This window comes from Bombyx mori, chromosome 5 (genome assembly GCF_030269925.1).
Source record: "Bombyx mori chromosome 5, ASM3026992v2".
NCBI classification, from domain to species: domain Eukaryota; kingdom Metazoa; phylum Arthropoda; class Insecta; order Lepidoptera; family Bombycidae; genus Bombyx; species Bombyx mori.
In genome coordinates this window covers 12,680,446-12,824,624 of record NC_085111.1, presented here as the reverse complement: position 1 = coordinate 12,824,624, position 144,179 = coordinate 12,680,446, and the positions used below count along the sequence as shown (strand labels likewise).

The 144,179-nt window shown below is 37.8% G+C and overlaps 9 protein-coding genes across 20 annotated transcripts in view; 4 read left to right on the top strand and 5 right to left on the bottom strand.

Annotated features, from left to right (window-relative positions):
* The window catches only part of nAChRa5 (nicotinic acetylcholine receptor subunit alpha 5), a 55,777-nt gene extending 13,161 nt beyond the window's left edge, over positions 1-42,616 (bottom strand). For 2 of the 3 annotated variants that reach the window (NM_001173340.1, NM_001109922.1), the window contains 5 exon segments: positions 1,161-1,377; positions 12,338-12,521; positions 15,845-15,999; positions 24,016-24,155; positions 42,326-42,616. In NM_001173340.1, the coding sequence (NP_001166811.1) occupies positions 1,161-1,377; positions 12,338-12,521; positions 15,845-15,999; positions 24,016-24,155; positions 42,326-42,374 (745 nt within the window). In that variant the 5' untranslated portion in view covers positions 42,375-42,616. 3 annotated transcript variants of the gene reach the window in all.
* Positions 42,617-48,729: 6,113 nt separating this feature from the next.
* Positions 48,730-55,526, bottom strand: LOC101740833 (uncharacterized). 2 transcript variants are annotated; one of them, XM_038011252.2, is made up of 2 exons: positions 53,209-55,526; positions 48,730-50,336 (listed from the first exon to the last, which is right to left on the bottom strand). In XM_038011252.2, the coding sequence occupies exons 1-2, from the start codon at positions 54,925-54,927 to the stop codon at positions 50,208-50,210; spliced, it is 1,848 nt and encodes a 615-aa protein (XP_037867180.1). In that variant the 5' UTR covers positions 54,928-55,526; the 3' UTR covers positions 48,730-50,207. The 2 variants fall into 2 exon arrangements, with proteins under 2 accessions (XP_037867180.1, XP_062524461.1); XM_062668477.1 differs by having other exon boundaries at positions 48,730-54,186; positions 54,711-54,864.
* An 8,538-nt stretch (positions 55,527-64,064) lies between these two features.
* LOC101741589 (zinc finger protein weckle) lies at positions 64,065-67,066 on the top strand. Of its 2 annotated transcripts, XM_004930392.5 has the most exons (5): positions 64,067-64,359; positions 64,476-65,224; positions 65,742-65,930; positions 66,322-66,430; positions 66,507-67,066. In XM_004930392.5, the coding sequence occupies exons 1-5, from the start codon at positions 64,222-64,224 to the stop codon at positions 66,609-66,611; spliced, it is 1,290 nt and encodes a 429-aa protein (XP_004930449.1). In that variant the 5' UTR covers positions 64,067-64,221; the 3' UTR covers positions 66,612-67,066. The 2 variants fall into 2 exon arrangements, with proteins under 2 accessions (XP_062524460.1, XP_004930449.1); XM_062668476.1 differs by lacking the exon at positions 65,742-65,930 and having other exon boundaries at positions 64,065-64,359.
* Positions 66,717-72,325, bottom strand: LOC692764 (cdc2-related kinase). The gene is made up of 8 exons (NM_001043880.1): positions 72,219-72,325; positions 72,014-72,132; positions 71,852-71,924; positions 71,246-71,420; positions 69,678-69,880; positions 68,685-68,912; positions 67,696-67,914; positions 66,717-66,981 (listed from the first exon to the last, which is right to left on the bottom strand). Exons 1-8 carry the CDS (start codon positions 72,226-72,228, stop codon positions 66,794-66,796), a joined length of 1,215 nt encoding a protein of 404 aa, NP_001037345.1. The 5' UTR covers positions 72,229-72,325; the 3' UTR covers positions 66,717-66,793.
* A 6,251-nt stretch (positions 72,326-78,576) lies between these two features.
* Positions 78,577-88,193, top strand: LOC101745776 (methionine aminopeptidase 1D, mitochondrial). Of its 5 annotated transcripts, none has more exons than XM_038011011.2 (7): positions 78,577-81,363; positions 81,744-81,835; positions 82,130-82,346; positions 82,965-83,156; positions 87,024-87,131; positions 87,218-87,371; positions 87,750-88,193. In XM_038011011.2, exons 2-7 carry the CDS (start codon positions 81,789-81,791, stop codon positions 87,938-87,940), a joined length of 909 nt encoding a protein of 302 aa, XP_037866939.1. In that variant the 5' UTR covers positions 78,577-81,363; positions 81,744-81,788; the 3' UTR covers positions 87,941-88,193. The 5 variants fall into 5 exon arrangements, with proteins under 5 accessions (XP_037866939.1, XP_037866940.1, XP_037866938.1 ...); XM_038011012.2 differs by having other exon boundaries at positions 81,329-81,517; XM_038011010.2 differs by lacking the exon at positions 78,577-81,363 and adding an exon at positions 81,544-81,651.
* LOC101746116 (protein N-terminal glutamine amidohydrolase) lies at positions 88,190-92,179 on the bottom strand. Its single transcript, XM_004930043.5, has 5 exons — positions 91,971-92,179; positions 91,737-91,890; positions 91,345-91,493; positions 90,910-91,034; positions 88,190-90,630 (listed from the first exon to the last, which is right to left on the bottom strand). Exons 1-5 carry the CDS (start codon positions 92,087-92,089, stop codon positions 90,521-90,523), a joined length of 657 nt encoding a protein of 218 aa, XP_004930100.1. The 5' UTR covers positions 92,090-92,179; the 3' UTR covers positions 88,190-90,520.
* A 3,738-nt stretch (positions 92,180-95,917) lies between these two features.
* Positions 95,918-98,228, top strand: LOC101746259 (putative SERF-like protein). 2 transcript variants are annotated; one of them, XM_004930044.4, is made up of 3 exons: positions 95,918-96,330; positions 96,609-96,723; positions 97,973-98,228. In XM_004930044.4, exons 1-3 carry the CDS (start codon positions 96,324-96,326, stop codon positions 98,055-98,057), a joined length of 207 nt encoding a protein of 68 aa, XP_004930101.1. In that variant the 5' UTR covers positions 95,918-96,323; the 3' UTR covers positions 98,058-98,228. The 2 variants fall into 2 exon arrangements, with proteins under 2 accessions (XP_004930101.1, XP_062524725.1); XM_062668741.1 differs by having other exon boundaries at positions 96,047-96,123.
* Positions 98,229-101,306: 3,078 nt separating this feature from the next.
* Positions 101,307-109,834, bottom strand: LOC101746398 (5'-deoxynucleotidase HDDC2). Of its 3 annotated transcripts, none has more exons than XM_004930047.5 (4): positions 109,676-109,834; positions 103,961-104,108; positions 102,563-102,717; positions 101,307-101,900 (listed from the first exon to the last, which is right to left on the bottom strand). In XM_004930047.5, exons 2-4 carry the CDS (start codon positions 104,043-104,045, stop codon positions 101,664-101,666), a joined length of 477 nt encoding a protein of 158 aa, XP_004930104.1. In that variant the 5' UTR covers positions 104,046-104,108; positions 109,676-109,834; the 3' UTR covers positions 101,307-101,663. The 3 variants fall into 3 exon arrangements, with proteins under 3 accessions (XP_004930104.1, XP_062524724.1, XP_004930102.1); XM_062668740.1 differs by having other exon boundaries at positions 109,621-109,832; XM_004930045.5 differs by lacking the exon at positions 109,676-109,834 and adding an exon at positions 108,503-109,267.
* Positions 109,835-116,065: 6,231 nt separating this feature from the next.
* LOC101737029 (pancreatic lipase-related protein 2) lies at positions 116,066-123,274 on the top strand. Its single transcript, XM_012693679.4, has 7 exons — positions 116,066-116,257; positions 118,144-118,303; positions 118,733-118,881; positions 119,375-119,620; positions 120,142-120,330; positions 120,603-120,768; positions 122,669-123,274. The coding sequence occupies exons 1-7, from the start codon at positions 116,227-116,229 to the stop codon at positions 122,739-122,741; spliced, it is 1,014 nt and encodes a 337-aa protein (XP_012549133.1). The 5' UTR covers positions 116,066-116,226; the 3' UTR covers positions 122,742-123,274.
* Positions 123,275-144,179: the final 20,905 nt, after the last annotated feature.

Genomic DNA, 144,179 nt, shown 5'->3' with positions numbered 1-144,179 from the left:
TACCTACACTGAGCTAACAAATTGTTAAAAAAAAACCCATTAGTGTTAACCATTTCGTATAAATGGCACTTAAATTTTCGAAAACATTGGTAATGTACACAAAAGCTGTCAGCTGCTTAAACTAAACTCGATAACGGTGGATCGCTTGTTTCCACCGAGCCCTTGAAAGGTTAGGCCTTTAAACGCTAACAGGGTCTCGTTAAATTTCGAAAGAAAGATTGTTTAACTTGTAATTTTATCGAGATGAAAATTTACGAAAATCACGTTCCTTTCTTGTCTATTGTTTGTATAGCCGCTATTAAAAGCGGTTCCCAGAATTGGACGTGCGAATTCAATGGTAAAGGACGGTTGATGGCTTGGAACCAGACGATTTTTTGTTTTTCAAAACACCTTTTTAATTCTCATTCTGTTTACATGTAAAGGCCCTTATCTCTTCCCCGAAGCTTGATAGTTGATTTTCATTCATATGAGCTACTGAATAATCATTTTCTTTAATATAATCTCGAAAACGTACTTATTCATAAAAAAATATCCAATTCAAAGCCGGTCTCATAAAAAAACACAAAGACAACTTGATGTCTCTTCAGATTAAGAAATTCCTCACATATTCCAACGCACATATTGTGGGCAAAGTATATTTACTTAATACTGTCATTGTACTTGAAAAAATGGATAAAGATTTCTTCTTTTTGTTCACACCCGAAACTGAATAGTAACTAGATCATCTCTTTTGTGGATTATTGTCACCAAAGGAGGATGTAATCATAGGAACCATTCCATAGAATCAAATGGATATTGTAAAATAAATAATACCAGGATATCCTAAGGAATATAACATTTTTATTATGTAAGCCATAGGCAATAGATTAGAGTACAGTAAAATAAGTTTGATTGTACATAACAGTAAAAAAAACAACTTTAAATACAAAAATAGACTTGTAGAGACCGAGTCTTCGTCGACTGGTACAGAAGGCTTTAAGCATTAAGTGCGCCACTGTAATTTTGTGCATAAAGTTACATAAATAAATATAAAGTACAATAGTACGGATCTTAGCGCTAAGAGTAATCATTTTTCAAAGAACCATCAGATCGACAAGCATCATTTAAGGACAGGTATTAAATAACGTAATAAGTGTTTGAAAATTTTTTTGATTACTTACCAATTCCGTTGATGAGTAAACATGGAAGAATAAGGTTGAACACGTAGAACATCGGTCTCCTACGTAACTTAATTACATACGTTATATCAGGGTAGGGTTCAACGCAGCAAGAGTAGTACTGATCATGTCTGATAGCCTCGAAGCTGACCAAATCAAATTCACCGTTGGTTTGATAGTTGGTAGTATCACCTTCGTCGAATTGCTTTTTTAAATCCAACTAGGAATGAAAAAAAACACTGTTGTTATTCTGGGTGACCACCAATTTGCATAAAATGAAGTTTATTTAAATTTCCTTGTTCAGGATCAGCTTATAAAGCTGTATAAATTTCTAGATTCGACACAAAAACAAAAATCTTTATAACAATTAACTAAAATATCAGCATCTTTAAAATTATGTTTGTGCACATACTCGTAGTTGTGTTGTACAACGTTGCGCAGAAGAAATCAACAGGGCTTTAGTCCACAAGAGTAGGTAGGTACCGCCACCATGTCTGTTTCTGCCGCGCAGTCATGCATGCAGTTCGGGTTAAATGACCAGGCAGAGACAGTTATACAGACGTTATACAATGCAATTGAGTATTCGACCTCATGTCGACATCTCGGGGTGGGTTGAATTTACGTTGTGATGTCTATAGGCTTCGCTAAGCGCTTTACACCAGGTGGGTCATGAACTCGTTCATCTACCTAACCAATAAAATAAAAACCAAAATGTGAAAACCTAAACGAATTCGTAGCTTTGCTTAGTGCCTAATAGAAAACTCATACAGTTTCTAGCTGTTTACAGCATTAATTAAATTTGCACAATAAAAAAAAAACATTTCATAGAAAAAAAATACACTTTTCCAACAAGAACACCTGTGAGTCCTTTGAGGAAAAACATGTAACGGACGCGCTGCAAAGGGGTTTTTAACGTGACATTTAAATATGTGCATTTAAAACGGAAAAACGAAACGCGCAAGTAAGCTTTAACTCGCTTAAAGCTTTTTGTTCACACGAGCGTCTATCCTCCGCCTGCACGTAGCTTTACCTTAATAACAAAATTAAATGATAGTCATTAAAGCAACTTTACATTATAAGAGAAATGGGCTGTTTTCGCGAAATCGCCACTTTAGCCCTGGGCGAAGACATAAATAACAACATCGAATTAAAATTTTATGCTAAATTGGATACTGCTTCGATTAAACTACTTTTACGTTTGAACATAAAAAAATTACATTTATTTTTTAAACATTTTTATACCTTTTTTTTTTAATTTTTTTATTGCTTAGGTGGATGGACGAGCTCACAGCCCACCTGGTGTTAAGTGTTTACTGGAGCCCATAGACATCTACAACGTAAATGCGCCACCCACCTCGAGATATAAGTTCTAAGATCTCAGTATAGTTACAACGGCTACCCCACCCTTCGAACCGAAACGCATTACTGCTTCACGGCGGAAATAGGCGGGGTGGTGGTACCTCCCCGTGCGGACTCCCAAGAGGTCCTACCACCAGTGATTACGCAAATTATAATTTTGCGGGTTTGATTTTTATTACACGATGTTATTCCTTCACCGTGGAAGTCAATTGTGAACATTTGTTGAGTACGTATTTCATTAGAAAAATTGGTACCCGCCTGCGGGATTCGAACACCGTTGCATCGCTACATACGAATCCAACAGACGTCTTATTCTTTAGGCCACAACGACTTCAATTACATATTATTTTCTCATTTGAAAACAAATTGCTCGAATTGTCCTATTTGTGTTTTATTTGCTACGAGCGACCCGCCCTCGCTTCGCTTCGGAAACATTAAATTTTATTATCGATTGAGTCTAAAAAAAGTAGCCTCAGTTACTCCTTATATCATCAGCTACCTATCAGTGAAAGTCCCGTCAAAATCGGTCTATCCGTTTCAGAGATTAGCCAGAACAAAAAGACAGACAGACAGACAGACTGACAAAAATTGTAAAAAATGTTATTTTGGTGTATGTACCGTATATACCTAGTCAGGTCATAAGTATTGTCACACAGTAAAAACTTTTCTTTTAGAATGCTGGCCACAAAATAGTTTATTGAATTCGAATTTCGAATTGTTCATGAAAATAAAAATGTATACTTTTAGAATTTTACTCATTTTTAAATATGGAGTGGACGCTTAAAGAAGACCGTGTTGCAGTTATTGCGTTGCATCGTTGCGGTTACGCGCCAATTCAAATTTTTAACATACTGAAAAATTTGAATATAACCAAAAGATTCGTTTATCGTACCATCAAACGATACAATGAAGACTCTAGTGTAGATGACAGGTCAAGAAGTGGTCGCCCTCGGTCTGTTAGGACTCCAGCAGTGATAAAAGCTGTGAAGGCGCGAATTCAAAGAAATCCCAAACGTAAGCAGAAACTGTTGGCCCTTCAGATGGGGTTAAGCAGAACCACGGTGAAAAGGGTGTTAAATGAAGACTTAGGGCTTCGGGCATATCGAAGAAAAACAGGACATCGTTTGAATGCTCGTCTAATGGACCTGAGACTGAAGAGATGCCGCGCTTTGTTGAAGCGGTACGCGGGAAAAAAATATCGGGAAATTCTTTTTTCGGATGAAAAAATTTTTACCGTAGAAGAGAGCTACAACAAACAAAATAATAAGGTGTACGCACACAGTAGTGAAGAAGCGAGCAACCGTATTCCGCGTGTCCAACGAGGTCATTTTCCATCCTCGCTCATGGTATGGTTGGGAGTTTCTTATTGGGGCTTAACAGAGGTACATTTTTGTGAGAAAGGTGTAAAAACGAATGCAGTTGTGTATCAAAATACAGTCCTGACGAACCTTCTGGAACCTGTTTCTCATACCATGTTCAATAACAGGTACTGGGTATTCCAACAAGATTCGTCGCCAGCTCATAGAGCGAAGAGCACACAAGACTGGCTGGCGGCGCGTGAAATCGACTTCATCCGGCACGAAGACTCGCCCTCCTCCAGTCCAGATTTGAATTCGTTAGATTACAAGATATGGCAACACTTGGAGGAAAAGGCGTGCTCAAAGCCTCATCCCAATTTGGAGTCACTCAAGACATCCTTGATTAAGGCAGCCGCCGATATTGACATGGACCTCGTTCGTGCTGCGATAGACGACTGGCCGCGCAGATTGAAGGCCTGTATTCAAAATCACGGAGGTCATTTTGAATAAACTTTAGTGTCATAAGAATCTATGTTTTGTTAAGTTCATTTTGGTATATGAATGGTTACATAATGAATAAACTTGTTTCAATTATTTTACATTAAACATGTGACAGAATTTATGACCTGACTAGGTATATATATATATATAACTAGTCAGGTCATAAGTATTGTCACACAGTAAAAACTTTTCTTTTAGAATGCTGGCCACAAAAAAGTTTATTGAATTCGAATTTCGAATTGTTCATGAAAATAAAAATGTATACTTTTAGAATTTTACTCATTTTTAAATATGGAGTGGACGCTTAAAGAAGACCGTGTTGCAGTTATTGCGTGGCATCGTTGCGGTTACGCGCCAATTAAAATTTTTAACATACTGAAAATTTTGAATATAACCAAAAGATTCGTTTATCGTACCATCAAACGATACAATGAAGACTCTAGTGTAGATGACAGGTCAAGAAGTGGTCGCCCTCGGTCTGTTAGGACTTCAGCAGTGATAAAAGCTGTGAAGGCGCGAATTCAAAGAAATCTCAAACGTAAACAGAAACTGTTGGCCCTTCAGATGGGGTTAAGCAGAACCACGGTGAAAAGGGTGTTAAATGAAGACTTAGGGCTTCGGGCATATCGAAGAAAAACAGGACATCGTTTGAATGCTCATCTAATGGACCTGAGACTGAAGAGATGCCGCGCTTTTTGAAGCGGTACGCGGAAAAAAGATATCGGGAAATTCTTTTTTCGGATGAAAAATTTTTTACCGTAGAAGAGAGCTACAACAAACAAAATGATAAAGTGTACGCACACAGTAGTGAAAAAGCGAGCAACCGTATTCCGCGTGTCCAACGAGGTCATTTTCCATCCTCGCTCATGGTATGGTTGGGAGTTTCTTATTGGGGCTTAACAGAGGTACATTTTTGTGAGAAAGGTGTAAAAACGAATGCAGTTATGTATCAAAATACAGTCCTGACGAACCTTGTGGAACCTGTTTCTCATATCATGTTCAATAACAGGCATTGGGTATTCCAACAAGATTCGGCGCCAGCTCATAGAACGAAGAGCACACAAGACTGGCTGGCGGCGCGTGAAATCGACTTCATCCGGCACGAAGACTGGCCCTCCTCCAGTCCAGATTTGAATCCGTTAGATTACAATATATGGCAACACTTGGAGGAAAAGGTGTGATCAAAGCCTCATCCCAATTTGGAGTCACTCAAGACATCCTTGATTAAGGCAGCCGCCGATATTGACATGGACCTCGTTCGTGCTGCGATAGACGACTGGCCGCGCAGATTGAAGGCCTGTATTCAAAATCACGGAGGTCATTTTGAATAAACTTTAGTGTCATAAGAATCTATGTTTTGTTAAGTTCATTTTGGTATATGAATGGTTACATAATGAATAAACTTGTTTCAATTATTTTACATTAAACATGTGACAGAATTTATGACCTGACTAGGTATATATATATGTATATATTCATATGTAGTAAAAAGAGGCTATTTCCATATTAAAAACAGACATTCCAATTTTATTTATATTTCCGTACACGGCGTGAATACATTGACAAGTCGAAAATGCATATTTTTTAGGGCAGCCATTTTTAAGTTTACATATTATTGGTAAATCTATTTTTTTATCTTTTTATATAATTTTTATGCGTATTTAAGTAATTTCATCGGAATTTTCACACAGTGTAAGTATAATAATAAATTAATGTTTTAATCAAGAAAAAAATGACATATCAAGTTGTTCACCGACGACTTGTCAATTTATTCACCTAAGCAATTTATTAAAATCCGAGAAAAGTAATAAGATTGTTAACATAAGAGATTTAAAAAAATACATAAATATGTAATAGCCATTTGATGGTGGTTGGATGGTGAGATGGTATGGACACGTGAGACCTTAGAACTTATATCTCAAGGTGGGTGGCGCCTTTACGATGTAGATGTCTATGGGCTCCAGTAACCACTTAACACCAGATGGTCTGTGAGCTCGTCCACTCATCTAACCAATAAAAAAAAAGTGCTGAGACGAAATGAAAATGAGGTTGGTAAGAGAGTGTTAACTATAAATGTGGAAGGATATAGAGGAAGAGGTAGACCTAAGATGAAATGGATGGATTGCGTGAAAGACAGTATGTAAGAGAGGAGTGAGTGAAGAAATGCTATATGATAGAGGAGTATGGAAGGAGAAAACAAGTTGCGCCGACCCCAGGTGACTGGGAGAAGGGCAGGAGAATGATGATGTAATAATAAGCCATTTGAATTAATCAATCTCAAACTAAAATCCAAAACTTGTACTTAATTATATTTTTTATTAATTAAAAGAAACTGAAATTAATCTGTTTCTGGAATTACTATTCTATTATTATTTACTGTTCTTCTCCGTTTCCCTCTAAATCAGGTTCTTCAGTATCTAAGTCGTGGCATTTTTTAGTGGGTTGTCAGTCTTTATGTTTTTATAAAAATCGTGAAATGCTGTGTCTATTAAAGGTAATAAATCCACCAAATTCTACTCTTTTCTCTACTTATTGGCAAGATGTCTTTGGAGACAACTTCTATCTGGACGTTGTCTATATTATATTTGCTCCTATTCTGCAAGTTGATTACCTTAAAAGAGCTTTCACTGTCAAATCTATCTTGAAACGTATTTTTCCAATAGGTTTTTTGTATTGCAGCCATTTTACAGTTTGCCGCAAGAATTTATCTTCGGAACTGTCTTTTTTTTAAATCGTGAATGGCTCTTTTTTCGAACTTAATTTAGGAAATTTTCGCACTTAATTGGTACAACGACATATGCGTTATTAATTTTACAAGATCTTATAAGTTGCACCCAGTCATTAAAATAGGTAGTTAATTTTAAGTCGCGTTTTCTGTTTGGTTCTCTCAATCAAGGCATGATACGGATCACACTCCATGTGAATCACAATCCAAGAAACTTGTGATTAATAGTTTCTAGCGTTGGATACACATGAAGTAAATACATGAACATCATTGCACCCGCATTTATTTTTTTGGCCTCCACATGTATCTGAATAAAATGTGACCTGGTTATCTTTTGAAAGCAAATTCTGAAGAAAATGCCCCAGAGACGACGCGATTTGACGAGCACCGATGGTTTCGTCCTACATGTAACATGTAGCCTTATTAGTTGCTAAATCATGGATTCTGAGATTGTAGGACCATAGCGGTCTTTTATAAAAAGAAACAGAAGTTTTAAAATAGGGGGTGGGTAAGCACTGCTGAAGATCATATGTATATGTTCGAGTGGATGAGTTGCACTTTGCTTCATCTTTATCCTTTCTTTTTTCTGAATATTATTATGCTTTTTCATGCCGGTAATAACCGGATATGTATAGTCGCGAACACAATTATGGGTTATGTGAATAATTGATCATCTAAAGGTATTCTGTTAGTTCATTTAATTATGTGGCGTAAATAGCTTAACGTGTCGAGTTATTTAAATAAATAACATTATTATGTTTAGATATATCTAAATGTCATCATGTTCTCGTTAGAAACAGAGTTGTTTAGTAATTCACAAGTGCGATATCCCAAAAATACGTGAGAGAATCGAGTTACTCATTTATTCCCCATATAAAACAAGTAATCTGGACGACAATTCTGCTATAACTTAAAATTTGATATTAGTCGACTTGTCAAGTTATTCACGCCGTGTACGGATTTATAGATGAAACAGGTCACTGACCTCGTCAAGAACTTGAGTATATTATATAGCATGTGAAAATCATTAAATATATATGTGACCGTGGATCTCAAGTACATTTGAATCATGTTGTAGGTGGCCTTGAAACATTATTATATACTCATAATGATTTCAGCTGTAAACCAGCCCTATTTAAACACACATGTTTGTCGTTTTTTATTCGTGTTCTATTAGTAATACAGTGTCATAGATGGCTATATGTGTTTAGTTTTAGCAAATAGTTGTTATTGATATTTAGTTGGAATACAATAGGGGAAAAAAATGGAAGAAAAAAGAAAGAGAAAACTATCGAAGTTGGCCGATGACGAAACCCACGCATCGTCAACATCAACCCCAATAATATGCCTATGTTGTTGTCGTCGTGGCCTAAAGGATAAGACGTCCGGTGAATTCGTATCTATGATGCACCGGTGTTCGAATCCCGCAAGCGGGTAGAAATTTTTGTAATGAAATACGTACTTCACTGTTGTTCACGATTGACTTCCACGGTGAAAGAATAACGTCGTGTAATAAAAATCAAATCCGCAAAATTATAATTTACGTAATTACTGGTGGTAGGACCTCTTGTGAGTTCGCACGGATAGGTATCACCACCCCGCCTATTTCTGCTGTGAAGCAGTAGTCCTTAGAAACTATATCTCAAGGTGGGTGGCGTACTTACGTTGTAGATGTCTATGGGCTCCAGTAACCACTTAACACCAGGTGGGCTGTGAGCTCGTCCATCCATCTAAGCAATAATAAAAAAAGTATATATTTATCTTAACTCATTCACCAACCCACTGGGTATGGAGATTCTGCCCGGGCAGAGGGGTTTTCCCCGAGGCGCATTCCGTGCAACGTTAGAATCCAAAACAAACCCTTTATTTTTACTAAATAGTTGTACTTCGTGTTCTTAATATCTCATGAAACTCGATGTAAAACGTGGCCGGATTTCACAAGTAATTTATTTAATACTAGCTGACTCGGCAGACTTCGTAGTGCCTCAATCGATAAGTAAAAGACCTAAACTTTTGGTATAAAATAAACTTAAAACAAACAAAAGGAATCCGTCCAACGGGGAATACATCAAAGGAAAAACAAAATTGTTATTTTTATTTAATTCCGAGCATTTTCATATTTATCTACCTTTTAAACCTACTCTGGACTTCCACGAATAATTCAAGACCAAAATTAGCCAAATCGGTCCAGTCGTTCTCGAGTTTTAGCGAGACTAACGAACAGCAATTCATTTTTATATATAGAGATTGTTGATGATAATGGTCTTCCCGCAAATAACAGAACTAATAACCTTTACAACCTCGTTTCGAGAGCACGAAATTAAATTACATGGAAACGTATTTGTACAATGTAGTTTGAGTGGAACATAACTAATTTGCGATATGCAAAAAACTCTTTATTCAACAGAGGTATCATTACCGGTAATGGCCCAAATGATGGCAAGAAAAATATTATTGTTTTGAAGAAATACTTTACTTTTACCATAATGCGCGTTTAAGCAATAGAGAAAACCTTTTGCAATTAAATGTGCTAAATTACCCGGTCTATACATGTGTAATAGTACGATCTACACTACTGGCAGTAGGTGATACTAAGGCTGTATTGAGACTAAGACATAAGCAGTCAATTATTCTACCAGAAATATAATCGGCCCTCAGTCATTTCGGCTTCATAATTCTTTGAGCCATATCGTTTACCTACCTAGGTTCTTGGAATATCTCTATTATTGATTCAATTTTGTATTGATGACGTGATGGCTTACAAAGGTTTAAAATGCCCACAAGATATGGGAGAAGAGTAAGCTCTGAGTTTCCCTGCCCGATCGAATTCAGACATGACACACACAAAAACATGTCGTCGTGCACGCTTGTAGGGGTAAGGCTACACGATGAAATAGCAAAAACTTTCACTTGAATGCCACGAGTTATTTCCTTGGAGAAAACTTACAACAAAACCATTCATTTGTTAACCAGACTGAACTGACCATTAGGTAAATAAAATCTCGCACAGCGAGCCACAAACATTATCTAACTACAACTATAACTATATTTTTTTGTCTAGGAATGTTTTACATTCGGGTCTCTTTTCATATTCAAATTCAGGAATGTCTTAACCTAAAATTTCCGCTAAGTACGACATATTTTCGTAACAAATCAGTAACATAATGTGAGTCGACTATTATCAAAGCCGGCAATGTGACTTTTGGACAATTATTGGTAAATCAGAAAAACGAATTATTGACTTTGTATTCCATTGGCAGTCACAAAACTCTTCTGAACGACATCTTAGATAAATAACAGGTTAAGTATTAACCTTTATTAATACTTAACCTGATAAATAACAGGTTAAGTATTAACCTTTATTTAATGCAGGTTTTGAACCGTATTCTTTGAAGGAGACGATTATATTCAAATCAATCTGTATCGCCATATCAATAACATTTTTTTGTCCAAATACACAGATTGCCACCTTTGATAATAGACGACTCATGTATAAGTCATAATTCTCAAATTTATTGATTCAGAATTGATTACTACTAACCGACAGTGCCTCTCTTTGTAACCATTATCTTTCTTCCTCCCTCCTCCCTCATCGTTTTAAGGGTGAAACAATTAGAACGATTTAATATATTTACTTAAATTTCATTATTGAGATAATTAGTTGCTTGAATTGATCAGTTTCACTAAACTAAAAATATTAATGAAACAGAATACCGTCGAGTAAATTATCTTTATTATTATTTCCTTAAATTTAATTTTCTATTGTGTCTTGATCTCCAATTAAGTGTTTTGATTTGTAATCCTGGTTTTGTTTTAAAATTTTCCCGGCCATTCGGAATAAACTATTTATGAATTATATTTTATTTATTTTCTTGACGTAAATATAAATGTTTTAAATTTACATGATATTCAGTATTTGGGATTAGATTACACCAGATCAGACAGACGTAGCAATAACGTATTTTATTAAGCAGGGTAGGGAAACAAGGCCATCTTTATCGTCTATGATCTTAAACTTATGCTTCAGCTTACAGACAGCGTTTATGCCTGAATGAAATAAGATTGATGACTGAGAAACTTATTGCCACTTCTGCATCTTTGTCACATACAGATTGAAAAGAAAGGCAAAACCGGTTCACGACATAATTAAAAACTATACAAATATTAAGGAAACAAGTTGGTAGTAGCACGGCAAAATTAAGACCGACTTCTCATTAAAAACGAGCGAGCTTCGTTGCGTCCTACATTATTTCTACAAGAATCGTTTCTTGAAAATACTAATGATTTCAAAATGTACCAAAACAAAAATTCGTAAAGGTTTTCCTCTCCGTTGCGCAAGAATTCTTTTAAACAGAAACGTGCCTTGTTAAAACCAAGTGTCGTGAAAAACTAACCGTTTGTTTTGTTCCCGTTTACAGTTTCATTCGGTTTCGTGTTTTATATTCCGACTTCCATTAAAGTAATGAATGGAGCGTTTTGTTTATTACAAAGTATGTGTTTATTGCGGCGTTATCGTTCAAGCCTTGAAACGTTTATGTGGTTTTGTTTTATGATGTAAAACATCTATTTCAGTTTTATGATTTTGATTTAAATATGAAGGTAATTAATTTATTGCAGTTAAAGTATTAAGAAGTCGTAACCATCATGCAAGCGAATGCAGTTCAGTAGTATATTTCGCATGTTAACTAATTTAGTTCTGCATTTTTTTTAAATATATTTAATGTTTTTCTTTATCTATACTTAAAAATAAAATTAGAGTGTCTGTTTGTAATATTGAAATAATCGCTTTTTACTACACGAATATGAATATATATACGGTACATACACCACAATAACATTTTTTACAATTTTTGTAATCTGACGAAGCATGTTGCGGATAATAACATGTACTTTTAGGTTAGGAATATTGTGTTCTTTTTTTTTATAATAAATAAATTAATTATGAAAATTTATTTTTGTCTGTCTGTCTGTTTGTTCCGGCTAATCTCTGGAACGGATGGACCGATTTTGATGAGACTTTCACTGATAGCTAGCTGATGATATAAGGAGTAACTTAGGCTTCTTTTTTAGACTAGCTTCGCCGGCTGCCCCGTAGTATTATACGTGATATAGCACAAATATTATTATAAATATACCAGAAAGTAGTACATAAAGAAATTAAATACATGTATATATAATTCAAGCCTTCGCAGCTACTAATACTACAAATACCCACAGATAAAAAGTAAATTTATTGATTGAACAAATAATTTTTTTACACAGTAATAACAGTCTTGAAATCTCATTGGAATTATTACCTGAAATCCGTCGTAGGTCCAAGACGCCCATTTCATGGTACAGAGTTGCACATCAAAAGGGAACTGCTCCACATTGATATCGCATACAGACACATAAATCCCATGACTCAGCCAGGTCACTTCGCCAGTGTACTTAACTATTACGTTCGTATTAATAACCGCTGAACGATAGTTTGGATCCGCACTGAAACAATACAAATATATTTACGCCAATGAAGTAATAACGAGATGAATAAAGCCTAACCAGTTACATAGACCTAATTGATTTACGGTTGGAAACGAATCCCACCAACCAACCAACCTCAGACGGCTATAAGAAGAAAGACAGAGACAGAGGAACAGGAGAGGAGTTTGAGAAGTCGAATTAATTTTAATTCATAAAAAAGAAAACGCTGTTACTTACATAATTAATATTTGTTCGAGTTCGTGATATAAATTTTTAAGGCACCTACTTTTTGGCACTTCGAAGTTATTTGTTTATGAGTGAGTTGGTTTACTTCACATTATTAATGATATTCGCAGACAGCTCTGCCGAAATTTACTGCATTTTGTAACAAATGAACGTTTTGTGATAATAATTATTGTATTCTAAACATGACCCATTTTTGCAAAAAAAAAAAGAACAGATTTCCATTTTACTAAAATCGTTTCAAGCTAAAAAATCTTTTAGGAAACCGAAAATTATTTTGTATTTCAACTGGAAATTACTTTTCTTCTCTAAAATATGAAACTTTTTTTGCTTAACATTTCGTAATAGAAACATTTTTTTGGCCAAGAAAAAAGAATTGAAAAAAAACTGTAGGTGTTTCCGTCAATTTAAGATCTTCCGTCGCGACGCTTCTAAATGTTTGGTTAATAGCAGTGTTATTTTGTAGCTATAATGAAAATTTCCGCTTTGACTTTATAGTTATCAGTGTTATCACCATTTATTTTAAAGCTTACAACCATTAAATTGTAAGAAAATGATGACGTAAAGTCCAGTGTCTATGTCACCATCTAACGAGAATGCTATTATGAGAAACGAATTTTCCTATCTCAGTTCGTAACTTAATTACAAAAAACGTTAACTGTTTTAAAAACATTAAAGTTATTTAAAAACAAATGACACACTATTAAATTTATATATCTAAATTTTTTATGTTACTTCGATTGGACCATGTTATAATTACCTTTTTTGACAAATTTTTTAACAGTCCGTCGAGCTAAATTCTAGTATTCATTCAAATTAGCTTTTCTTTGCTCATAATGGATAAATGACTGGAAAGCTCACTTAGTGTTAAGTGGTTAGTGGGGCCATTGGTGTAAAAACTGTTCCAAGCCAGCGCACGTCAGTAGCACAAACCTTTTTTTCATTCTTAATCATTGCTAGCCTAAAGGGCTATTCCAACTACGCATGGACAGGTATGTGGGCTCACGGGGCTCAACTTGAGAGAACTTACTAATACTAGCTATAGCAAGAGCAATTCCGCTGAATCTACCACAGACATCGCAATCGCGATCCACTGAAAAGATCCGGCGAGAAACTCGGTGGGTTGTGTCTATAGGGTACATACCCTCGCGGGCTTACAATACGTCTGGCTCCCAGTTAGGTTTTCATAAAAAATCAATCCAGTCAAACAAGATTACTTTCCGGTGGATTCAAACTTTTGCGGAACATTCCACATATTGAAATTGTCCAATATATTTTCAGTACGCTACGCTACACAGGTGCGAAAACTCCAAAGGATTTTATTGTTTTTTTTTTACGAATCACAAATGCGAATTACAAAAAATATTTTTTATTGCATTAATGGGTAAAGATGGATCGTGTAGTGTTAAGTGGGTCCGGAGCCCATTGAAATCACTCGAATACCACAACTTACCTTGTAGCATGATGTCTATGTCGAGTAATTAAGCGTTTTTTTGCGGTTGTAATTTTTATTGTGCACATAAATCAAGTACATCATATTCATTAGACAAATTAGTATCCGGAATTTAAAAGTCGGCATTGTCGCATCGCTCGGTATGAAGCGTCTTCTTGTTTAGGCCACGTCATCTCTGAATTAACTAAAGTAACGCCAACCAGACGAGATAAAAAATGTAAACAAAGTTTCAGGAGTAAAAAACATTTTTATTTAAATAAATTATTACAAAGTTCGAATTTTAATCGCTGTCGTCTGTACTAGACAAAGATGATTCCTCGGAAAAGTCCGAGTCAGCTGTGTTTATGATAAAACTATCTATTGTATTATTATCATCACTTCGAACACAATCCAAACAGGAATGAACTTGTTCACAAAATGGCGGACCAAATGTTGACAACTGCGGCACTCAGTGCTTTCCTGTACCACGAAACACACAACGACAGCTGTTGTCGACCAACTGACGCCATAACTGCGCGTACGAGTGATAAGGACAGAGATAATAGTCCCTCGCTATCGCAATGTAGCTCAGTAACGGTCCGCTTGTTTACGTTTATTATCTCGTCTGGTTGGCCTAAGTTTATATAGTTCTTATAAATTAGTATTGGTTGTTATTAGTATTCTGATTTTATTCTTAAACTAAAATAAATAATTTTTTTTTTTGCTTAGATTGGTGTATGAGCTCACAGCCCACCTGGTTTTAAGTGGTTACTGGAGCCCATAGACATCAACACGAATGCACCGAACGTCTTATCCGTTAGACCACGACGACTTAACTTTAGACGACACTTTCTCAGCCATTTCGATCTATAATAACTGCTCCCCATTTGATAGTGTTGTAGTGTTCTCTAATTACCTTTTTTAAACCCTTTTACTAATTCCTAAGGACCGTTAACTTCAGGCTAACTGTTATAGGTGTTGTGGTCGTCTAATTGCAAGCCAAATCAAATCAATGAGAATGCACTTTGTCAAACATTACAGAGCTTACTTGCCGCGCAGTAATAGAAAATTTTTGTCATCATTTACAGGAACGAAATTGAGCACATTTCGATGAAGTAATTTTTGAAAAATAATTTCTCTTTATGTATTATGATTGTTGAATACCACATGATAAAAAATCATACTGTACATAGTTTTGGTTTTATTTTTTAGTTCCAAGCACCCTGTATCTTCCCTGTATCTACCCTGTATCATCTTAATTACTTATCAGACGTATAGGCCAGTGAGCTCGCTGCGCACCTGGTGCTAAATTGGTACCGGAGCCCTACCTACTTACTCTAAGTTATTACAAAACAATGAATGACAATGAATAACTCTTAGTTACGCCGTTAAAATATTCAGGATATGACGGTTTCCAGCAAAAACACTTTTACGGTGATGGATTGATCACGTAAAATAACTGTGTATATTGGAATCTACAAAAGTCTCAATATCCATTTCACTCATCTCCAACATGTTTTAGAAATTCAAATATTATATCTCTGCATAAAACGTATCGGCATTGCTGAGCGAAAATACATACGAATAAGGAATTGCGCCAGTGAAAATGAATACGATGTATTACTGAAAATAAAAAAAAATACAGTGCTATTGCGGTTTTACTTACTTGTTATACAAAATAATGTCTGGTCTCCAGACCCTCTCATATGGTATTCGAATGACGCTGATACCGTCGAAGTCACTAGTGTTCCATCGCAAATGAAAATCCGTCCATATTTGCGTAATCCAACAGTTTGTTGTTAACAGCTGATCTTTCTCCTCCTGGCGAACGAATATCTCAACTATAATATTAATAATAAACATAATTAAAAGAATTTCTAGGCATTAAAGTCGCGTTTTATTATTATTATAATATAATATTATTATTTCCAATGATTCATGTCGATGCACGGACATCGACGATCGCGCGGCGCGGGGTAGTGGATTGACACCGGCTTCGTCACTTCATGCAGCAACGCCGCCCGCGACACTTACTTGTTTTTCATCTTGTTTTACTCTTTTTATAAACTTACCAAATAATACAGTCCACTCTTTTATTTTATATATCACCGGTCTACCCCAGAGCAGTTCGAAACAATTCAAGTACTTTGCAACTGTAGATTAGACTTTAGACTCTTCGTCGAGAGTAAACAGTAAACGTAGTTCTTATTATAATTATAATCATTTAAAAAGTCGAACCAACAACGGAAATTTTCAAAGTCATAAGACCTTGCCATCATATTAAATACGGTGTGCTGATAAGGTAATACCCTCACTAGTATTCTTATAGTTTGAAATAGGCAATTTATTAGACATGCCTTATCAGAAAGTGTACTACAACTTGAATATTTTATCTATTTAAATCAAAATACAAACAGATTATCAAACTAATACAATTTTTTCTTTTAGTCGTATTTCATGTATAAGTCATTTCCACTGCACTACATTCAATTATATTTCAGAATCATCCTATTATTTAAGCCTTTGTCATCATCATCATCAACCTACAAGCATCAAGACATTAGCCTCCCCCAAACTTTGCCATAATATCTAGTCTCGCGCTGCCCTCATTCAGCAGTTCCCCGCAACTTTCAATTTGTCGGCGGTTCAGTCTGTGGGTGCCAAGCCCACGCGGCTTCATCAGTCGGAAAAGAATCCGTATCTAATATTAAGAAGAACGGTGCTTTTCAAGCAAAAACGTATAGTATTGACCAATGAATTCTACGATGAAAGAGTAACATTGTGTTTTATAAATCAATACTGATGTGACGTAAATAATGGCGGTAAGCTTTTGTGAGCCCGCATGAACCTGTGAGAAGGACAATGATAAAATACACAAAGACTAAGCATCCGGTTTTGAAATTAAAAATTGGCAAGAACAAAAGAACATCTAAAAATACAAAGAAATTTGTTAATCGTTCGAAATGAATGAAATCATTCTATTAGGTGGAAGGTTTATTTAAATTACAAAGAACGGATACTATTACCACTGATGACGTCATATCATTAGTATGCCGGCGTGTGACAGAGATAATGCGATGCTTCATCTTTTTTTCAGTCACGAAGCGTATTATTAAACTTGGTTGATGGAAATTAGGTTTGATACCCAAGTTTAATTTACTTAGAGCTTACAAAGGTTTTTGTACTGACGATCTCATTATTTGTTCGCCATGTGAGGATCTTTTGAACCCAAGTGAATAAGATTGCTTTATTGTAGTCTCATTTAGATTAAGTTTGGAAAATCTAATTTTATGAAACGATTAGAAAAGGGATTCCACCCGAATCGTCAGGACCAATCAGGTTATAGGCATCTTTGTTCTGCTAAAGTTTCGTGACACTAAATTATACATATAAATGCCATAGATAAATTAATTAAGAATGTTTGACGAGTTCCCTCCATGTTTAATGTATGGTTGTTGCAACTGGGTTGTTTATCAAAATATTATTCCCAATAAGCGAAGATGACAATTTTTACTGCCTACTACTACCCAAGCAGCACGTGAAGCTTTCTTTTACTGCCATTGTAGACAGACAGGCAGAGGCGGATTATCCGTAAGGCAAACTAGGCACGTACCTAGAGGCGTGTAGTTACAAGGGGCGTGCGAGCTCCGAATTGTTAAATAAATAAAGAAAATAACATATCGACGATTAAGAACTAAATGCTGATCTATAATCTAGATCTTATATAAGATACGGATAAGATAAGATTATATAAGATAAAAAGGAATTGCAGTTCGTTAGTCTCGCTAAAACTCGAGAATGGTTGGACCGATTTAGCTAATTTTGGTCTTCAATTATTTGTGAAAGTCCAGAGAAGGTTTAAAAGGTAGACAAATATGAAAATGCTCGGAATTAAACAAAAATAACAATTTTGTTTTTTCTCTAATGTGTCCCCCGTCGGACGGATTCATTTTGTCTGTTTTAACTGTATTTTATACAAAAATTTAGGTCTTTTATTTATCGATTGAGGCAATACGAAGTCTACCGGGTCAGCTAGTCTATAATAGATTATATTGCACAAGCATCGATATACTCGTATTATGCAATATTACGGATTTCTTTGTATTTCATTCGCGCATTAGCGTAAGTGCAAGGCTCCTGGTCTTCTAAAGTCTAGGGTTTGCTGATACAACGTCATCGTAATTGCAAAAACAACTAGTTAAAATTTATAGTATTATGATGGCCGGTACAGGGGCGCCGATAAAGTGATTGCCTAGGGCGCTCTGGACCTTTAATCCGCCACTGCAGACAGGCATACGGTCCACCTGTAGCAACGACTTCAGCAACAGACGGACACAGCCGAGCCGATGTCTAACGATGAGGAGATTGATGATTGTGTATGTGTGTATTGCACAATTCTCTTTTTTTACAAATTAACCCGAGCTCAATGATGTGTCAACGCATAAATCACGAACTGGTAATATAGTATAACTAGCTGTACCCGTCCGCTTCGCTAAGCATTTAAAATTAATATTGTTATTTCTCACCCCCACAAAGATTCTCATCATTAACGCCCCCGCAACTGGTGTAGGGAGTCCAACACTCATAATATAAATATTAGCCTATCCATTAAGTACATGTATTTTCTACATGGATACCAAGTTTCAAGTCAATCGGATGCATGGTTCAGTAGTAATAACGGAACATCCGTAAAAACCACTGTAGATTTATATATTAGTATAGATATAGATATAAATTTATTACTTACTAAATACTTCATGATACAATGTCAAATATCTGTAATGGTTACAATATTGAATCCAAATTCCAAAACAATTTTTTTTTATTACTATTGTCGCTTTTTTTATCAGAACAATACTTGGCATTTCTTTTTGATATAAAAGAGATCAGTCTTTTTTAATTATTTATTTTGACGAGCGAATTCATTACGTTATTAGTAAATTAGACAGTAAATTGCATTCAATTCTCACTTTATTTTATTAGTTTTATTAGAAACAAATTGTGATCAGTGACAAATATCAAATCAAATCAGGGGACTGAAATGACGCGCGGTACATTTCTATTATTTGGAAGCTTTAATCGCATACAATAGCACCTACTATCCATACAGCCCATTCAGAGTTCGTGAATGAGTTGACTAAAAAATAATATCGAGCTGAGAGCATATGAATGCATTTCACTTCCACATATCCATTGTGCTAGTTATAATGAGGTATTCTTTCATTTTATAATTTTTCCATTCATTCTTTAAATCCCTTAACCCGTATTTGTCTATTCATGAACGTTAGGTTTGACGCGTAGGCGTTCTTCATGGAAATGAAGATTAAAGTTATTTTTAGACGCAAACTGAGCAGGTTACGCTAATTACATTCAATACCTTAAAACTTCTTTTTACTGCTGTACAATACAACATTATCTTATATAACATCCTCATTTTTATAACAGCTTGTGCATTAAAAAAAACTGTATTGTTTAGGCTGTAGTAATAATAAAATTTTCTTTGACTTTCCTAGCCTATCGATTTTAAATCGTAAATTAAAATGCAATGGGAGTTTTTAGTATGAGCATTTATATCATTATAATTATAGCTTCCACTAACCTTCTAACAACAGGTTGGTAGATAACTCTTTTAGCAATCTACAATAATTAAAATACAATCGATACGCGCGGTTGCTTCGCGACAGGAATAAGGAAGTGAAAACCGATCTACACCGACTCTCAACAAGCTCTATAAGTCGCTAATCAATTACACGATTTCAAAATCAAAAAGAAACAAACAATGCGCTCGTAACAAGATATTTCTTTTAAAATTAAAATTCATAATTAATAACGGACTGCTTATTTAGTTAAATTGAACACAGACCTAAATTAAAACACAAAAAAAAGCTAAATTGAGCTTTAAAAACTGTTTAAATTGCCATCGCGATAAAACGATTTTTTTTAGGAGACAAACATCTTGGAATTAAGATGATTTCGACATCCCGCAAAACGACCGGTCGAAGACGGTGTGACGGGGGGGCGCTCGCCAAAATAATTACTTTACAAATTGAATAAGTCCCTCACCTTAACTGTCTTGTACAATCGAATGTTCTGTTCGTATACCGAGTGATACGGGTCGACTTTTTAAAGAAATAAGTATACGCGGTATTGATGCTTGGGAGACAACGGCTTGCAATACATTTTTCCTTGGTCAACGAATCTGCAGGGTTTTTGTTGTTGTTTTATTTTGTCAGACCAGATTTTTGTGTCCTACCCTTGCTATTTAATTGTATGGTTAGAATGATTAGCTCAGCTTGAACCAGTTTAAATATTATAAGTACTTCTAACATTTCTTTTAAACCCAATTCATTTTATATTTCGTTCCAGCTTTTCTTTCTGCATATATTCGGTTTTAATTTACTTATTTCGTAACATATTTTCTTCATATCTTATCTCCAAATTGTGCTCTAGCAATTCCAAAAGTCATATATATTAGCGATTCTCAATATGATGAACATTTAAAAGCTGGCTAAAATATTAGTTAATTGTATTATGAATGAATTATGTAATCTGTATCACAGATATCTGGAGGGATAGCACGAAATGTTTAGGTATACAGCATGGGTAAGAACGGAACATATGAAAAGACTGTAGAACGTAGCATTAAGGTGCGAATGAGAGAAAACGATAAAAAAGGGAGAAAATCATAAAAAGGAAAAAACAAGATGGCGAGGACGATTGCATGAGCGAGGTGTAAAATAGTTGTCAGTTAATTTTAAGTTATAATAATAGGGTAGATTTTAAAAGGGACCATGATACTGCAATCGTGAATCAATTTTATTTTATGCGCCATGATCCTAATTCTACAGGTATATGGATAAAGTATAAAGTGAAGCTCTCTCAAAGGAAATTTCACTGAAATGTGCTCGTAACCTTGCACTGAATGCATACATAATTGTTTTTTGAGTTCAGGGGCAGCTGGCTAATCGGCCTTTTTGTTTCGTCTAGTTTAGAAGAATCGATTTTTGTTAATTTATAAAAAACAAAAAAGCAAAAAAATAGTGCTTTTTTTATTGCATATAGACCACGGTTTAGACTACTATAGACCATGGTATAAGACCACGGCCACCTAGGTTTTTTTTAATGGAGGAATGAATACTGGTAGCCCAGAGGTCTTCACCAGGACCGGGCGAGCAAAGGCTCAGCCAGGAGGAGTGGGATTTGCTAACAGATGCCCGAGCGTTCGAAAGAGACCTAACAGCTCAAGTACAGCTGCTTCGCGAATGCATCTACTACCGGATCGGAATCGCGATCAGTTGGGAAGATCCGGTGAGAAACTCAGGGGACGACCACCTAGTGTTAATTGAATACAAGGGTCTTTATACGACAAATGAACGCCGCCAGCACCCTGAGAAACGAGATGATCGCAATTGTATTGAACATACATTTTATATATTAATTAGATGGGTGGACAAGCTCACGGCTCACCTGATATCAGGTTATTACCGGAACCCATAGACATCTACAACATAAATCCGCTACCCACGTTGAGATATGAGTTCTAAGTCTCAGTTTTAATACCACAACGGCGTCCTATCCTTGAAACCAGAACACAACTGCATCACGACAGAAATAGGCCGATACCTACCTAACCATATGTAAGCCCCAATAATAATACTTATGGTGTGTTCAAATATATTCGCATTAAATAGTAACAGAAAGTATTGTGTCTCTTATGATATACCTACATCGGTCCAAATAACATAAGTTTATTTTTGATACGGTAAGAATTCTTAGCACAAATTCAAAGAACATTCTTATTGAAAAAAAACCAACGTATTGTATGAAGGGTAAATGGAAATAGTTACGTAGTCGTAGAATCGTGATTTAATCCCAAATGCTACGTACCTGTGAAATCAAATAAGGTGTTCGAATCGAGAAGGAAATTTCCACCCTCCTCTGCCTACTAACATTTATTCAAACGCCGCCATAATATATACGTAAGCATTCACTTGTTACCGTGATGTGAAATATCATTCCTCTTTGCTCAAGTTGTTTAGAGTGTGGACTGTATTTTTGTGTGCTAGCTTCATTAAAAACTAGATTCAGAGCGAAGGATTTTTATTTCTTGATTTACAACACGTGCACGACCCGAATTTTTGTGCAACTGCAACTATCTTTGTTGCCATACTTATTTGTGTGTTCCCACATTTAAAAATAATCATATAAAATTTTATGTTTAGGATTGCCCTAAATACAAGTCACTTGAAACACACAGTGACTTTTGTTAAACGATTGCTGGTTTATATGTAATTTATAAGATTTTTTTATTGCTTACCTAATTCGCCGCTAACGATCGATAGAGCTATTTACTTTAATTTACATGGAAACCCAACGTTACTAACATATTTTTTTATTGCCTTTGTAGGCAGACGTGCATACGGTCCACCTGATGATGAGTGGTTACCGTCGCCCATGGACTTCAGCAATGCCAGGGGCAGAGCCAAGCCGCTGCCTACCGCTGGTGATATTAAATTTGTCATGATTTTCTCTCGAAACTTTTCGTAAAACTTCCCCTGTTTATTTACTATTTTATTAAAACACTACCCACAGAAATTTAATCGTGAGTCTTGCTATAGTGTTTGTATAAGAACCAACTCTGAACCGCCTTTTTCTCACATAATTAGTCCAAGCCTATGGGCTGTTTTAATTTTACTTTCGTGGCCTAAGGAGTTTTATATTCACCGTTCGAGAAAATAGTAACAATATAGTAAGACCAACATGAAAATTTTGTATTAGACGATTTAACTTTTTAATTTAATTAGTGCCAGCAACAGGTTCAATTCAACCCGTTGAAGACACAAGTTTGCGCGTTCACTGCGAAGAAGGACCCCTTTGTCATGGCGCCGCAATTCCAAGGAGTATCCCTGCAACCTTCCGCGAGCATCGGGATACTTGGGGTCGACATTTCGAGTGATGTCCAATTTCGGAGTCATTTGGAAGGCAAAGCCAAGTTGGCGTCCAAAATGCTGGGAGTCCTCAACAGAGCGAAGCGGTATTTCACGCCTGGACAAAGACTTTTGCTTTATAAAGCACAAGTCCGGCCTCGCGTGGAGTACTGTTCCCATCTCTGGGCCGGGGCTCCCAAATACCAGCTTCTTCCATTTGACTCCATACAGAGGAGGGCCGTTCGAATCGTCGATAATCCCATTCTCGCGGATCGTTTGGAACCTTTGGGTCTGCGGAGGGACTTCGGTTCCCTCTGTATTTTGTACCGAATGTTCCATGGGGAGTGCTCTGAGGAATTGTTCGAGATGATACCGGCATCTCGTTTTTACCATCGCACCGCCCGCCACCGGAGTAGAGTTCATCCATACTACCTGGAGCCACTGCGGGCATCGACAGTGCGTTTCCAGAGGTCTTTTCAGCCACGTACCATCCGGCTATGGAATGAGCTCCCCTCCACGGTGTTTCCCGAGCGCTATGACATGTCCTTCTTTAAAAGAGGCTTGTGGAGAGTATTAAGCGATAGGCAGCGGCTTGGCTCTGCCCCTGGCATTGCTGAAGTCCATGGGCGACGGTAACCACTCACCATCTGGTGGGCCGTATGCTCGTCTGCCTATAAGGGCAATAAAAAAAAAAAAAAAAAAAGTTATTTTAAGTCATAATGTTTTAAGCACATTAGTTAACATTAACTTTAGTTACAATAATAATAAATACAAGAGAATGGGAGAGAAAATTTTGCTGTGCCGACCCCACCTAGTGGGATAAGGTGGAGAAAAAGAAGAAAAAGAGGTTAATATTAACTTTAGTGATGTTTTATTTCCTCAGAAGATAATAAGTCGAACTAACACATACCACATCGATGATATGATGAAGTGAAACTCCAAATGTCACAAGGAGAGGATGCGAAGAGTTCTCCACGGGCCGAACTGATGCATCATACTTTTGCATGAGGTGACGAACTAATCTGTACTCCTCATCGCAACATAAGGAATCTGCAAAAAAGTTATTATAATTAGTTTCGAAGTCTTACCAAAATCAGTTGTTTATTTTACTCATACCGCTATAATAAATAAAAACATTACAGATACGATGTTCCTTCTTTTCACTTAGCATGAAGAAACGAATTAACCTATTATTTTTTTACAAAATTGAATCTATCAATCGATGTAAGATTAAATATCTCTTAGTTGTTTGCATATTCATTTTAAAAAATACATATTGAATTAATTAAGTTTTCATCCCACCAAAGGACCGCAACAAATATGAAAACAAGTAATCGTTTTAAAATAACATTTTGAATACTAAATTTTTCTGCCTCTGCAATACAAAAAAAAAAGCGAGAACCACAATACAAATGAAAGCACTCCACAACAATGAATAAACAAAAACGCGACTTCCATTATAAATCGCCGGTTGCGAAATACATCGAAATATAATATAGAAAGTACAGGAACTCCGCACACACCATGAAAGCCGAGATTAACTGCCAATTTTCGCACAAAGGACAAATTGATAGATATCTGCAAGTATGTACATCTGAACGGAAGCCAATTTATTTCTGAAGGCCTAACGTATTTGTTGTACTGTGTCAATAACGGTCCGTGCGTGGATGTAAGAAGGACAGGACTAAGGGTCCAATGGAATCCTATTGGAAACTTTGTGAGGAGCTCAGGAAATGCTGCCTAATCAAAATATCTCCTTTAGTTTGGTTCAAATTGATAATTCTTTTGGATTCTCTTTTTATTTTATGTCTTTTTTTTTTATTGCTTTGATGGATGGACGAGCTCACAGCCCACCTGATGTTAAGTGGAACTGGACATCTACAACTACCGAAACGCATTACTGCTTCACGGCGGAAATAGGCGGGGTGGTGGTACCTACCCGTGTGGACTCCCAAGAGGTCCTACCACCAGTAATTACGCAAATTATAATTTTGCGGGTTTCATTTTTATTACACGATGTTATTCCTTCACCGTGGAAGTCAATCGTTAACATTTGTTGAGTACGTATTTCATTAGAAAAATTGGTACCCGCCTGCGGGATTCGAACACCGGTGCATCGCTTCATACGAATGCACCGGACGTTTTATCCTTTAGGCCACGACGACTTCCAAACTTCCACTTCGACTTATGTACCTCTTTTATGATTTAAAATGACTGTGCTATTGTTTCCTAACTCACAGGTGCCAATGAGCAGATAGATTAAACACAATTTTAAACGTGTCACTAAGAATATTATTGTAATAATTCATAAAGTGTGAGGAAAAATGCTGACATATTTTTGTAATTACCACAAAATACAATATGACATACAAAACATACAAAATACAAAACAATTCATACAATATATGACATACAAAATTCCAAAAAAGATTCGTTAAGCAGCTCGTTTGTATTGGTATAAATTTCATGTCAGCGAATCATAGCGATAGTCTGTTCAGGATCATAAAATCATTCCGATAGAGGCACCCGTCACGCGCGGACGTGCTCATCGACCACTCGATCGCCCGGCCTTTGTTCGCCCGGCTTTTGTTAGCCCGGCCATTGTTCGCGCGGCCTGTGTTCGTGGTACATCTGCCGACTAAGTGCTCTTCCTGGAAGTTTTTATTTGTTTTGTTTCCTTTTGTTATTTCTGTGTTCGTGGTACATCTGCCGACAAACTGTCTTCCTGGAAGTGTTTAATTGTTTTGTTTCTTTTTGTTATTTCCGTTTTGTTGTGATTTTTCTTTGTCCTGCAGTAATCGTGCCGCATCGCCACCTGTGTTCAATAGAACCGCTCAGGTCCGAGAAGTTGGGGCCTCGCCGCAAGGCGAGTGTTTTCTAAGACCCAGGGTAGCCCCACCTGGGCACGTAGACATCATGGACGCTGTATTTGCGGAATTTCTCCGGCTTCGCTACCCAAAGCTCACTTCCGAGTTTCAGGCCTTCAAGGCCGATCACACTGCGAGCCCTCTCGTGGACTCCACCGAGCTCGCTGCTCCTGCGTCGCCTGTACCTGCGTGCAAAGCTTCTGCATCGAGCACCGCAGCCTCTGTCGTGCCTGCCGTTCCCGCGTCGCCTATACTGGCGAGTAAAACTGCTGCGTCGTCCGCCGTGGTCACCGTTCCAGCAGCGCGATCATCCGCGGCCTCCGTCGCGCCGTCCAAAACACCTACTCGTAGGTCACCTGCGCCCGCCTCCTCGTCCTCCGACTCTGACTCGGAGATGGAGGTCGACCTCGCTCCCGCCTCATCGACGGATGGATTCACCCTGGTGCAAAAGGGTAAGAAGCGTGCCGCGGAGTCTCGAGCTCCCGCGGCCGCTAAAATTAGCAAAGCCGCGAACGCGTCGCGCCCCCGCCCTCAGACTCCCGTTGCGCCTCCAGCCCGTGCCACTCCGTCGCCGCGTCCGGTGGCACAAAATAAAGCCCAGACCCCTCCCCCGGTAATCCTTCAAGAGAAGGCAGCTTGGGAACGAGTTTCCCTGGCCCTTAAGGCCAAAAATATCAATTTTACGAATGCCCGTAACCTCGCGAACGGCATTCAAATTAAGGTTCGAACATCCGACGACCATAGGGCCCTCTCTTCTTACCTCCGTAAGGAGCGTATAAGTTTCCACACATATACGCTCCAGGAGGAGCGCGAACTCCGTGCCGTTATACGTGGCATCCCTAAAGAGTTGGATGCCGAGCTCGTCAAGGCCGACCTTCTCGAACAAGGCCTACCGGTTAACTCCGTACACCGCATGCACACAGGCCGCGGAAGGGAGCCATATAATATGGTTCTCGTCGCCCTCCAGCCTACCCCCGAGGGTAAGCAAATATTCAACATCCGAACGGTCTGTAGCCTTTCCGGAATCGCAGTCGAAACCCCACACAAGAAAGGCACACCTAGCCAGTGCCATAACTGCCAATTATACGGGCATTCTTCCCGTAACTGTCACGCGCGCCCCCGATGCGTCAAATGCTTAGGCGATCACGCCACGGCCCTATGCACTCGCGATCAAAAAACCGCGACAGAACCGCCTAGCTGCGTCCTGTGTCGAACACAGGGTCACCCCGCAAATTACCGCGGATGCCCCCGAGCCCCGAAAATAAATCGCCGCGTCGCCCGCCAAAACCGCCTCCGAGCTTCCGGCCCAGACATCAAAGCCTCGGCACCCTCTGTGTCGCAGGCTAAGCCAGCGTTCGTTCCGGCGCCGGTGCCCAGTGTCTCGGCCTGGGCGAAACCGCTGCCGTACATGAACACGGCTACAACTCCCTCCTCCGCGATTCGTCCCGCCCCCGCGACTCGTCCCTCTCCCGCGACTTGCCCTCCGACCGCGTCCGACAATCTCGCTTTAGCGATCGACTTCTTTCAGTCGATCAACTTTGAGCGCGTTAACGCTTTGGGCGACGCCATTCGCTCTGCCTCCACTGCACAACACTTTATCGCCGTTGTGCAAGAATACGCCGACGTATACGCGTCATTAAATACGTACGTCCTCCCCTCACTCCGCCGGTAATCAATGGCGTATATAAGTAGAATAAAGCCCCTATCCGTAACGATAGGATTTTTTAACGCTTACGGTCTCGCAAATCAGCGTGATCAGGTTTCTGACTTTTTGCGTGACCATCAAATTGATATCTTTTTAGTGCAGGAGACCCTACTTAAGCCCGCGCGCCGTGACCCTAAAATCGCGAACTATAACATGGTCAGGAACGACAGGCTCTCTGCTCGTGGTGGTGGTACCGTCATTTACTATAGAAGAGCCCTGCATTGCGTCCCACTCGATCCTCCCGCGCTCGCTAATATCGAAGCATCAGTGTGCCGAATCTCACTGACGGGACACGCGCCGATCGTTATCGCGTCCGTTTATCTTCCACCGGATAAGATCGTTCTAAGCAGTGATATCGAGGCGCTGCTCGGTATGGGGAGCTCTGTCATTCTGGCGGGCGACCTAAATTGTAAACACATCAGGTGGAACTCACACACCACAACCCCGAATGGCAGGCGGCTTGACGCGTTAGTCGATAATCTCGCCTTCGATATCGTCGCTCCGCTAATCCCGACTCACTACCCGCTAAATATCGCGCATCGCCCGGATATACTCGACATAGCGTTATTAAAAAACGTAACTCTGAGCTTACACTCGATCGAAGTAGTTTCAGAGTTAGATTCAGACCACCGTCCCGTCGTTATGAAGCTCGGTCGCGCTCCCGATTCCGTTCCCGTCACGAGGACTGTGGTGGATTGGCACACGCTGGGCATCAGCCTGGCTGAATCTGATCCACCATCGCTACCGTTTAGCCCGGACTCTACCCCGTCTCCTCAGGATACCGCTGAAGCCATAGACATCTTAACGTCACACATCACCTCGACATTAGATAGGTCATCGAAACAAGTTGTAGCGGAGGACTTCCTTCACCGCTTCAAATTGTCCGACGATATTAGGGAACTCCTTAGAGCTAAGAACGCCTCGATACGCGCCTACGACAGGTATCCTACCGCGGAAAATCGTATTCGAATGCGTGCCCTACAACGCGACGTAAAGTCTCGCATCGCCGAAGTCCGAGATGCCAGATGGTCTGATTTCTTAGAAGGACTCGCGCCCTCCCAAAGGTCTTACTACCGCTTAGCTCGTACTCTCAAATCGGATACGGTAGTAACTATGCCCCCCCTCGTAGGCCCCTCAGGCCGACTCACGGCGTTCGATGATGACGAAAAAGCAGAGCTGCTGGCCGATACATTGCAAACCCAGTGCACGCCCAGCACTCAATCCGTGGACCCTGTGCATGTAGAATTAGTAGACAGTGAGGTAGAACGCAGAGCCTCCTTGCCACCCTCTGATGTGTTACCACCCGTCACCCCGATGGAAGTTAAAGACTTGATCAAAGACCTACGTCCTCGCAAGGCTCCCGGTTCCGACGGTATATCCAACCGCGTTATTAAACTTCTACCCGTCCAACTCATCGTGATGTTGGCATCTATTTTCAATGCCGCTATGGCGAACTGTATCTTTCCCGCGGTGTGGAAAGAAGCGGACGTTATCGGCATACATAAACCCGGTAAACCAAAAAATCATCCGACGAGCTACCGCCCGATTAGCCTCCTCATGTCTCTAGGCAAACTGTATGAGCGTCTGCTCTACAAACGCCTCAGAGACTTCGTCTCATCCAAGGGCATTCTCATCGATGAACAATTCGGATTCCGTACAAATCACTCATGCGTTCAACAGGTGCACCGCCTCACGGAGCACATTCTTGTGGGGCTTAATCGACCAAAACCGTTATACACGGGAGCTCTCTTCTTCGACGTCGCAAAAGCGTTCGACAAAGTCTGGCACAACGGTTTGATTTTCAAACTATTCAACATGGGTGTGCCGGATAGTCTCGTGCTCATCATACGGGACTTCTTGTCGAACCGCTCTTTTCGATATCGAGTCGAGGGAACCCGCTCCTCCCCACGACCTCTCACAGCTGGAGTCCCGCAAGGCTCTGTCCTCTCACCCCTCCTATTTAGCTTATTCGTTAACGATATTCCCCGGTCGCCGCCGACCCATTTAGCTTTATTCGCCGACGACACGACTGTTTACTATTCCAGTAGAAACAAGTCCCTAATCGCGAAGAAGCTTCAGAGCGCAGCCCTAGCCCTAGGACAGTGGTTCCGAAAATGGCGCATAGACATCAACCCAGCGAAAAGTACTGCGGTGCTCTTTCATAGGGGAAGCTCCACACGGATTTCCTCCCGTATTAGGAGGAGGAATCTCACACCCCCGATTACTCTCTTTAGTCAATCCATACCCTGGGCCAGGAAGGTCAAGTACCTGGGCGTTACCCTGGATGCATCGATGACATTCCGCCCGCATATAAAATCAGTCCGTGACCGTGCCGCGTTTATTCTCGGTAGACTCTACCCCATGATTTGTAAGCGGAGTAAAATGTCCCTTCGGAACAAGGTGACACTTTACAAAACTTGCATAAGGCCCGTCATGACTTACGCGAGTGTGGTGTTCGCTCACGCGGCCCGCACGCACATAGACACCCTTCAATCTCTACAATCCCGCTTTTGCAGGTTAGCCGTCGGAGCTCCGTGGTTCGTGAGGAACGTTGACCTACACGACGACCTGGGCCTCGAATCTATACAGAAATACATGAAGTCAGCGTCGGAACGGTACTTCGATAAGGCTATGCGTCATGATAATCGCCTTATCGTAGCCGCCGCTGACTACTCCCCGAATCCTGATCATGCAGGAGCCAGTCACCGTCGACGCCCTAGACACGTCCTTACGGATCCATCAGATCCAATAACCTTCGCACTAGACGCCTTCAGCTCTAGGAGCAGGCTTAGGGACCTCGGTAACCGTACTCGTCGAACTCGACAAAGAGTTCGCCGTGCAACCTAACCCATGAATCAGCTCGCTGAGTTTCTCGCCGGATCTTCTCAGCGGGTCGCGATTCCGATCCGGTAGTAGATTCATTCGCGAAGCAGCTGCTCTTGAGCTGTTAGGTCTCCTTCGGAGGCGCTCTGGTAGCTGTTAGCAAATCCCACCCCTCCTGGCTGAGCCTTTGCTCGCCCACCTGTCCTGGTGAAACTGGAAAGGCCTCCGGGCCACCAGTAATCCTTCAATCATAAAAAAAAAAAAAAAAAAAAAAAAGATCATAAAATCATAAAATAGGAGTATCCGGTTGGGTTTTCTCAAACTCCCGCTACGCTCTCCTTTCATCTATCCATGATCTCAGTACTTGTCTATAGTTTCTCCATCTCTTTTCTCATACCACTACCTTTAAGAAAACTCTTTGAATCTTTTCTCAACTTTTATTTTTATTGCTTAGATATGTGGACGAGTTCACAGCCCACCTGGTGTTAGGTTACTGGAGCCCATAAACATCTACGACGTAAATGCGCCACCCACCTTCAGATATAAGTTCTAAGGTGTCAAGTATAGTTACAACGGCTACCCCACCCTTCAAACCGAAACGCATTACTGCTTCACGGCAGAAATAGGCGGGGTGGTGGTAGCTACGCGCGGACTCACAAGAGGTCCTATCACCAGTGAGATAAGAGTGAGATAACTAATAAGAGAGTACTAGCGACCCGCCCTCGTTTCGCCAACAACCTAGATACCGAGTGCAGCGCCATATGCTGGGCTGATTTTTGAATCTAAACCACCCAGGGCGCCACCCAAATGCATACAAAAAAATCACTCAAATCGGTCCAGCCGTTTAGGAGGAGTTCAGTTACATACACACGTACAGTAGAATTATAAATATAAAGTTGTTACAAACCCGCTCTGGTAAATATTACGAGACTGTTTCACTACTGCAATCTTATGTTTTGTATGTGGGCATTCACTTAATCAGTACTCATTTTTAGTATTGTAAAAATGTTGCTAATTCACATTTCAGCCGAAGATGATTGCTTTTTGGTAGAAACAGGCAAAACGATGTCGCCAACCTTATATATGTGAGCTCAATCTGCCCTAGTAAAAATTTTTAAGATAGGAATTTGGAAGAGGTTGGTAGTTTTTTTTATTGCTTAGGTGGGTGGACGAGCTCACCAGTTACCGAAACCCATAGACATCTACAACATAAATTCTGCTACTCACGCTGAGATGTGAGTTCTAAGTTTCAGTTTTAATAGCACAAAGATGTGTTCCTTGAAACCGGAACATAAGTGTTTTACGGCAGAAATAGGCAGTTTTCTCAGCATACGTAAGTCCCAACAGTAATACTTACGGTTTGTTCAAATATAATCGCATTAAATAGTAGCATAAAATATTGTGTCGTAATGGTAGAAACTCGAAGAAGTAACTAATGCCAGAAAAGCTTATATATCTTTTATCTTCTAGCTTCCTACTACTTTTGTTACTAGCATGAATATATTAAATTTTCATAGAACATTCGAAAGCTATAATCAAAAAAGAACATAAAAACAGACACCATATCAGTATAGGTAATCAATTTGCTAACCAACGCAAATATGTTTTCCGTGTTCACACAATGACAGGGAAATTTATTAGGAAAGGTACACAAAAAATCACTTTCGGATAATAAGAATCCTTTCACACATTAAAGAGCAACGCTAACAAAGGACGACATATAAATATGAAAGAAGATCGGTCTTAAAAAGTTTTTGGAACGAAGTTCCTTATGGGACGATGCGGAGGGGTACCCTAACCGGGAAAAAACGTCCGTAACGTAAGATTTTTATTAGTTATGCACACAGTGTACGACTTCACTTTGTAATAACGTACAAAAAATAACATATTTTTGTATCATTCATTGACCACGATCTCAGAGCGTTCGTTTGCGCAATACACTAACTCTTATGCAAACAACCATGAATGAAGTGTACCACAATAAGTTCCCACGTTACCGGATGACTGTGGGTTGTTGCGAAACCTCCAGTTTTATTTTCTTTATACCTCGAATATAACTTAAAATTAATATTTTTATAATAAGGAACTTCGTTCCTATCCGGTGTCCCACGACACCACACATCTTTTTTATTTTATTTATTGATTTAGCTCCGTTTTGAGTAAATGAATGGATTTTTATAGTATTTTGCAGACTTGAGTTAGTAGTGGAACAAGTGAATGACATAGTACCGATTGCAGCCAAATTTTTTTTATTTTTTTATTGCTTAGTTGGGTGGACGAGCTCACAGCCCACCTGATATTAAGTGGTGTTATGTGGTTACTGGAGCCCATAGACATCTACAACGTAAATGCGCCACCCGCCTTGAGATATAAGTTCTAAGGTCTCAGTATAGTTACAACGGCTGCCCCACCCTTCAAACCGAAACGCATTACTGCTTCACGGCAGTAATAGGCGGGGCGGTGGTACCTACCCGTGCGGACTCACAAGAGGTCCTACCACCAGTAAAAAACCACTTCCTTCGATTTTTGCGGTACATAAGCATAGTTATAGCTATTTTATAGTTTATTCTCGCGTTTTTATTATTTATTTTCGCTATATGATCTACCAAATTTCAAATAATTGACAGATTTAATCACAACAATAATTCTTGAAATAATAACATTACTCATATGGAAGGCTTAGCGTATTAGATGGTTTAAGTACATCGTGTTATATTATTTTGAGTATGTATCACTAACATGTAATCAACTTTTAAATCTTCACTATTTCAAAGTGTCATTTAATTTAATTAAATTCAATAGTATTTCAGACTTTAAATAGACAGAACAAAACGAAACGAATCCAAAGACTTTTCCACTTTTACATTAAAGCTGTTTTTTTTTATGACTGATGGATTACTGGTGGCCTGTAGGCCTTTCCAGTTTCACCAGGACAGGTGGGCGAGCAAACGTTCAGCCAGGAGGGGTGGGATTTGCTAACAGCTACCCGAGCGCCTCCGAAGGAGACCTAACAACTCAAGAGCAACTGCTTCGCGAATGAATCTACTACCGGATCGGAATCGCGACCCGATTAAAGTTGTCCGTAAGCTGGAAGTTTACGGCTTCGTTGTTTGAAATGTCAGGCGCAGATAACAAATCGCCTTGACCCGCGGTCGCCAACGTCAGCTAGGACAAACGAACCACGAGCTGTCATCGCTTTATAATTATTTAACTCGCCTGCCATAACTTCATCCAAGTTTCAATTCAATCTCGAACTGCTGATTCCTTTCGTTTGCCCGAACGCCAAACTGTGTAAATAGGTGGAAATCGATGGAATCAAACAAACTTCATAAGAATTTATTCTTTTAGAATATATCGGCACTATCGTTAATGTACCTATGCATAATACCTATTTCTTAAAAGTACTTGCGTGTCACCAGCGGCTCTTTAACAATTGCACGTTTTCCGATCACGTGCCAACAATGGAACAAGATTACAATTCAATTGAATAAAGAACGCCTAAACGATCACGAACAAGCAAACATGGGAACAAACATGTATGTCAGATGTACACATGTATGTTAATTGTAATTAAAACTTACACGACTTAAAACTCGAAAGTACTATGTCATATAAGCAGTAATGCAATTATTTAAAACAACGAATTATTACTGCACTTTCCTTTTCTTTTAATAACGGTAACTGGTTATACAATTTAATTTTTTTTGAAAAAAATTACAAAATATGATAGGACTTGGAAGGAGGACTTGTTCTTAATGAAAAATAACTTCTTCATAAAATTGATTACAAAGGTCCTTTAAAGAGAACGACCTATTTACAAAGTAAATTATTGGAACAAGGAAATGTTATCAAGAGTTAATTGCTAGAACGTAGACACTACTACATTGAAACCTGTCTGGAAACCAAGCCCTCTCACAATATTTGCACTGATTATTATACAAATATAGATTAGATGAGATATTTGTTTCAGCTGTCATGGAAGTTATGATAGCTCCCGAGACAATATCGTTTTAATCAATCTTAATATTATTATAAATTAATATTTTATTATTAATCATACAAATTATTCATTTGGGTACAATCTAAATAGAAAACCAAATAGATCGCTTCATTATTTACATCATATCATAGTTTTACTTTATAGTAGACGAATCAGAAATTTAAGCTGAGCCAATGGTAAATTCCCAACATTTTGTTTAACTCATTGTATCAAAATATACAAAATATTTTAAAAACAAAACAAAACTGTTAAATAGTCGAAGGACGTTTTCCATCTTTATTAAAAGTTTTACAGAAACAAATAAGCAAGGGGTTTGTATACGCGAAAACTTTTTATTTCAGTGATTGAATTCAAAAAATCAAACAAGCAAGCTTATAAAAGTTAGAGCCGCTCATAAAGTTAGCTTCTAGCGAAACTTTTGGTGAACTCATTTGAAATTCCCTTATTTAGCTGCCTGTTCTACTGTCAAAGACGAAAGCAACTAAATATTGAATGAGATACGTTCCATCATAAACTACAACCTATAAAAGTGGAGCTGATAATTTTTTTAATAAATACTTATAGTATACACGTATGATAAATATTGTGACCTATAAGATATGACTGTGGATTTGTGTTTTTTTTTATCAATAGATAAATGGATTCATTGTTGACCTTATGCTAAGTGCTACCGGAGCCCATAGATATCACAATGTTAATGCAATGGGTGGCTACGCCCATCTGAAGACTGAATCTCATTTGAATTGCGTAAAGGCTGTCTCACCCAGCAAATGGAAACCCAAGACTACGGCAGAACTTACTTCGAGGCACAAATATATAGATTGGTGATGTGGATTTATAATATGCCCTACCACCGGAAACGAAGTAAGTAATTATTAATCGGCATCTAGGCGGGCTTCGGATAGTCTACCGACCGAGAGGGCTGGTGGTCCTGGCGCCGACGACCGCCAGTCGGGCGTCCCGAGGGGAAGGGTGATGGGAGAGATGTGCTCCGCACTAAACGCTTCACTTTCCCTCCTTTGCCTTTTCATGAGTTCTGTCTCATGCGCGGTTTGGCAGTTGGTTGTCGAGCGACAGGAGGTTTTAGTTGGTTTGACTCCGACATGTTTCCCTTCCATTTCCAGTGGAGGGCGGAAGTCCGGCGATTTTCTCCTGACCAAAAAAAAACCCACCGGTAACGCAGTTTCTCAAGCTGCGTGGAGCAAGCACGTTGTGATGATACAGCCTCCAGTCAAATTTTAATATCGAAGTAATCTCGACTTCAAGGGAATAATTACTAATAAAAATTGCCGACTATTTAATTAAATTACTGACTAATTAAAACGAAAACTAAAATGTTTAATAGTTGTTGGTTTTTGTTACAATTTCTTTTAGTAGTAGTTAGTTTTTAGATGTTTACCTTAAAATATGATAATTGATAAAGTATAAAACATGTAAAAAAAACTACAGACTGAACTGAGAAACTCCGCTTCCGATCAATTAAAAATATTTTAAATAGAGTAATTTTAATAACGCAAACTACATACTTACTTATAAACTCTTAATAAATAACACATAAAAAGAAAAACAAAACCTAATTATTTTTTTAGTTATATATAAGGTGGGCTTAAATACCTAGTTTAATACTTACCATTTATCGAATGTATAAATTTTTATTGCCTCTGCAGACAGACAAAAATGCTTCCGCTAAATGTATATGAAACATCAATACAGATCTGTTCTAACCCTTGAAATATCTATTCATTCAAATATGTAAACAGCTTTGATAACACGAACGAAAGCTATTTATCTTAACATCGAATCTGCATAGTAGGCGAACCAAGTATCAATATTGAAATTCGATTTAGTTTTCGGTTCGTCAAATCTGATTGATTTACGATCGCAAGCTAGTACCGACAGTGAGTGTGTTATGTTTCGTGAAACATATCGCCATTTCGGATCATCATCACCGTCTTGTCCTGACATATTATTAAACGGTACATTTATTTTATCTTTTCAAATATGAATTATGAATTCTTGAATTCAAATATGAATTTGGAACCTAAGGATTCAAGCTTAGCTGGAATAGAACGACCGTGAATAGAGGTTTTATATTTATTAATTTTCAGTTCAATTTCAGTAAATACGATTAAAGCTATTGTTATCTTTTTTTATTAAAAGACACGATTTATTTTACTCTAGATGTTTTGCTCAATTACAAAAAACTAAAGCAATGGAAATTTATTACTGGTGGTAGAACCTCTTATGAGTCCGCGTGGGTAGGTACCACCACCCTGCCTATTTCTACCGTGAAGCAGTAATGCGTTTCAGTTTGAAGGGTGGGGCAGCCGTTGTACCTACATATACCTTGTACTGAGAGCTTAACATCTAACTATCTATCTAATCTTATAAACTGTCCATCTAACATAACTTATATCTCAAGGTGGGTGGCGCATTTACATTGTAGATGTCTATGGGCTCCAGTAACCACTTAACGCCAGGTGGGCTGTGAGCTCGCCCACCTATCTAAGCAATAAAAAAAACCAACCAGGTCTATATAATAATTTGTAGGTCAATAACATTTTCCAAACATTAACTCATCTCTTTGACTGATATTATTTCCGGTTTTGGCTGATTTCCTTACTGCAGTCCAAGTACGTCTGCCGGTGAAAAAACTGTTTTCTTTTGAGTGATGTTACTTTTTCTCACACTGTGCCAAATCGTGACTGATAACTAACATATAAGCCTTGTCTCATGTTTTGATCGAAGAAGAAATCTTTTTTGTCACATCACTGAAGACATTACAAGGCATTATTAAAATTAAATTTACTGTTTAATCTCAAATAATTTTCATTTTACCATTTACGTTTAAGCTGTTATGTAGTTCTGATTAGTATACGGCTCGAGAAAACCGAATATTAGAAGACGTCTCAAGCCATTAATCTGTTACGTGACTTATATACGTCCTGATCGTGTAACTAAAAACCGTTCGTTAAGAAAAGATTCCAATTACAAGTTAACTTTCTTACGAGCGCCAATTTGGGTGCTTATTTATATAGTGTGTATTTTTATGGAGACAACGGAATGAGATCTAATTATTACTGTAATTGCAAAGATAAAACCCCCCAAAAAATAAGTCTCAATCTCTATATATAACAATGAATTGCTGTTCGTTAGTCTCGCTAAAACTCGAGAACGGCTGGACCGATTTGGCTAATTTTGGTCTTGAATTCCAGACAAGGTTTAATGCTCTTGAATGATTTGTGGAAGTCCAGAGAAGGTTTAAAAGGTAGATAAATATGAAAATGCTTGGAATTAAATAAAAAGATAAATTTTCCGGACAGATCCCTTTGTTTGTTTTAAGTTTATTTTATAAAAAAGCTTAGGTCTTTTATTTATCGATTGAGTCACTACGAAATCTGCTGGGTCAGCTAGTTGTAAATACAAATACGTTACTGTTCATACTTAGGGTACTGCTTTGAGACAATACCGTCGACTATCAGTAATTGCCCAAATTAGGATCTGCTCGAATTTAATTACAACTACGAGGTGCTATGCAAAATACATAAAAATTACAACAGCTTCTAAGATTTAATCTCCAGCATAATTGAATGATTCGACAAAAATACGCCGAGGGTCGTTCTTAACATGCCTCGGATTCTTTAAATAGATACAATTAAAATGGAATCTTCCTTGAGAATAAAAGAATACAACATAAAAATGCAGACAGACTCAAAATGAAAACAAACCACATCCTTTCTTCGTCACAGATAAACTCAGAAGATGATGTTGGAAACCCAACAAATTGGTATAAAACCTTTTTTATTGTTGTCGTTGTGGTTTTTGACATTACATTTGAATTTTGAACTTTGGAATGTCGTAGTTTTGTCATTCTTTTTTTTCCGTGCTATTGTACGCGATTTATAAAATTTCTAAAATATAAAAATTTTATACGTGCAATCCTCGCGAGTTTATTTATCAAGTTCCCTGCCAATCCTAATCATACAGTCCATTACAGATGATATGAAACCGTGTAAGTTCATATCAGTATCAGCCTTTTTTTTTTTTTTTTTGTCAGGAGGAAATCGCCGGACTCCCACCCTCCACTGGGGATGGAGGATGGGGCATGTCGGAGTCGAACCGACTAAAACCTCCTGTCGCTCAACAACCAACGTCCAACCCTCGCATGAGACAGAACTCATGAAAAGGCAAGGGGAGGAGAGTGAAGCGTTTAGTGCGGAGCACATCTCTCCCATCACCCTCCCCCTCGGGACGCCGGGCCAGCGATCGTCGGCGCCACGACCACTAGCCCTCTCGGTCGGCAGGCTGTCCGAAGCCCGCCTAGATGGCGCCGGTTTGAATAGGTTATCCTACGAAATACCCCGCTGGGTCAGAACCAGCGTGGGTCGAGGATAGCCGGCCTTCCATCACCCGGATGCTCTTGCGTAAAACGCGTGCAGAGCAGCTTGCACGTCGTCTTCTTAGGCCCCCTTCGCCGGGCCCCAGACCGACATATGAGGGGGACCCGAAACACTTAGAGGGCCAGGGCTAGGGCGAGATCGGCCTCCCTGGCCCCCGCTCGACGGCGGCGGGCTTGTGCGTCTCTCACGCGCCCCGCCGCCTCCTTCTGCGAGATGGTGCACTCGCAGAAGTCGAGCATCGCCTTCCACGACTCGTCGTTGCCGAGCATCGATGCCACAACACTCGGCAACGACAAGTCGTTTCCTATTTTTGCGACAAGGACACGGCGCCACCCCTCCCATGCGGGGCAGGCAACGCTCGTTGCCAGTATCAGCCTAAATCAATTTCTATACTACATATTTCAACTCAAACGAATAAATTACAAGCATAAAAGGTTTACCAAACTAAACGTAATATCCGTTTCCTGTGAAGGACATCACTCTCCATTGAACTGGTCGGACTGTGACATCACAAATAATGGCTGATAGACGTGACAAGGGTCTCAGAAACTTCGAAGTGATCATGTTTGTTTTGAAATTGTTAAATACATAATGGTAATACATAATGTTAATACATAACAGTAATACATTATGACACTTTGTTCTTTCGAGTTACTTAAATACACCGTATTTTGAAACATATGGTGAAAATAATTCACAAGAGTATATTAGTTGCTCTTTTTTTTTTCTTTTTTTCTTAGATGGATGTACAAGCTCACAGCCCACCTGATGTTAAGTGGTTACTGGAGTCCATAGACATCTACAACGTAAACACGCCACCCACCTTGAGATATAAGTTCTGAGGTCTCAGTATAGTTACAACGGCTACCCCAACCTTCGAACCGAAACGCATTACTGCTTCACGGCGGAAATAGGCGGCGCGGTGGTACCTACCCGTGCGGACTCCCAAGGGGTCCTACCACCAGCGATTACGCAAATTACAATTTTGCGGGTTTGATTTTTATTACACGATGTTATTCCTTCACCGTGGAAGTCAATCGTGAACATTTGTTGAGTACGTATTTAATTAGAAAAATTGGTACCCGCCTGCGGGATTCGAACACCGGGGCATCGCTACATACGAATGCATCGGACCTTTTATCCTTTAGGTCACGACAACTTCATAAAAACTTCAACTTTCCTACTTGTTGAACTCGATTTTTTTCGGTCGTGAACTAATATGGATTGCACGCTTCATGTCTTAATTCGGGACGATATCTTCATTAACATATAACAACTATAATAATATCTTAATTGAAATGTAATTGCACATACTTGGCTGCTTGCTCCTGAGATGTGATAAACACTTCTCAGAGTAGCCACCACAGTATTATAATATAAAGTAAGTATAGGTATGTGTATATATGTGTGTGTGTGTGTGTATTTGTATGTATATATATTGTTTTGTATATATTATTATATGTAATGTTTACTGTGTGCACTAGGTTTGTGTTCCTAATTATTCTTTCCTTTTGCGGGCCTACTGGAAGAGATTTCAACATGAATTAAGTAGTGCCCTTGTACTCTGTATCCTTATTGTCGTGTTTCTTCTAACAGTTGTGTGTACAAAGTATATTAAATAAATAGAATAAATACAACGAGAACATAACAAAAACCCAAAAACTACCCTATACAAATCAACGTTGATGTCAAAAAGTATTTTTGAAACATAGAGCTTCGAATTTATGGAGGGGGATTTTAATGAATAGGTACTCGTAAATTATTCTCAGTAAGCTTCATAAATTGGTTTCATTTAATGAATTACAGACGTCGGGTTTCCGCTAATCTGTATTAATTTAAAGTGTAGGTAGGTAAGGTGTTAGAGAAGCGTCATTTACGGATGAAGCATAATTGCAAATTATAAGATCTTTAGATAGGCTTTTTACTGGTGGTAGGACCTCTTGTGAGTCCACGCGGGTAGATACCACCAACTTGCCTATTTCTGCCGTGAAGCAGTAATGCGTTTCGGTTTGAAGGGTTGGGCAGCCGTTGTAACTATACTGAGACCTTAAAACTTATCTCAAGGTGGGTGGCGCATTTACGTTGTAGATGTCTATGGGCTCCAGTAACCACTTAACACCAGGTGGGCTGTGTGCTCGTCCACCCATCTAAGCAATAAATAAAAAATAAAAAAATGTTTTCTGATAATTTTGTTCATGATTAATTTTCTCTTCGTTTTTAGTCAATTCTTGTCTTCTCGTTTGAATATGTTTGCCGTGTTTCAAACACTTTACAGTTTGAAGGTCACGGGTAACTCTGTGGTTTAATCAACTTCTTGCAATCAACGGCGCAGTTGCGTAATTTAAACAAAAACCTTTAAAAAAAATTACGGATAGAAAGCTCTTAAGAGATCCTGGCGTTTTAACTTTGATCAATACTTTTATATACAACCCAAAAAATGTGTGTAGCAATTTCTCACACCCTGAACTACAATGCTTGACTTTATTCTAAATAAAATTAGAGAATTATACTGAACTTATGGACTTAAACGGAATAATTATAAAGTTTTGTTTATTTAATTTGTTAATGCATGTCATTGCTTACAGTATTATGATTATATGATTAATTGATTGTAATGCATATAATACTTGTTTTTTTGGATTATTGGAGGCGTATTAACTTAAAACAGTGAAATACGATAAGGATACTTGAAGATGATTGAAGTTATCGTCGCTGTAAAGTAACAATCGTATTGAATAAAAGGTGTGGTTGCACACAGATAACTGATTGAAAATGTTTTTTCCACGAACTATGATAGCTGAACAACTTTTCTTCAGAATGCCAATCATATGCTTTAAGATAGTTTAGTTTCAGTGTTTAATATTTAATATTGACATCTCATAAAATTTATTTAAAAAAATTATGTTATATATAAATAAAAAATATTTAGCAGCGGTATGGAAGAGAATAACGATTTTAAAAGCTTAATATTTATTTATAATACATATTTATAGTCATACTGTATCTAAAACCGTAATGCAGTAAAATGTGTGATCATTCAAACAATGAATCAATAACAGTGAAAAATGTTAACACTAAAAGTTACTTAAATGTAATAAAGAGAAAAAAATTTTTTTGGAACACGTACAAGACAATAATAAGTATGTATATCTAGACTAAGACCGAAATATCTTTAATCTTTATTAATCCTGAATATAGGTATTAACTCCGACAAAAAGTAGACTCCGAACCTGTAGAATATTTACTAGAATAGTCAAAATCACTACTAACTAGACCAACGTAGAGATATAAGCTTCCTTATAAGTTACAAACAATATATGCATTTTCAAAAGTCTCGATTTGGGAAAATAAAGTGGAAAAACATTTGCTTCTTTTTTGTTTGACACTGATAAAAATGACCAATAATAATAAGCTTTCAAACTTACCTCTGATACACAATATCACTAAAATAACAGCTAGCTTCCGTAGGGACATCGTAACGCACGGTTTATTACCGAACTTTAGTGTCACTACTTTACTTCGGTACGAGCATAAACAAATAATATCAGTTCATACCCTAACATCTTTTTAGATAGTGAAAACAATCGCTACCACTGCATTCACGTGTTTTGGTAATAAACTTTTACTACTACGTTCGTAAATGTGGCTTAACGAACCATGCAGAAGTTGCGTGTCCGCGGCGACATCTTGCGGCAGCGGCCGCGGCTGCGAGCGTAGTACTGAAGCACAGTCGTAGGCGAGTGGCTACATCGCTACGAAATAGCTTCCTACGCGCCTGCGAGCGTGAGAAAGCAGAAAAGCGCTTCTAGATTTTTTTTTGTTTTGTTTTAAATCCTTTAAACTACATTCTGAAAACACGAATTTTACGAAAGAATTTTGATTTACATTTTAAATCGCAGATGTTTCAATTCTGATTTTTTTTCACGAAACATGATGTTCTCTTTCGTGTTTTTCATATTGTGTATTTCATTTCAGTTTTGTGGATCATAAAATGAATCAACAATATTTGGAATTGTTCAGTTATTTGATATTTTTTTCAATTTTCAAAAACTTTACAGTTTTCCGGATCACGAATTACTCACACTTAAAACTACTTTTAGTTATTATGGTTAAATAATTTTAGAACTGGATTAAAAAAGAATTACGAAAAAATATCTTCAACATTTCAAGGCTGCTTTGCAGTACAAGCTCTTATAAAATAAATGTGCTGAACTTACGTACCAGCAATTAGGGTGATCGTGTGGCTGAAGTAGGAAATCGTTCCACTTAAAGATTTGTCGGCCACTGTACTCGTGTGCGGCTGTTAACCACTGGGCTGATACCGGTAATTGTAACCTGGAACTAGTAAATGTTTTATTCCAAGAATTTTTCGCGCATTTTAGAAAATACATGTAATCAGAGATACATACAGTGTAATTGAGAGAAATTGCTGGCTTTTTCTTTGCTCCTTTTGCACACAAATTATGTCTATTCTGTTCAATATTAACCAAACGTTTGAACCAAACAATGGTACAAGAATTTTCATGAGATAAAGCCGAAAACCGATAAGCATGAAGTTTACAAATTTTTGCTTTCATTTTATAGCAAATTGGGAAATTTAGATTGAAGAGATATTACAAAGTTTTTAATAAGCTTTCACGGTGTTCTTGTTCTATCTCAGCGCTTTATTCAATATCAGGTTTGGCCTTTGGCTTCGTCCACTTGATCAGTTTATTTAATTATGGGGCTTTTTGATTTTTAGATTTTCAGGCAGGCTTAAGGAACACTAGGTCCATAGTGGCTTAGTGGCCTTTGGTTTTTGGTGTAAGTGAATCTCTTTTTTTTCGGACAGGGATCGAACCTCATACAAGATGTCCGCACCTAAGTGGCGCGCGTGGTTTATGGGACTTTAACGGTCTGCAGATTTTGGAAGCTAACCGCAGCCCAAAAATAAGTGGATCCCTGGATAGTTTACACTTATAATTTTTTTTTTTTTTTTTTTCTTATTGCCTAGATGTGTGGACGAGCTCACAGCCCACCTGGTATTAAGTGGTTACTGGAACCCATAGACATTTACAACGTAAATGCGCCACACACCTTGAGATATAAGTTCTAAGGTCTCAGTATAGTTACAACAAACAAAAAAAAAACTTTTCCTATGCAAAAAGTTCATTTTTGTTTTATTTCAAATATCAAAATAACTCGATTTGTGGCAAATATACGTCTAACAACGGCGATATGTGTACTTAATAATACAGATATAAATCGGTTTAGAAAATTACATGTTCAAAAAATTTAAATCGCTCTAAGCATCGACATGAGCACGAAACTAACTCAACCGTGAACTGGAATCAGTCAATCGACACACATTAGCTCCGACTGGGATCAATAAAATTCGTTCAATTTCTAAATACCTCTCAAACAAACAGGTCTAGCGTCATTATAAGCCCGTAATAGCCTCACCGGTAAGAATACCGACCGCCCTAATCCTAGGCTCGTCTTAAGAACCAGTGAAACATTCAATATATTACAAATCGAAAAATCAGTATTTAGATTAAATACATTGCTAACTTGACTAGGTTGACTAGGTTGACTAGGTTGCGAAATATCGTGGGCATTAGCAGGCTGAAAAAAGACTATGATTCTTTTCATTTACGATTGTAAATAATAGAAAGAACTTGTGAACATTGTTATGTTATAATGAACGTAGGGCTTGTATTTCAGGCAAACATAATATCTGTGCTTTTTTTAAACGAACTCATTGTTTTATGTGCAAGGGAGGTATTTTCGTAGCTGAGGTGAGCTGTAACAAAGCCCATTTTTTCTTTGCTTTATTAATGCTTTTTTTTTTTTTTTTTTTTATGATTGGAAGTTTACTGGTGGCCCGAAGGCCTTTCCAGTTTCACCAGGACAGGTGGGCGAGCAAAGGCTCAGCCAAGAGGGGTGGGATTTGCTAACAACTGCCCGAGCGCCTCCGAAGGAGACCTAACAACTCAAGAGCAATTGTTTCGCGAATGAATCTACTACCGGATCGGAATCGCGACCCGCTGAGAAGATCCGGCGAGAAACTCAGCGGGCTGATGCATGGGTTAGGTTGCACGTCGACCTCTTTGTCGAGTTCGACGAGTACGGTTACCGGGGTCCCTAAGCCTGCCCCTAGTATTAGAGCTGAAGGCATCTAATGCAAAGGTTATTGGATCTGATGGATCCGTAAGGACGTGTCTAGGGCGTCGACGGTGACTGGCTCCTGCATGATCAGGATTCGGGGAGTAGTCAGCGGCGGCAACGATAAGGCGATTATCATGACGCATAGCCTTATCGAAGTATCGTTCCGACGCTGACTTCATGTATATCCGAATTGATTCGAGGCCCAGGTCGTCGTGTAGGTCAACGTTCCTCACGAACCACGGAGCCCCGACAGCTAACCTGCAAAAGCGGGATTGTAGGGATTGGAGGGTGTCTATGTGTGTGCGGGCCGCGTGAGCGAACACCACACTCGCGTAAGTCATGACGGGCCTTATGCAAGTTTTGTAAAGTGTCACCTTGTTCCGAAGGGACATTTTACTCCGCTTACAGATCATGGGGTAGAGTCTACCGAGAATAAACGCGGCACGGTCACGGACTGATTTTATATGCGGGCGGAATGTCATCGATGCATCCAGGGTAACGCCCAGGTACTTGACCTTCCTGGCCCAGGGTATGGGTTGTCTAAAGAGAGTAATCGGGGGTGTGAGATTCCTCCTCCTAATCCGGGAGGAAATCCGTGTGGAGCTTCCCCTCTGAAATAGCACCGCAGTACTTTTCGCTGGGTTGATGTCTATGCGCCATTTTCGGAACCACTGTCCTAGGGCTAGGGCTGCGCTCTGAAGCTTCTTCGCGATTAGGGACTTATTTCTACTAGAATAGTAAACAGTCGTGTCGTCGGCGAATAAAGCTAAATGGGTCGGCGGCGACCGGGGAATATCGTTGACGAATAAGCTAAATAGGAGGGGTGAGAGGACAGAGCCTTGCGGGACTCCAGCTGTGAGAGGTCGTGGGGAGGAGCGGGTTCCCTCGACTCGATATCGAAAAGAGCGGTTCGACAAGAAGTCCCGTATGATGAGCACGAGACTATCCGGCACGCCCATGTTGAATAGTTTGAAAATCAAACCATTGTGCCAGACTTTGTCGAACGCTTTTGCGACGTCGAAGAAGAGAGCTCCCGTGTATAACGGTTTTGGTCGATTAAGCCCCACAAGAATGTGCTCCGTGAGGCGGTGCACCTGTTGAACGCATGAGTGATTTGTACGGAATCCGAATTGTTCATCGATAAGAATGCCCTTGGATGAGACGAAGTCTCTGAGGCGTTTGTAGAGCAGACGCTCATACAGTTTGCCTAGAGACATGAGGAGGCTAATCGGGCGGTAGCTCGTCGGATGATTTTTTGGTTTACCGGGTTTATGTATGCCGATAACGTCCGCTTCTTTCCACACCGCGGGAAAGATACAGTTCGCCATAGCGGCATTGAAAATAGATGCCAACATCACGATGAGTTGGACGGGTAGAAGTTTAATAACGCGGTTGGATATACCGTCGGAACCGGGAGCCTTGCGAGGACGTAGGTCTTTGATCAAGTCTTTAACTTCCATCGGGGTGACGGGTGGTAACGCATCAGAGGGTGGCAAGGAGGCTCTGCGTTCTACCTCACTGTCTACTAATTCTACATGAACAGGGTCCACGGATTGAGTGCTGGGCGTGCACTGGGTTTGCAATGTATCGGCCAGCAGCTCTGCTTTTTCGTCATCATCGAACGCCGCGAGTCGGCCTGAGGGGCCTACGAGGGGGGGCATAGTTAATACCGTATCCGATTTGAGAGTACGAGCTAAGCGGTAGTAAGACCTTTGGGAGGGCGCGAGTCCTTCTAAGAAATCAGACCATCTGGCATCTCGGACTTCGGCGATGCGAGACTTTATGTCGCGTTATAGGGCACGCATTCGAATACGATTTTCCGCGGTAGGATACCTGTCGTAGGCGCGTATCGAGGCGTTCTTAGCTCTAAGGAGTTCCCTAATACCGTCGGACAATTTGAAGCGGTGAAGGAAGTCCTCCGCTACAACTTGTTTCGATGACCTATCTAATGTCGAGGTGATGTGTGACGTTAAGATGTCTATGGCTTCAGCGGTATCCTGAGGAGACGGGATAGAGTCCGGGTTAAACGGGAGCAATGGTGGATCAGATTCAGCCAGGCTGATGCCCAGCGTGTGCCAATCCACCACAGTCCTCGTGACGGGAACGGAATCGGGAGCGCGACCGAGCTTCATAACGACGGGACGGTGGTCTGAATCTAACTCTGAAACTACTTCGATCGAGTGTAAGCGCAGAGTTACGTTTTTTAATAACGCTATGTCGAGTATATCCGGGCGATGCGCGATATTTAGCGGGTAGTGAGTCGGGGTTAGCGGAGCGACGATATCGAAGGCGAGATCATCGACTAACGCGTCAAGCCGCCTGCCATTCGGGGTTGTGGTGTGTGAGTTCCACCTGATGTGTTTACAATTTAGGTCGCCCGCCAGAATGACAGAGCTCCCCATACCGAGCAGCGCCTCGATATCACTGCTTAGAACGATCTTATCCGGTGGAAGATAAACGGACGCGATAACGATCGGCGCGTGTCCCGTCAGTGAGATTCGGCACACTGATGCTTCGATATTAGCGAGCGCGGGAGGATCGAGCGGGACGCAATGCAGGGCTCTTCTATAGTAAATGACGGTACCACCACCACGGGCAGAGAGCCTGTCGTTCCTGACCATGTTATAGTTCGCGATTTTAGGGTCACGGCGCGCGGGCTTAAGTAGGGTCTCCTGCACTAAAAAGATATCAATTTGGTGGTCACGCAAAAAGTCAGAAACCTGATCACGTTGATTTGCGAGACCGTAAGCGTTAAAAAATCCTATCGTTACGGATAGGGGCTTTATTCTACTTATATAAGCCATTGATTACCGGCGGAGTGAGGGGAGGACGTACGTATTTAATGACGCGTATACGTCGGCGTATTCCTGCACAACGGCGATAAAGTGTTGTGCAGTGGAGGCAGCGCGAATGGCGTCGCCCAAAGCGTTAACGCGCTCAAAGTTGATCGACTGAAAGAAGTCGATCGCTAAAGCGAGATTGTCGGACGCGGTCGGAGGGCAAGTCGCGGGAGAGGGACGAGTCGCGGGGGCGGGACGAATCGCGGAGGAGGGAGTTGTAGCCGTGTTCGTGTACGGCAGCGGTTTTGCCCAGGCCGAGACACTGGGCACCGCCGCCGGAACGAACGCTGGCTTAGCCTGCGACGCAGAGGGTGCCGAGGCTTTGATGTCTGGGCCGGAAGCTCGGAGGCGGTTTTGGCGGGCGACGCGGCGATTTATTTTAGAGGCTCGAGGGCAACCACGGTAATTCGCGGGGTGACCCTGTGTTCGACACAGGACGCAGCTAGGCGGTTCCGTCGCGGTTTTTTGGTCGCGAGCGCAGAGGGCCGTGGCGTGATCGCCCAAACACTTAACACATCGGGGGCGCGCGTGACAGTTACGGGAAGAGTGCCCGTACAATTGACAGTTATGGCACTGGCTAGGAGTGCCTTTTTTATGGGGGGCTTCGACAGCGATACCAGAGAGCCTACAGACGGTCTGTGTGTTAAAGATTTTCTTACCCTCGGGGGTAGGCTGGAGAGCGACTAGAACCATATTATATGGCTCCCTACCGCGACCGGTGTGCATACGGTGCACAGAATTCACTGGTAGGCCTTGTTCTAACAGGTCGGCTTTTACGAGCTCTATGTAGTGGACTGTATTATTAGGATGGGCAAGGAACTTGTTAAATAAACTCGCGAGGATTGCACGTATAAAATTTGTATATTTTAGAAATTTTATAAATCGCGTACAATAGCACGGATGAAAGAGAATTACAAAACTAAGACATTCCAAAATGTAAAATTCAAATGTAATGTCAAAAACCACAACCACAACAATAAAAAAGGTTTTATACCAATTTTGTTGGGTTTCCAACATGCTGCGGCCTCAGAAATGATATATTTTCAAGAAAGTTATACAATACTAAATTAATGTAATAACTTACACTCATCATTTCTTTATGGGATAAAGACAATCTTTATAATCATGATAAAATTTAACATTTAAGAATTAACTTTAGACACAAAATGAGGAATGCAAAGTTAGCCTCTAATCAGTACATCATATTAAGAATACAAAGGTTAGCTCAAAAAATACATTGAGGAATCTTTATACCTTGACATATATATAGCTACATTCGGATGTTCTGTGACCTTATAAATAAAATACAATAACACATATTTCAGAAGTTTAACACTCTATATAAATTGACTTTTAACATTTAAATTGAAAAGCTTTTGTGTGAAACAATGTATTAAATTAAATTAATTAACAGAACTTGACATATTTTTATCTCAACATTAAAATAATAACACATTAATTATTATCAAAAGGTAACAAACTTACACCTGACAGTGACCTTCTATAAACTTTACCATTAGGGGCAGTAACGTCAAAGGCTCGTACTTTACCATCCCCACCTGGGAAAACCTTAGAGATTCTAGCTAACGGCCAATAAAGAGGAGGTGAATTTGGTTCCTTCAATAATACCATCTTACCTACACTAATATCTGGTAAGGTATCGCGCCATTTCGGTCTCGCTTGTAAAATATTTAAGTATTGCCTATGCCAAGTTTTCCAAAATGACTGTTTCATACTCTCAACTAACCGCCAAAACCTAAGTCTATTAACTGGCGTTTCTGAGATATCTGGTTCAGGGAAGCTAGTGAGCGGAGCTCCCACTAAGAAGTGACCTGGAGTGAGGTAGCTGAAATCTGTAATGTCTGTAGAAACGGACATCAAGGGTCTAGAATTTAAAATCGCCTCTATTTGGCACAAAACCGTATTCAATTGTTCATATGTAAGTACAATCTTCTGTAAGACCCGTTTCAAATGAAATTTCATACTTTTAACTGCAGCCTCGGCCAGACCAGCAAACACAGGCGAATAACTTGGTGTAAAATTAAACTTAATTCCAAGCCGATTAGAAAAATTTTGCACCTGCGTTTGATGATCTTTGGAGCTGTTCAGTCTGTACAAATCAACTAGATGGTTGGCTGCTCCCTTAAAGGCACCTCCGTTGTCGCAATAGATGTTGGTGGGCATTCCGCGTCGCGAGATAAACCTTTTAAAGCAGGCTAAAAACGTTTCGGTAGACAAGTCGGAGGCAAGTTCGATGTGAATCGCCTTGGTATTAAAGCAGACAAATATACAAATGTAACCTTTAGTTAGTAACGCTCTTCTAATTCTCGAGTTTTTTATCTGTATCGGCCCAGCATAATCTATACCGACAACTTGGAAAGCTCTGGAGGGCGTCACACGATGTGTAGGGAGAGACCCCATCAGCTGCTTTGCACAAGTCGCCTTCATTCTGAAACAGTTTAAACATTTGTGAGTAATCTTTTTAACTTGACGTAAACCATTCAAAAGCCAATATTTCTGGTTTAACTGAGATAATAATAACTTGGGACCAGCATGAAGGAGTCTGAGGTGCTCTCGCGAAATAATAAGGTCGGTTAGCTTGGAACCCTTCGGAAGGATCATAGGATGCTTTTGATTATACGAAATAGAAGCATTTTGCAACCTTCCCCCAACACGTAACAAACCTTGGTCATCAATAAATGGATGCAAAGGTTTCAGAGGGCCCTTAATATTCTCACCTGTTCGCAGTAAGCTTAATTCCTTACTGAAGTAATATTTTTGTTCATGCTTAATCAATAAAGATAAAGATCGCTCGAGTTCTTTACTATGTAAATAACTAGTTTGTATTTTAATATTGTTAGGTTTGCTGTTATGACAAAAACGTAAAATGTACGCCAAAACTCGTGTCATTTTATTGATATCAGAATATTTTTCTAACATATGTGAGATTTCTTTTTGTTTCAGAGTGAGTAATATAACACCAGCAATAACTTGGGACCAGCATGAAGGAGTCTGAGGTGCTCTCGCGAAATAATAAGGTCGGTTAGCTTGGAACCCTTCGGAAGGATCATAGGATGCTTTTGATTATACGAAATAGAAGCATTTTGCAACCTTCCCCCAACACGTAACAAACCTTGGTCATCAATAAATGGATGCAAAGGTTTCAGAGGGCCCTTAATATTCTCACCTGTTCGCAGTAAGCTTAATTCCTTACTGAAGTAATATTTTTGTTCATGCTTAATCAATAAAGATAAAGATCGCTCGAGTTCTTTACTATGTAAATAACTAGTTTGTATTTTAATATTGTTAGGTTTGCTGTTATGACAAAAACGTAAAATGTACGCCAAAACTCGTGTCATTTTATTGATATCAGAATATTTTTCTAACATATGTGAGATTTCTTTTTGTTTCAGAGTGAGTAATATAACACCAGCGGACGTGGATGCAACAGGAGCTGTCTTCATCTCGGGTAGATTGTCCGCGTTTTCTTTCAGTATGTTTTGACCAAATGTATACTCCCTTTTATGCAGGAACTCAGGCCCGTCCCACCACATAGAGCAGGAATGAAGTTCTGGTGGACCCAGCCCTCGACTTATGTAATCTGCGGGATTCTCATGGGTGCTGACGTATCCCCAGTGCCATCTATTGGTCAACTGCTGTACTACTTTTACTCTGTTCGCCACATATGCTTGCAATTTAGTAATTTCTGTGTGAGCCCATGCTAAAGCTATTTGTGAATCAGAAAATAAAATAACATCATCAATTTTAATTTTAATTTTGAGAGTGTCATACATTTTGGCTGTAAGTTTTGCTAATAGCAGCATAGCGTTTAATTCAAGCCTAGGAACCGTTAAAGACTTCTTACGCGGATTGATTCTAGACTTCGAACAGAGTAAAGAGACAGTCACTTTACCTGCTTTATCTATTACGCGCAGATATAAGCAAGCCCCGTAGCCTGTGGAGCTGGAAGCGTCGGCGAAGCCGACGATCTGTACTGCTTCGGCGTCGTCAGGGACCTGAATGTTTCTTTGCAAATATATAGGTTCCATTTGCGCTAAGCTGGTAGCAAAATCAGTCCATTCCTCTCTTACCTGCGGTGGTGGACAAGCATCCCAGTCCACTTTCTCGCACCACAGTCTCTGCATGATCACCTTAGCCTTTACTATAATCGGACTGACAAAGCCTAGAGGATCGTATAATTTGGCAATGTCACTCAATATCTGTCGTTTTGATATAGAATTTAATGAAAAGTTATTTGGGCATTTAATGACAAAACAATCTTTCTTTGCGTCAATTGTCATTCCTAGGGCCTTGATACTGCTGTTTTCTTTTTGAACTTCAATTTCATCTAACTGTCTCTCATTGAAAGGAATATCAACTAATATCTCATCGCAGTTAGACGACCATTTATGCATTTGGAAGCCACCCAAGCTTAACAAACGTTTTAGCTGCTGTTTCGCCTCATGTAAAGCCGTTAAATCGTTATCCGAATATAAAACATCATCAACATAAACACAATTCTTTATAATGAAGGAAGCTAACGGTAAGTCAGCTTGATGCATGTTTGCAAGCTCGAGCAGACATCTGGTTGCCAGGTAACTTGAGCATTTTAAGCCGTACGTGACAGTATCTAAGCGAATGCACCGAATTGGCTCATCAAGCCTATCGCGCCACAAAATATTTTGCAGCGTAGTGTATTCTGGATTGACCATAACATTCCTAAACATTTTTTTAATATCGCTATTGAACGTGTAGTCGCCAAGCCTATATAAAGTAATAATTTCGAAAAGATCTCTTTGCACTATAGGACCATTGAGTAAAATGTCATTGAGTGAAACTTTATTTTTTGTCTTCATAGAACCATCGAAAACTACACGTGTACGCGTGGTTTTGCTCGCCTCGTTAAGCACCGCATGATGGGGCAAAAAATATATAGCGTCCGAGTCAAAATTAAAAGACTGAAAGTCTACAAAGTGAGCATGGCCCATGTCAACATATTGATGTATGAAATTTTTATAATCTGTCAATAAATTTATATTTTTATGTAATTTTTTCTCAAGGTTTAAAAATCTATATAGTGCAAGATCAAACGATTCACCTAATGTCGCATTGACCTCGTTTAGGGGAACCTTTAGTGGCAAATCCACTTGAAATCTATGATTCGAAAGTTGAACTGTGGCCTTAAAGTTATTCTCGACTATGTCATGCTCAGCATCCTTTTCTAGGAATGCTTCTGGAACCTTTTCGGTATCCCAGAACTTAGTTATGGTAGTAGCAATGTCAGATTCACATGTACATAAAAGTGAAACAATTTTCGTTACCTCATGTTGAGGTGGCAGACCACCCGCGATAATGTGACCAAATTTAGTGTTGATAATCTGTGGCGTTCCTTTACTCTGGCTGGCCGGGTCGACTGGAGGCTGGCGGCGCGTCGCGCACGTAGAGTTGGTCGTCGCCGGTAGCAGTGCCTGAAAAAATACACTGGCTCCAATTAGCATATTAATCTCAGATGGTTTATAAAACTCATCATCGGCCAGCTGAATATTTTTTGGAACAACTACTGTGGATGGGTCTATCGGGGTCTGTGGCAATTTGCATGTTATCGTGTCCACTACATGACAATTCATGGAAACCTTGAATGGGGTTTTCATCGAGTGAACTTCTATTGGTACAGAATAATGAACTTGGTTTTTGTTATTCGTGACCCCTATAATATTAGTACTGTCTCGCTTAGGAGTCAAACCTAAAACCTTCAATGCCTTAGTAGTGATAAGTGAAGCTTGAGAGGCGGAGTCCAGTATGGCCTTTATGCGCACCTCCCTGCCATCACTGCTGAAGACCTTTATGCGAGCTGTGGGAATCAGAACATTATTATCATTATTGCCAGACAACATAATAACGGCTTCAGCCTTTTCTTCCTCGCGATGCAGCAATGAATGATGCCCTTTTTTGCATGTACTACATCGAAAATAGAACCTACACTTGCCTGGATGTTTGTTCAAACATATATTGCACAGCTCATTTTTTTGTGCAAAAGATATTCTCTCCGCTGAAGGCAGAAGTTTGAAATTTTTGCAGTTATAAATCTTATGTTCAACTGACTTACAGAAGTAACATTCTCGCTTCTCCTTAGCGGTCACTGCGTTGACTACTTTGGTGGTAAACAACTTGGCTGCGGATTGTCCAGCATTCTCCATAGCGAGCGCTCTTTTTTCAAGGAACGCTAGAAGCTGGTCCACAGTGGGGTCCATTGTGTTGTCCCGATCCAGTTGGTATTCGCGTGCTGTACGTTCATCTAACTTGCGGGTCAAAATCAACATTAAAATTGGATCCCATTCATCTACCTTCGCCTCCATATTTTTGAGGGCAGCCAACGTTTGTTTAATTGTTGACACAAAATGTCTTATATTGCTAGGAGAAGGTTTACTAATAACATCTAGATCTAGCAATGTAGATAAAAGCTCTGTCATTATATTATATTTATTATAATATCTCTGGTCCAGTAACCTCAGAGCTTCCTTGAAGCTGGACCCTATAAGAGGCAAATTAATTATTAAATCTAAAGGTTCTTCCTTTAAAAATGATCGCAAATAATGCAGTTTTTGAATGTCATCTAAAGAAACATCATTTTCGATAACTGATTTGAACATTTCTCTAAATGTGATATATTTCGAATATTGACCCGTGAACTGCGGCATTTCTATGGTAGGTAACTTTATAAGCCTTTTTTGGGGTGTCGGATTAGGCGGAGCATTGGCCTTTCGCTTGTTAAGCTCAGCTTGGTAGCAAGCCATGATGCCAAAATATTTGTCATCGTACTCACCTGAGTCCTCTTCATCAGCCGGGTTAGTTGCCAGAATTCGGCCGCAATAATCGCCGTATTTGCGGAACGCTACAACACAACGCTCTAAGCGGCATTGTATAGTTTCCGTAGACAGTCTTTCGGTTTCTCCCAACTGGTTATAGAGTCTTGTAAGTGAGCCTTTGACGTAACGACGCTTTCCTATTAAATGGGAAAGCACCTCCTGGCTCTCTACCATTTTGCTACACAGATTTGAAACTAGCTTATAGTAAAATAAAGTCTCTAGGTTACTCGCGACTCGCCGGTAGGTAGCGCCACTGCAACGCGTCGTCCAAAAACGTCTTCGTTGGAATGGTAAATTTGAAGCACACGCGCGGGATAAACAAAAGACAATCGGCTTCTGATACGAATGGTATCGCCCTCTTGTCTTCTCGTCAAAATCCCTGATTTAGCTTGCTCCTTTTCGGTGCAGCTTACACTGCCTCCTGGCTTGCCGATACAAATTTTTTTTTGAATTAAGTTTTCGCTCTTTCAATCGCCGGCTTCGCCTCGGCGTGTTTATTATCTTTACAGAATTCCTTTTCTTCGGCCGTAACGGACCAATTTATGTAGTGGACTGTATTATTAGGATGGGCAAGGAACTTGTTAAATAAACTCGCGAGGATTGCACGTATAAAATTTGTATATTTTAGAAATTTTATAAATCGCGTACAATAGCACGGATGAAAGAGAATTACAAAACTAAGACATTCCAAAATGTAAAATTCAAATGTAATGTCAAAAACCACAACCACAACAATAAAAAAGGTTTTATACCAATTTTGTTGGGTTTCCAACACTCTACATCTAACTCTTTAGGGATTCCGCGTATTACAACGCGGAGTTCGCGCTCCTCCTGGAGCGTATACGTATGGAAACTTATACGCTCCTTACGGAGGTAAGAAGAGAGGGCCCTATGGTCGTCGGGTGTTTGAACCTTAATTTGAATGCCGTTCGCGAGGTTACGGGCATTCGTGAAATTTATATTTTTGGCCTTAAGGGCCAGGCAAACTCGATCCCAAGCTGCCTTCTCCTGAAGGATAACCGGGGGAGGGGTCTGGGTTTTATTTTGTGCCACCGGACGCGGCGACGGAGTGGCACGGGCTGGGGGCGCAACGGGAGTCTGAGGGCGGGGGCGCGACGCGTTCACGGCTTTGCTAATTTTAGCGGCCGCGGGAGCTCGAGACTCCGCGGCACGCTTCTTACCCTTCTGTACCAGGGTGAATCCATCCGTCGATGAGGCGGGGGCGAGGTCGACCTCCATGTCCGAGTCAGAGTCGGAGCACGAGGAGGCGGGTGCAGGCGACCTACGAGCAAGTGTAGGTGTTTTAGAGGGCGCGACGGAGGCCGCGGATGATCGCTCAGCTGAAACGATGGTCACGGCGGACGACGCAGCAGCTTTTCTCGCCAGTATAGGCGACACGGGAGCGGCAGGCACGACAGAGGCTGCGGTGCTCAATGCAGAAGCTCTGCACGCAGGTAAGGCGACGCAGGAGCAGCGAGCGCGGCGGAGTCCTCGAGAGGGCTCGCAGTGTGATTGGCCTTGAAGGCCAAAAACTCCGAGGCGAGCTGTGGGTGGCGAAGTCGGAGGAATTCCGCGAATACAGCGTCCATGATCGCTGAGTACCCAGGTGGGGCGGCCCCGGGTCTTGAAAACACTCGCCTTGCGGCGAGGCCCCAACTTCTCGGACCTGAGCGGTTCTATTGAACACAGGTGGCAATGCGGCGCGATTACTACAGGACAAAGAAAAAGCACAACAAAACAGAAATTACGAAAAGAAACAAAACAAATAAATACTTGCAGGAAACCACTTTGTCGGCAGATGTACCACGAACACAGAAACAACAAAAGGAAACAAAACAAATAAAAACTTCCAGAAAGAGCACTTAGTCGGCAGATGTACCACAAACACAGGCCGCGCGAACAATGGCCGGGCTAACAAAAGCCGGGCGAACAAAGACCGGGCGATCGAGTGGACGATGAGCACGTCCGCACGTGACGGGTGCCTCTATCGGAATGTTTATTAATGCTCTAGATGGACCGCCGAACTCATTTCCCGATTAGTGCTAAGTAGATATCCATAGAAATCACGACGTATATACCGTCACTCCATTTGAAAGATGAGGCCTTGGAGACATTATATAAGTGCTGCCTCGCCCTTTAAAGCGGCACGAATGACTGTTTCGTGGGGCCCATACATATAATAATAATAATAAGGCTTTTATTTCCTACTAAATATTATACCAGTTATTAACAAGTATGATCACTTAACTAATGTAATACACATTTGTAGTTTTATGAAGAAACCCCGTATTGAGTCAAAACTTCCTCTAAAGATGCCCAATTGTTTCTGTCCTCTGCAATTTCTTTCCAATTTTGACCGTCTATCCTTTTAATTTGATCTTCACAACGAGTCAATGGTCTACCTCTGTTCCTTTTACCTAGTGGGCCTTTCCAAAATGTTAATTTTATGGCTCATAGATAGGATGGTCATAATTGCCGAGAGGCACAGAATAGTCCTTCGCTAGTACTCTGAAAGCTTTATTAAAGCAACACGTTTATTTTTTTACTTTTTCCACATTGCATAAAAAACTCGAGATTAAATAGTAAAAGCAGTTTAGTATCTACGATTCGCGAAAATGCAAAAAAATACTACGTTGCATATTTTTTGAAAGCATTGTATTGTCAACAGGTTATTTTTTAAGATTTTCCATTCTTGTATCAAGTTACGAAGCGATTCATAAAATAAATTAATCAGCACTCTTTGAAACCTGCACGGGTTGTGCTCCTTGACACGGAAAATATTTAATTAATCCGTCGGCGGGATCGTTTTTATGTAAACAAACAACTAATCGAAACCCGCAAAATTATAATTTGCGTAGTTACTGGTGGTAGGACCTCTTGTTAGTCCTCACGGGTAGGTACCACCGCCCCGCTTATTTCTGCCGTGAAGCAGTAATGCGTTTCGGTTTGAAGGGTGGGGCAGCCGTTGTAACTATACTGAGACCTTAGAACTTCTATCTCAAGATGTGTGGCGCATTTGCGTTGTAGATGTCTATGGGTTCCAGTAACCACTTAACACCGGGTGGGCTGTGAGCTCGTCCACACACCTAGGCAATAAAAAATAATAAAAAATCTATCTTCAGAAAATTCACCGTAAATAAACGCATTATTATACAGCGTTGCAGAAAATCACACTCAAAATTAATGCTATTTAATTAAATTCAGAAAATTCCTAAATATTAATTTTTTTTACAACATTTCATTTATATGTGTAGTTATTACATTTACCATGCAATAAAAACAAACTAGACGTCCCTATAATCCACGTATTAAATGGATACCGAAGTTGCTAAATCTGTGTAATTTCTGCTTGAGCCTAAAAAAAATTTCTTCAATAGAAGAGATTTAATCTGACTTAGATTCTCAATTACAAGGGGAAAATTTTCAAATCACTTTTTACCTTGAATCTTAACTTGCACACTGAATTCGTAGGCAGTCAGCTTAAGAAGAATAATAGCTTCACTATCCCTGTCACCGATATAACATGTGAGCGAGACAACTCATCTCCAACTGTGGTGCTTCTACAGATATTAACGGTGAAAGTATTTATCTTAAAGGCAAGTAGCAGTGATGTATCGAGAGCATTAATTACAGATCACAGACTTAATTATATTACACTCTAAAATATATATTCGCTATTTCACTGTCTAGAAAGGTTTTATCGTTATAGTAAAAATTTTTCTCTCTTATTTTCAGACATAACGAGGCTCTTATAGATTATTAGAGGGGCTTAGACAATTACATTTTGTAAATCAGATTCTTAACCCTGGCTCCACACAGTAAAACTAAGATTGTAACAGTGCTATAGTGGATTCCTATCGAATGATCCAAATTTCTAAGTAAATTCACAATTATTTTGTATATTTATGGCGCGACGGCATATCGCGTTCCTGATTTGAAAGTAATTTTTATTTTACTGTGGTAATCACTTAACAAACCATGAGATTATCCATGATCATTTTAATTATTTTCTACAAGAAATTAAAACGCAGTCCTGAGAATTAGAAATAAACAAACAGCATCCGTAAGTAGTGAAGTATAAAGTTGTGACCACCATCCAAGAAGTAAGTTCGTGTGGCGGCAACGTATCAGACAAATCTATTATGTGAAAGGGCTTCGAGAGCTTACTGAACTTGAACAAACTCAAAGACGTTCCCGCTGTTACTTTTATTTATTTCAACGCTTAGGCATCTTGTGTTGTGCATTTTGTTGTATTCATTCACAAGCTCCTTGAAATTTTATGGACGTGATATAGTTGTATTATTTATTTTTATTTCATTTACATCAGATTTTGCATCCATATTACACTCATTAACATTTCATTTATACTAGAATTAAATAAAAATAATAACTACAATCTCGGCCTAAAACAAAATCAATAATAATAATAATTAAAACAAAAAATCAAATAATAATAATAATAATAAAACAAAAAATTCAAAATTTACATCAAAACTACCTTAACCTAAAGGCTGGTTTGGATCAAGAGTGCTCAACATGCACAATTATTGAATAATGATTTCTTATTTACTCGAACAATTTCTCATGTTCATTCTTCAACAAAATATCGTCCAGTACTTTGTAAACACGCTGTAATGGTTGATCGAGAATGCGTTAAATGAGGAGGATATTACGTGATATTTATTCTAGATAATTCGATCAGATGTTTACAAAATATGTAGAATGCGGTGTGAAAAATAATTAAGTAGAATAATTTGAATGTAACATTATAATGATATAAAATAATATTATTATCGGAAACATGAAATATGTTTCAAAGTTAATCTCTCGTAAATTCATTGAAATAAAATTTAGCCACGATAAGTACCTACATCTATGCACAGCTCACGTGAATACTTTGTCTTCTTCTTGTCTTTATTACTTTCATAAAGATAAGGCGAACCCAGAATAAAATTAAAAGAAATCCGGCTTTCGTGCACAGACTTGAGCTAATTTAACAGTGCTTTTTCATTCATCAATCATTTTCACAGGCTGATTTTGATTCCAGTTCGTCAAACATTCAATTCCTTTTAGCACTAATGAAATATATTTTTACGGAGATATCGTTTTTGTTAAATTACATTTGATATTTATTTAAATGCAATATTATTATGAATAATATTTTCTTACTTCAGTAATACTTTCCTTTACCACACAAATGGTAAAGGAAGGTATTACTGAGAAAAAAAATAAAACCCCGGGCTTACACTTTGAAATTATTTATATATTTATTTATTTATTTATTTATTTAATAAGTTGCACCAACAAAGTGATCATCAATACAAAACATTGACAAATTGACAAAAGTTATTAGCAATAAAAATTATTAGCAATAAACAAAGTTAAACATTATTCTATGATACATATTTCTTTTTTGTTCTGTTATTTAATTTTAATATGTATAATTATTCCTCCCATACATAGGCTGCCGAGTATGTGGTTCATCTCATCTAAAGCTATCACCGGAGCTGTTATATGAACGTGCACATGAATACTTATTTCTAGACTATGCGATCGTTAAATCCAAAGTCTTAAGTTGGAAAAACGGAGCTTCAGAACAGAACGCATCATTGATACGCGTCAGAAATAGGTAGAAATGTGAGAAATATTCACACAACTTACCTATCAACAGTGCAAATACTATTTTATTTATTTATGTTGAATAAAATGCTTTTTATAAATATTATTTATGTCCTTCCATTAAATAACAAGCAAAGGGGTCACATATTCATCAGACTACAGTCCTTTGTTCATTACAATGTCCTCAAATATATAACGTCTTTAGCCGAAACTTGGCTTTTGTGCAATCACGAATCCACTTAGTTACCGCTCCAAGAGGTTGATTTCCCATACGACGGGACTCCCTTTAATTTATCCGCAGGCTCCTGCAAATTTCACTATTGGACAATTCCAACTTAAGGAACGCCTAATCCAACTAAAGTTACCCGCTCCGTGATTATTTAGAAGAGTCGTGAAGGTCAAAATCTAAACACAATTTCCGTCTACTACAAACTAATTTACTACTGCTGGGCGTGTGAAATTAATTAATAGTAATTTATCCAACGTGCCTGTTAAATGCTTTTGTAAATACATTCCGTATTGTTATGAAAGTTGATGTAGAATTACAATTAAATTGTGAAGTATTTTTCATTATTTATTTTTTGTTTCATTGTTTTAATTCTGTAATTATTTATGTCGACTGAATCAATACCCAAAACAAGTTAACATTATAGGTAGCCACGTTTTGTGATGATTAGGTTACAGTTTTTGATGGTTCCAAAAAACATAGTTATTATTTTGATATATAGTAAAGTTATTTTATATAGAAAAGGAGAATGCCATTGTATTGAGTGGAGATACGAGCGACCCAGGCGGCTCCCTCACTGATAAAACAACCTTTTAAGAAAATGTAATGCTATTATTTGTTCGAAGTGTACATAAATGGATATACCGAACACGTATAAATACATATATAATATATTATTTACGGTGGTCAGACTAGGTAACATTATAGAATTTTAAAAAATGTGAGCCGTCACGGGACGCCTGGCAGATGTGAAACATCGACATTATTTTGTAAAAGTAATATGCAGAAAAGAACAGATTGTGATAGGAACTAAATATGTCATAATGATAAAATAAAATATTACGAAAAAATAATTTGTTTTCAAGTAAAACACAGGTTATGTGTACTGTAGTAAACAACACTGTATACACTACGGAGTATACACTATAGGTATCCGAGCTCAGTGTAGCGAGAGAGATGGCTTAACGCCGGATCGAGTGGGAGAGAATCGCACAGTCGATTGCGCATGGCGACGCGTCGCCATTGCATGCGTCGCCACGCCAGAAATCGGTTTTACGTGCGGCTTTAGATATTTCACATCTACTGATATTCAGTGTGCAGTGATTTGTACTGAACGCCAAGTGTCGTCGTTATAAAAAACAATAAGCCTCAATAACAATACAAATGTATGCATAGCAAGTGTTTACTATTTTTGTCCGTGACCGTGCCGCGTTTATTCTCGGTAGACTCTACCCCATGATCTGTAAGCGGAGTAAAATGTCCCTTCGGAACAAGGTGACACTTTACAAAACTTGCATAAGGCCCGTCATGACTTACGCGAGTGTGGTGTTCGCTCACGCGGCCCGCACACACATAGACACCCTCCAATCTCTACAATCCCGCTTTTGCAGGCTAGCCGTCGGAGCTCCGTGGTTCGTGAGGAACGTTGACCTACACGACGACCTGGGCCTCGAATCTATCCAGAAATACATGAAATCAGTGTCGGAACGGTACTTCGATAAGGCCACTTCGATAGGGCCAGGAGGCCCACCCCTCCTGGCTGAGCCTTTGCTCGCCCACCTGTCCTGGTGAAACTGGAAAGGCCTCCGGGCCACCAGTAATCCATCAATCATAAAAAAAAAAAAAACTAATTTTGTTGTTTTTATAGATAGACGTAGCATACAGCCCACCTTAAGATGGGTGATCGCTGTCGCTCATGGAGGTTGAACTGGGGCAAAGTCAAGTTAGTAACTATATTAAAGACGGTGTGGATACATAGCCCAATGAATTCATACCAATTGATACTAAGTTCATAGCTTGATACATCAATATGTTTTGCATGTTAGCAATTCATTATGACATATGACGAAATACGCCGACAGGTTTCGAAATTAACATGAGAAATTGTTTTCTTACCGAAAATAAATGTAAATATTCCTACTCTATAGGTATTTCAGTGATTGGTGCATTTGGAAATATGTACGGGAAATGTTGTCTGAAAAAACTTCAGTAAAACTCTTCCATGGATATGCGAAATGAATACTACCAAATATCTCTATACCGGAGATTAACAAACGTATGGGCTATGTAGAACATTTTTGTTTACAATACTACAGTCAGAAGTCGAATACGGAACACGAATAAGAAAACCTCAAGCTTAGCATAAATGGGCCTTTAAATAAAGCATTGCGGAAATTTGTCGGTAGTTGAAACGTTAATCTTCCTAAAATTTGAATTTTCATATTCAGTTCGAAGTACTATCCCTGCAACCTTCTGACAATGTTGCAATTCTTGGGACTGACATTTCGCGCGATACCAGTACCGTAATCATTTGGAATATGAAGCCATGTCGTCATCAAAAAGGCTGGGTGTCCTCAACAGAGTGATGCAGTACTTCGCTGGATAAAGAGTTGTGCTTTACAAAGCACAGGTCCAGCCACACGTAAATTACAGTTCCCATCTCTAGACTGGCTCTCTGTTTTGTATCGTGTTTTAGTCCACCTTCAAGGGCAATAAAAAAAGGCCGATGGCACACATCGAAAAGCATTATTTAAATGAAGGTTGTACTTATTTGGCTATATTCATTTCGATAGATCCTTTAACATATTGGACATTATGATACGGTAGAATATAAGGTGCGGTAGGGTTTTTTTTATTTTTTTATTGCCTTTGTAGGCAGACGGGCATACGGCCCACCTGATGGTAAGTGGTCACCGTCGCTCATGGACGTCAGCAATGCCAGGGGCAGTGCCAAGCCGCTGCCTAAAATAAGTAAGGGTATAAGGTAATAACCCCGCATAGTTGGGTAAAACTATTTCAATCTGCCCATTTCTTCCATTAAGCAGTCATGCGCTCAAGTCAAGTTGATATAGCCATAGTTTAAACTCATACCTCTTGTCTAAAGATAGGCGGTGTCAATGTGGAGTAAATGTACTCTGTTGCCCACTTCATAGTAAGGTACTATTTATTTCCGAAAAATCTACGGTAGTCAAATTCGAATCAATCTCTCGAACATAACTAAAGGCAAATTTCACCACAACAAAAATTGATGAAAATGTAGTGAAAATGTAGTGAAAATGTAGTGAAAATGTAGTGAAAATGTAGTGAAAATGTAGTGAAAATGTAGTGTACTGAAATATTCAAGCCGCCTTAATTTTTTTTGTACACATGGTCGTGATATTGTGAAGTAAGTACTCCTGAGATAATAACCGAAAATCGAATCGAAAGAGCAATCTAGTTAATGTACCTTTGAATTATTGTGGCAAGATACAGATTTATTTAAAACGTATCGCACAATTTTCAATCCTTTAACAAAAGCTAGATTACTTCAAATTAATTTCAGTGTATATACATAAATACATTTTATTTTCTTGATTATTATTCGACTACTTAAATATCAAGCTCAGAATGAAACTTTAGTACCTACTTAGCCAAAGAGAATATGATCAGTAGGTTTTACATTGTTTTTACGCTACGAATAAATAATACCTAAGTCTTTACGTACCTATCAAAGTGTCATGTCGTTTGAGTCAGTTTGGTTATTTGGATATTAGATTTACACAGAAAAAAAAACATCTAAAATTCGGTCATGTACAATTTAACATAACTTTAACTTTTGTAATGCCACGTAGTTCAAGAACAGAATGAACGATTTCGGAAATCTGGAGAAAATCATTGTACGTGAACTGTCCTGCCGTTTGTGTCTTTGTACTGATGTAGTGAAACTCAAACCTCTCAGCAATGAAGTAAAGAGAAAACTCAAGAGGTTATTCGATATAACAGTATGTATCGTTTTGTAGTCGCTATTAAACATTAACGTTGCATGGTGAACTCATAATATATTGTTCTTTTATAACTTAAATGTCATATGATTTGAGAAGCTACTTAAATGTTACAGGTTAGAGCAGACGACAACCTACCCAAGGCAATATGCCACGATTGCCTGCAACAAGTTTCAACTCTACATTTGTATGCCGTGAAAGTAGAAAAAACCCAAAAATTCTTAGAGTTTCATAAACAAAAATCAAAAGGTGAAAAACAAGATGGCACAACAAATAAAATGACACCATTAATAGGAGCACTCTCAGTCGAAGATTTAAAACAATCTAATAAAAATTCCGAGACAGCTAAATCAAGTCCCTCGCCAGAACGACAGCATGGAGACACAAAAATATCTAAACAAAAACCTGTTCAGCCTGTTCTCAAAAAATCTCCTTTGGACATGAAGCTAATGGAAGCCATGTCACTCGATGAATTTGCGATTACTGAAAAAGTTGATAAAAATCTCTTAGGTACAAGTCCAAAAAACAGGCTTTCTCCCATCATAAGAACTAAAATAGTGAAACAAAATAGTCCGAAAGCTGAGCATCTTGAAATCGGCAATAGCACATTAGACCCTGTGGTTCTAATAGATGGAAAACCTGCCAAACAAGGCTCCGCTTTGGATAAACAAATAACGCTCTTTTACAAAATGGAGTGCTGTGTGTGTCATGAGAGTGGTTTCAATTTTAGATCTCTGATGAAACATTATAAAGATAGACATGGTGTTCCCGGTTATGTTACATGTTGTGAAAAGAAATTCCACTACTTTTATCCCAAGAAAATTATCGAGCACATGGCTTATCATCTACAGCCAAACATTTTTATGTAAGGGAAAAACTATCTATCTTCTTCGTCTAACTTTCAGCCCACAGACGTTCACTGCTGGATATAGTTCTCCCCCAAACCTTGCCACAACGACCGGCCCTGCGCTCCCTGCATCCAGCAGATTGCCGCGAACCACAATAGGTCGTCGATCCACCTTGTGGGAGGCCTGCCCACTCTAAGTCTTCCGGTAGGCGGTCGCCACTCGAGAACTTTCAACCCCAGCAGCCATCCGTTCTACGAGCAATGTGCCCTGCCTACTGCCACTTCAACTGGGTTATGTTGGTTACCATGGTTTTCCTGCGAATCTTCTCATTCCTGATTTGATCTCGCAGGGAAACTGAGTATAACCTTCTCCATTGCTCTTTGGATGACTTAGGCCTTCTGATGGCCCACTGTGAGCGACCGCCATGTGAAACCATGCTATGGCGCCTTCTCGGTGCCATTAAAAAATAGTTTTCAATAATTTAATAGCCTCGCACAGATTGCAGTCTAGAACTTCATTGATTTTATGTCACAGGTGTCCAAGTTGTCACCATAATTTCCAAACGTCACAAGAACTATCAGAACATCAAAGCAACGGTGGTCGGTCTGAAGGAAAAATAATATGCCCAAGATGTACAGAACGGTACCCTACTTACCGCGAATTAGGATGTCATATAATCACACACAGGACTGAGAGATTGCAGTGCGATTATTGTGGCAAATTGTTAGTTTGTTTTGAATGTCAATAATTTTAAACTTTACATTAACAAATTTTTATTTACGAGCAAAGGTTTGCTAATAAATAAAAATTGCTTTGTTAAAGTTGCTGAAACATAATTGATTCACAGCACTTTATAACTACTTTAGTTATTACGTAGGTTTAAGCGATATGAAGGATTATTGGCAGTGATCAAAGTCGAGGTTACATTCCCTTTCATTAAGATCAGCTGACTTAAAAAGATTTTGACCTAGCGGCCACATAATATTGCAAAGCGCAGAGCGAGATGTCCACCCCGGCACTCAGACAGATTTAGCACCCACCTATTTTACTGTTCACTTCAAATATATTCAGTATATATTATCATTAATAAATTCTGTACTGAACTTATTTTCAGTTTAAAACATCACCACCGCAAAAAGACTATAAATCACATGGAAGACGTAATATTGTGTTCGCAGTGCACACGATCACTGAAAAACATTGATAAACAGGAAAAAGAAAATGTAAGAGACGCCGCTGTTGAATTTCTATTAAAATATAAAAGAAATCATAACCTTAATTTTAATCTTGTTTTTGTAGAAAGATAAAACGAAAGCAAAAATCAGTGAAGCAACGTTGCAAAAGTATCAAAAGTTCAGACAAGCAATGGGACTCTCTGGTGACGAAGACGGATCTACCGACTAGAACTTTTGGCCTGTTAATTACCAACACTTTCCACGCATATTAAAATTGGTTTATTTAGATTTTCACGCTTTTTAGAGGCATTCCACAAATGAAACAATTTAGCGTACCTATTAAATCTTTATTTCAAATATCAGTAAATTCTTAACCTAATTAGTACTCCGCAACTTATCAATACATCTTATCTACTCTAGTCTGCGTTTCTTGACCAGCGACCCCAGTAAATCTGAAATAGCTGGTAGATTGTTTGTTTGGTCGTTCGCTCCCGTGTTAAGATTGGACAGTGGTATATTCAATTGATTTGACGTCGCCTTTGTTTGTCCTTTCATATTTCTATGTTGTGGGAAGCTGGGCATTAATTTCGGATCGCACGCTGCAAATGAAACAAGAAATCGTTTATAGTAAATGTTCCACTAAAACAACTAAATATAATTAAAAGTAAAAAAACTATTAAAAAACGTGTTTGATTATTATTATTTTTAACCTATTTTTCCTTCATCCTATTATTATATTGTTTTATCTGTCCTTCGTGCGTGCGTAAATTCTCAAATTGAAGTCTTGTAGTTTGTGAAATTTACGTTAAAAGATACTGTGATATGGTATAGGTTAAGCTCATAAAAGCGTATTAAAAATACGTTGCCTGACCAAAGCTTCGAGCGCGGGTATTTTTCATCAGAGCTGATAAAAAAATCCTTTTTTTTTTTATTGCACTTGTAGGCAGACGAGCACACGGCCCACCTGATGGTGATTGGTTACCGTCGCCCATGGACTTCAGCAATGCCAGGGGCAGAGCCAAACCGCTGCCTGCCGCTTAATACTCTCCACAAGCCTCGTTTGAAGAAGGACATGTCATAGCGCTCGGGAAACACCGTGGAGGGGAGCTCATTCCATAGCCGGATGATACGTGGCAAAAAAGACCTCTGGAAACGCACTGTGGATGACCGCAGTGGCTTCAGGTAGTATGGATGAACTCTACTCCGATGGCGGGCGGTGCGATGGTAAAAACGAGATGACGGTATCATCTCGAACAATTCCTCAGAGCACATTTCATTTTATTTATTTATTTTATTTCAGTATTTTTACTTACGTAAAGGTTCTTCTTTAAAGTATGAACTCTGTAGGCACTCTTCGGCCGTGGCACGTTTATTGGGATCGTACATGAATAGGAAGTTCAGTAACCGTAAGCCGGCAGCCGAGAGCCACGGGAACCTCTGCTTCAAATTATTGTATGGCTGCTGTTTCAGAGTGAAGTTCTGCAACGCTGGCAGTGCACTAAACTCTGGCCAAATGGCATCCGATGGGGTGCCTGTAAATATAAGATGTTATCAAGATGATACGTGAAGGAAAAACTTTGTATCCCTTTTTACGAAAATTGCGCGGACGGAGGAGTATGAAATTTCCACACCTATAGAGAATATAGAGAAGGAGTGCAGAATGTTAATATTTTTTTAATTATCCCTAAAAATACATTAAATCAATAAAAAAAACATTACAAACAACACTACCATGTATTTGACGCACACGCGCATGCATACTATTTATTTATTGTCAAACTTTTGTTCTTGACGTCTGTGGTCAAATTGAGAATAGATTAAATATTGTTTGTCTTTATTAATATTTTTCTATAGTTGTAGTCTTGGCGAAATGTGTGACTATAGAAGTATGATAGTCTTTGAAAATAGAATCATAATAGTGCACAAGTTTTAATTTCAATTAATTATAGTCGAATTTCGACTACTGGGCGACCACTAGTACTCATAAAAACAAACATCTATTTGTTGTAGATGACTTCTATGCAGGGCATGCTGCAGTGTGACAGACTACACAGAAAGATACCTTAGCTTAAAGTGATTTCCTAGAGTTAATTAGTTAGATTTAATAGTTGATTAAATTCCTAGCAAATTCCCATCATAGCCAGAGCCATATAGAAACGTCTTATCTTTGAGATACAGAGACCAGGTTGGGCTTTCAAAATTCAAGATAGATACATCAGTGTCATCTAATTGTTAATAAATCAGTCTGACACGTCACTTTTTTATGTATCTGATTGTGTAATTTATGCAATATGATTTTTACCAAGTAAATCCACGATAAGTTCAAGCTGTTCTATCTCGGTTCTTCCGGGGAGCAATGGTTTGTTGGCAAGAAGTTCTCCAAGAATGCATCCAGCTGCCCACATATCCAGTGCAGGTGTCTGTCGTGGTGACTGCAGAAGTAATTCGGGCGCCCTATACCATAAGGTGACAACACGAGGCGTTGCACTTCTGGCCGGGGCGCCTAACCAACGAGCTAGACCGAAATCAGCTGAAATATAATTCATAGGTTGAAAACAAATCTCAAACATTGTTTCTTAATCTTAGGATTGCCATCAGAAACATGTGATTAACATAGATGAGATGATATGTTCATAGACCTAGTTAGTTTACAAGAACCAACATTGATTGAATAATGTGCTTGTAAAAAAAACATTGATAACCATGATTCACATTAGACACAAATTTTTAACTTTCGTTATTTATTTCAGCTCTGGAACTAAAAAAGTTCAGAAATAATATTTGACAAATAATTGTGAAAGGTTACAAACAATTTTTTACTGGTCGCAAAATTTCCTTTTTTTTCCGACGACCACAATACCGTCTGCACTGGACATCGACAACAAAATGTAAAAAGTAACTAACACAGATTAAAACGAACATTTTGATATATAAATAAAAATTTCAAGAAAAATAAAAAAAAAAAAAAAAATTTGAACTAATCAGAACAAGTAACTAAAACTTACATTCCTTTTTTCTTTTATAAAATTTCAAATTGTTATTATAATTTGGTATAATAATATACACAAGAGTTCACCCATTAATATAATAATTACTGATAACTCAAGAATTAAATTTATCTTTTATATTTTGTTTTGTTATTAACATTTTGATTAAACAACAAATTTAAAGAAAAATATATGACTTGCGAATGCAATCGTCAATAACTACTAAACAAAATGAAAATCATTTGACGAACAGAAAAAGCTACAGCAACCCCTGTTTTTTTTAGTCAGATAAAAAAATTATATATTACCTATTTTGACACAGCCTTTATCAGTTAAAAGAAGATTGGACACCTTCAAGTCCCTATGCACAATGAAGTTGGAATGCAAATACTTTAGACCCTTCAATACTTGCAGCATCAAACATTTGACTTGAGATTCCGTAAAAGGTGAAGACATATTATCAAGTAATGAGGCTAAATCTTGTTCGCAGTACTCCATTGAGAGAAAAATGCTGAAAGAACAACATCAATATATTTATAATTAAGAATATAAAGAAACTTATATAATCTTTGTAAATATATTTCTTCTTTACGCAATCTAACAAATATCTCAGATCTAAGAGAATTTCCATTAGAATACAATAAGTCCTAAAAAGTCCTTAAAGATCCTAAAACTCATAAGGATTTAGGATTAACGTATTTATAATACTTTGTTATTTTTTTGAGCTAAATAGCTGCAGTTGGTTAGATCCCCAACCTACAGGTAGTGCTTCCAATCAGGCTACTACACGACTACGACTACTTCTTTACAGAACCAAAATATTTTGGGAGGATGTAAAAACTGAAACTGAACATTTATTTACCATTATTAACATATTTCGTAGAATAATAATTATTAATAAATAACTAGTCCTTCTTCTCAATTTCGATGTACCCAATTAACAAAACTATCTTTTGCCAATTCTTTTGTTACATTCTAATGGGATGTTAACACAAGACTATTTTCATCAGTGAGCTTGAAATAGTAAAATAATTAACAAATGTAATCAAGTAGTCAGGGGTAAACATAGCCCTTTAGTTATTTTTTCTTTAAATTAACTCCAACTCCTTAAACACTCATTTTGCCAATGTCCACAAAAGATTCCACAACTGATGACAATGTCTATTTTGTATATTTTTAACAGCAATCCTTTTAACATTCCTTTTAAAAATTATATATCATTTTAAATTTGCTTTATGTTAGTTTTTGAAATCAGGTATCTAATGCAAGAGTTATTGGATCTGATGGATACGTAAGGACGTGTCTAGGGCGACGACGGTGACTTGCTCCTATGTGATCACGATTCGGGGAGCGGTCAGCGGCGGCAATGATAAGGCGATTATCATGACGCATAGCCTTATCGAAGTAACGTTCCGACACTGACTTCATGTGTTGGCGGATCGATTCGAGGCCCAGGTCGTTGTGTAAGTCGACATTCCTCACGAACCACGAAGCCCTGACGGCTAACCTGCAAAAGCAGGATTGTAGGGACTGGAGGGTGTCTATTTATGTGCGAGCTGCGTGAGCGAACACCACACTCTCATAAGTCATGACGGGTCTTATGCAAGTTTTGTAAAGTGTCACCTTGTTTCGAAAGGACATTTTACTCCGTTTACATATCATGGGGTAAAGTCTGCCGAGAATAAACGCAGCACGATCGTGGACAATTTTAATATGCAGGCGGTATGTCATAGATGCATCCAGGGTGACTCCCGGGTACTTGACCTGGCCAAAGAGGGTAATCAGGGGTCACCCTTAATTTATCAGAATTTCTAGAAACAAACTGTAACTTTACTGTATCCATATTACAATAGTAGGATAGCTTATTCATACTTGCCTCTCAAGTGAACGACCAACTAACACCTCTTTGAGTTGCACAATGTTCTCATGTCGACATGACATTAGCACTTGAATCTCACGAAGGCCACTCAGCGGTAGACCATCCTTCTCCACATCCATTCTGACCTTTTTCAAAGCAACTATGCTGCCATTTGCCTTGTTCTTAGCCCGGTCTGTTTAATATTTATATATAGTTTATTTAATAGGTAGAGCTCACTGTTCTCCGAATACTATAACAATGTTCATGCAGATGGAATCTCGATTGCATACGGAGATTTGTTATTCTAGATATGAAACAACACCAATCAAAACCACCAAAAATTCATAAAAAAAAACAAAAAAAAAAACATAAACAAACACAGATTCCTTCAGTAAATGCCTCTGACAGATTGTATTTTTCATTTTCATGTATTACATTAATCTTAAGAAATGGATGGGTCTTGATCAAGCACTTGAAGTTTGTGGTGCTCTTGAAACAATCTTTGACAATTTTGTTTCATTTATATTTTAACCGATCAGCAATATGCTAAAAAAATGATTACTAGGAATTTCCAAACTCCTACTAAAATTTTGCAAGGTTATTGAAGCAAATCAAATAACTTACAGACTATTCCGTATGTGCCTTCACCAATGCGATTTAATTTTTCGAATTCTCCCACAAAACGACATTTTCCTAACTGAAAGTAACAAAATGTTATGATAAGAAATATATTTATGAATTCAACAATATTCCGGCATTTTTAGGTTATATTTACGATTTTCTTACTATATCTTTTTCTGGTATTTCCATTGTTTTTCCCGTTCTGAAAGATATAAGAACACCTTTTCTCGTCCCAGGACCTGTAGGATCCACCACGTCATGATTAGATGCAGATTTTTCCGAACCTGAAAATTTTAATTTTCGGAACATAATCACCACAACACAATAAAGATGTTATTATATTTATTATAGCTGCAACTCATTTATTTACCTTGAGACATTCTTTTTAATTCAAATAAATCTGAATAGTAACGAAAGAGTATTTATATTTAGAGTTTAAACTACTATAAACTATCACGCAGTTTTAATATCTCGAACACAAACAAAAATCACTTGCAGGTCTAAAATATTAATCGTATTTTATCTATGCTTGCAGGTGCTAATCTTTGCTTTGGGACTTTTTGGCGGGAACGCGAAGAGTAAAGTTGTGTGATTTGTTTTATTTTGTCTATTTAGTGTTTCTTCGGGTTTAGATGTGTAATAATAGTGGTTTATTAACTGCCTAAGCCTATAATTTAAATAAAAGAAACCTGGACTGGTAGCTTATGGGATTATGTAGCTAGATACATACCTACTCTATTCTAACTATAATGCCGAGTTTACATTACGAAATTAGTGTCATGCATGTTGAGCTCAGTTTCACGAAAGTAGTTTCGATATATGCGAAAGTAATTTCGTTAAAAATTAGTGTCGCGAAATCCACAGTATCGCAGTAACCATGGCGCCAACAGCATCAAAGCTATAATTTGCTATATTCAATGTAGCTAAAGAAATGCTTATATACCTATAAACTTAAAAAAAGACTATCAAGAAAAAAAAAAGTTGGTAGATTCGAGAATGGTCAACAAGAAGGCATTTAGGTGCAATGAAGTTAGTCTCTGAATTAGCAGATGAAGATCCTGAGAGTTATAAAAACTATTTTCGAATGAGTGAAGATAATTTTGATTTTTTACTATAGGTGTTTCGGGACCCTTGTCATTGATATTCATTAATAAGATCTATATTTTTTTCTGTACTCCATCATTGGTTTGCCATTTTCAACGCTTGAAGCGCGTCCGAACTAACAATACACACGTCTGCACAGCGCAGGCCCTTTCACGACATTAGTTTCACGTCGCGTCTACACTATGAAATTAGTTGCATGACACTAATTTCACAAAAAAATCGCGCAGGGCACGAAACTAATTTACATGCATGAAATTAATGCATGCATTACAAAAGTATTAAATTACACGTGAAACTGTTGGTAAAACTAATGTCACGAAATTAATTTCACGCCACTAATTTCGTATTGTAAATTCGGCTTTAAACTACGCCCGGACGCATACATACATTATACACAATACACATTTAGGAAATATGTTGTCAACTGTCGTCGTTGCGGATTAAACTCAAACTGCAGTATAGGAAGCACTTATTTATTCCACACGCACCTTAAAATCGTATACATTAACAATCAATTGGTTTTTATCCTTTGAACCTTTTAAAAACGTAAAACACAAATTTTTATCTCATGACATTTTTCCCTCAATCTGACAGCCTGTCTTTCTTTTCTTCTGGACGTCTCCCGTTGTTAATCTGTGTGTGAAAAACCATTCACCACACCACACCCCCACGGAGAAAGATACGCCAGTTGAGAGCCCTTAATCAAAATTGTCACTATACTCTTAATATTACGCATAATTAGGTATACGTGCGAATGTATTACAAGAATAATTGTATAAAACGAAGAATTATAAGTGAAAATTACAGGTAACAAGTAACAAGTACAAGGTAACGATAGGTAACAACAGGTAACAAGATACAAGTAGTTCTTATAAATCAGTAATTTTTTTAAATCTGACACGTCTGCCTGAGCGTGTGGTATAAGGCTCTTTTGTTTTCTCACCTTGAATTTTTATTGGAATTGACAGCGGCCTTGTTGGCAGCGGCAATAGCGGCGGATTTTCCAGATCCATTGGTCGTAAGGCTTGATTTTGCTGACAAGACAAAGGCTCGGCTTGCTTCCGTTCATCATCAATGTGATCTATGAAAGCCGGCTTAAGTCTGTCTACACTCACGACAACTTTGTTATTTTTTATGGACAGTGTGAACGTTTTCCCATCAGGGGAGCGTTCTAATACTCTATATGGACCTGTATATGGCGGCTGCAATGCCCTGCGGATGGTATCGTCTCTCAGGAAAACATGAGAAGCGCTTTCCAATTCCTTGAATATAAATGGAGAGTTTTTACAATGTCGAGAAGCAGGCACTGGGCGTATAGATGACATTTTGTTACGCAATTGTACCACAAAGTCGGTGGCATCCTCAATTTTTTCTATTGACGAGGAAGCTATTAACAGCTCTCCAGGGAGTCTTAAAGGTTCACCGTACACCGTTTCTGCGACTGTGGCTTCCAAATCTTCTTTAAAGGCTGACCGCATTCCCAGCAAAACCATGGGAAGGGATCTTACCCATGAATCTTGATGGCATATTAATGCCGCCTTGAGCTGTCTATGGACACGTTCAATCATTCCGTTTGCGCAGGGATGATATGAAGTAGTCCTTATACGCTTGGTGGCGAATCGAAGCAGCAGCCGGTTAAACAAATCGGATTCAAATTGGGATCCTTGGTCTGTTGTGATAATTGACGGTACTCCAAAACGGGAAATCCACTCCCTGGTAAAAGTTTCCACCACTTCCTCTGCCGTGATGGTGCGCATAGGCCACACCTCTGGCCACCTGGAAACCCTATCAATTGCCGTCAAACAATATCGGTATTCGTTGCAAACCGGTAATGGCCCTACAATGTCTATATGCACGTGCATGAAGCGACCGGATGGTGTGTTAAAGTTTCCAGTAGGAGCTGAGTTGTGTCTTGAAACTTTGCTACGTTGACATGCGTCACAGCTTCGAGACCAAATACGGCAGTCCCTTTTCATCGATGGCCAAACGAAACGTTCTGACACGAGGCGTGTGGTAGCACGGATACCAGGATGACTCAAGTTGTGCAGTTGGTTGAACGCGGTTCTTCGAAAGGAAGGGGTCAAATACGGACGTGGCTTACCTGTAGAAACGTCACAATAAATTGCCGATTTCGCTTCTGGAGGGCTGATTTTAGTTAGGCTCAGGCTAGAGCCATTTTGTAACAGATTTTTCAATTCAGAATCTGTAGCCTGAGACTTCGCGAGTGCATCGTGATCTTGATCCAGCGCGATGGCGTTGATATCGATGCGTGACATTGTGTCAGCAACGATATTGTCCTCGCCCTTAATATACTGTATGTCAGTCGTGAATTGGCTTATAAAAAACAACTGGTTTAACTGAGGAGGTGGCAGCTTCTCGCGTCTCTGTAAGAAAGCATATAAGAGTGGTTTGTGGTCGGTAAAAATTGTGGCATGCTGGACTTCTAAAATATATCGAAAATGTTGAACACTTTCGTATACCGCTAATAATTCTCTGTAGTAAGTCGGCCACTGTCTTTGCTGGGGTGTGAGTTTCTTACTAAAAAAAGATAGCGGAAACCACTTACCATTTACCTTTTGCTGAAGGCAAGACCCAATATGAACACTGGAGGCATCCGTGAACAGACCTAAACTAGAATTACTCACAGGATGTTGCAATAGCGTCGCCGAGGACAAGCTTTGCTTGCAGGCTTCAAATTGCTGAAGTAGCTCTGGGGACCAAGGAAATGGCCTGGCACCCTTGCTCTTTGTTGCTACGAGAGCCTCAATTAGCGGTGCCTGAAACTGAGCAGCATGTGGAACAAAACGCCGGTAGTAGTTCAGCATACCGAGAAATCGGCGCATACCTTGTACCGTCTCAGGAGGTGGAAAGTCCAATAAGACTTGGATGCGAGCCCGAGGAGGGCGTGTCCCTTCACTGTTTATGTGATAGCCCAAGAAGTTAACTTCATCTACTCCCAGAGTACATTTGGAGGGGTTAATTACAACTCCGTATTCTTGTAGACGTTCGAAGAGGGTTCGAAGGTGTTTCAGATGAAGATTCTCATCAGCTGAATGAACGAGGATGTCATCAACGTAGGGAAAACAGAAATCAAGACCCCGTGTGACCTCATCAATAAATCGCTGGAATGTCTGTCCCGCGTTTCGAAGCCCAAAAGTCATGAATGGGAATTCGAAGAGGCCAAACGGTGTAACAATTGCTGTCTTCGGCACGTCCTCCTCAGCGATCGGTATCTGGTGATAAGCTTTTACTAAATCGATGGTGCTGAAAACTTTTGAACCAGAGAGGTTATGAGCAAAATCGTGAATATGGCGCACGGGGTACCTATCTGGAACTGTTCTGGCGTTTAGGGCCCGGTAATCGCCGCATGGACGCCAGGTGTCGTCTTTTTTAATTGTCATATGCAGTGGTGATGAGGCACTTTTGGATGGTCGAGCTGTACCAGATTGCACCATATCCTCGAACTCTTTCTTAGCTGCAACTAGTTTCTGAGGGGCTAAGCGGCGGGGACGGCAGGCAATCGGAGGCCCATCCGTTGTTTTGATGAAATGGACCGTATGGTGCTTAACGACTCGAGGCAGCCCTGGTGGTCGTGTAATGTCTGGAAATTCTGCTAATAATTCAGTAAAAATGACCTTTCCAGATGCAACTGCTCGAACACTTGGTTGATCAATATCAGTGGTTGAGGCAATTGATGATAGTCCTGTGGTCCCATCAACTATCCTTTCATTTCTGCAATCCGGTAAAAGATTGTAAAACGCTAAAAAATCAGATCCGATAATTGCAGAGTTAACGTCGGCTATGACAAATTTCCAGACAAAGTTACGGCGTAGCCCGAAGTTTAGATTTAAATTAATTGTACCGAAAGTCCGAATGCAACTACCATTGGCAGCGCTTAAGTCGTATTTGGTAGCCTTTCGCTTTACTGGTAACCAGTGATGGGGGAAACAACATAGGTCTGATCCAGTGTCGATTAAAAAACGGTGCTTGGTCACTTGGTCAATGACAAACAGGCGGCGGCCAATACTATGGCAATCAGTTGCCGCCATTACTGACTGCTGTTTGGGTTTTCCGCCTTCCAGGTGCAAGGAGTTACACATTTAGTTGCATTATTGACCCACCTCCGATGATACCAACAAATTTTAGGGCCGCGAGATGATGATCTGTCACGATAAGGGCGGCTCTGTCGCCTAGATAGGGCAGCAACTTGGCTACTGATCTCTTCTAGTTGTTTGGCTAATGAACCAAGGGTTAAACTGTTCGAAGATGTTGCGGTCGAACATACCATAGGAGGAGTTTGGGCCAACTCAAGAATTTTGTCGGCTAGTTCTGACAATTTGTCAAGGCCAAGGTCAGCCTGTGCTGCCAGTATAGCTTGAGCCTGATGAGGCAAGCGGCGTAACCAAAGTTGGCGTATAATATTGTCGTCTGTGAGTGTGCTTCCTGCAAGAGAGCGTAGGTGTCGGAGGAACTGTGATGGTTTTCTATCCCCAAGTTCTTCATCACTCAGAAGTTGTCGAACTCTTTTTTCTTGTGATACAGAAAGGCGCTGAATAAGTATGCTTTTTAATTTTTCATATTTTTCTTCAGTTGGTGGGTTTGTTATTATGTCTTCAACCTCTCCAGCTATTCTTTGGTCAAGGTGACCTACAACATAATTATATTTAGTAGTATCTGTCACAATATTGGCAATTTGGAATTGAGCTTCAATTTGAGCAAACCAAACAGCTGGTTTGTCAGCCCAAAATGTAGGCAATTTGACTGTAACTCTACAAACTTTTGTTTCTCTCTCATTTCCTTCAAGTTGTTTTTGTAGCGCTGCATTTGCAGCCAAGAGTTGTTGCAGTTGTTCCTGTATTTCTTGACTGGCCATTGTTAAGAAGAAAAATATAAACTTAGTTTAATAATATAAAACTGTATAAATAATGTTAACTATACCACACGCTCAGCAGGAATTATACATATAACCAATTATAGTATTATATTACAATACAAAATGGTATTAAAAATTTTTTTTAACTAAAATTAATATTAGTTAATACATTCACAGAAAAATAAAAAATTAAAGGAAATAAATAACATTAAGGTTTTTAATACGAAATTCTATTTTTTATTAGAGTCCCTAATATATAGACTGCAGCACTGATGGTGTTCGTATTAGACCTCACTAATACTTGCGAAATTGATAATTAAATTGTCGAAAAAAATGTTCAGGCGTAATAAGGAAATGAACATTTGCGATTAATTTCTGTGGTTCTCCGTGGATTTATTGAAAGCAGGCTTCTATATTGCGTTACTACATCCGTTATTACGTCCGCGGCTTCAACGGGACATCTCAATTTCTCGTGTCGGGGTCACCATTTTAGGAAATATGTTGTCAACTGTCGTCGTTGCGGATTAAACTCAAACTGCAGTATAGGAAGCACTTATTTATTCCACACGCACCTTAAAATCGTATACATTAACAATCAATTGGTTTTTATCCTTTGAACCTTTTAAAAACGTAAAACACAAATTTTTATCTCATGACATTTTTCCCTCAATCTGACAGCCTGTCTTTCTTTTCTTCCGGACGTCTCCCGTTGTTAATCTGTGTGTGAAAAACCATTCACCACACACCATAGAGTTACTATTCTAACTGGAGTGCTTACTTCGTTTGACATAAAAACTAAAAATATGTTTTATCTCTATGGCTTAAAGTTTATTTTTAAATAGCAAAAGATGTAAGGAAAAACGGTCTGAAAAGAGAATGATTATTAAGTGGTGGTGTCCCTCTCGCACATTTTACAAACAAAAAGCAGTGTTGCTAGCTTAGAGGATTTTCCATAAAATCTCGGAATTTGGACCCCGTCTTCGTTATCAAAAATGGCTTTTAGTGGTTAGTGGATTTTTTAGTAGCTTGGGTGTTGTTGAAAATTATCGAAAAGTTTAAAATCAATCCACTTTACAGGATTTTAAACATTTTATGACAATAATATATCTAAATACATATTATTTAAACGAAGTGACTTAAACTTAACTAGAAAATGTTGCGAGAATTTAGAATTTCCATCAACGTCAAAAATTAAATTGGTTCAAAATAAACGTACAAAGTTATGGTGAAATTAGTTTCTGATGATGACAATTTATTAAAATAAAAAAAAAGTGTGTGTGTCCGCTCCGACGCACGACTGGAGTTTACTGGATATAAAAAATTAAACGAAACAATACGAGAAATAGTTCTATATTACGACAACACGATACACTACAGATTATTAACAAATTAACGAGACACAAAACAAACGACTAACAAATATATGAAAATACAATAATGAGAGAAACGCGCGATCAGTACGAGGCTTTGTGGCGGACTGCCGGCGCAGCAGCCCGGCGTCACCTGCGATAACGCATTTCGTGTGACATGCGCAATCAGGCGCATAACGCATTTCGTGTGACATGCTAGTACGATTTTGGTCCCCATAATTTTCATACCCCGGGCCTATATATGTAAATCGATTCTAAAGGAGTAAACTCCAATTATATAAGAAGTATTGATTATATGATATATATTGATTTTTAATAGAACATCATATATTAATAAAGCTTATTAACAAAAAAATTATTGTTCTATGTTAATAAGAACTCTGTTTAATGGAAAATTTAATGGTAGGTACGTAGATTTCTGATGGTTTTCATGTTGAATTTGGTGGGAAGCCAGATTAATTGTTGGCATCACCGAAAAAGAGCTATGAATGGATTAAAAGAAAAATGGCGTCTATTTACGTTTGTAGTGCGAAGTTAAAATGGCACTGATACAGCTTGTGGCTTGTTTTTTTTTCGAAAATCGTGAAAGTTTCCGTGTAATCATGGTGAACACTTTTAATGTAAGTGGTTTTAAGCGAGAATCGTCTCCAGTTTGTGGAATATCCTTCCATATGTCAGATTCATTGATAAATTTTTACTAGTGTGAGCATATATTTTTAAAATGTGAGATATTTTTTCTCATTATAATATTTAATACCATTTGTCTTGTAAATTGTACTTAATCTATGTCATATACTAAATTTGAAAAAACAATCGTGAAAACTATAATTTTGCAATGTATTTTTCATATTATAAGAGCCATCACGTGGTATTTTTTGAACTTTTTTATTGTATTGAATAGCGTCGCACGGAAGCATGTATATCATTTGCCTGACGTTAAGCGAACGAGTAGGATCTTCTAGTAAATATGACGTTGGAATTTCTGGAAAATGTCCTATATAAAGGTCAAACAAGAAGAATCAAGTACTCAAACGCAAGAAATAAAAAATACCCCGAGAAAAGCAAAATTACGACAAGATGTTAAGGTATTGAAACAAAAACTTAAAAGTCGCGAAATAGTGATTGTAAATATAAAGTCGATTTTAGATTTATTAAAGAAAAATGGCGATTTTTAATTGAATTGAAATTTAAATTGCGAAATTTTAATGATACTCATGGTCCACTTAGATATTGATTAAAATAAATTATGTATTTCGTTGAAAAAAAAGAATTTACTTAAAATAGAGGAAATGTTATATTATAAGACTACAGAAAATTAACTGAACTTAATAATAATAATATGTATAACCAATATTTTGTAAATAGAGATCAAGTACTATGTGTATCGTGTTATGTGTATTGACTTGTCATTTAAGAGTTATTTAATTGTCTACATATAACAAATAAATGAATTTCAGTTCATTTCATTTTATTACCCATTGTGTTTTATTTCCTAAAATGTAACTAGTAGACTTAATATACACGTGTCATTAAAATAGCACAGAAGTAAAAATACAAACAATTTTAAATCAATTGAAGATGTGAATGTAGGAAAAGAGCACCCGATACGCGCAGACCATGTGTGTTGCAGTGTCTCACTCAGTGTGTCAAATATTAATTTGCACGGCCCACTTAGCCAGTACATTAAAGTAGGAATTGCGTAATTAAGTTCAACATAATATATTATTTAAGTCGCGGTTGAGTATTCGGACGTTAAACACGAGTTTGAGGAAGTTTAAGTAATAGAACTGAGGTAATGATGTTTGTAATAAAACTCAGTGCTAGATTTTCGACAACGCAGCAATTTCCAAAAAAAACCGTCGAAAAAAAGTCACCATGACGACGAAGCAATGTTTAGAATTGAATTTACATAAATAAAAGGTTGCAAGCACGTGTTTTGTATTTACATAGGGTTACACAGAATTACTTAAGGTAAATTCAAAACTTATGCATGTGTATAATTTTGTCCTATAATTAAATTATATATGGTCACCACATTAGACAAGGACACCGCGACCAAAAAGTATTCTCTTTCGAGACCGATTTCTCGGCATTAGACAGCACTCCAGTTGTAGGTACTTATTAACTCCATGCCACACACATAATATATCCGGACGGAAGCCCTATAGGTATGAGGTTGCTTATATTCATTCCACTGAAAACTTATCGTGTTGTTTTAAAATTCTTTGGCATTATGAGCTAAGTTTTTCTCGACTTTTTGTGATAGAAGATTGTAACAAAAAAATACCGAATGTTTTAAAAATGAAGTAAAAATCGAAGTAGGTAGGTAACATTAAGTGTATAATCTATGGTAGGTAATTTAAGGTACGGTACTGATGGGGCTCTCAACTAAAATAATAAAATCTATAGGCAGATCTTGGAGGAGTAACGTGTAAGAACACCATCAAAATTTGTTTGTAATGCTTGCTTGTTACATTGTATACTAATAATTGTATTAATTGTGAAAACTGTTTTTAACTGCACTGGTTTTCTTTTTTTACTATCCTAGATTCACTTAGCAATAAAATCATTACATTGCAATAAAAAGGCTGAAATGAGGGTGCCGAAAGCCGTTAATCCCAGGAAACGGCTTCAGTTGTTGTAAGTCACTTTTCATATTATGTACTTAACCAAATAGGATTTCAGCAATATAATTAATGCTTAGTTTTACACACCTGTATGAGTAAATTCATCAAAATTTGCCACACATTTAATGATAGTGATTGTTATACATGGATGTTATTTAGAATGCACCATATTTTGTTGCATTTTGCATGAGTTGTACCAAGTAGGTTTAAAAAATATAATAATATTGTGGTCCTCATTTATTCTTCTATTTGTAATTTATTTAATATAATTAATTAATATATTTCGTAAATACCAATTTTCTCACAGGAAAAAGTTTGGTATTTACGAAAAAGTTTTACCTGTAGAAACAACTCCAAGTCGAGTTGTACCAGATACCATTGAAAGACCTGATTATTTAGCTAGAGGAAAACAATTGACATTACCATGTTTACCGGAGATTAAAGATGATAATCAATTGAAAGGAATGAGAACTAGCTGTAAATTGGCTTCTACTATTCTATCACAAGTGCAAAATTTTATAAAGGTGAGAAATTAATAAATGTGAAATGTTATTTTATAAAATTGATATTATGATTAAAATAACTAGCACTCTATAAATTAACTGAGCTTGTGAATTTTTCAGAGGCATAAGTAGACAAATTTAGAATTCTTGTTAAAATCCATTTAAATCTTAAATTAACTATTCAATGTAAAAATTTATAAATAGGATGTTATGAAGCTGTTCTCATAGTGCCCTTTTTTTATTGCCCTTGTAGGCACACGGCTCTCCTGATGATGAGTGGTAACCGTCGCCCATGGACTTCAGCAATGCTAAGGGCAGAGCCAAGCCGCTTCCTACTGAAAGTTCCGGGACATTTCCCATAACTGTAATTAATAATCTATTACCCCAACATAATCAGAAATATTATGTGAATGTTTAATATAAATGAAGATAATTTATGGTTTTAGACATGATATGGCAGGCAGCAATCAATAGGCTGTGAATTAACTTTTGAACTTTATACCAAATTTTCCAATGTGTAAGACATTTATTTCATTTCTCAAACCAATTCTCTCCTGTACTAATTTTGATAATAATTAGTAATTAAACCTTTTTTTAAAATCTAATGCAAATATTTTAACTATGATAAATATTTTTCAGCCTGGAGTTACAACAGATGACATTGATCAACTAGTCCATTCGTTAATAATTAAAGCTGGAGCATACCCTTCACCACTTCATTATAAGGGATTCCCAAAAAGTATTTGTACATCTGTCAATAATGTGGCTGTGCATGGTATTCCTGATCTAAGGCCACTATCTGATGGGGATATTGTCAATGTTGATATAACAGTATTTATGTTTGTAATTTTTCTTAGTAAGGCTTTAGATAATTTATTATAGATATACTAGGTGTCTCAAAATAAATTTTATATTTATTTAGCTTACTGCGAGAACGCAACGAATCTGAGGGGCTCAGGGGTTGATAGCAGTAGCCTGACTCTTAGGAATTCAGTCGCTATGGAGCGTTTCTCAGGAGTAGACCGCGCGTTGTGCGTGTGAGAGTTTTATAAAAACCATGATTCAGCGGCTAGCACGTAAAAAATACTACTGTATTCGAGGCATTCGTCACTTAAATGATGCGCCAAGCATTGCTCTTATTCGAAAATGGGACAAAAAATTTGAAGAGACCGTTACAACACTGGACAAACCAAAATCCGGGTGATCAAGGTCGTCAAGAACGGTAGAAAACGTGGAGTCTTAATTAGTCTGTTTGTGACGAGCTGAACCTTTTAATTCGGAAGCGCGCCAGTATTTTAAATGTGCATAGATCATCATTACACCGCATTTTGGACAAAGACCTAAAACTGCACCCCTATAAAATTTAATTAGTGCAAGAATTAAAGCCCCCAGAAGCCAGTCAGAGGCTTGACTTTGTAAATCAGACAATTGAGCGCTTTTTAACGAACCGAAACGCAAGCATCAGAAACCCCTCCGTTCGTTTAAAGTGACCGTATGGGCTACGGTGTTAATGTCACAACAACGCCGAAGTCCTCGTGGCCTAAGCGATAAGACGCCCGGTGCATTCATGTTGAGCGATGCACCGGTGTTCGAATCTCAGGCGGATACCAATTTTTCTAATGAAATACGTACTGAACAAATGTTCACGATCGACTTCCACGGTGAAGGAATAACATCGTGTAGGAGTGGATGATATAAATCGTATCTAGATTCAATATCTATATATCGCAGCAATATCGTTGAATCCGATATCGCCCCGCACGAAATCTATATATCGATATCAGCCGATACACGATATTGCTCGATGTGATGCGCATCGGCATATCGTACCGATTCGTGAATCGAAATCTATGTATCGAAATCTATGTATCGATATCAGCCGATACACGATATTGCTCGATGTGATGCGCATCGGCATATCGTACCGATTCGTGTATCAGCAATATTCGTTTGGTTCGTATCGAATCGGCCAGAGTGAGTGAGCGCACGATAGGGATATCATGTGATGAATGAAACAGAAACAGGCATTATCCATACAATTGTAAACCTTATATTTAAGTCCATATGTCTGTAGATTATTCTTAGCGTATCAGCAGGATACAATTTAGGAAAGAAGTTTCAATTTTCGACCCTAACTTGAATGCAGTATCAATCCTATTTGCATCGTTGAATTTAATTTCACGCGCTTTGACCTTGAACTACAATTTTTGGACAAGTGTTTATAAATAGTTAAAAGTTTTTTGTGTTTGATTTTTAAAGTACACATTTTTCTATTTTTAGTTGAATCCAAATAATTGAGTTTATTTCTTGTGTTTGTATTAAACTTTTGAAATCTCTCTCTCTCTCTTACTCTTTTGGTATATTTTGTAATTTTAAATTAAGACACAAAATACTAAAAACTGAAAATAATGTAGCTAGTCCTAAGCCTGATAAAAGCATGAAGGAAAGTTTTTTTGCTATTTTTATTTTCATGTTCTTTTTATTACTTTAAAATCATATTATAAATTGAAATCAGAAAACCAACCGTATAACGTTGACTTAAATCTATATCTACTACGATATTATATCAGCGTATCGTTTCAAATCTCAAATATCATGAATCGAGAAAATCTACTAGCATCCATCAATATATACATTCAATATCCGATATTGATACTCGATATATAGATACGATTCGATACGCGGCAAAACCGATATTACCCACTCCTAACATCGTGTAATAAAAATCAAACCGGCAAAATTATAATTAGCGTAATTACTGGTGGGAGGACCTCTTGTGATTCCGCGCGGGTGGGTACCACCACCTTGCCTATTTCTGCCGTGAAGCAGTAATGCGTTTCGGTTTGAAGGGCGGGGCAGCCGTTGTAACTATACTTGAGACCTTAGAACTTATATCTCAAGGTGGATGGTGCATTTACGTTGGTCTATGGGCTCCAGTAACCACTTAACACCAGCTAGGCTGTGAGCTCGTCCACAAATCTAAGCAATAAAAAAAAACGCACACACGTCGAATAAACCCGTCATTGTTCTCGTCGAACCCGTAGCTTGCGACGAAGGGCGCGCCGAGTAAATTAACCTACAGACACAGCTCACTAAGTTTCTCGCCGGGTCTTCTCACTGCGAAGAACTGCTCTTGGCTAGGGTTAATGTTAGCAACGACGTCGGGTTTGAGCCGTGAGCTCACCTACTTGTTAGGGCTACGCTAAAATGGTCTCTCAAGACCATCAGCTTAGATAGGAAAACAAAAAAGTCCATTAAGTAAGACTTAAATTCCCAAATTGTGTAGGTACTTTAATAATTAATTAACAATATTTCGATACAAAGCTTACTTTTTTTCGATCCAATAAATATGAACTTTATTTTGAGACACCCTGTATTAAAAATGCCTATTTTCCAAACTTTGTTTCCACGAAAAGGTTTCTAGGAGAATAAAAGAAACTATATTATATACTAGCTTCGAAATGGAATGGTATAGGAATCTAGTGTATTTTTTTGTAATGTTTGTTGATATGGCTGCTTTAGTTTTAGCTCTCTCACTCCCTGAATAAATATGATCTAAAATATGTTTACGTGCGTGGACAAATGTAGAGGAATGGGAAAAAAATAAAATGCTGTGGATAATTTTGACAAATAAGTTTATTACTTTGTAAATTTGCCTAGTACCTATTTGTTATTTTAAAATTGAAAATGTAAAAAAAAACTAATTAACAAAAAACAAAGTTAAATAAACAAGGATAGAACATTTCTACATGTCACATTTTATTAATTATTTTCTACATATGAAATGCTATTATGTAGTTTATGGTAATTAATACGTAGTGTTTCCCCCTCCAACTCTTCGAACTGCTTTCTATCAGTCTCTTTGCGATATCCCTAATAAAATTTACATTTATTTTATTTAAGATTTTAAAGATGGCATTTTTCTTCTAGTATTTTACTTTTATGATTCTCAAATTAGCTGGGCAGAATTTATTTCTTTAATTGGTCTTCTAAACGTATCCCATACATGCTGTATGATGCTGTATGGGCTCATATTATCATGCGAAACCGATCAGCAATCTGGAAATTTTCTAGTTCCACTAATGCCTCTACCCCAAATGTTTACTCGGTAATATAACTGACCCTCTGCCATAAAATACCTACACCTTATTGCAACCCAAACTCTGTAGTATTCATTACCAGGTGCACCAACTGGACAACACAAAAACCTCTTTTCTTAAGATGCACTGCGCTTATACCACACGAAACCTTCCATCATCCGGCTTCAGGCAAAACATCGCCTCATCTATGATTAAAACAATTCCAAGCTTCGTCATTCCGTTTTCTCGGTTTAAGTCTTTGGAGAAAAATTTATTCGAGAATATTCCATGAACCTCTGGTCAAGTCAAGCCAAAAGTTATTGCGGCCGATTTCAACTTCGTCACTATAAAAACCTAAATGTAATCCCAAATAAAAAAAAAGGAAATTTTCTGCAGTTTAAAGCAATCAAAATTTTCATGATTATTTATACAGGTGAAAAATAAAACGCTTTTTTGCGTTTCTTTAAATTTGTTCTTTGAGTATAACACCAGAATGTTAAATATTATTGTCATTGCAAATCAAACTACAAAATCCAGTTAACATAAAGCTTGTGTCCAAGGATTGTACGTTTAATCCAATTACAATTATAACTACTTTAAATTTTATTAACGTTGACAGGTATTTTTACATGGTTTTCATGGCGATTGCTCAAAAACTTTCAAAGTTGGTAATGTAGACGACAGAGGTCTACAACTAGTTGAAATCACCGAGCAATGTCTTGGAATCGTAAGTAAATAATAAAATTACAATTGTTCTATATTGGTTGTGTTCTTTATTTTTCTTGTAATTATGTTATTATTGCAACTTTTCAGGGAATCGGAACATGCGGGCCAGGAGTACCATTCAGTGAAATCGGCGCCAGCATTCAAAGGCACGCACGTAGAAATGGCCTCACTGTTATACCATCGATTGTGGGTCATGGAATTGGACAGTATTTTCATGGGCCACCAGATATTTATCACATAAGTAATTTTTTCCACAAATTATCTTACAAGATTTCAACTTACACGATTCTATGTGACGTCCACTCCGTTGTGGCATCGATCAGTTTGTGATGGTGCTCAAAAGACTTCAATTATTACCTAAAGATTGTTAAAATTTATATTATTATTTTTAATGCATTAGTCCCTCATCTGATTTTAAATGGTTACTGAGGTCGTTAGACATCATAACCTGGACCGAAACATTTTGCGACTATGACGCGGTTGAAATTTCATTGTTGTATTGTAGTTCCCGCTGCGTTCTACATAGTTTGCATAAGTGTTTTGCGATAGAAATCCAACAATACCTGCAGTGCTGCAATAGGTCTTAACGCTTGCAAATAATTTGCAAACTTTGTTCTAGGAAACCGTTATCCAGGAGTAATGAAAGCAGGAATGACATTTACAATAGAACCAGTCGTTTCACATGGGACTCAAAATACTGTCTTATTAGATGATGGCTGGACGATTTTAACAGAGGACGGATCGAGAACATCTCAGATCGAACATACCGTATTAATTACTGATGATGGAGTAGAAATCTTAACGAAATGAATTATTAACGTTTTGAAGATTAAATTATACAGATTATTTATTGTTAACATTAGTATGGTTAAAATGTAGCACAAAATAATATAATTCAATATCTGAATGATAATTTAAACAAAGATGAATAATAATTGAGAAAGGCCTTAGTAGAATAGGCCAAATTAATATTGGACTGAAAATATTAAAAAAAAATTATTAATTTATTAATAGTTACCATAATAGAGATAAATTACGATACGAATAAAACAAATAGAGTAGCGTGTAGTGTTTTATTTTATGCACATTAAATCTTAAGAAATTGCAGTTCAAGACAGAGCGCGGCACGCGAGACTAATGGCATTACAGCGTATTGCTTCGCCATTGTGAATGCGAGGATGAAAAAAACACACGAGACTACAATTTCTGCAATTGTATCATCGTACGCCGTTGCATGTCGCGATCTTGTTTTTGCCTCGCCTACGCGTCTGTCGCATACCTCAGTCTACCCGTAAATTATAAAAATGTAACTTTGGTACACTTAAAGCAAAGCGCATTTTTATCAGTTGAGATTATCAGTACCTAATTAGAGAAAACATAAGCAGAAGGAAGGTATCGAATTATAAAGTGAAAATATTTTTTTTTTCTATAAAAGGCGCAACCGTGGGACGATTACACATTCTTCTAATCTATTATTTATTTAGTCACTCGTATGGGTTGATCATTACATCCACATATTGGTCCCGTAAAGTTTACAGCTACGCCTCGAATAATATTACACTAAGATGAAAAGTGAATACTAACAGGAAAAAACATTAGCAATTTGTAAAAATTGATCGCGAGCGATTATGATATTTTGATTTTTTTTTTGTTACGTAATTTAAACAGGTAATGACTGTTAAGATAAAGTTATTTATTTGTTCTAACCCATATGAAGCATTAGATAGGTATTATTTGTAAATTTATATAGGTAACTTTGGTTTCATTATCGTAATGGTATTACCTAGTAAATTTTATTCATATTTGCTGGCCTTATCACATTTAAAAACACTAAAACAACAAATTGTCACGAAACAAAAGCGTGAATAACAATATTAACATTAAAACATTGACTAGTAAATCGGTAAAGTTATGAACACAGATCATCAAACCCTGCAGAAAATACGAAATGTAAAATGATAAGTGCTTTTATATGCTCTCATTGATAAAATACATTTTTAAGATTAAGTAAAATTTATGGGTATTTTAAAATTTGTGCTGCTTTCTTCTTAAATCTAGTATGCTACTTTAATTTTTAAGTTAACGTATGGGCACAATAATTAATGCATTTTAGGTTCTTTGAAGAATAAATGTCGAGTAAATTAAACTAACAATAATCACAATATAGTAGGTTATTGTAATAAATTTTATATATTCTTGATTTGCTCATTTTGCTGATGCATTTAAAATTGCGCCAATTATAACAGCAATATAGTTAAAAATCTAAGCGATACAATTAAAACCTTATAACCAGTTATATATTAATAAATTTTTAATAAATATTTACGAATATAACAAGTATTTTCATTCCAATAAAATTGTTTTAATTTCTGGATTAACATGAAGGTAAATTTATATTTACTAAGGGTGCTAGGGAAGAATAAAGAAGTGTATAAAAGTTGTTACAAAATTTTGAAATAGATTTAACAACATACAAAAGCTACTCACAACAATATACATTTTAATAAAAATTACTTCAATTTTATATTATCACTCAAGATAACATAAATTTAGTAAATAAAGTTTAATTCAGTCATAACAAGTATCAAATAATCTTTATTATGTTTTATAGTTACTCACCAAAATTAACATTGAATTCTTTTATAATTTATGGTAGCCTGTTATGAGAATTGCAATTAGCCCACATTTCATTGTTTGAAGTACAGTCATGCAATGTTGTAAATTCCTTTGGCGATCCTAATAATAAATAAAATTTTAAAACTCTACTTACTTACTTACAATTCAATATTTGAAATTATAGCACTAGCCTCTTGATTATATACTTACAAATTTTATTATAAGTATTAGTTATCTATCTAACTTGCCATTTGCTTATTATTAAAAGGATAATCTTTTTATATTAGATAATATACTAACATGACGATAGAAAGCACTTAACAAGTAAGTAATAAAGGTATGTAATTTTTTTTATTATAGTTGTGTTTAATGTCAAAATACCACGAACTTGTATGTCATGGGTTCTTAATTATTAGTAGTGAGTGATTTTAATTAAATCAATGTGTGCTTTATCATTTTATTAAAAGATAAAAGTGAATGTGATTTATGTGTTTACTCAAAATCATTTTTTCAAGTCCTTTTATGTCAACTAAAATAAGTATGGAAAAATATTTAAAAATTCACAAATAAATAAATCATTATCAAATAAAGTGTAATGTTGTCAAACTGTACAAAAATTAATATTTACTAAATGGCAATCGAATCACAGATTTATTTTTTAGGGATGTACAAAAACAATTACTAACAGATTACTAAAACATAATCAACAAAAACCAATTATAAAGATAATTTAAACTAAATTATATTTAGGACTATCTAGGCTTCATTTTTGTACTACTTGTTAATTTTGTAGAAACGTTGGACAAAATCTGTCAAGTTGTAGACCTGCCCAGGTCCTGTGTCTACATCCATATTGATGTACTCATCCAAGTTGTGTGTTGAGACTGAAAGGTCAGATTTTAATAAAACCTTAAGATTTTGTGACAACATACTTTATTATCGAGCAAAGTATGAGATGCAAGCAAAGGTTGATTCAATTATATTTAATCAATTTTCTAAATTATTTAATGTTAAAATAGCTGATATTAAATACAAACTATCAAAGCCCATGTAGCTAGAAGGTATCAAATGTTGCCATGACTACTTTAGCATACAACAAAAGTTGACCTCATTCATTTTAATAATTATACTTTATCATGCAACAATGGGTGTGGCTCACTAACCTGAAGTGCTTATTGCTGGGTAGGGTGGTGGGGGTTTAATCCATGAACCATCTGGTCTTTTCATATGACGTCTATCTGATGAAAAAAGTTGCAGAAATTGTTTTGCAGTCACAACACGAAAGAACCTAAAACATATTTTTTTTTATTAAACACCCAACCACCAATTTAATATGTTTAAATTATAATATTAATATTTTTTCGCTATGTTTTAATTTTAATGAAAATTCAGTTTTTTACTATTTTCTATACATTTCTTTTAAAGGGACACTTTATTAAATTACTTAAACCATAATTTGAGTGTATTTTTGCCACAACAAGCATAACTATAGCCCCTTCGATTGTAAGTGGTACCAATCATGCCAGGGGTACAAAAAACTAAACACAAAACAAAAAACTGCTAGGTATCTATATTTTAATTAAATCAGTAAATCTTACCTGTGGAAATCTGATTTGAGGACTTGGTCTGTGCGAAAAGTTTCTGTTACATATTTGTGGAAAAATGTTGGAAATGGTAATTCTGAATCAAGATCATATACAAGACAAGACTTGATATCCACAGAATACAGGAATATCACATGATAATCCTGAAACCAGAAAAATAAGTTAAATAAATAGGGTTGAACAATATTCATATACTTTAGATCTATTTTCTGAGATTATTTTTTTATTTTTATTTTTAACATCGTAAAAAAATATTATATATAATATGTATGTATGTCAACAATTTGTAAAATTCATGAATTACCTGTTAAACTTGTTAATAGATTTATTGATTGTAAGCTAAGTAACAACAAAACAAAAACCAAAAACGATGTATTGGTACACACCCATATGACGAGACGATCTTCTTCACGCCCGGCCCTTTGTTTCCAAAGAGGCACTGTGCGGCAAGGGTTCGAAATGAAAACGACATAGCATCTATCCAATTCCTCGGGTACTCTCAATGAAACGTCTTGGCAAAGTTTCCAAACGTTTTCCTCACTAAAAAATTGAATAAACAGAGACATTATTGCAAATTTCAACAAAGAATTTTCAGAAAGTGTGCGGAAATTACTACATACCAATAACAGGACACATGAGAACATTCCTCACGTTTAGGGAATAAAGGTTTTATTATAGTTTTATCACTCTTTATAATATTTGCATTGCTGTTTAAATGCATTTGTGCATTTACCGACATTTTGACAGTTTAATATCTATGCAACGAACTTCAACGAAGGTTTCAAACAAACATAAATCTAGATTCTAGAGACAGAGACTATTGGAGAACGTTTTTTAAGGGATTTTATGACCTGGTAACTAAGACCTTTAGGCCAAGTCTTATTTTAGTTTTTATTCTTATTTTATGAAAAATGATAATATGGAGTCAAATGATATGAAATGAAATGAAGATGATTAATTTGAGACATTAATCAACTGGGATGAAATTAAATGAAATGTTTCATTTTCCCACATTTGTGCACTATCACAGATATTTAATAGTTAATAAACCACCGTTATTACACATTTAAACATAAAAAAAACACTAAATAGACAAAATAAAACAAATCACACAACTTCACTCTTCGTGTTACCGCCAAAAAGTCCTTTGGAGAACGTGTGTAGCCAAATTCAGATTAAACACTTAATATTTGAGAGCCAAATTTAACCCATTTCCACACTGTGTGTTGTAGTCGTGTCACAGACTATATAGAGATAGGTATCTACTACCTAATATCTCTGTTGAATTTCTACTTCTAAAATACTCCTACGAGATCACTGCGCCTAGGGGGCACGCGGGGTACGTGGGACTTGAGGATCTGCAGATGTTGGGAGCAGAAAGCGAACCCAAGGAGTTTCAGGGCCCTACCGCATTAAACGACTCCCCTGCATATTTATACCCGACGTCCGATCATCACCCGAGGTCAGAACCCGGTTAGAGTAGGAGGTTCCTGCGGTCAACACTACAACCATACTCGCGATGCCGCCCGCCACCTCCAGGACAGCCAACCGACGCGTTGACGGTTGTCTAGGCTAGGATAGTCGACGACTAACGACGCCGATCTCCGCGTTACGGCGGCCCTGCCAGGCCGTCCAGGCGTTGCCGCAGGTGTTCCATGATACCTTGCTGGGTCAGAACCAGCCTGCCGGGTCGGAACGCGATACACCGCCGACCGGGTTGCTCTTCCACAGTATATTCGGGGACGACAGCGACGACGACAACGTGGCCTGGTGCCAGCGTGCTAGAGTGACGGCGTGGTAGCGTGCAGCGCAGCCTCAACCCCCTCAGGTCGCCCTGTGACCGTCACCGGGAGGAAACTGCCTCCTCACAGGGGCTGGAGCTGGACGAACGCCCTCCTCCGAACCCCAGCTTGGTGGGGGTGGCATGGTGCGCGGGCACACGAAGAAGAGCTCTACCTCTCCCGTTCCGCCGCCTCCTTCTGTGAGATGGTGGACTCGCAAAGCCGAGCATCGCCTGCCAAGACTCGTCGCTGCCGAGCATTGTAGCCACGACGTTCGGAAGCGACAAGTCTGGTCCTATTTTTGCAACGAGGAAGCGGCGCCACTCCGCGAAAGCAGGACAGTACGTGAGTGTGTGCTCCGCCGTGTTCTCCTTACAGCCGCTGCAGTGGTGGCACTTCGGCATCGGCTCCCTCCGGGCGACGAGGTGCAGGTAGCGACCGAAATAGCCGTGTTCCGTAAGTACATGCGTCGCTCGGAAGGTGAGACGTCTTCGGGATTCACCCAGTCCGAGAGGACTGGGCGGATCGCCTCGACGGTTCATCGCCCGTAGGGCTAACTACCTTTTTTCTTCTTTTTTTTTCGTGTCGGGGGCCGAACCTCCTACGAGGTCCCCTCGCCTAGGGGGCGCGCGGGTATGTGTGACTCAACGATCTGCAAGGTGTTGGGAGCAGACCGCGGGCCCAAGGAATTTTAGCGCCTACCCACTAAACGACTCCCCTGCACTCTTACACCCGACGTCCGATCCCCTCCGAGGTCAGAACCCGGATGAGGTAGGGGGGTTACCGCGGTCAACACTACAACCAGACGGCGCGGCTCACCCCAAGGACGCCCAGCCGACGGAGCCTTCGAGGCGAATCGAAGGCTCTGAAACGTCGGCCGTCTCGGTACGGCAGCCCGTCAGGCCGCCCAGACGGTGCCGCTGGTGTCCCGGAATACCTCGCTGGACCAGAACCAGCCTGCCAGGTCGGGACGCGATACACCGTCGACAGGTCGCTCTATTACTCCTTGGCAGCGCGCTAGAATGCTGGTAGCACGCCGCGCGGCCTCTACCTCTTCAGGTCGCCCCTTGACTTTCACCGGAGGGAGGCCGCTACCTACAGGAGCCGGGAAGTGTAACGTAATGTTACAACTGAAATCGTCTGCAAAATAAAAAAGAAAATAAAAAAGAAAAAAAAAACCTTAAAACAAAAGTATTTATGTTCAAGCAGTTATTTTATCGATTGTACCGCTGAGGTGAGAACAATAGTTCCCACCTCCCCCCGAGACGTAGGTTCGGCTGGCGCAGACACTGCGCAGCCGCCGGAGTCGTCACTAGACTTCCTTGTTAGTCTTACGTTTGTATTCGAGTTCAGTTAAAGTTCGTTTTCAAACCAGACGCCTTACCTAGAAATAATTTATTTAATTTTTTTTTATTTAGTACAGCATATCGTGTGCTGTGCTTAATATTAACGTTATTAAAATAACCGGATTCGACCCCGCTTTTAGGGCGAGTTGGAATTGGCATATTATTATTATTTTTTAACGCATTACTTCTTTTTTTATTTTGTTTGCTAATCATGCACAGCTATACTTCACTTGTTTTATTGCTTTAATTTTTTATTGTGCATTTACTCCGTTCTGGTTGACCACTGCCACGATAATCTCGCCACAAGATGTGGGTACCTTGCTCGAGTTCTCGTTGATCAACCAGATAGATAAACCATTAGATAGATAAACCAGTTTGTGAAATTGGTCTTATAGCTTCCAGGGTTCATGCCTAGCTGCTTTTTCACGCTTCTTGCTTATTGCTTCACCCGTTAACTGCGTCTGTGCTGAAAAGGTCATCTCCGCCCAGTAACCCGTACCCTGGTGATCTAGCCAGCCCAGGAAACCTCCAGGAGTCCAGACATGGTGCTTCAGCGGGTCAACCCACGTCCGTTGGCTGCCGGAATTCAGGAGGGTAACCTACAGAGGGAGAGTCAGATCGGCCGTACAACCACGCCCTACAAATTTGTGTGCTCAACTGCCTGTTTTTTTTTAATATATATTTTTTTTACTGAGACACTAATGTTTTGTTTTTTCCTAACGGAAAGACTATGCAGTTGTCGCAGACATTCGGGCATATTCCCGCCTCCGGCCCCTACTAACTAACTAACTAGGTACCTACCCTAGCCCAAGTTCCGTCTCGGGTGGTATCGGACGTCAAGAGATAATGGATCTATGGGGTTTAGTCGGTCGTCGTTTTGGAGTCTGACATGGACTGATCCCTATGGGTTGGGTATCTATGAACTGGATCCCCAACGTAAAAAAAGGTTCTTGGTATATAGTTTACATTTTCAACTTTACACAATTAAGCAATTAATTAAATTTTGTATATAATATAACACTAACATCGCTAGCCATCTCTATCTTTTTTTTCCTACCCATGCTGATAGCCTTTAGAGGCTATTTCAACTTCTCCTTGACATGTAGGTGGGCTCACGGGGCTCAAATCGGAGTGTTGCTCACGTTGGCCCTAGCAAGAGCAGTGCTTCGTAGAATCTACCACTGGATTGTAAACGCGACCCACTCAACAGATCCGGCGAGAAACTCAGTGGGCTGTCTATGGGTTTATTTACTCGTCGAGCCGTTCGTCGCATGCGACAGATTTGGCGAGGTCGGTGACCGGTGCTTGAGGTACCTAAAAGCACCGATAATGGATCGTGAGGATCCGTAATGACGTGCTTAGGGCTGTTGTTCGGAACTAGTACATATTTAAACTTATGAAAATGTCGTAAGCGAGATTCAGGCAACTGTCAAATATCTTGTGTTGTATAATGGCTACAGGCCTCAACATCCTTAGGTATCATTTTTGGATTCATCATTTTTTATGTAACAGAATTTATAAGAAACGAATAGGCAGTATGGTATCATACCTTCGCCTTTTATGTTAGAAAAACGGAACTATTACTGAGAGGACTATGCCAAAATGTCGTAATTTTGTTTTTGGTTATGGCCAGCTGGTTGACGACGGTGTGTGGCCTTTGTGTTGTATACGCTAATTATTGCTAAAAGTTTTTTTTCCAATTTTACTCCTATTGGTGAAATGGAGGGCGGTGCGTTGTCCTAGGTCTCGACCGGGCTAGCGTATCGTCCGGCCTTTACTGTGTTTTTAAAATAATTATAAGTTGCAACAAACGTGAACTTTTCTTTTGTGAAATTATCTAATCAGAATGACTCGTTAGTACATATATTTTTCTATTAATATAATAATATAGTGGATTTTTAAAACAAGTTATTATTTGCTGATTCGTTTCGGTGTCTTATTAACGTAAATCCTAATGAGATCAAATTCCACAGAAAATTCTAGAATACAGCGTACTGCAATAGTTTTGCAACGGCTAACTTTAAAATTTATTTGATCCGAATACAAGGTTGAAATCGAATGCATTTTTTACAGAGTTAGAGTTGGTTTAATCAGATCTGTTTTTGTTTTTTTTTTGTTTTGTGACTTTCAGGTGGTAATCAGAGGGACTTGGCCCGCGCCAAAAACCAAAAGAAACAAGTAGAAATGCAAAAAAAGAAAAATGCCAGTGAAAAGACTGGTTTATCCCTACAAGAAAGAAAACACAGGTGATGATGTGATTAATTATAAAAAAAAAACTTTGTCAGTTGGTTTTAATGGACATTTAATTAATGCCTTGAAGTATACAGCAAACCAGTATATTGTACCTCTAGTAATGTAATAACTCACCCTTTATTTTACCAGGCATTTATATTTCACATTATAAGGAAAATGGTAAATGAAACATTTTGCTATTAATTAAATGGTTTTTAGTAGTTCACTGAATCACACAGCAAATCATTAGAAGAAAATGGTATATAATAAATTAAATATTGAACCAAATTCTATGGGTGCTACATTATTTTTAGAGGTAGAAACAGTACAATAAATGGCATTATTTGATTAAATTAACAATTACACTTTGCTATATTACCAAAGGCTACTTATAGCTGAATAGGGCTTATTGAACATTGTTATGTTGCAAACAGATTTGTGGATGGATTGTGTATTCTAGTTCATTTAATATTCAGATAATCTGGCCCAGGCTGCAAATTGATGCTCTTAAGTTTTGTTTATTTTATGTTTGGGTGGGAAGGACTTGATAAGCAATTCCTTGGGTAGCTGATAGTTTCACAGAAAGCAAATGAAAGACTGAGCTTTGAAGCCCAGAATGTGGCTAAGTTCCAACTTTGTACCTGGGATCAAATTATTAGACGTAAGGTGACAGAAAAGTTGCTTAACTCCTTGCACATTATCAACAAATAGTGTTTTAGACTCTTAGAAGTTTATACAATCTGATAAGGGTCAACAAACTCATGGTCTACTTAGTGTAAAGTGGTTACCGCATCCCATGACAACATGGATGCTGCCATTCATCTTGAGCATGAGGTCCAAGTCTCAATTGTATTATGTAAGGCTGAAATGGCATTGGAATTTACTTGTGATTGTTAGAATAGGCCCTACCACCAATAAACACTCTTTGGTGATTGGCAGTACTCTTGGCTTAATGATCTGAGAATGTTACTATCCATTCTCTGGAGCATCCTTCATTTGTGTTGTATCGGGATTTCAGGCTGACACCTGCAGTAAAAAACGTCTAAAAACGTCTACTAATTTCAATAGAGTTTGATGATATTTATAACTTGATAATATTGTTTCATTACTTTTTTTATCATGCATATATATACATTACAATACAAAAGTATAGATGAATAGTATTATATACTTTTTAGAGAAAAATAGTTTGCCTTACAAAAACATTTATCAACAATATCTCTTTGATAGCGACAGTGTATTAAACCTTTCTGTTAATTTCAGGGATGCTGAATTAATGCGAGAAAAACAACGAAAAAAAGAGGAAGAGTTAGCAGCAAAGAAACATCATAAGCAAGCAGCAAATTAATCTCATATTTAAGAAATTCTTGACTGCTCTATTTTTATTATGTGTCAACATTAAAATTGAGCTTGTTCGTCAAGAGTGAAAATTTTTATCAAGTGATATGTTGTAAGCAATTCTAAAATTTAATAGTAATTCACAAATATTCAGTTAAATAAAGCCTAATTTATGGATTAACAAGTTTTCTTTAGTATTAAACTACATGTTATGAAAGCGGAGCTGAGTTGAAACTGAGAATGATCTGAATATCAAAAAGTGGTGTGAGGATTGTCACAATCATATATGTATTAGTATTTATGCAAATCTTGAATGTTGATTTTGACTGAATAGGTTTGTATGTATAGAATTGTGCAACCCAAAATCCTTTTTTATAATAAAATCTTAAAAATATAAGATACGTTTTTAATTATTAAAGAATGCACATAGTAATTAATTGAGCTTTTAGACTGTACTAGTGGTCCTGCAGTAGTCAAAATTCGACTATAATGTTAATGGAAATTGTATGTTTAAACATTATTATGGTTCTATTGTCAAATACTATTATATTTCTATAATATAATCACAGATTTCGCCAAAACTTACACTATAAATAAATAACATTATAGACAAACAATATTAATCTATTCGGAATTTGACCACAGACTTTAAACATTAGTCAATTTTAATATTGGCTACATGTGAAGTATTTGGTGGGGACAGCATTAGGTACTCGTTAGTTATGATGTATATAAATATATATGTATAGTTTTACTTTTTTATTTATATGTCTTCTAACGACTATTACTAATATAGCTATATTTAATTACTTTGAACAAAAAAACCGACACGATTTCATATTCAGTCTAGAGGGCGCCACTGTCGTGCACATAGCCATTATCTATATATTAATACGTGAAGCAAAAACTGTACCACTTTTTACGAAAATTGCGCGGAGGATTAAAAAATTTCCCACACTTATAGAGAATACAGAGGAGGAGTGCATTTTGCTAATTTTTTTTTTAATTATGCATGAAACATACTTTATATCAATTTAAAAAACATTACACACACACACCATGTATTTGACACATACACATACATATAATTATACTCTTTGTTTATTGTCAATTGTCAAACTTTTGTTAACCAACAATACCCACTAGTCCATGGATACGGGCATAGATTATACACTTAATATATTTGATACGGGTATTGTTCCCAAAAACCAAGACACACCTGGCTATACTTGACGCAATATAAAAAAAATCACCACCGTAACTGTATAGGTACTTATTATACCCAGTAAACGAATATTATTTACTGTTCAAGCAGTTTTGAAAATTAATGTGATATATTACAGAACCTAAAATCGAAATGATTAAAAAGCTAAACTACTAGGTAGCTTACAAAGGTGTTTATTAAAGTCAAGTTTATTGATTAATACAATTAGAAATACACGAATTGATAAATGAATGAATAAATTGAAAAATTAACAAATCATTGAAATCGATTAGTAAAGTGCTGAAGGTTACGCCAACGCGTATATTGGTACAATAGTTATTAAGTCTTGATCAATAATGCGCTCTTTCTGGTATGAAATTGAAACATCTCTACAGCTTGTTTAGTCGGTTGGCATTTGTTAAGGCGAATTTACATTACGAAATTAGTGGCATGAAATTAATTTCGTGACATTAGTTTTACCAACAGTTTCACGTGTAATTTAAAACTTTCGTAATGCATGCAAATTAGTTTCGTACCCTGCGCGATTTTTTGGCGAAAGGGCCTGCGCTGTGCGGACGTGTGTATTGTTAGTTCGGACGCGCTTCAAGCCTTGAAAATGGCAAACCACCGATGGAGTACAGAAAAAAAAATTGGTCTTATTAATGAATATCAGCGACAAGGGTGTCTCTGGAATCCGAAACACCTACAGTAAAAAATCAAAATTATCTTCACTCATTCGAAAATAGTTTTTATAACTCTCAGGATCTTCATTTGCTAATTCAGACTAACTTCATTGAACTTAAATGCCTTCTTGTTGACCATCCTCGAATCTACCAACTTTTTTTTCTTGATAGTCTTTTATTAAGTTTATAGGTATATAAGCATTTCTTTAGCTACATTGAATATAGCAAATTATAGCTTTGATGCTGAAGGCGCCATGGTTACTGCCATAGATTATACACTTAATATATTACGAAAATAGGTAAATAAAAATTTGGCGGATTATACTTATTGGGATTCTGGGGAATCCCTAAGAAAAAAGCAGTGGCTTAATCTATGATTTACTTTACTAGAGGGTTACTGTTGAATCAAGCCTTCTTTATAGTTTTTATACACAACTCTGTTTTATTCTTTTACTTGTCAACTCGACTTAATGTCATTCTCTCCATAGAATAAAATGTTCATTGTTTTACTTTAATTATCGTTTATTTTAAAATTCACAAGAGTTACTAGTATAGGCTTTGCTTTTTACACCGAAATATCCTAAATCCTGGTATTTTTTAAATTGTCTTTATCATCCAAAATATCAGCTATTTTTCCCTAAAAAAGGGAGAATTCCTTAAAAGTGGAAGCACTGCTTTAAAGTACGCTAATATTTTTTTTGAGTCAGAACTCGTATCTGCCATCTAGTGGGTTTATTAGTTCATTAAGGCCAAAACGTTTCAAAAATGACCTCGCCGGTTCCTAAAGATGACGCTAGTTGAATGTTCTTTTCCTTTGTATGGGAGTTGCACCCCCCTGGTTACTGCGATACTGTGGATTTCGAGACACTAATTTTTTAACGAAATTACTTTCGCATATATCAAAACTACTTTCGTGAAACTGAGCTCAGCTCACTAGAGCATGACACTAATTTCGTAATGTAAATCCCGCATAAGTTAGCTTCATGCCGTACACTTTTAAACGAAAACGAGTTTTTATCTTTTATGAATATTATCAATCGTGAATACTAGAAGTGTCTAGAAGTAAGAAGTATTTAGAATCATCAGAACCTATACTCGTTTAAGAGAACAACTTATACGCATAAATCCTTTAAATAACAGAGAAATAAATTCGAAATAATTGATCGAATCGAATAATTTTCAAAGATAAAATTGATATTTTTTTATGTGCCAATGCTGTTATTATGCTGTTTTCTTAAATTGGTTCCCTTCAAACTACTTTACGATATAATGATACACAGCTCTTAATTGGTATTTCACAAAGAAATCACACCGAAAGCTAAGTTTGACGAAAATAATATTTATGTAAATTAGATTCTAAATTAAACAGACGTCCTTAAGTACATTTTTATTTAATGTCGAGAGTAATATGTATTAATAACTTATAATTAATAACATTACAATAACTTTGTCATTTACTTTTGAAGGTAACATTTAAATATTTGTAATTAAATACAATTAATATGATGTGCTTAGCAACGAAAGTTTTTATTATGAAAGCATCAGTTTCTGAGAAACTTAAAAAGGTTAGCCTTTATAACAATAATAATTTCCTACATTTAGAAAAGAATAAAAGATAAAAAATAATAGATAGGCAGCCTATAGCCATCACATCTAGCCATGCTAGACAAAATTATATTATGCTTTGAGGAATCATATTTCATATAAGTTATGTACTATAATTATGCATTTACACATGACCATTGACAACGGTATGTTTCTCAAAGATTTCTCTTTGCAAGTACAGTTCTTTGACTAAATCTTGTATAAACGGGTGGTCAAATTTTCCCTCTGTTGCAGTAAAGAACTCTTGACATTTCTTTGGAGTATTTTCACGTTTTTCGTACTCAAATGCTTGTAGGATCATATCATAACGGTCCAAGTCTTTAGCAAATTTAGCCTCAGGTGAACTTTGGTCTTCGTATTCCTAAAAATAAAATAATAATTAATGACAGACTGAGACAATTATCTTTTTATATATTTTTTGATGTTTTGTGTTGTTGTTAGCGTGTAAAATGACGCACTACATTTTAAGCAGTCGTTACTAGCATTTCGTCGAAAGTTCTTATATACTACAACATACAATAAGAGGTGGACGAGTAGTTATGTATTAATATATTTCTTGACATTCACAGTGACGTGTGGGCGGAATTCAATCTTATCTTCCTATATTCATGGATCCTTGTGTTGGCAAAATTAAGACATCTTTTAGTATTTCATTGCCAATATAGGTAAATAAGTATAAGGTCCAAGTGATGTTAAGGAGTCACTGTCACTCATAAACATCAGTATTGCTATGAGCACAACCAAGCTGCCATCTGGCAAGGCTTTCTTTTCATTATATAATATTTTAAGCAAATTGCATAAATTTTAAGTAACTGAAAAGGCCATTAAAAATAATTTTGTCAAAACAGTAAAATAAACACTGTTCTTATTATTTTGCTATCTCAATTACCCTTCTTGTCGACTGTACTTTAAAATATACACATCCTGTTGTAGCATAGTAAAATCATTATTTATGGTCGCAAAAATGTGCCATTAAAAAAGAAATATGTCCTTCTACATATATCATATAAATTGTTCTCTTACTTTGTATAATTCATACATTCTATCACCAGCAATTCCAGTTAGTCCTGAAATTGTCTTCATGGCCTCATCTTCTCTTCTGTGTTTTTCTTCAGGACTCACTCCACAGTGAGGTGTGAGGTCTCCAACAATGCACTCAGCCAAGTCGTGAATGAGAGCTGTAAATCACAAAAGTATGATAATTATATGATAAGCTATTTAGACTATTGGTTGTAAACTATGTCACTCGGCACTAATGACTATAATTCATCACTTAAACCATACAGAAACTCATAATACTATAAGCTTGTAAAAACGACAGATGAGATTTACCATACAAAAGGAAGAAACTCTACCTGATATAATTGATATTGCTACATGTAATATTAATTACTATTCTCTCTTAATGTACAGCTTAGAGTAATAGTAATAACTGGCTTGCCAGTCAATTGGTGAAAACTTATTCACAACGGAGTTCATTCAAATGGAGTGGCCTTGACACCTCAAATTAGAATGAGGATGCTGGAATGGAGCTCATATGATACCTCACCACAAATAATAGCTTCGAAACAGCAATTAGCACTTCACTATAATTGTATATGAACAGTCAGTTCATTTGTTTGTCCTCCATTAAGGTAATAAGGTTCTAATACTTGTTTTTAGAAATAATAGAATCAACCATTTTCACTTTTTTTTCTGTGGTCTTGTTAAGTCTAAAAAAAGTCACAATGCCAAGTCTCCAGTCTATGTCTTCTTGTTAGGGAACGTACCCATACTACGTGACCTATTTTTTTAGTTTTTTCGACTTCTCCCTCCCCTTGGTGATCACTCGTAGTATATGCCAAAACCCCCTCTCTCCCCCTTTAGTTTTCACGTAGTAATTCATAATTATGATTTTTAAACATTGCACAGGCAAAAATTGAAAAAAAAATGTTACATACTCGTCTTTATTGCATAAGACTGCATGCACACTTAAATTACTAGTGAATTATGTATTATAAAAAAGAACAACATTCTCTCACTAAAATCGACTACGTGACAAAAACCTGAGCCACCCCCCTGCTCCTGTGACTGACCGTAGTATTTTAAAGACTGCGCTCCCCCCCCTAAACGGGTCACGTAATATGGGTACGTTCCCTTATTGTAGGTCACATGTCCTGTCGAAGAGGTTGCACGCAACAACAATATATAAATAAATATTTTTTTAGCATTAAGGGAGAAAGATAATTATATTAGCAGCATAATGTAAAGTCAATACTGGATATATGGAAGTAACTAGCAGCATAAAATCATTTTTGATTGTCACATAAAGTATACATGCCTGTGGTCCACCTGATTCTATTTAAATAAATTTCTAATATATTAAAATGGTAGGCTGAGCATTAATATGTTAAATTAATATTGTTCACAATGGCAATTCACCTATTTGAAGACATTTTATTCTGTCCAATTTAGTAGGATTATTTTCTTCTGTTAGTAAGAATGTCATGATTCCCATCCTGTACATGTGGCCGGCTATTGTCTCACAATCATTAATATCACAGAGGATCCAACCCGTTCTTTTGACATGCTGAAACAGATTGATAAGGTTGTATTGATTATAGTACAAAATAATGTTACTTTACTAATTTTTGCTAATTTGATTCATTGGTACTAATTGATTTTGTTATGTAGTCACATGCATTAATGCTAATGAGAAATCGCAGCTATCTCCACATATAATTTATATACGATACACAATTTCAAATATGAAGAGTATGTACATGGCCCTGGAAGTTAGATGCACATACTAAGCTCACATATTGCTGAAACTCACCACCGTATTATGGAAATGATATGGAAAGGGGAGAATGGGATAGATATAGCTCTTCACTATAATACCTGTGTGAATTTGTTTTAACTATGATTTTATACCACTCAACAGCCAGGTGAATTATTATTATTATTTTTATTGCCCTTGTAGGCAGACGAGCATACGGCGCACCTGATGGTGAGTGGTTACCGTCGCCCATGGACTTCAGCAATGCCAGGAGCAGAGCCACTGCCTACAGAGGCAGCCCTCAAATTGTTAAACATTAATTTTGATAGAACCGTGTAGATATTGGTTTAAGAATTATATCAATAGCTTGAAAGAATACTTATATAATTATTTTTCAGTCTAAATTTTATACTAAACTAAGATCGACCTGCCTTCGGCTCCACAATTGATCTTAGGAAATACATTATTTAATTACTTTACTGTTAAGACACTATTAATATCGTCGGCTTATTGCAAGAACTCATTAACTGCAAAAAATCACTAAATGCGTTTTTATCTATAATGGGCTCATTTTTGCATATTCTACAAAATGCAAAAACACGCTAATTTCTAGCTGGCCAATTTTAGCCGTTACGTCTTTGGTAGAAAATTGATAATTGCAACTTTGGAAGTCAGGCATTTACAAAGATTCACTAAGCAGCACTAGTTATTTTTATTAAATGAATAATTATTTAAAAACAGCATACATTACATTACAGAACTCATTTTCAGCATCTAATTAATTTTATCAAAACAATGTAGTATAATATAACTTAAAATTGTATTTCGATAAAATTCATTATTTACATTTAGTTAGTTTCTGTAATGAATCATTTCATCAGAAATGCACAATAAGTAATCTTAATGATTTTTATCCATATTAATATAATATAAATCATAATATTAAGATTTCCATAAAATCATTTATTCTTTTTCATTATTTTTTCCATTTTGTTGATGGCATGATTTTAATAAGTTAACATCGATTAAAAGAACATAGTAACTTCTTGCAGGCTAAGTGGTACCTCGGTTGTAGTTTAGTGAGTTATAATTTAGGGTTTGGTGAAATGCGACAAAACAGCTTGTCTAGGGAACACGGGGCATAAGACGAACCCGACGAACGCGGGTGAGGGTGGGTTTACGCGGGACGAAAGAGTACTGCCTCGCTCGCTCAGTTTGCGGCAAGATACGTTGATTACCACACCTGTTATAGAAGTTAATGATTTCTGACAAAATGCAACGAAATAAATGTTTCAAACAAGGACAAGGAAGCAAGATGTTGGAGCAATTGAAGTTCCGAACAACCTATTACTGGTGGTAGGACCTTTTGTGAGTCCGCACGGGTAGGTACCACCGCCCCGCCTATTTCTGCCGTGAAGCAGTAATGCGTTTCGGTTTGAAGGGTGGGGCAGCCGTTGTAACTATACTGAGACCTTAGAACTTGTATCTCAAGGTGTGTGGCGCATTTACGTTGTAGATGTCTATGGGCTCCAATAACCACTTAACACCAGGTGGGCTGCAAGGCCATCCACACATCTAAGCAATAAATAAAAAACCTAGCAAGCAAACACCTGATCTACAATAGCATCATTCTTTCCACGAGTGTAGAAGACGTTAAATGATACACTGGAGAACGGGCAACATCGTTATCTGAGAATCATACCAGTGGACTACGATTGCCAACTTGTATTTACTGATAGGATGGTTGGTATGGCGTATGGAAAGCCCGTACAAGTTGGTACCACCATCGAAGCGAAGCAGCATACGGAACAATTTAGATTTAGATTTCGGGTCTTAATATGGGTGGTGGCATTCACGTTGAGATCTCTATGAGCTGCAGTCTACACTGTAACACCAGACAGGCTTTTTTAAATTTTTTTAGGATTGAAGGATTACTGGTGGCCCGGAGGCCTTTCCAGATTCACCAGGACATGTGGGCTATCAAAGGCCCAGCCAAGAGGGGTGGGATTTGCTAACAGCTGTCCGTGCGCCTCCGAAAAAGACCTAACAACTCAAGAACAGCTGCTTCGCGAATGAATCTACTACCGGATCGGAATCGCGACCCGCTGAGAAGATCCGGCGCGAAACTCAGCGAGCTGATGCAAAAACGTAATCAGTTTCTGTTATGCTTAATGCTATACTTAGTTCAAGTTACCCACCTTGAGGTGATTGAACATAAGTATTTAGAATTGGGCCATACACAGAATAATAATATGGAGGTCGATAATATGCATAGTTCTATCGAGAATCAAATGCGTCTTATGCCAATTTTTTCTATGATAGACCTCTGTAATGTTTTAAGATTGACTAGATCGAACAGAAAGCTAAACAAGAAAAAAACAGCAAAGAAGCCGTATGAACCTATGAGCCACTCTGATATCTTGAACCTAAAAGAGTTGAGAAACAAATTAATGTATAATAAGTCAAACCGGCCTAACATTGTTCAATATAGGTATGACGACGTTTCCAATTTTAAGGACCTAGCCTGCAGAGCTACAGCATTGGTATAATAATATACCTGATAAAGAAGGTCCAAATTATCTTAATGAAGAAGAAACCTCTGATACAGTTTTTTTAACCTAGCTCTTTTTTTATTTGTTTTATGTTTTTGTATGGTGTTTAAGCTCAGTTCCTAATTTTCATTAAAAAATACATGATTGAATGAATACATGAGTGATTGACTAACAGGGAGAAGAAAATAATTTTTAGTTTATTATTGAAGTCATCCTGGCCTAAAAGATAAGACGTCCGATGCATTCGTATCTAGCGATGCATCGGTGTTCGAATCCAGCAGGCGGGTACCAATTTTTCTGATGAAATACGTACTTAACAAAATATGTTTACGATCTACTTCCACGGTGAAGGAATAATATCGTGTAATAAAAATCAAACTCGCATAATTATAATTTGCGTAATTACTGGTGGTAACACCTCTAGTGAGTCCGTACGGGTGGGTACCACAACCCCGCCTATTTCGGCCGAGAAGCAGTATTACGTTTCGGCTTCAAGGGTGGGGCACCCGTTGTGACCATACTGATACCTTAGAACTTATATCTCAAGGTGGGTGGCGCATTTACGTTGTAGATGTCTATGGGCTCCAGAGACCACTTAACACCAGGTGGGCTGTGAACTCGTACACCCATCTGAGCAATAAAATAAAAATAATATTATGTAAAACTTTTGAGACTGCGAAGTTGTCGTGAGTACTTGGCAATATTAGCTATTGCAAGTTCTTACGTCAACTGTTATGAAAAAAATGTTTTTGATTATTATGTTATTATTCGTTTTTGTTTATTTCAATAAGGTTTGATAAGTATTTTGTTGTTTTATTTTAATTTAAGAAATAATTAATTCACATATAAAACCGACTTACAGTAGCAAGAAGTCATTAACTTTTAGTTTTAGTTTATAAATAATATATAATGTTATATAACTACCGACTCTCACTTGTTTTAATTAATATACATATTAAGCAATCCAAAACATTCAATTTTTCTCACAGTAATTATGTATGAAGGATAATATGGGCTAATCAACATAACCACTAACTAATTCCAACTAAAATGCCGTTTTCCCAAAATATTGAATATGTCACATAATGACTTCTTGCAATAAGCCGACGATATATACTCTATAAATTCTATATTCCTGTTTTTATCTATTAAGAGATAACAATCAATAACAGTCAATAGAGGTTAAATCAGAGGGTAGATAAAAATTTTGACAAAGGAATTGAAGATGATTTTTTTACGTATTTATAAACGAAGTTTGGTAATGTAAATGTTTGTAACAAGAAATTACATAACGAATTGATTGGGAATGGTACAAAAATATTTTTTATCATAATTAGAACAATAAATAAACCAAATACCAAATCAGGCTGAGTTTTCTACTATCTTAATAGGCATACGGGCATACGGCCACTGAATGGTGAATGGTCACCTCTTAATGCACATCGACGATGCCATTGTCACGACCTGGCCTCTGTGCTGTCCACAAAGGACTTATCCGTTTATACCTTATTGAATCGTCGTTTTTCTTCAAATAAAATTTTAAAATGAGCCATATATGGGGTTCAAAATTGCTGATGTCCACGAGCGACGATGGCCATTTAACAACAAATAGGCCGCTCGTCTTGACTGCGTGTGAATAAAAAACTGTCTCACCTTAAGGCGCCCTACCAATTCCAAAAATTCCAATATTTTCGAATTTTCCATCGTTAACGTTGTTTTATGTACAGTATTCCACCACGTTTGTTTTAGATCAAAATTAGTCTTTCACAGCTTGGTAAGTACTATGAGTATGAATTAAATGCCTATTGATATTTAGTGTTAACTTTAAAATACACTAAAATAAATGTATATTCAGATCATAAAATAACTAGTTATTCGAAGAAGTTATTGATATACTCGGGATATTAAACATGCCGCTTATATAGGACATGAATTATCTTATCAGGCCGATTCAGCGGGGATAGACATGCGTAGTTCCGGACCTAAATAGTTCCTGGAACTATGTCCTCATATGGAACTATATCATTCAATCCGAGTTGTCAAAATTAACATGTTCAGACAGTTCCATTTCCATTCCAAGTGTACTGTTATGCAGGAACTACGAACGCGTTGAACATGACGGACATGCGGACATGATTAGAGCATAGGTACCGCGCGGCGCGGAGGCGTGGCGCGGCGAGTCCACCCGAACGAGTCTCGAACCGACACGAGTCCACGTAAAGAGATAAGGCGACATATGGCACGAATACGAGGGAGTGAGATGGAGCGAGTGCATGAAACTGCGTGTGGAGCTCTTTCATATTACATTTTTATTAATATTGAAGTTATGCTCTACGACCTACGTGTTACAGTCGATAGTTGAATAAATTAAAATGTTTTGCTATGGATTTTGACCTTGACCATGCATCATTCCTACGAGCACTTAACCTTAAGTGTTTGTAGACCATTTTTTAGAAAATCATAATTCAAAATTAGAGAATTTTAAAACATTCACCACTTTCGCTATTCGGTATCTCGGTTATGGGAAAAAGGTTGTAAGGCTACAACGAGCTCAATTTAAGTTGTATATCAGAATAACGTGGTATTTTAATTAACAACTGATAGGTTATAGTTTCCGGTGCATCGTACAATACATTGAAAAATAATGAAAGTAGTAGAGTAGTTGAAATTATGACAAAGTAATTAGAGTACATTAATAAATTATGCAACCAGCTGTAACAATGAACCTTAAACTAAAAACCTTACAAAATAATAATTACAATAATAATTACCATAAGCGGCAATCTATTTTTATATAGTGCTTTTAAAAAATTGTATTTTTAATACCTTTTTTGAAAAATATTGTGTAATAAATAATAACTTAATACGTGATTCGCTACACTACAAACAGCTACTAGACTTAACATGTCCGCGGCACTAAACAGCTTCAAACAGCTACTAGACTTAATATGTCCGCGGAACTAAACAGCTACAAACTACAAACAGCTACTAGCCTTAACATGTTCGTGGAACTAAACAGTTCCGCGAACATGTTTACTGGAACTAGTTCCGACACTCAAAAGAACGATGTCATGTTCAATCCAGTTCCGAACATGATTAGCGCACGTCTAGCGGGGGACGACTGGACCATAGATTATACACTTAATCATAGATTATACACTTAATATATTTGAGACACTGATTTGGACAAGTGTAATATTGGCCGTTTTCCAATTACAGCACAAGAGCGCATTATGCGGCATAATGCTCAACTAAGCTTCAGCATAATTCGGCATTGTGCGTCACTGAGTCGCATTATGCTCTGTAATTGGAAAACTACCATTAAGTAATGGTTAATTGTCTTGTAATTGTAATTGTTAATTGTCTCTTGTGCTGTAATTGGAAAATGGCCATTATCAGTGGCTCGAGACTAAATAGAGATATGTTTAGGCACAGGGCCTAGTATTGGTAAATATTAGTGTATAATCTTTTGTGTCGTTTTTCCAATACAGGAAGGGGACTTTTTGGCGGGAACGCGAGGAGTGAAGTTGGGTGATTTGTTTTATTTTGTCTAATTAGTGTTTCTTCAGGTTTAAATGTGTAATAATGGTGGTTTATTAACTGTTTAATATCTGTGAAAGTGCACAAATGTGGGAAAATGAAACAAAGCCGCTGGACGTAACTTCTAGGGATCCTCCAAAAAGTCCACTGAAAAAATCTTAGGAAATGACCACCATTTTACTGCGATTATATTTCATCCCATATCATCTCAATTCATTTCATTTAATTTCATCCCAGTTGATTAGTGTCTCAAATTAATCATCTTTATTTCATTTCACTCCATAATATCATTTTTCATAAAAATATGAATAATATAAATTAAAATAAGACATGACTTAAAGGTCTCAGTTACCAGGTCATAAAATCTTTTTAAAAAATTGTTGTTGAATGTTTGAACCGATTCTGATAATTCTTTTTCTTTTTTTTTTCGAAAGGGTAGACTTCTCGAACGGTACATAATCATCAAAATCTGATGTTGGGATCCTGGAAATCCAGAAAAATCTATAATTTTCAAAGCCTATCTTGAAGTGATGTGGGTGTTTATTGTTATTCTTCTTATTCTGTGCTGCTACGCTCCGGCTGGCCGGCGCCTTGTACATCAATATTACGCTCTTGATCATTATTTTGCTGCGATCCTATTTTAAAACTGCGATATTTTCTCATACTCATTAAAATACTCATAGCGAGATACTTACTCATTCAAATCAAGTGACGGGAAATTTCTTTAAAATGAAATACTTGTAATGAATAACGTATTTATTTGGATAGGGATTAATATCATCTTCATAAAAACACCTTCACAAATAATGCTTTATTTTAGAACATATTTGGTTACAATAAAAGACGTTATACTGAGTTAACCTTAAAATATAGACATATGCTGTTGCGGACTTTTTTTAAAAGAGAAAAACTTTAACCGTTTCCGCAGCGCACGCAGCGGCAGCTCTCAAAAGGGAAAATAACCCTGATTTTGAAACATTCTTTATTGGTGCCACGCTTGTGTTGGTCTTAACGTGATGTTATAAAGCTTTATATGAGTCGTCTATTATCAAAGGTGGCAATCTGTGCATTTGGACAAAAAAATGTTATTGATATGGCAATATAGATTGATTTGAATATAATCGTCTCCTTCAAAGAATACGGTTCAAAACCTGCATTAAATAAAGTATTAACTTAACCTGTTATTTATCTAAGATGTCGTTCAGAAGAGTTTTGTGACTGCCAATGGAATACAAAGTCAATAGTTCGTTTTTCTGATTTACCAATAATTGTTAAAAGTCACATTGCTGGCTTTGATAATAGTCGACTCATATAGCCTTCCTCAATAAATGAGCTATCTGACACTGAAAGAATTTTTCAAATCGGACCAGTAACTAGTTCCTGAGATTAGTGCGTTCAACCAAACAAACAAACAAACAAACTCTTCAGCTTTATATCAATAATAAAGTATGAAATTGCCGTTTTAATAAAATAGGTACTTCGAATTGACAATATTTTTGTTTATTGCTTAGACGGGTGGACGAGTTCACAACCCACCTGGTGTTAAGTGGTTACCGGAGCCCGTAGACATCCACCACGTAGATGCGCCATCCACCTTGAGATATAAGTTCTAAGGTCTCAAGTATAGTTACAACGGCTGCCCCGCCCGAACCGAAACGCATTACTGCTTCACGGCAGAAATAGGCAGGGTGGTGGTACCCACCCGCGTGGACTCACAAGAGGTCCTACCACCAGTAAGAACCCGAATAATTACTCTCTTTATACCTCGATTAGAACTTAAAATTAATATTTTTATAATAAGGAACTTCGTTCCTATCCGGTGTCCCACGATACCACACATTCCTTTTTTTCAAATGGTACCTACTTATGAGGTTCTTCTTTTAAAAAATTTGGGACTGCTAATGAATGCACCCTGCGATTTGGTTTAAACGCTTTCGAGATGGAAATTTTGACTTGAATATCGAACCACGTGGAAGACCGCTAACACATGTGAATAAAAATGAATTGAAAGATATGGTGGAAGCCGATCAGAGCCAAACTATCCAGGACAGCGGCATGGTTTAACGTTACCTTACCAACAATATTGACTCATTTGCGTCAAATCAATAAAAATATAAAAATACAAAAAAAGGGTGCCTTATGATTTGACTGATCTGCAGAAAGAAACGCGTGTTGAAACTTGTGTTGCATTGTTGAATTGTTACAGAAATGAAGGAATATTGTATCGAATTGTGACATGTAATGAAAAGTGGATTCTTTACGATAACCGTAAGCTAAAAATGCAATGGCTGACCCCAGGTCAGACGCCGCAACAGTGTCCTAAAGCAAATATTACCAATAAAAAGGTAATAGTAACTGGTCTCAGCATGGTGTTATTCACTGTAACTTTCTCCGATCTGGTGAAGCAATAACGTCAGATGTCTACTGTGCCGAACTCCGAACAATGATAGCTAAACTTGCAGTGAAACAGCCCCGATTTATGCTTCATGATAAGGCGAGACATTCATACTGCACGAGAAACCGTTTTAACTCTACAGGAACTGCAATTAGAAATCATTCGTCACCCTCCGTATTCGCCAGACCTTGCTCCATCGGACTATCATTTTTTTCGTGATTTGGACAATTTTCTACGTGATAAAAAGTTTTTTTCCCAGGAGGCAGTACTAAATGCTTTGACACAGTTTGTAGAATCTAGATCAGCAGAGTTCTATCGCAAAGGCATAAATGACCTTCCTATTAGATGGCAGCAATGTATAGATAATGATGGTAGATATTTTGGTTAAATAAATAATAATATGCTAAAAGAAAAAAAAATTAATTTAAATTTTTCAGAACAAATCGACAATTTCATACTTTAACCCATAATATTAGTAAAGATTAGAAAATGTTGCACGTAATAGAAGTAAAACTTCATTTGCGGTGTGGAGTATTGTATCAAATTTCACTTCTAATAGGGAATGCTGTGCTTAAAAGAAACAACCTAGCTTGCTTTGTCCTAGGGGGGGCGCTGGAACGACACGGAGTGCCCCCCTACCTTCGCCGGCTGGTGGGTTCCTACTTGGAAGACAGATCGGTCACGTGTACCGGACACGGTGGGATCGTGCACCGGTTCCCGGTCGTGCGCGGTGTTCCACAGGGGTCGGTGCTCGGCCCTCTTTTGTGGAATATCGGGTATGACTGGGTGCTGAGGGGTGCCCTCCTCCCGGGCCTGAGCGTAATCTGTTACGCAGACGACACGTTGGTCGTGGCCCGGGGGGGGAGTTTTGCTGAGTCTGCCCGTCTTGCTACGGCTGGGGTGGCGCATGTCGTCGGCAAAATCAGGAGATTGGGCCTCGACGTGGCGCTCAGTAAATCCGAGGCCATGTGGTTCCACAGGCCCCGGAGAGTGCCACCTGTCGATGCCCATATCGTGGTTGGAGGCGTCCGTATCGGGGTCGGGGTGCAGTTGAAGTACCTCGGCCTCATTCTGGACAGTCGTTGGACCTTCCGTGCTCACTTTCAGAACCTGGTCCCTCGTTTGTTGGGGGTGGCCGGCGCGTTAAGCCGGCTCCTTCCCAATGTTGGGGGGCCTGACCAGGTGACGCGCCGTCTCTATACAGGGGTGGTGCGATCAATGGCCCTATACGGGGCGCCCGTGTGGGGCCAGTCCCTGGCCGTGGGGGTAGCGAAGCTGCTGCAACGGCCGCAACGCACCATCGCGGTCAGGGTCATCCGTGGTTATCGCACCATCTCTTTCGAGGCGGCGTGTGTACTGGCTGGGACGCCGCCTTGGGTCCTGGGGTCGGAGGCGCTCGCTGCTGACTATCAGTGGCGGGCTGACCTTCGTGTACGGGGCGTGGCGCGTCCCAGCCCCAGTGTGGTCAGAGCGCGGAGGGCCCAATCTCGGCGGTCCGTACTGGAGTCATGGTCTAGACGGCTGGCCGATCCTTCGGCTGGTCGTAGGACCGTCGAGGCGATTCGCCCGGTTCTTGTGAACTGGGTGAATCGTGACAGAGGACGCCTCACTTTCCGGCTCACGCAGGTGCTCACTGGGCATGGTTGCTTCGGTGAGTTCCTGCACCGGATCGGAGCCGAGCCGACGGCAGAGTGCCACCATTGTGGTTGCGACTTGGACACGGCGGAGCACACGCTCGTCGCCTGCCCCGCATGGGAGGGGTGGCGCCGTGTCCTCGTCGCAAAAATAGGAAACGACTTGTTGTTGCCGAGTGTTGTGGCATCGATGCTCGGTGACGACGAGTCGTGGAAGGCGATGCTCGACTTCTGCGAGTGCACCATCTCGCAGAAGGAGGCGGCGGGGCGCGTGAGAGACGCACAGGCCCGCCGCCGTCGAGCGGGGGCCAGGGAGGCGGACATCGCCCAAGCCCTGGCCCTCTAAGTGTTTCGGGTCCCCTCACATGTCGGCCTGGGGACCGGCGAAGGGGGCCTAAGAAGACGACGTGCAAGCTGCTCTGCACGCGTTTTATGCATGAGCATCCGGGTGATGGAAGGCCGGCTATCCTCAACCCACGCTGGTTCTGACCCAGCGGGGTATTCCGTAGGATAGACCATTCTAACCGGCGCCATCTAGGCGGGCTTCGGATAGCCTGCCGACCGAGAGGGCTGGTGGTCGTGGCGCCGACGACCGCCAGTCCGGCGTCCCGAGGGGGAGGGTGATGGGAGAGATGTGCTCCGCACTAAACGCTTCACTTTCCCCCCTTTGCCTTTTCATGAGTTTTGTCTCATGCGAGGTTTGGACGTTGGTTGTTGAGAGACAGGAGGTTTTAGTCGGTTCGACTCCGACATGCCCCGCCCTTCATCCCCAGTGAAGGGCGGAAGTCCGGCGATTTCCTCCTGACAAAAAAAAAAAAAAAAAAAAAGCTTGCTTTGTCCTGTCCCTGTCTCCACGGTTGAGTGGTTCGAGATATGCTCTGTGTATTTTCTCATTCTCGCTCTTCTTAAATTGTATATTTTCTCTTTAGCCGTAACGAATCTGTCGCGAGTTAAATTTTACAATCAACGCGCCTAAAGAAGTTTCACTTCAAAATTCATTTTTGATATGCGGGCTATCCAGTAGTGGACGTCTGTGGGCTGAAAGAAAGAGAGAGGTAAGACTATTTGGTTCTAACAGGAAAGTTGCGTAATCTAAATAAATGGCTTTCAAATAATGAATCATCAAATAATTTCACACTCAAAGTATGAGCACCGCGGCGCACAGGATTCTCACAAAATTAATATTCTTTTCTCATTTTTAAACCAACCAATAATTTTGAGAGTTTTTCTGGATTTATTGCTATCTAGTTTGTTCGATTTTTCTAATACCGGACAAGAAACATTGATCGAAGCTTAATATAAATTTATATAGTGTGATATAAATAATTGGTATATACTATATAGGATAAGCTGAGAACTAATATAAAATGCTACGGAAATCTTTGCAATTTTTTTACTTTACTCTAGATACTGATTTTTGTATTTGTATTGTTAGGTATTGAATTTTTAATGTAATCGATTTAATTATAAAATAAGTTCGACCAATTAATGGACTAGGTGGACTCGTGTTACAATGTCCAAGAAAGTTTAGTGGGACACAGTTTGATTAATATGATCGATGGTAGGCAGGTGGACCGCTCTGTGAATCGTAATGCTTCGCGATATACCGCTACGTAAATTTAAATTCTATCTTTGCGCCGTTCGACCAGTGAAAATGTTGGAGTCCTCGCAGACGGTCCTCCAATTGTATTTAGCTTCAAAATGAGCATTCTAACACGTTTAAAGTTTGAACAAGTTACGTTCGGTGTGCCGAAATTTGGTTATTCCCGTTCGTGTACTGGTGTTTCTTCTCAGGAAACCGAAACGGTATGATTCCGTTGCTCGTTTTCTTTTGTGCAGGTTTGTCTATTATTTTGTTTGATTGTCATTAACCGTTAATTGTTCTTTAAATTTTAAGGACACAACTCGTTTTTTTTAAATGTTTTAGTAAGACTTTTACAGCGTATCTAAGTTTTTCTTAGAACGTATTATTTGTCGAATTAAATAATGTTGTAATTGTGTACAGATCCTTAATATTATTCATTAGTCATTTGAATCTTTCATTTAAATTGGCTTGATATACGTGACTCGTAAAAAATTATGATAAAATCTACATCCTCAGTACCTACCTTTTAAACTCCAAGCTAACTATGGAGTCTTGGAAGACAGAGAATATAAGCCTCTAGAATGTTAATTACTCGACTTTTACTTAAGCGCTTATTTTGAAAACGGTGTGTGACTTGCAAAATAATTAAGGTAATCACGTTGCTAGTTCGAATAGATTCGCTTTTATTTCTGTAAAGATGTTTACATCTTCACCTCCTTTACCATCACCTTGTTTAACAATAAAGTTAGATAAAGTATTTTCTTCGGTTTTCGCAAGTCGCAAACATAATGAACTTTTACGTGTAAATCGCACAAAATCTTCTTCAAAAGAGGCTCGTGGAGAGTACTTGAAGGTAGGCAGCGGCTTGGCTCTGTTCCTGGCATTGCTGAAGTCCATGGGCGACGGTAACCACTCACCATCAGGTGGGCCGTATGCTCGTCTGCCTACAAGGGAAAAAGAAGTCAAACATAATATTAATATTATTAATTATATAATTTCTATAATGATAATTTTAAAATGCGAAATTAAGCTGTAAAAGTCGTATTAATGAAAGAAATATTAGATATATTGTGTAATGAACTAACTTTTTAGTAACATTTTTTTTCTGCCTGCTATGCCTCCGTATGATAAAATTTCATGGTAATTGGCCTGTAGCCCTACATGAGACGAAAAATATCCATACTTTTCCGTATGTATTTACTTTTCTCTAAATACTATATGCTTAATATAATTATTACTTTTTTTATTAACTAAGAAGGACAATTCACGACACATGTGATTTAAAAAAAATATCAAAAGCATTGATCTCATAATCCGAATGCTACTCAAATGTGAGGTCAAACTCTTAACCGCCTCAGAAAGATTACTGCCCGGTAAAATTACTGTTTCGCGCAAAAATGCGCAGAACGGTGGTATGAACCAGTACAATATGCCTTGCTTTGTGATAAATATTACCGAGAAAGTGAGGTAGGAAGATATGGTAAGGAGAGTAATTAATACCTTTGATGGTGGTTGAGGAAATCGCACTAGTAATAATAGCTCGGAGAGGCCCACCTCGCGCTCCCTCACCTTATGCAGACTATAGACAGACTCTTGTAGAACTTAATAAGAAACTCTGGAATTCTCTTTCAAAATTATCAGTCTAAATAAATAAGGAAGCTTTCTTTTACGTCACATAAAAATGTAGCATATGATTTTTTTTATTGCTTAGATGGGTGGACGACCTCACAGCCCACCTGGTGCTAAGTTGTTACCGGAGCCCATAGACATCTACAATGTAAATGAGATATGAGTTCTACCTTGAGATATGAGTTCTAACGTCTCAGTATAGTTACAACGGCTGTCCCACCCTTCAAGCCGAAACGTATTACTGCTTCACGACAGAAGTAGGCAGGGAGGTGGTACCTACCCGCGCGAATTCAAAAGAGATCCTACCACCAGATTAGTCTGAAGATTAATAAATGTGCCTTAAAATTAAAATATTGGAACAAATTGAAGTACCCTTCAATACGCGAGTTGTTCGAATCCTAAATATATGTCCGTAACCACTAAATCGTGCCTACAATTAGAACTACGAAACTAATAAGAAACTACGAAAACAATGATTTTCCCTAAAGAAATATGAATAATATTTTCGTAGCGCTAACTTCGGCTGGAACTGTGAAATGGGATGCTCCATCGCCCTATGATCCTGTGTGGCTGGCCAGTGTTCAAAAGTTCCCGCCAGCCCCTATACTGAACGACACTAGACTATGGGGCTGGGTGTACCAGCAAGATGTGGAATTCAGACTTTTTACTAGGTAATAAATTAATACTATATTTTATTATTGGTCTGAAGCTCTGCTGTGACGCTTGAGTGAAATGAAATTTTCTGTACTTAAAATTAGAGGAACTGCTATGTACCTTGAACAACGCATTCTGGGACCGTCTGTTAAATTGCTTCAAAATGATAATTCCTTACGTGACTGCGTTGTTTATTATTTGCTTAGTTTTACCATCCACATAATGTCAATTATGATGGCATTATTCTAAATGTTTTCTTTTAAAAGTTTCAAATACGTGTATTGAGAAATGTACGACACGATTGACATGCTTTTTCTCAAAGTATTTTTGCGAAAACAAAAACAAAGAATCTGATTCAGAAAAGAAATATTAATTAGTAAGGTAACGCGAGGTGATTATCATTGAACCGAGGACAGACAGATTCAAGTAAAGTGTACAAATTACAGGAGAAATCCCTTTGAATATCAAGTTCTCAAAATAAATGACTCAGCGTCGCTACGAGAATCGAATTTCGATTTCAACAAAAAGGTGAAAGTGCTTACCCATGGATGGTTAAACCACGGAGACAGCCCTATGCCTGAGTCCATTAAAGAAGGTAAATAAATTAAATTAAGTTTAAAGCTTGACACTGACTCTATCTTCTGTAATTAGAATTGTATATGGCTTTTTGGATTTTGGGTTTCCTAGTGGATGGAAATATAAGAATACTATTTTTTTTTTAAATTTCAAATGGGATTTTCGTCCGATAGGTCAGGACAGAATTAGCTTATATTGAAATGCAATATTAAATATTTGCTCTTAACACATTTTGTAATATATGTACAAGGTTTTGCATGTGCAATCATAAGAGCTCAATTATTACAGACATTTAAAAAATATGGCGTCCTTAGTGGACACCAAATGCCATCCATTTTATAAGAACAGAAAAATTACTGACATCATTCCAATGTTTATTTTTCAGTTACCTAATTTTTTATATTATTGACTGTTACGTAATTCAAGTTACTTGAAAATATTTTTTAACTTACGTATTACTTACCCCCTTAATCTATGACCTATATAAAGTATGAAGTTATTTTTTCTTTCAGCATATCTAAACGTAAGCGACTTAAACATCATCGTAGTAGACTGGGGTAACGCTGCGAACGTAAACTATATTCTAGCCAGTTATAATGTCGCGGGTGTGGGTAAAATTCTGACGGATTTTCTTAATCACCTCATCGGAGAAGGAGTATCAATGAACGACGTGCACCTTATTGGACACAGCTTAGGTGCCCATGTGGTAGGAATAGCCGGGGCTTATGTGAAGAAAGGGCCTATTGATACTATCACTGGTTCGTATAAGTAATCCTTGCAAGTAATGTTTGTTATTTTTTTTTCAATATGCTAGTTCAATATTTTTCTCCTTACCCATTCGCTGATAGCCTGAGGAGATATTTCAGCAACGCCCGGACGGGTAGATGAGCTCACGGGCTCAACCTGAGAGAATTTTGTAACACTAGCCCTAGCAAGAACAGTGCTTCGCAGAATCTACTAGCGGATCGAAAGTCGCGAAACACTGAGAAGACCCGGCCGATGCTCAGTGGGCTAAACAAGTTCAGTAGTGAATCTAAAGATTCTAAAATTTGTGTTTATATTGATAGAAAAATCGATCTATAAATAGGCAAAAGCATATAAATAGGCATATTTCCTTTTTAGTTAGTAGGCATTGAAGAGCTTTAATGCTACCACTTTTATAAAAAGAAAATAAATAGTCATTATATTAGTAAAAAGATAAAAGAGTTAGATGAAATTTCTCCATAAATAGATAAGTATAGAAAAATTGAGTTATTTATTATCTAATCTTGCAATTTAGGTCTGGACCCTGCATTACCTCTATTCACTTTGGGGAATAAAGATGCTCGTCTCGACAAGCATGACGCGCGACACGTGGAAGTGATCCACACTTGCGGCGGTTACCTCGGCTTCGCCTCACCCCTGGGACATATTGACTTCTATCCTAATGGAGGGACCAGGCAGCCGGGATGCGGCTTCGATTACAGAGGTGACGATCCATTAATAGTGTTTTTTGTGAAACCTATTATTTTTCCTCAAATAGGATTTTCAGTTGCACTTTGATCGTATCTTTTTATTTCTGTTTATAAACAGCGTTTTAGCGGAAATTGGTATCAATAGCCCATAAATCTCCAACAAACCCTTACTTATAATATATTATTATAGTATTCATGTGTGTACTAATCTAGAGGCAGGTCCAAAGAAGTTAATCAAGAACAAATATATGAAGTAGAAGTGAAAATAACTTTTCGATTGTTTAAGGTCTTTGTGCACACAACCGCGCTCACATGTTCTTCTCCGAGTCCATTATATCGGACGTGCCTTTCACAGCAGTAAGATGTGAGAATTATGACGAGCTGTACTACCAGGGTTCGTGTAAGGGAACCGGTGAAAAACTTATCATGGGTGGCTTTGATATACATTACGGGTAAGTTTCACATTTCCACAACTACGCTCAGATAAATACACGAACATCAGTGATATGTGATAGTCGGTTGTTTGATATTTTATTTTCGTTCACGATAGAGTCTATGTGACGTTGCGGTAAGCGTACGATTTTAGGTCAAGTGCATTGAAGACACTGTGGTAAAGTATAATGAATAAAAAAAAACCTTTAAAACCCTATATGGGTATACGATCCTAGACTAGTCATAAATAAAGTCATAAAAGTATTGGTGTTTGGTGCGACGTGCACTTTTAAAGTCTCAAAGCGTGTCTTCCTCACATAACTTTTCAAATGTCGGTCCAAAAACATAGAGATTATGAACCGTAAAAGAAATTTCAACGAAAATTCACTTGAGCAAAGTTGGATTTCTCACGTTTTCCGGTGCTAAACAACAAAAGCTAACTACTATAAAAATTTAATTGTCTCCTTTCAATTTTAATTGCTGAATATTTTATATTTACGGTGTGACTTCTCAGGGTGCCATTACTTCTTGGAATGGTTTCCCCTCTATTGCGTGTCCCGACTCCAATTTTGTATGTGTTTTGCTCGTAAAAAAACTATCAAAAATAATTATTATATATTTTCTGACAAAATAAATAAGTTAATTTGAACACAGTAATCCATGAAAATTATTTCAATTAGAAACATATTGTATAAAGTGGCAACTTTTAGTAGTATTATATTTTTTTTTTAAATAATTCACTAGGAGCGTTAGTGGCTACAACATATGTAAGCTTATGTACTCGATGTGATTCTCCGTCTAAAATATTGAGTGTATTTGAAAATATTTTATGGACACCCTTGACATATTACAATCTGGTGTGATGGTACGATTAAAATTAAATCGTCGTCCCCACTATAATTTTTCTTCACATAATGAGAAGTACATTTTACAATAATTATTTTGCATACAAAGCTTTTGAAAACGTCACGGTAGACCTACTGTTTTCCTGGCGTCTGATTCGAGAGATTATCGAAATTGTTTTGGATAAATATATACCTGTTGTACCTAATAAGGTACAACATGGAAACTAGTTTCCTCTTTAAGACAGGCAATCGAAGCTTTGAGAATAGTGCTGAACAATGAGGCAGTTGGTCTGGTTGGTTGGTCTATCTATCTGCGTGAAAGTACAAAATGACCGACCACTACATTGTTTAATCACAACAAGTTGCTGACAAAACCCATTAGCGTTAGCCAGAGCTCGTGACTAAGCCCATTAAATCCAACTTTATAATTATCTCAGTCATAATTGAACAAAAAACTCTTCTTTGAGATCGTTACAAAATTAGCGAATTCTTTGGTGAAGAACTCTGGTGCAGGCGTCATAGATGATTACTTCGACTTAACAATATTTTGATCTGTATTTTCTTCATTCTTCAATATTTGGTGACGAGTTCGTACGAATATTTGTATTGCATAATATGGAATTAGTGGTAGTACTTTTTTTATTGGTGTTAGAGTTTAAGGTAAGCCTATACGGGTAGGCTGGTACTGATATTCTGCTCCTCACTGCTACGAAGCAGCTATCTGTCTTGCAGGTTAGGACAATACTTATACAAACAAACAAAGAAACCGTGAGCTTGTTTGCCTATTAGTCGTGATAGTAGTATTGCAGTGGTAGTTTTATTGTTGTTATGGAGTGTTAGAAAAGGCGGCACAGTTTCGTGTACTGATCTCTCATATATTATACTGAGAGAAGGCAGCTGCCCATAATCGTTAATTCTTAGTCGCCTTTAATGATATCCAATCGTAGTGATTGATGGGATGGTGCTAGTTTAGATACCACACATCCTACTTTTTCTTCCGTTACTTATAATGTGTATGTTAAAAAATCTAAATAAATAGCATACTATAGATATGGCGGTCATTGTTTTGTTACAGGAAGGATGGGATTTACTACCTCAGGACAAATGCTGAGAAACCTTACGCCTTAGGGGACTTGGACCCGACATGAATTACATTTAAATATTAACACTCGGCGTCACCAACTTCGCTTGTAAATTAAACTTTCAAAGAAATTATTACGGTTTGCATTGTGTGGATCTGAGTACGGACCGAGTTTCCGTTGAAATTTAATCATCGGTTTTACTTTAAATTATAATTGTGGGATGTTTCGGATTTCGTGAACATGCTTTCGTTAAGTAGAATCAGGGTTGTTGTTAATTTGGGTTGTCAGTTGCATTTATTCAATTAATATTCTGTAATCATTTGATACGTTAATTATGTATTTCGTTTAAAATTAGATTATTTCAGTCTGTTCCGTCCTATCATAATTATACCTATAACTAGTCCTTTTACTTAAATATATAAAATAAATGTATTACCTACATGCTTTAGCTAAACCTATTTATTTTAAATATATTTTGTTTATTGGTTGGTTAAAATTAGTTATAGGTATATTGTTAAAATATTTTTGTATTTTACATTATTAGTTGTCTAAGTAGTTAATGTTAATATATGAGTAAGTAAATTATTTACAAAAAAATATTTACTGTGTTTTTAGAAATATGTTCGTGGCGTCCGATTACATTATCATACTGTTCTTCTGATGGTCGAAATATTACGTTTATTACTGACACCTAAAGCTTTACATTCATTCCATTTGTTACTTTTCTCTTTTGTTTTTCTCGTAAAGGTGGCAAAAACTGTTTTAATTGACAAAACTTAAGGTCGAAATCACAACTTCACTGTATAACGAATGTTCAATCATCAAATTGACTCCTTTGTGGTAGAGATAAGAAGTATCCATACGGGCTCACATTAGTTAATAAAGTTTCATTTTTTCTATGAAATTATTAAATATCTAGTGATTGGTGATGATTGCTAATGTATTATGGGATTCGGAGTAAATTCTAAATTAAAGTCAGCATCTAAGTAAAAAATTGTTGGTTCTTGGAATTTGGATGTTATTGTTACGTATATTTGTTTCAGGTACATGAGAAAGTCCTAGATTAGAACTGTTGAACAAAACGATCATCTTTCATATTATATCCTTTTCGTTAAAGTAAATAAGTAGCACTCTCTTTAAAAATTTCTATTTACATTAAAATTCAATTAAGCGTCTGCTGGTACTTCTTGCGTACTTCATTTAAATTTAAAGTAATTCGTTAATAAAACAATCGAAGCGTTAAATTCGTTCCGGCCCGATCAAACACTTCAGTCATCTTCGGTTTACTCAAAGTATTTTTCGTGTAATACATTTGAGACGTTTGCCAAGCGTTTCATGGTTGGTCTAGAATTTGTATTCCTGGCGGGCTTGTCTGCAACAACGGCGGAATATAAACCGGGCTCCACGGAAAATAATGTAGCATAAAACGCCGCAGCGAGACGTGCATGAAGCATGCAGTCTGCTGTAGCATAATGTCCGGTTTTTTAAGAGGTGAGTCTCGAATTGTACCTGTTCGGTCACGATTTAAACTCATTTCATAATGTCTTATTTTTTTTAATGTGACAATTAATATTTTTAAGTTATTGTTATCGATTCATCGTCAACCCGCAAGGTTAGTTACCACAGTTCTATCTACATAATGCGGTTAGGGGTTTAAATTTGAAGAACGATACAGCCGTTGTACAATGCAATCGACTTTGACCTCATGTTTCAAGGGTGTCGGCATTCGCTTTGTCTATAGACTTAGTAATAGACATCGTAGTAATAACATTGATCCAAGACATAGGTAAGTAGTTCGTACTAATTATACGACAAAACTGGGTTAGAAAATTACCAGCTGGCGAAAACGAGTTTCCACATTTCTAATGAGAAGATGGCCGAAATTATAGTTCAGCACATTGTATCCGTTCCCGACCGTAATGATTGGAAGCGTTACTTTCTAAGATATGACCACTTAAATCTATTTATGAAAAATCTTAGTAAGATGATATTCTCTATCCTCTGAGGTCCTTTTTACTATTATTTTTTCATTTGTAGGCAAGCAAGTGTGCAGTGAAGTGACACGCACATAGTAAAATGCAAAATACATCGGCAATATTATCTAGATCTACAATACAAAAGTACGAATATCAATATTAAGATACCGAGTTGCCACGCTTACAAAACAGATAATGTACTTGATAAAATCAAATTAAACTGCTTTGAACAAGCGAAGCCCTTTCACCGTTCAGGTTAATTTAGAATCTGGTGTTTTCCATGAAATAACGTATAAATATAGTCAAGTTCCATTAAGATTTCGATTTTCCAATTTAGATAAGCCTATTAACTTGTTTCTTGGTATTAAAATTAGTCGCTATTGTAAACATCTCATTAAATCTCTTCAAAATAATTCGGCAAAGGATTTTCTTGAGTAATAACTAGTGAATATTTATAATTGAAAGTGCGTTTAAGTCACTTTGTCTACAAATTCCACAGATTCTATGTTACGCTTTATTTTCTCAAATTTTATGCAAATTTTGTTGTTACAAACATTCTAATGGGAGTAATACAAAAGCTATGGCTTTCACGACCACATTTCTCCATAATTAGATTCGGTTGATAATCGGAACGGCTTCCTGAGAGAAGGAAACCTGAAAGGTTTTTGTTTGTAGCAGTGCCCCATTATGCACATTTTCCAGTATTTTATTATGTTACAGGACATAGTACCCTTTTTGTAAATATCTAACTAGTTCTCTAGATCCAGTGGCTTAGAGTTGATATCGTTCGTCGTTATCAGCATATTTTTGATTGTTTTTATTTAATTAAATTCATAATCTATTAGCATAGTTTAATTTTTTTAATTACCTCTAACAGCTTTGTTTCAATTATATTATGTTATAGGTCATACAGCATCTTAGTAGTACCTAAAAAGAACTAATACCTACTGCAAGCAGAGAGAACGGAAATAGGGAGATTTTTTGATACAATATCAAGACTAATTTATTTTTACTTTTTTTACATTTAATATCTTTTCGAAAGTGTGAAACCTACCAAAATTTTTACTCAATACCTCAAATTGTATAGAAGGCTTATTAGATTGTCCTTTCAAGCACAAATACGTTCTGATTTTTCAACCTAATTTTTAATTGACTAATATTCAAAGAGCTTCCGAGTTGTTTAAATGATATCCTTGTGTTGTGGAGTTAAGACATTTGGTAAGAAAACTTTTCGCTATATTTCATATTGAGACACACCCGTGGACTAGAAAGTGGGGTAACAACTACTGCTCCATTAACTAAATTTGTTTCCTTCCGCTGGAGTTCGAAGAAAAGCATGTTTTTGTTCGTTGTCGTCTACGTGATACGCCGCGCCTTGTATTTCAATACATTTTATTGTTTTTCAAACATGTTTGTTCATCTTAACAAAACTGATCAATGTTACTCAGTAATACAAAGACCATAGAAAACGTATTTCCTGCTAATTGTAGCTAAGTATTTTAAACATCGTTTGAAACGTTTGAAGCTGAATATGAGTTATTGTTTGGAATAATAATTTATTCGTAAGAGGTAGTGTGTCCATTAGTAATCATAGTTGATGAAAATTTTATTTAACTTACAGAGTCATTAATCACGAAATGAGAGTATAAGATTCTGTTTTTTTTAAGGTGCGGTATAATATTTTTGTTTCCAGGCCCCGATGTCATCTGCCCGAAGTGGTAATATGTATTTTCATCAAAGTTCCTACCTATCTCCATAGTTTCTAACCTCCTAGTTCCTTTCACAGCTGGTGGTAGAGCAAGTTTCCGTTGCGCTCAGAATGGATATTACCATACTATTTTTTAAGTAATGCAATTATGTTTGCATTCTGGTTTGAATAGTTGGACAGCCGTGTTCTAAAGCAATATGGAATTTAACCTTACGTGTGGAGGTGTAGAATAAAATATATCGTTAATGGCACAGCCATTAAGCCACAGCCATTAGATAGCTAATGCGTTTTAGCCGGTTGTACGATTGCCAGCGTAGACTTGTAAAAAAATCGAATAATTGGGAATAAAACTCAAGTCTGGAGGGTACCCGGTCCAAGCCAGAGATTTTAGTACATAAAAACACGCACACTATCAGCACTAACGTGGTTCACGTGTTGTGAATGTGTATCTCAGATTGAAAATGAGTTGAAACTAAATGGAAGTAGAGAGGTTGGGTTCTCCATCGTGGATTTTGGCCACTGTAAAGAGATTCTTCCATTATTCACGATCTTACGATATCTTTTACCTGTCATTGGCTTCAAGTTCGCGATATCGGAGGGCCTTTACTGTCGGCGTCCATGAGGTCGACACAGATTATAATATGCTTTGGCTCAGCTCCTAGCTATTTCCTTTATGGTATTTTTTTGAATACTTCGTTTATCAACTTGTTTGACCCCATCTCCGTGTAGTAGAGAGTTGACTGTATTCTTTCTGATCTCAATAGATTTGTAAATTAGTACACATTATTTTAAATAAAAATTATGTTTGCCTATCTACAAGATTGCAGACCAATTTGACAGCGTAGTATTCAGCTACTAATTTTTTTTATTGCTTAAGAAATGGATGAATGGGTGGACGAGCTCACAGCCCACCTGGTGTTTAGTGGTTACTGGAGTCCATAGACATCTACAACATAAATGCGCCACCCACATTGAGACATCAGTTCTAAGGTCTCAAGTATAGTTACAGATTGAATTATTTCTCTATCGTAGAACAGGATCAAATGAAACAAAAAAAAATGTTTATGTAACCAAATACTATTTCAAAGAGACGAAATTTTAATATCATGTTCTTTTTTTACACATATTTATTTTACAAATTTAATAATCGCATAAAAGCATATTGGAGTCATAGTTATTGGAATTTAAAGTTTCAGCATATGAAAACGTACCGGAGCAACTGGCCAAAAACCGCTTCTCATTGTATATTTAACGTGTTAGGGATTTTCGCAGGCTTTTGGTTTCCCTTTGGCTTGCCAACCGCTCCCCTAAACCCTTACTTTTAAAACATGCATTATAAACTTTTCCTACTCCGTTTCGTTTTCGACTCAAATTATTAGGAAGCCAGCTCTTGCGGAGATTAATGTTTGATGTACGTACATAGTTATGATTACGCTAAGTTTGTATTAAAGTAAGGACCAATTATGCTCCTTATTCTAATCTAAAAATAGGTAAAGATAAAACAGATCAGCATAATTGTTGCGTCTGATTACTCTCGTCAGATTTTTATTTATTTAGTAGTTTATTATTTATTGACGACATCTTTAGTGTCATCAATTAAAAGCCTTATTTTTTTTATAGTGTCAATATATCTATTTGCACATGCATTTGAATTTTAAGGTAGCAGTGATAACTTCGATAATTGGACGATACACTATTACACTAGTAATGCGAAATTTTTAAAGATATGGTCACGAAAGTAAGATTAATTGTCATTAGTTTATTAGAAAATCAGCTGGCAATTAAATCAATTGATAACATCGTCTAGTATTGAGAGTAATGGTTCAGACAAACAGCCTGAACAAGAAACGAGATTTAATCAATTTATTTAATTAAGGATACAGCGAGCAACTTAGCAGAAAGTATACATGAGACCCATCGATCGCGTGTGAGGCTGGTCTGGCGAAACTTTGATTCATTTAGGCTTAATCCGGGCCGCCCGACTCCGGACTATCTCATTAACCGGCCAATTTGTTCCGAGATCGGGTAAAGACTTTAATCTTGTGGCTAGTGCTTCATTGAAATGATTAACTAGTAAAAAGTGGCTCAGCGAACAGGCACAGTCTTTAGTATAATGGATGACTTTGCATGTTTTTCATCAGCGAATAATAATACCTCGAAAATGAATAAGTATTAGAAATGTTTTACAAGTTTTACTATTATTTTTTTTAAATATGTTTTCTTTAATACAGTTCACTAGTTTTACAAGCTTCTCACATTTTAGTTTTCAGTGGATTGTTTGTGTTTGTGGTACTATGACCTAAATAAAGGCGAGGACTAGACTCCTCACAAAAAGTTAAAGTTAATTTACATAATCTTATAAAGTATTTAATCTAATTACGATTTGGAGTCATTCAAGTTTTTCATTCATTGTTCTTTGTATTTATTTTCAAGAATTTCCTTAAATTATAAGCATTGTTTTCTTATAGTTAATCCAAATAGAGACGTTTTCGATCTTCATTTATTATTCCGTACGTACTTTTGTTAAAATGACAACATAGCCAATTCTATCAACACAGCAACACTCGCTTCATTTAAATCCGCATGTATACGATAAGTGGAGCATATAGCACACACTAGAACAGCCGTTCAAAGGTTGTATCGCATATTATGCTTTGGAATGTAGTCTCGTCTCGGCACACGCTCGAGTGTCATCAAAAGAATGAGGGTGGCGAATGTCTTTGAAAGTACTTATGTAGAATAGCCGATCGAATACTTTCTTCAACCATTATGTAGATACTATTTACATGTAGTCAACATTCATAGTCACGAATTATGACGAATAATAAACAATACGAAACTGTCTTTGGCAGAATTTGAGGATAATTTAAAGCATTCAATTATTGCTTCTAAAATAAAAGTCCAGTCTTTTAAAAACAGCAATTTCTCAAGCCGCTCGAATAGTCAAGAAAAAGTTAGTGCTGTTTAAATTTTTTAATTAAAATTGTTTTTTGCGTTCTGGCTCCGTGACTTCATTATTCTAGAATTAATGTGTCGGATCAATACCAAGTGTCGGTGGCGGCAATTTGCATGCAAAAGCCTCGGAGGCTTTGAGAATTTTCCAACGCAGGGCGGCGGTTGGCGGACAGGCGGACGTCGCATGAGCATTAATTAAAACTGTAATTTATCTCACTTAGTCCGCCTTCACGGTAGTTGCTTCGTGAAACGTTTATTAGTGGCGTTCACGATGACAAAAACATGTTCAATTATGCGTCTATCGGATTTGTACATGCTAATCATTTGTTTATTATTAGGCAGATTTCTTCCTTAGCTACGTTAGTCAATTATGGAGTACGTTCGAAATTCAATTCAACTTAAAGGTAAGTAAGTAGACAGTAACTTGTGTTTGCCGCTAGCATCGTTGATGTCCATGAACCACTTAGCTCCTCTGCTTTTGCCAGCTATAAATAAAATAAAACCAAGATTAGAAACAAAATTTTTGAAAATGATTAGATCCTGAACAACATTCTGAAGTGGTTCAGTTAAAAATCTTTTGAAATTCCAACACACCGTCGAACTACGGATAACAGGATATTATAATGTAGTATGGATAGTAGCATTTTGCATGCATCATAAAATTTCATGGATAATGTGTCTATATTTTGTAAATGAAGCAGACGTTTCTATCAGGACTTTTGGCTTAGAATGTTATGTTACCGATACATCTCACATTAAATCGGCTAGATATATTGAATTAGCTTACACGTAAAATATTTCATAAAAACGAAAATTCGATAAAGGGATTTGTAACTATTTTGCCACTTCTTTATGTGTGAAGTGCGATATTTCGTCTGAATATAAAAGTTTTGATTTGTTGTGGTTTTTAGTATATCCTGAACTCTTATAGCTGAATGCGAATATTCGCTCAGACATATGAGAACTGAGTGTGTCTGGGATAGAGATAGTCAGAAACTTGTTGTTGAGCAACTCTCACACTTGATATGTACGCCTAAAACAATTTAGTTATTGGCACGACGACAACATTGCTCTAAGTCTAACTAGTTATTACTATTCACTTGTATTATTCAAACAGAACCTAAAGCCAGTTTGTCAACATTTAATTAGAAAAGTTGAAACTGGAATATTGTTGGTAGTTGCCATGACGGTGTACAGGTATTTCACGCTATGAAAACTGGACGAATATGGAATTTAACAAAAAAAGAAGAGATCATATCGTATGATGAGTTTAAAGTATTAAATGGAAATAAGACATGGTAGATAACACATCTGTTAGGAAAATGAAGTAAAGATGACAGCAGAATTTGGCGAATCAGCAATTGCGCATGATAGACGATAAACTAATTGAGGAATTCCACTACGAATCACCTCAAAATAATAAAGTTATTGTTGAATATAAATACATTTATCTAAGTGTGTCTACTTGTATTTAGCTATTTGAATTGTATGTAATCACAGAATTTGATAGTTGAAATTGGATAAGGCACCTATATGGTGTGGTGTGGTGTTTTTTTTTTTTATGATTGAAGGATTTCTGGTGGCCCGGAGGCCTTTCCAGTTTCACCAGGACAGGTGGGCGAGCAAAGGCTCAGCCAGGAGGGGTGGGATTTGCTAACAGCTACCCGAGCGCCTCCGAAGGAGACCTAACAGCTCAAGAGTAGCTGCTTCGCGAATGAATCTACTACCGGATCGGAATCGCGACCCGCTGAGAAGATCCGGCGAGAAACTCAGCGAGCTGATTCATGGGTTAGGTTGCACGGCGAACTCTTTGTCGAGTTCGACGAGTACGGTTACCGAGGTCCCTAAGCCTGCTCCTAGTGTTAGAGCTGAAGGCGTCTAATGCAAAGGTTATTGGATCTGATGGATCCGTAAGGACGTGTCTAGGGCGTCGACGGTGACTGGCTCCTGCGTGATCAGGATTCGGGGAGTAGTCAGCGGCGGCAACGATAAGGCGATTATCATGACGCATAGCCTTATCGAAGTACCGTTCCGACGCTGACTTCATGTATTTCTGTATAGATTCGAGGCCCAGGTCGTCGTGTAAGTCAACGTTTCTCACGAACCACGGAGCTCCGACGGCTAACCTGCAAAAGCGGGATTGTAGAGATTGGAGGGTGTCTATGTGTGTGCGGGCCGCGTGAGCGAACACCACACTCGCGTAAGTCATGACGGGCCTTATGCGAGTTTTGTAAAGTGTCGCCTTGTTCCGAAGGGACATTTTACTCCGCTTACAGATCATGGGGTAGAGTCTACCGAGAATAAACGCGGCACGGTCACGGACTGATTTTATATGCGGGCGGAATGTCATCGATGCATCCAGGGTAACGCCTAGGTACTTGAACTTCCTGGCCCAGGGTATGGGTTGTCTAAAGAGAGTAATCGGAGGTGTGAGATTCCTCCTCCTAATCCGGGAGGAAATCCGTGTGGAGCTTCCCCTCTGAAATAGCACCGCAGTACTTTTCGCTGGGTTGATGTCTATGCGCCATTTTCGGAACCACTGCCCTAGGGCTAGGGCTGCGCTCTGAAGCTTCTTCGCGATTAGGGACTTGTTTCTACTGGAATAGTAAACAGTCGTGTCGTCGGCGAATAAAGCTAAATGGGTCGGCGGCGACCGGGGAATATCGTTAACGAACAAGCTAAATAAGAGGGGTGAGAGGACAGAGCCTTGCGGGACTCCAGCTGTGAGAGGTCGTGTGGAGGAGCGGGTTCCCTCGACTCGATATCGAAAAGAGTGGTTCGACAAGAAGTCCCGTATGATGAGCACGAGACTATCCGGCACGCTCATGTTGAATAGTTTGAAAATCAAAAAATTGTGCCAGACTTTGTCGAACGCTTTTGCGACGTCGAAGAAGAGAGCTCCCGTGTATAACGGTTTTGGTCGATTAAGCCCCACAAGAATGTGCTCCGTGAGGCGGTGCACCTGTTGAACGCATGAGTGATTTGTACGGAATCCGAATTGATCATCGATGAGAATGCCCTTGGATGAGACGAAGTCTCTGAGGCGTTTGTAGAGCAGACGCTCATACAGTTTGCCTAGAGACATGAGGAGGCTAATCGGGCGGTAGCTCGCCGGATGATTTTTTGGTTTACCGGGTTTATGTATGCCGATAACGTCCGCTTCTTTCCACACCGCGGGAAAGATACAGTTCGCCATAGCGGCATTGAAAATAGATGCCAACATCACGATGAGTTGGACGGGTAAAAGTTTAATAACGCGGTTGGATATACCGCCGGAACCGGGAGCCTTGCGGGAACGTAGGTCTTTGATCAAGGCTTTAACTTCCATCGGGGTGACGGGTGGTAACGCATCCGAGGGTGGCAAGGAGGCTCTGCGTTCTACCTCACTGTCTACTAATTCTACATGAACAGGGTCCACGGATTGAGTGCTGGGCGTGCACTGGGTTTGCAATGTATCAGCCAGCAGCTCTGCTTTTTCGTCATCATCGAACGCCGCGAGTCGGCCTGAGGGGCCTACGAGGGGGGGCATAGTTACTACCGTATCCGATTTGAGAGTACGAGCTAAGCGGTAGTAAGACCTTTGGGAGGGCGCGAGTCCTTCTAAGAAATCAGACCATCTGGCATCTCGGACTTCGGCGATGCGAGACTTTACGTCGCGTTGTAGGGCACGCATTCGAATACGATTTTCCGCGGTAGGATACCTGTTGTAGGCGCGTATCGAGGCGTTCTTAGCTCTAAGGAGTTCCCTAATATCGTCGGACAATTTGAAGCGGTGAAGGAAGTCCTCCGCTACAACTTGTTTCGATGACCTATCTAATGTCGAGGTGATGTGTGACGTTAAGATGTCTATGGCTTCAGCGGTATCCTGAGGAGACGGGATAGAGTCCGGGCTAAACGGGAGCGATGGTGGATCAGATTCAGCCAGGCTGATGCCCAGCGTGTGCCAATCCACCACAGTCCTCGTGACGGGAACGGAATCGGGAGCGCGACCGAGCTTCATAACGACGGGACGGTGGTCTGAATCTAACTCTGAAACTACTTCGATCGAGTGTAAGCGCAGAGTTACGTTTTTTAATAACGCTATGTCGAGTATATCCGGGCGATGCGCGATATTTAGCGGATAGTGAGTCGGGGCTACGACGGCTACGGGGCGGAGCGACGATATCGAAGGCGAGATCATCGACTAACGCGTCAAGCCGCCTGCCATTCGGGGTTGTGGTGTGTGAGTTCCACCTGATGTGTTTACAATTTAGGTCACCCGCCAGAATGACAGAGTTCCCCATGCCGAGCAGCGCCTCGATATCACTGCTTAGAACGATCTTATCCGGTGGAAGATAAACGGACGCGATAACGATCGGCACGTGTCCCGTCAGTGAGATTCGGCACACTGATGCTTCGATATTAGCGAGCGCGGGAGGATCAAGCGGGAAGTAAATGACGGTACCACCACCACGGTGTGGTGTTGTGTTGTGTGGTATGGTGTGGTTACCATACCAATGTTGAATGTGTAATTTTATGAATTTAAGATATTATATTTTATCTTTGTGCCTCTTAATTGCAAAATTATTCTTAAAATATAGGTTTGCTGTTCATACCTATTAAATAACTTATTTTCAAAGACAGCCGGACTAACAGTTAAGATGAAACCATTACTCAGCCGAGTATTCACAGTTTTCAATTATGGCAATGGCACGCACACACAACCTATCCAATTAGAGACTAAACCCAGGCCTGGCCACTGCCGCCGGTTCTACCTAACTCAATAGTCGATGTTCCATAAGTCGAAATTGTATCCGGTCTGTTTCATTGAGTGAACTTAATTTAAATTGGTTAAGTATAAAACAGAATTAATTTTTTTAGCGTATTTAATTTTAAATATAATTTGCAATTTAGTTTTTCATATAAGAGGTTTTTTTTTTAAATCTCGCTTTCTTCTCTACGACTTAACTGTTTACAGATAAAGATATTGACTTACATGCCAAATTATTTTCGATAATATTTTCAATAATGGATGAAAAGAAATTTGCTTGAAACGATATTTAATTATCGGAACATTCGGTAGTAATGGATAGTTTCAGGAAAATATTTATTAGAAGCGCGATGCTTTTAAAAACAGAGGACGAAAACTCTTTTAAATGAAGAGGAGTATTTGCTTCGCGGCAAAATAAATATTTGAAGTTTGTTGGCACGGCCCAAACAGTAGGTAAGCTTAAAACAGCCCCTTCTGAGAACGTTTTAACTGGTCTCAATCAATCTCTTTAGTCTCTTTCTCTATTTCATTAGAGTATCATCAGTGTCTGTCTCTTTATTTCATCAGAGTGCAAATAAAAGTGTGATTTATTTTCATCTATATAGTAACTTTGGTTCAAGGCAACTTTAAGCCGAATGGAATAGAATCATCTATTGCAGTTGCAGACACGGAAACCACTTTGACAAACGATTCGAATCCAAATTCTTGCTCAGGAAAAAAAAAAGATGCGCGAGGCTGTCGAAATTAAAAATCCTTACATAACAAATGAAATCTGAAGTAGAATAAATCTTCAGATTTCTAGATACTGTTTGTTTCGTCGATGTGCAAAGAATATTCAATTTCAACCAACGCTTTTCGTACATAACACTGCAGTAGTGTTGTTGTATTGGCAGTTTTGAATTTCAAAAACGTTTCGGCTGCGAATTATTTAACCATTTCGGTTTGATCTAGAGAGCATCCAAATTATAATACAAATGAGTCATCGGCCTCATGTCTCAATGTGTGTGTGTCATCAATAACGTTTTGTTATCCGGCTTTTTTTATGATTGAAAGATTACTGGTGGCCCGGAGATCTTTCCAGTTTCACCAGGACATGTGGGCGAGCAAATGCTCAGCTGCGTTATCCGGCTCCGGTAATCAATTAACGCCAACGACTGTAGGCGTTTTTTCCTATACCATAAAAAATGTGCTGTCTTTATTTATAATAGTGCAATAGTTTTTTGCTCTCTTAGTCTAGGGAAGACGATTTGTAGACTTCAGTAATTTTTTTTTATTAAAATAGATTTATGGTATTGTTAAACCGAATTTATTATAATACGTAATAAACACAAATACTTTGAAGCTCGAATTAAAGGAGTGAATTCAGCTCTGAGTACAGCCGTTTGTTTTATTCAGTGTAAAGTTAAATACGTGCTGGCAACGGAGCGCCTGTAGCAATAACGTTTACTGCTTGTATAGCAGAGCTACAATTGTAGAATATCACAGAACCATATTATTATTATCTTGTCTGTAGCTCACGTGTAACGAGTAAAAGTTGTAACATCTAAAGAATTCTACGTACCTACGTAGTACTTCATTTGTTTATGGAAACGTAACATAAGGTCTTTTGAAGTTTGTTCTGGAAATAAATAATAGTTAAATAAAAAAAATAAAAAAAATATGATTTTGTAGAAAGTCCAACTAAAAATAATTTTAATAAATTTTAATTAAAAATAGTGTAAGAAAAAATGATTTGATTGTAAAAAACGTGTGGGGTGCTTTTCAGGATATTATTAAAATAACTCTTTTACTCATATCTGTTCATAAAATATTTATAACTAGTGATACCATGCACCCCACGCTTTTTTTTACAATAAAATCATTTTTCCTTACATTATTTTTAAATCAAATTTATTAAAATTTATTTTATATTTTTTAGTTTCATTTTTTATAAAAGCATATTTTTTTTGTTTTTTAGACTATTATTTATTTTTCATTTTTTAGTAGAATTTAATTTTTTTCAATTTTTCTTTTTTTTAAGTATCGAATTGTCATCGGTCCTTATTAAGTATGCCAAATTTCGAGTTCAATGGGTTGGCTTTTGAAAAAATATGTATATTAAAGTCAGTCCAGTTATTTTAGAATGAAACTCAAACAGACGACAGGAAATCTGAGTACATTAAACGATATAACCTCAATTTTTTTTTTAAGAACAGTTTCTATTACAAATAAACTTAGTATTAATGAAGGAGGACTATTCTTGTTTAAAACTACTTTTAAGGTCTAATTTCGCGTTTACTATTTTCATTATATTTCCGATTTTTATATAGTTTTCGTGGTTCGACTAAGAAGCTGCTCCTCGACATTTGAATATTGCGTTAATAACCGTCTGCTATGCTCTAAAAAGTAAACACGACAAACCGTAAAATTTGTTTTAAATATAATAACTCACGAAAAGTGAGGAAAATGTTGTTCTTAAATTTACTTGTTTAATTTGATATTTTTGAAATTTGCTCGTCACTGTCTTGCTTGTCTGTTCTTGCAAAATAACTAGTATTTTTTAAAAGAATATACAAATTTCCAATACGCATGCAATGCATGTCGACGTTTCCTTTAAAGCATAAAGCAATGTTTGATTTAAAACACGCTTCTGTCAAACAAAGCAATCAATTGCTCTGCGCTCTGTGTTTGTGCCGTTGTCTTACTCGCAGGCAGCAAATTGTTTTTCGTATGTAAGCAGGACGATCTTCGAGTTGAGTCTCACTGATGCGACGTGATCGCAATTCAATATTCACTGCGGGATGAAACAAATAGGAATCTACAATCAAACGAGCCGGAAAAAATATGAAAGAATCAGCGGGAAATTTTATTTCAATATTGCATAATTTCTATGGAATTCATCTTCAAAATAAATCATATTAAAACACTAAATATGTAGTGTTATTTGTTCCCTAAGTCGTGGAAAAAAAATTTGAATTCTTCTAATATTTTCACGTGTGTCTGTGGACAGACATATTCTTTGACAAAGCACAACGTGATCAAATCGTAAAATTAGCGTTGAACGTCAAAGAGACTTGTGATATTGGTGAACGTAATGCGTTCGAACAATGTTAATTAAGTCCTGTCGTCCAGTATCGACGGGCCGGCCATCCGGTAATTGGGTTGAGCAACAGGCTCCCGGAGGAACAGTTTTGTTCGATTCGAACGTTTATTAAGACGGGAATTTTAAACCGAATCCTTCTGACTAGGTGTTATTCATATTGAGAGATCAGATAGCTGTCGTTCGCTATAATATTTAAAGAATAATTTCTATTAAAATATTAATCCACTTTAACGAAAAGAATTCAATTATCATATCCTCGAAGCCAAGACGGGGCTCTCATTATTTGTTGACTTATGTAAATTGTGGGTGAAATACTCAATAAGCCGTATTTAATACGTTGTAAGCCTTTATCAACATGAGGCAGGCAAAGGTATCGGCGTTCTCAACCGAAGGGCTAAGGAAAACCCCCGTCTTTCTGATGACACTCATTCACGAACTCGGGGTAAATCGCGAACGAGATGCCTTCAGGGAATATTATTTTGGGAACGATTTCTCTTAGTAATTTTCCTCCGACTATTTGGATAAATTTTCTGTACGTTACATAAAATGTTACCAAAATATGAATTTGGCTCAATTCGGCTCTTGGGTCAATTTGGCTCGTGTTTTTGATGTTAAACGTCAAAAAAATCGCCTAATTTTGTCAATCACTTTTAGGACATTTCATACATAATTGTTAATACCATCAAATTTGCATTTGATTAAGAAAATTAGAGGGAGCCAAGAATAACAGCACACTACTACCGAAATTAAATCTTGTTTAAATACAGTAAATTGTCGTGACAATTAACTGATAATTTTATACGGGCTTTAGAAGTATCGTCACTTTGAAAGTCATTTACGAAATAATCGAATTCAAGCATTCAGAACAATTTTCTGTTTTGATTAAAATTGACTTAAACACTCTCTAAATTATTAACGAACTTATTCGTCCATCGTAAAATTGAATTTCAAAGATTTTGTTGAACGAAAATTTAATTAAGAGAGGCGGTTTATGTTTTATGATAATTTTTTCGAACCTGATTGTAAAGTTTGCACCAATAACTTTTTGTATATGAAACTATTTCGAACGATTAATGAATTAAATGATTGTATCGCAAAACAAAAACAAAAAAACTACGAATTTATTTCAGTTGAGAATTACTTCATATAATGTCGCCACAGAGAAAAATATTTCACGAGTCGTCACCTGGATGTAGATCCACGCAACTTTAATTAAGTCTGTATGTAGTACGAACGAGTTGCCAAAACTAGTTATCAGGCTTAGTAACTATAATTAAAGTTATAACAAGTTATGAGGTATGAGATACGTAATACATCTATGAGGTTGAGACGAAGGTTAGGTACGTTAGATACTTTTATTTGGAGATTCATTTTATATCATTTTATTTCGAGGTAGTTGGCGACATTAGCGTTGTTGATATCTGTGGGCTCTAGTCTCTACTTATCACCAGATGGACTGTAAGCTCATTCATCTGTACAAGCAATAAAATAGAAACAATATCCTGATCAGCACCAACAGGATCTTTTTTTGTTAGTTGTTATTGTTATTGAAATTAAGTGTCGTTTTTTTTTTAAGTTCTTAAATTTGTTATTTAGATTTATTCTTTAAATGGAAGAATCAACGAATTTGCAAAAAACAGTTAGGATTCAGATGGCCAAGTACGTGCGGCTGCAGTTGCAAAGTAAAGGTTTAGAGTCTGTAGACGCGAATTTATGAAAGTTCGCGAAAATCGAACCGTTACGATATGTTACTAATTTGTAAAAGATATGCCCCTTTACAAGTATATCCTTGATCTATACATTACAACTGAGCGCATATTTATAAAACAAAAAAAATGGTTTATGTCTTTTAAAAACGAAACGTTACATTGTGTAAATTATAAAAAAATTATTTGCAAATTCAATGAAATTGAGATAAATGAATGATGTTTGAATAAATATAGCTTGTCACTCAGGAATATCCTATTCATTAAAATTTTCATAGCAATTGTACAGTAAAAAGTTCGAATGATTACGGTTATTTCAAACAGACAAACAAACAAACTTTAGCTTTACCGAACATTATAAGATAAAAAATAAATTCCTAATTAAATTATTCCCAATTGATAAAAACAAAGACCCTGACTTTGATAATGTTTACTGGCGTGGCGGCGCTAATCTCTTACAATTAAGCGTAGTGAGAGAGTGCTCTCTTCGTCTATCTTTGTTTGCAATAAAAATATAGACATTTTTCAAACACAATGCGACAGGAAACTACCAGCCACTCAGTAATATGACATAACTGTTTCTAATTCCTATCAAATCAACGTCACTTTTGTAATAATTAGTGAAAAGGATACGTCAAGTATGTTAAAAAGAAAAACAATTTTTTTTTATACGCTTAAAATGTGAATAGTGTTATTTTTTGCTATTCACTATAAACATTAATTTTGATTAAAGTCTAAAGTCAGTTTTAAAAAATTTGAACGATTAAAGATTTTTGTCCCTCTTTTCGCCTAATCTCACTAACCACCTTCTGTAAAATTTATTATAATCCCCCATGAGAGTAGGAGAATCTCAAATTATAAATTACTGAAGTGAATTAATGTACTCCGAAGCTTATTTCCCACTTAAGCTCCTCGACTTAAGAAAATGTCATAACGTAGTACGTGACTTGTGCGGATCAAAGCGAACTGTCGGTAATTCAAGCCGGTTGGACGATCGCATGATTTGAATAAAATTACAATTATCAAACTGAAGATGAAACCTTATGTACACGAACAAGCTTACTTCAAGAATGTTGTGCTAGGTGATACGGAAAATTGTGTTACAGTATAGAAATTTGTAATTTATCCGATAATAATACCGCGGTGAATCTTGTCATTGTTGGGTCAAGTGTCACTATTTCACCCTCCAAACGATCATTGTCGATTGATGAAAAATAATTTAGATTCTTGCAATTATGTAAACCAAATGCGAACCCGTCGCTTGCGACGAAGGGCTCGATCAGTAAATTAACCCATAGACAGTCTACTGAGTTTCTCGCCGGACCTTATCAGTGAGTCGCGTTTCCGATCCTGTGGTAGATTCTGCGAAGTACTGCTCTTGCTAGGGCCAGTGTTAGCAACACCCCTGGTTTGAGCCCTATGAGCTCACCTACTAGCTCGGTAAATCTAGAATAACCCCTCGACGTTACTAGAATAGGTAGGATTTTTTTTTTATTAAGTCTACATTGATCTTTATTTCAGGGAGCGCAAATAATAAATAGCCTTTTGAAAACGTTCTCGATTTTATATTACTTTCACGTCGTTAGCAGAACGAATATACAAAACGATATGTACACATGTCGTAAACATATATCCTCCGTAATAATATGTTAATTTAATTATAATTGTCGTCAAGCAAGTACGGAATACCTTGAATATTTTACGGCTCACATCAAATCACACTGAAAGGGCACTTGACATTTTAACTCGAGAGCTTACAAAACCTTTGATCTTAGCTCGTCACGAATTATAAACAGACATCCCAATGTGTGCGTTGAATGTAAGGTTATATAACAAATGCTTCGAGTAATTTTAAATAAAAACAATGAAATAATTTCCTCGCCGTAAACGGAGTTCCTTTGTGCAAGGAAGGAAATCGAGGCATAGGGCCCGCGAATGTTTGTTTGCGGCAAACAATGAGTCTGCAATTTGCGGGCAACGACATTCTCTTTGTTGACGTGAATCAAAACCTCAACAAAAACAACATTTAGCTTTGATTTGAACAAATTTAATTATAGTCGCGTACTAAGAGTTCATTGATAATTAACGTTTGCAAATATCTTTGTTCGACTATCGTACGTATTTGTAGATCGCATTTTCAGCTGAGAATGTTCTGGAGTTCAAACCAAAATATTGTTTTTGTAATACATATACACAAAAACAATATTTTGGTTTGTCTGAATGCTTGAATTTCTTACATATAAATTAACTCTCATTTCAATTTATTCTCGAAACGGCTTCTATAGCCATAACGTATCGGTCCCATGATAAGTTGATCTCGTGATGAGCAGCAGTCTCCTGATAGTATTAAGCTTAGGCGCACAGAAAATTCAAAGCTCACATTGAAATGCAATGGAATTTCACGGAAACTGCCTATCACAGAGATATTTTAGTAATTGATGGTCATAGAGACGGTGCCTTTGTTTTGCTAACACCCGCCACCGAAGCCGCTTTCAACATTTCTACCTGGTACTAACTACTTACCCGGTTCAGTAACATATCGTTCCACGTTCGTTGAATTACTGAAATACAGTACTACATAGGTCTAATGTAGTGAGCATTAACTTGTCTGTATGACCTGAAACAAATGGAGCACAGAAACAATTTATTTTCAGTACGACCTAGTCTTACACGTTTGGCCTATAAATAGCACTAGAAAGCCAAGCCAGTATACGAAATAATAAGTTTTATTGCAATATCATGTCTTCGAGTAAAAGCAAAGTTGACTTACCACTAAAATGTCTTACATGGTATTTTCATCCCTTTTGTCAGTCGTAAATACCTCTTTATAACTAATAAACTAAGAGAAATCTTTTGGTTTGACTTAAGGAGTCCATTTTAAATGTCGGAAATAACCGGTACAAATACTTTACGATTATAAGATTTGACATAAATAAAATATTCGTTAAAGACAATAAATTAATCCCATATAAAATGATATTTGCGATAAAAAATAACAGCTTAAAACAAAAAAGTTGTTAGCGGTTTTTTAACATTCTTTTATCGTAAAAATAAAACCCCAAGTCAAAGATCCTGCTACTTAAGATACTGTTAGTTCTTTCTATGTGCAAAGAAACATAAATTTCAATAAGTATTATTTGTGTACCACAAATAGAGACAAATTTTATACCACAAATAGAGAATACTAGCGGCATCCGACCGCTTTTGCTGGGCATTTAAAATTAACATTATTATTTCTCACCCCCACAAACATTCTCATCATTAACGCCCCCGCAACTGGTGTAGGGAGTCCAACACTCATATAAACATTAACCTATCCATTAAGTACATGTATTTTCTACATGGATACCAAGTTTCAAGTTAATCGGATGCATGGTTCAGTAGTTATAACGGAACATCCGTAAAAACCACTGTAGATTTATATTTTAGTATAGATTTAGCAACAAAGTTTGGAAATAGTTCGGTTTCCTGAACAGAAATGTTCTGAGATATAAAAACTTAAAGACCCTTGTCCAATTCTCTCGTAGGCAATACTCTCGAAAGTGCCATTAGTGCATGGTCTCCATTTTACTTACACTGTTGATTCTCAACATATTAAAAGCATTCAAGCGTTCACCAGGCATTTGATCTTGCCTATTTTGGATTTTAGGAGATAGGTAAACACTTACCCGACACTTCTAGGGATTACATTAGACATCTTGCAGTGTCTTATGGTACCTTATTCCCTTTAAATCTATCTTGCTTATGATCAACGTCAATCGGAGGCAAACATTATTTAATTCAGAAGAAATATCGCTCTTCTGTTATTTCTTACAATTTAATTAATAGTACATTACGTGCCTATTTGTATTCCTCACCCTTATCTCGGTTATAAATCACAATAACATTTCAATCTATCATCTCCAGAATCAATTTAGGAAATAAAATTTCGACCAAATCTAGGACCAACATTCTGACTTCTTCCTTTCCTTTGAAATTGATTTCAGTCAACATATTAATTATGAGTCAAAATGTTATACATCCGGACTCATTTATTTAATCCCAATAATACCTTTAACAATTAAACTATAATATAACTAAACAATATCGAAATGTGCGTTCGTAAGACATTTCTCAGTTGAATTTGCCTCTTGAGAAACAAGTATCGGCTGTGTTCAGGAGTACCAGATAACACAAGAGTATCACATCTCAGACAATAGTACTCAAGCTCAACGGAGATATTTAATTTAGGTGTGTATTGTTGGCGTTGGCAGTGTATGTTGCATTAGTTTAACTTTATACGATTTCCGGCAGCTAGGAAACCCAATTAGCAATATCATCCGGTCTGAGAGTATAACGAGAGCGGAGTGGCAATAAGCGCCGCTTGTACAGTTTGCAATTGCTGTTAAATTTACTTAAAGTCCTCTTGTTATGTCTCGAATGGAAGATAAGCGCTGATTCCGCAAATTGTCCAAGAGCGCGGTATTTTGTTAGACAAAACCTTATTTTGTTGTGAGCGTTCGTATATATGTATGAATCAAATTTCTGAGACCGCGAGCAACAAGCCTTTACCGCTTATTCTTGATTTAATTTAGACCGTTGTTCAGAATGATAGCGAAATAAAATTGGATATTTTCAGACTCGATTATCTCACATACCACTATTGTCTTTTACTCGGAAGATACCGTTATGCTATCGTCATGACATAGTGCAACCAGAATATGAATAGATTTTTTTTTTGGTCCTGAGGAAATCGCCGGGCTTCCGCCCTCCACTGGGGATGGAGGGCGGAGCATGCCGGAGTCGAACTGACTAAAACCTCCTGTCGCTCAACAACCAGCGTCCAAACCTCGCATGAGACAGAACTCATGAAGAGGCAAAGGGGGGAAAGTGAAGTTTTAGTGCGGAGCACATCTCTCCCATCACCCTCCCTCTCGGGACGCCGCCGGACTGGCGGTCGTTGGCGCCACGACCACCAGCCCTCTCGGTCGGCAAGCTATCCGAAGCCCGCCTAGATGGCGCCGGTTAGAATGGTCTATCCTACGGAATACCCCGCTGGGTCAGAAGCAGCGTGGGTCGAGGATAGCCGGCCTTTCATCACCAGTATGCTTTTGCGTAAAACGCATGCAGAGCAGCTTGCACGTCGTCTTCTTAGGCCCCCTCGTCGGTCCCCAGACTGACATGTGAGGGGGACCCGAAACACTTAGAGGGCCAGGGCTTGGGCGAGATCCGCCTCCCTGGCCCCCGCTCGACGGCGGCAGGATTGTGCGTCTCTCACGCGCCCCGCCGCCTCCTTCTGCGAGATGGTGCACTCACAGAAGTCGAGCATCGTCTTCCACAATATGAAT

Bases quoted from the DNA above. Each gene is read 5' to 3' on its own strand.
- LOC101741589 (XM_004930392.5), top strand. From the start codon at position 64,222: ATGAACGATTTCGGAAATCTGGAGAAAATCATTGTACGTGAACTGTCC. The intron at 65,931-66,321 runs GTTAGTTTGTTT...ACTTATTTTCAG, and splicing joins TGCGATTATTGTGGCAAATT to TTTAAAACATCACCACCGCA. The intron at 66,431-66,506 runs GTAAGAGACGCC...TTGTTTTTGTAG, and splicing joins ATAAACAGGAAAAAGAAAAT to AAAGATAAAACGAAAGCAAA.
- LOC692764 (NM_001043880.1), bottom strand. The intron at 71,925-72,013 runs GTAAGAAAATCG...TGTTACTTTCAG, and splicing joins AAATACCAGAAAAAGATATA to TTAGGAAAATGTCGTTTTGT. The intron at 69,881-71,245 runs GCAAGTATGAAT...TTGTTCTTTCAG, and splicing joins GTTGGTCGTTCACTTGAGAG to CATTTTTCTCTCAATGGAGT.
- LOC101745776 (XM_038011008.2), top strand. From the start codon at position 81,571: ATGGGGCTCTCAACTAAAATAATAAAATCTATAGGCAGATCTTGGAGG. The intron at 83,157-87,023 runs GTATTTATGTTT...TAACGTTGACAG, and splicing joins TTGTCAATGTTGATATAACA to GTATTTTTACATGGTTTTCA. The intron at 87,372-87,749 runs GTAATTTTTTCC...ACTTTGTTCTAG, and splicing joins ACCAGATATTTATCACATAA to GAAACCGTTATCCAGGAGTA.
- LOC101746116 (XM_004930043.5), bottom strand. From the start codon at position 92,089: ATGTCGGTAAATGCACAAATGCATTTAAACAGCAATGCAAATATTATA. The intron at 91,035-91,344 runs GTAAGATTTACT...AATATGTTTTAG, and splicing joins CTCAAATCAGATTTCCACAG to GTTCTTTCGTGTTGTGACTG. The intron at 90,631-90,909 runs GTTAGTGAGCCA...CTGACCTTTCAG, and splicing joins CCCAGCAATAAGCACTTCAG to TCTCAACACACAACTTGGAT.
- LOC101746259 (XM_062668741.1), top strand. From the start codon at position 96,072: ATGCCAAAATGTCGTAATTTTGTTTTTGGTTATGGCCAGCTGGTTGAC. The intron at 96,124-96,608 runs GTGTGTGGCCTT...TGTGACTTTCAG, and splicing joins TGGCCAGCTGGTTGACGACG to GTGGTAATCAGAGGGACTTG. The intron at 96,724-97,972 runs GTGATGATGTGA...TGTTAATTTCAG, and splicing joins CTACAAGAAAGAAAACACAG to GGATGCTGAATTAATGCGAG.
- LOC101746398 (XM_004930045.5), bottom strand. From the start codon at position 108,553: ATGGAAAATTCGAAAATATTGGAATTTTTGGAATTGGTAGGGCGCCTT. The intron at 102,718-103,960 runs GTGAATTGCCAT...TGTGATTTACAG, and splicing joins AATAAAATGTCTTCAAATAG to CTCTCATTCACGACTTGGCT. The intron at 101,901-102,562 runs GTAAGAGAACAA...TTTTATTTTTAG, and splicing joins GAATGTATGAATTATACAAA to GAATACGAAGACCAAAGTTC.
- LOC101737029 (XM_012693679.4), top strand. From the start codon at position 116,227: ATGATTCCGTTGCTCGTTTTCTTTTGTGCAG. The intron at 119,621-120,141 runs GTTCGTATAAGT...CTTGCAATTTAG, and splicing joins GCCTATTGATACTATCACTG to GTCTGGACCCTGCATTACCT. The intron at 120,769-122,668 runs GTAAGTTTCACA...GTTTTGTTACAG, and splicing joins GGCTTTGATATACATTACGG to GAAGGATGGGATTTACTACC.